This window comes from Marmota monax, unplaced genomic scaffold, assembly GCF_021218885.2.
Source record: "Marmota monax isolate L192 unplaced genomic scaffold, Marmota_monax_Labrador192_F-V1.1 WCK01_AAM20220418_F8-fsc00003, whole genome shotgun sequence".
Taxonomy (NCBI): Eukaryota; Metazoa; Chordata; class Mammalia; order Rodentia; family Sciuridae; genus Marmota; species Marmota monax.
In genome coordinates this window covers 12,378,491-12,522,669 of record NW_026694084.1, presented here as the reverse complement: position 1 = coordinate 12,522,669, position 144,179 = coordinate 12,378,491, and the positions used below count along the sequence as shown (strand labels likewise).

Below are 144,179 nucleotides of genomic sequence, written 5' to 3'. Positions count from 1 at the left end.
AAGGATCAATCAGATATTGAGAACAAATTTAGGTTTCCATTTCATGGTGAACAAATTTAAGTTTCATATCATAGCTGATATGTCCCAAATTTAGTGATATTAAACTATTACAATCATCATTACTATCTCCCATGGTTAGGAGGGTTGACTAGATTCACTATGTGGTTCCATCCGTCCTGCTGTGGCTGGAAGTGGAGGCATCTCAGGGCCTCCTCACTCGTGTGTCTAGTAGTCATTACTGGCTTTTGCTTGGGACCTTAGTGGGGGGCTATCAATGAGGTCCCTCTTGTGGCCTGGGCTTCCTCGGATCACAGTGTTAGAGCCAAGTGTCCTGAGAGAGCCACGCCTTTTCTAACCTAACCCAGTTACTCATAAAGTGTCATTTCTGCCACATTCTTTTCATTTAGTCATGAGTCACAATGGCTAGCTATTCACAAATGGAAGCGAACTAGAGCCCACCACTTGATGGGAAAAGTGTCAAAGAATTTTTAGACTTGTCTTAAAATCATTATAATCATTGTTCATGTTTTTGACCCATACAAAGGGATATCCATTTTTATTTTGGTGCACAAAGCAGGAAGTGACAATAACTAACCCTAACCAACAATTTCTAGAATATATTGAAAGGTTATAAAACTTTCCATCTATGCCCTCTGATAAAGATTCATGTCTTAGAGACTTGATGAAAGGCAAACGCATATGCAAAAACTGAGACCAGGTCATTAGGGTCTCTCTCAAGTAGCAAACATCTCAGAGGAGATGAGAAGAGAGTCCAAGACTGTCCCCTTAGATCTATGGAATAAGGACTGATTCAATTTCCAAAATAAGAAGAATCTGAAAACTGAATCATTTTACTTTTATATATATATATAATTTATGCATATATCATTTGTATTTTTATACATATATTTACATTGATATATATAACTTATGTATATATCATTTATATTTTTATACATTTCTATACATAAAGTTGTAAATAGTTGTCATTATAGACTAGGGATTGAATAGTCCTCAAAAAAATACTTTACACTTTCCAAAGGTGATAAAGAACACCTCTAGCTATTATGGGTATAGGTATCTCAATCCCAGAGTGACAAAACTAGGTAAAAAATCTTCCTTGAAAGAATTTTCTCTTAACAAGATTTATTTCTGTCCTGGTGTGACACACTGTTCACATCTATCTGATAAGATGGGGAATACTTGAAATTCACACAGCTTATAAGTTGGTTAGAGTAATGTAATTCATAATACCAAAGGACCCAACAGGCTTGGTATTTTTAAAATTCTGAATAAAGTGTGAAAAATGAACACACTAGTTGTAAATGCTATGGTTTGCGTGTGTCCGCCAAAAAGCATGTGTTGGAAACGATTCCCACTGCAGTAGGGTTAGGCTATGGAGCCCAGAGAGAGGCGATCAGGCCATGAGGGCAGGATGAATGGGTTACAATTTACCTGGAGTGGGTTCATTACAAAAGAGTGACCTCAGCCCCCTTTACTCTTTCTCTTCCATCATGTAATGCCTTCACCAGGCTGTGACGCAGCACTAAGGCCCTTAACACCTAGGGCCCCTTGATCTTGGACTGCTCAGCATTCAAAACAGGGAGAAATAAATTGTGTTCATTATGGATTACCCAGCCAGTGGAGTTCTGCTACAGAGCACAAAATGGACAAAGACACCTTCCCCCCGCTCCCCCCCCAAAAAAAGGAATTTGCAAGACTACTTTTAGACTTGAACAGTAGCAATAACTCTTAGCTGAGTCCTAGATTTTGGATTTGCTAGACTATACTCACAATTGTGTACGTCAATTTCTTGAAATTAATCCCCCTGCCGTGTGTGTGTGTGTGTGTGTGTGTGTGCGCTCTATTTCTCTGGAGAACTCTAACACAGGAATTCAGAGATACAAAGAAGAGACTGACAAATTGAAAAGGTAGGAATCAAGCAATTCTAAAGGGTTCCAGTTATAGAAATTGCTCAGAGTACCCCTGCTAGAATGAATAAGCTCTAAATGATTTCAGTTTTGTATCACTTAGTTCACTAATTTAAATTCCAAAGTATGGCTATTCAGTTAGCTGAATACAGGTTATATGCCTAGACTTGGACCAGGGAAGCACAAACACTTTAATTAATAGCTTACCAGAGGGTATCCAATAAGGAAGAAGTGACATTCAAAGAAAAATTATGATGACACTTTTACTAAAATAAAATGTAATGCAGCATACTAGAGTACCAAAAATATTTAACTTTCTAATCACAGTTAAATGCAAATTTTTACATATAATTTTGGAAAGTTTGAGACTCTCTGAAACTCTTACTTGCATCTTCTAGGACTATTGCCTACCATCAGGTCAAGAACCCCTGGTCTAAACATAACTACTATATAGTCTTGGTTATCACCTCACTGAACACACAGACTACAGGACTGTTCTGGTAAAGGGAAAGAAAGAAAGTGGTAACTTCACTTCTCTGTCTTCTCCTACCCCTTCAAGTCAAAAGAGATGGCATTGTTCACACCCTCCTGAAAAAGCATTGTGCCATTAAACAGTTAGCAAGACTTTATTGTAGCATAGCATGATATGGGAAAGAGTGCAAGAAGGCCTGAAATAAGACCATCTAGGCTTGACTCACATTCCTGCCAAAACCAAGACACCCTCAACGTGATACCCTCTGAGCTTCAGGTCCTTGTCCTTAAACATCCCTGCTTACCTGGACAGACATTGTAAGGGTCATGTAGTTACCTCAGAATATATTTGGGAACTACAAATTTGTGATAAATTTTAGTCATAACTATCTATCTATTTATCTACATACATGGATCAATAGATCCATCAGTAGATAGAGATATGTAGATTATACATAGAGTCTATCAGCATTTGTAAATCCTGGTTATCAGTATAAATATCTGTGAATCTTCAAAATTCATATTCTTAGATTCCTTCCTAGACCTAATAACTTGAAATTTTCAGGGGTGAGGATATATATGCACACATGTAGGAAAAAACTTCCCATATTATTCTTAACCTTCACTACAGCTGGTATCCTAACCACATTTAAAATCAGAATTATTCACAGTGATCTGCTGTCTGTTGATGATTCTGATAAAAGTCAATATTACTATTTATGAAACTATCTAGATTTTGGATAACAAAATATACTACTAACTTGTTCCACACTGTAACATGTGGCCATTTATATATGGTTAGAGAATCCAACAGCCCCCAATAAGGAAGTGCTAGTATAGCAATAACTCGCTTAGAACAAATTCTGCTCTCATTTATATGCTCAGAACCATTAAAGTAAGGTTTTATAGCTCATGATCATTTTAAGCACCATGGATTTACGAGTATGGATGTTTCTATAGTTTCAAAAAAACTTTGCAGAGAAGTCTATAGCTTCCTGCAGTCCTTTAATATGGAGATGATGTAATGAATTCTTCAGTGGCAGGGGGGATGGAGGGGTGAGTGAAAGAAATTAAGGAGAATGCAAAATACAATATAATGGTGCCAGATTTGCAATAACATTTTCTTTAACATCTGTTGTGTCCTTAACATTGAGATATGAGAATTATCTTTTTTTCTTCAATGTTCCCTTAGAGAAGAAAGCAATTTTACAAAGTACTTGAAAGAAAACACAGAAAAGACCTTCCATAAATATATTTAGTTTCTTCAATCTTCTCCAGGCTAAGCGTTACATTGCTTTATACTAGATCTTAACAATGTTCCATGCGGTGTCACAATTTTTAACATGATACCTCATAACATATGCCATGGGGACAGGAAAGAGGTCCTGTCATCTTTCTGGAAGCAGGCACTGAGTTTCCTCCCTGAGGGTGATGTTGACTTTAGTTCTTTTTTAGTGAAGGAATATGTCTCAGCTGAGTGCTGTGCCATAGCTTTCCAATTTGGCTGCCTCCAGACAAAGCACCAGTTTCTTTCTTGCTGGAATCTACTGAACAGAAAGGCCATCTCAGAGATGCCAACAGAAAGTCAGGAACACCATTAATCAGAACGTCGATCCTTGAATTAATAAAACATTTAAAGTTTAAACATTCTAAAGCAAACTTATTAAAAATGTAAATTAATAAGTGAAAATACCTCCATGCATCCCTAGGGTATCTCTTCTTACACTTTCAGTCGCAAATCAGCGACCCCAGGGCTTTCCATGCAACACAGGATGGAGGCCCCTCAACACAAGTTGGAAAGAGCACCACCTATGGTCCTATTAAATCCATCTCCCCTGAATGTTTAAAAAAAAAAAAAAGACTACTTTCTGGAGTCCAAAGTTCCAGATGACCTACACTCAAATTACATTGAAACTAGACCTCATAGAAACTTCCTGAAGTTGGTGGAATCCCAGCAGTAATGAAGATTGAACTTCTGTGGAAGTTAATGTAATGCTATTTTTGCCACCATCATATAGATAGCCCATTGCCCCTGACTTATGACTAATTACTGATGCTGTATTAGTTCCAGAGCTTTTGGCCTTATTGGAACTAGAACATACTACCATAACCATAAAACGCTGTCGTTTTAGGATGATGATCTCAAACTTCAGCCAGCATTGGATTTACCTGGAGTGCTGATCTCCACTCAGAGATTTTAATTCAGTAGACCTGGAGTGGGTCTTCGGAGCATTTCTGAGAAGCTTCTAGGACTGCTTATAAAGAGAAATGCTATATCTCAAGAAACATGCCCTTTTCTGCTTTTGCTGTTTTAAGGTTTTAAATAAACCCTGTTCATCCAACCCAAAGCAAGAGGGCTGGATGGGACCACCCTGTGGTGGAGACTCCTAGCCAAACTGCACTAGTTCTCGGAATGCTTTCTCTAGCCTGGGTTCCTTGGCTTGGCTTGTAGTTCTTAGAATCAGTTACTCAGATACCTCCCCAGAACTCAATCTGCTCTCTAGGTGTGAGCAGGTAGGTTCTCATGTCTACTGTCTCATAGACCCCAGAAAAATCATTGTCCTTTAACCATCTCACTATTCCCCAAGCCAAGCCCCTTGTATTATGTCTTCCTACCTTACCTGATAGTTTACCTCATAATTTTATCATTGATGTTTTTAGCCTACCCTGTCGGTCTTACTCAAGATCAAGTAGGCTGCTTTAATAAATTTGTATAATATTGAATTTGAGAGCATCACAATCACTTCTGTCCTAGAGGGTCCTGGGGTTCCTAATGTCATTTAGTTCATCCTTGTCTTCGAAACCTTCTAATTTCATAGTTGAGGTAAAAAACAGACCAAATGTGACAAAGGGATATTAGATTTTACTATTTTCGGTGATAAACTCTAGTTAATAGATACAGGGCATTTTTTTGTGTGTGTGAACAAATGTGCACACATGAACACATTACACAGAAAAAAAGAAATTACAGGTTTTATAGCAGAACAAAGAAAAAATACAAAGTTTTTCTTTGTAATGAGATTGCTGTGTACCTTGGCATTTCCCTGCATCATAGCAGTGTGAGCCTTAAGTTACTGGGTAAATCAATAACCATCAATCACATGGTGCCACACATCTCCGACTCCCAAACTTAGTAGTGAGCACTGCAGTGTTAGCATAGTATGACCATCATGACCAAGTAGGTAAGTAGACAGCTATATATCTCTTTTATGGTTTTTGACCTTTATCAGGTTAGCTGATATTTTATTATATATTCATCCCTTGGAGGCTTAAAAATAAATATTAATTATAATCACCAAAGCCTTGCATTTTGGCCAACATTTTCTTATATGATATGTATAGAGTTTTAAATGCATTACAATGGTAAAATTTGCTCAAGGTTATTCACCACCAATGTTTACTCTGAGTTGTGCCTTAAGGCATTCTTAATATAAAGGATATCATATAAAATATTGTTTTTATTCCTATTACTAATTTAATAGCTACAACACCTTCTGGTATGGCTTAAGGTAAGAAAAAAATCATCAGTATCTTTCACAAGTAAACAGTAATAAAGTAGCAAATAAAAAATTAATAAAACATTTTTTCTATTTAAGTAAAATCATATTTGTGTTTAATGACTGAAACATTAGAAGCACAACATTAAAGTGTCATTAATTTTTTTTTTAATTTTTTATTGTTGGTTGTTCAAAACATTACAAATTTCTTGACATATCATATTCCACACTTTGATTCAAGTGGGTTATGAACTCCCATTTTTACCCCATATACAGATTGCAGAATCACATCAGTTACACATCCATTGATTTACATATTGCCATACTAGTGTCTGTTGTGCTCCGCTGCCTTTCCCATCCTCCACCCTCCCCCCTCCCCACCTCTCCCCTCCCCTCCCCTCCTCTCTCTCTACCCCCTCCACTGTATAACCCTGAGGGTCTCCTTCCATTTCCATGCAATTTCCCTTCTCTCTCCCTTCCCTCCGACCTCTCATCCCTGTGAAATGTTAATCTTCTTCTCCTGCTCTTCGTCCCTACTCTGATCTTAGTTACTCTCCTTATATCAAAGAAGACATTTGGCATTTGTTTTTTAGGGATTGGCTAGCTTCACTTAGCATAATCTGCTCTAATGCCATCCATTTCCCTGCAAATTCTATGATTTTGTCATTTTTTAATGCAGAGTAATACTCCATTGTGTATAAATGCCACATTTTTTTTATCCATTCGTCTATTGAAGGGCATCTAGGTTGGTTCCACAGTCTTGCTATTGTGAATTGTGCTGCTATGAACATCGATGTAGCAGTGTCCCTGTAGCATGCTCTTTTTAGGTCTTTAGGGAATAGACCAAGAAGGGGAATAGCTGGGTCAAATGGTGGCTCCATTCCCAGCTTTCCAAGAAATCTCCATACTGCTTTCCAAATTGGCTGCACCAATCTGCAGTCCCACCAGCAATGTACAAGTGTACCCTTTTCCCCACATCCTCGCCAGCACTTGTTGTTGTTTGACTTCCTAATGGCTGCCAATCTTACTGGAGTGAGATGGCATCTTAGGGTGGTTTTGATTTGCATTTCTCTGACAGCTAGAGATGGTGAGCATTTTTTCATGTACTTGTTGATTGACTGTATGTCCTCCTCTGAGAAGTGTCTGTTCAGGTCCTTGGCCCATTTGTTGATTGGGTTGTTTGTTCTCTTATTGTCTAATTTTTTGAGTTATTTGTATACTCTGGATATTAGGGCTCTATCTGAAGTGTGAGGAGTAAAGATTTGTTCCCAGGGTGTAGGCTCCCTATTTACCTCTCTTATTGTTTCTTTTGCTGAGAAAAAACTTTTTAGTTTGAGTAAGTCCCATTTGTTGATTCTAGTTATTAACTTTTGTGCTATGGGTGTCCTATTGAGGAATTTGGAGCCCGACCCCACCGACTGTAGATCATAGCCAACTTTTTTTTCTATCAGACGGCGCGTCTCTGATTTGATATCAAGCTCCTTGATCCATTTTGAATTCACTTTTGTGCATGGCGAGAGAAAGGGATTCAGTTTCATTTTGTTGCATATGGATTTCCAGTTTTCCCAGCACCGTTTGTTGAAGATGCTATCCTTCCTCCATTGCATGCTTTTAGCCCCTTTATCAAATATAAGATAGTTGTAGTTTTGTGGATTGGTTTCTGTGTCCTCTATTCTGTACCATTGGTCCACCCGCCTGTTTTGGTACCAGAACCATGCTGTTTTTGTTACTATTGCTCTGTAGTATAGTTTGAAGTCTGGTATCGCTATACCGCCTGATTCACACTTCCTGTTTAGCATTGTTTTTGCTATTCTGGGTCTTTTATTTTTCCATATGGATTTCATGATTGCTTTCTCTATTTCTACAAGAAATGCCGTTGGGATTTTGATTGGCATTGCATTAAACCTATAGAGAACTTTTGGTAATATTGCCATTTTGATGATGTTAGTTCTGCCTATCCATGAACAGGGTATATTTTTCCATCTTCTAAGATCTTCTTCTATTTCTCTCTTTAGGGTTCTGTAGTTTTCATTGTATAAGTCTTTCACCTCTTTTGTTAGGTTGATTCCCAAGTATTTTATTTTTTTTGAAGATATTGTGAATGGAGTGGTTGTCCTCATTTCCATTTCAGAGGATTTGTCGCTGATATACAGGAATGCCTTTGATTTATGCGTGTTGATTTTATATCCTGCCACTTTGCTGAATTCATTTATTAGCTCTAATAGTTTCTTTGTAGACCCTTTTGGGTCTGCTAGGTATAGAATCATATAATCTGCAAATAGTGATAATTTAAGTTCTTCTTTTCCTATTTTTATGCCTTTCATTTTTTTCATCTGTCTAATTGCTCTGGCCAGTGTTTCGAGAACTATGTTGAACAGAAGTGGAGAGAGAGGGCATCCCTGTCTTGTTCCAGATTTTAGAGGGAATGCCTTCAATTTTTCTCCATTCAGAATGATGCTAGCCTGAGGCTTAGCATAGATTGCTTTTACAATATTGAGGTATGTTCCTGTTATCCCTAGTTTTTCTAGAGTTTTGAACATAAAGGGATGCTGTACTTTGTCGAATGCTTTTTCCGCATCTATCGAGATGATCATATGGTTCTTATTTTTAAGTCTATTGATGTGGTGAATAACATTTATTGATTTCCGTATATTGAACCAGCCTTGCATCCCAGGGATGAATCCTACTTGATCATGGTGCACAATTTTTTTGATATGTTTTTGTATCCGATTCGCCAGAATTTTATTGAGGATTTTTGCATCTAGGTTCATTAGAGATATTGGTCTGTAGTTTTCTTTCTTTGAAGTGTCTTTGTCTGGTTTAGGTATCAGGGTGATGTTGGCCTCATAGAATGAATTTGGAAGTTCTCTCTCTTTTTCTATTTCCTGAAGTAGCTTGAAAAGTATTGGTATTAGTTCTTCTTTAAAGGTTTTGTAAAATTCTGCTGTATACCCATCCGGTCCTGGGCTTTTCTTAGTTGGTAGTCTTTTTATGGTTTCTTCTATTTCCTCAGTTGATATTGGTCTGTTTAGGTTGTCTATATCCTCCTGACTCAATCTGGGCAGATCATATGACTTAAGAAATTTATCTATGCCTTCACTATCTTCTAATTTATTGGAGTATAAGGATTCAAAATAGTTTTTGATTATCTTCTGTATTTCTGAAGTGTCTGTTGTGATATTGCCTTTTTCATCCCGTATGCTAGTAATTTGAGTTCTCTCTCTTCTTCTCTTCGCTAGCATCGCTAAGGGTCTGTCGATTTTGTTTATTTTTTCAAAGAACCAACTTTCAGTTTTGTCAATTTTTTCAATTGTTTCTTTTGTTTCGATTTCATTAATTTCAGCTCTGATTTTAATTATTTCTTGCCTTCTACTTCTTTTGCTGTTGTTTTGCTCTTCTTTTTCAAGGATTTTGAGATGAAGTATGAGATCATTTATTTGTTGGTTTTTTCTTTTTTTAAGGAATGAACTCCAAGCAATGAATTTTCCTCTTAGAACTGCTTTCAATGTGTCCCATAGATTCCGATATGTTGTGTCTGTGTTTTCATTTATCTCTAAGAATTTTTTAATTTCCTCCTTGATGTCTTCTATAACCCATTGATCATTCAGTAACCTATTGTTCATTCTCCAAGTGATGTATGCTTTTTCCTTCCTTCTTTTATCGTTGATTTTCAGTTTCATTCCATTATGATCAGATAAGATGCATGGTATTATCTCTACTCCTTTATATTGTCTAAGAGTTGCCCTGTGACATAATATATGATCTATTTTTGAGAAGGATCCACGTGCTGCTGAGAAAAAAGTATAACTGCTTGATGTTGGGAGGTATACTCTATATATGTCGATTAGGTCTAGGTTATTAATTGTGTTATTGAGTTCTATAGTTTCCTTATTCAACTTTTGTTTGGAAGATCTGTCCAGTGGCGAGAGAGGTGTGTTGAAGTCTCCCATGATTATGGTATGGTGGTCTATTAGACTCTTGAACTTGAGAAGAGTTTGACGAACATAGCTGCACCATTGTTTGGGGCATAAATATTTATGATTGTTATGTCTTGTTGGTGTATGGTTCCCTTAAGCAGTATGTAGTGTCCCTCTTTATCTCTTTTGATTAACTTTGGCTTGAAATCTATTTTATTTGATATGAGTATGAACACTCCTGCTTGTTTCCGAAGTCCATATGAGTGATATGATTTTTCCCAACCTTTCACCTTCAGCCTATGTATGTCTTTTCCTATCAAATGCATCTCCTGTAGGCAGCATATTGTTGGGTCTTGTTTTGTGATCCATTCTACTAGCCTGTGTCTCTTAATTGGTGAGTTTAAGCCATTAACATTTAGGGTTATTATTGAGATATGGGTTGTTCTTCCAGCCATATTTGTTTATTTCTGTTACTAAACATGGTTTGTTTTCCTCTTTGATTATTCCCCCCCCCCTTTACTGTCCTACCTCCCACTGTTGGTTTTCATTGTTATTTTCCATTTCCTCTTCCTGTAATGTTTTGCCAAGGATGTTTTGAAGAGATGGTTTTCTAGCTGCGAATTCTTTAAACTTTTGTTTATCGTGGAAGGTTTTAATTTCATCTTCCATCCTGAAGCTTAATTTCGCTGGATACACAATTCTTGGTTGGAACACATTTTCTTTCAGTGTTTGAAATATGTTATTCCAGGATCTTCTAGCTTTCAGAGTCTGTGTTGAAAGATCAGCTGTTATCCTGATTGGTTTACCCCTAAATGTAATCTGCTTCCTTTCTCTTGTAGCTTTTAAAATTCTCTCCTTATTCTGTATGTTGGGCATCTTCATTATAATGTGTCTAGGTGTGGATCTCTTATGATTTTGCACATTCGGCGTCCTGTAGGCTTCTAGGATTTGGGATTCTGTCTCATTCTTCAAGTCTGGGAAGTTTTCTCGTATTATTTCATTGAATAGACTGCTCATTCCTTTGGTTTGGAGCTCTGTACCTTCCTGTATCCCAATGACTCTTAAGTTTGGTCTCTTAATGTTATCCCATATTTCTTGGATGTTCTGCTCATGGTTTCTTAACAGTCTTGCTGAGCTGTCTATGTTCTTTTCCAGTTGAAATACTTTGTCTTCATTGTCTGATGTTCTATCTTCTAAGTGTTCTACTCTGCTGGTAGTATTCTCCATTGAGTTTTTAAGTTGGTTTATTGCTTCCTGCATTTCTAGGATTTCTGATTGCTTGTTTTTTATAACCTCTATCTCCCTGTATAGTTGATCCTTTGCTTCCTGGATTTGTTTGCGTAATTCATTGTCGAAGTGATCTTTCATTGTCTGATTTTGCTGTCTAATGTCTTCCTTGATACTCCAGAGCATCTGAAGCATGTATATCCTGAATTCTTTATCTGACATTCCATCTGCTGCAGCTGTTACCTCTTCTAAAGTTGCGTTGACCTGCATTGCTTGTGGTCCTTTCATTCCTTGTCTTTTCATACTGCTTGCGTATCTTTCCTGCAGGCGCGGGCGGCTGCTCTGCTCTCTCCTTATTCCAATTGGGGTGTCGTGGCTACCATGCCGGCAGGTCACTGGGCCTGTTCCGGGCGCTGGCGGCGGCTCTGTTCTGCCCCTACTCCAATTGGGGTGACGAGTGTACCACACTGGCAGGCCACTGGGCCTGACCCCCCAGTCTGTGACAGGTCTGTTTACCTTGCAAGCGCGGGTGGCGGCTTGTCATTAATTTTTAAATGTTCTTCTTTGTACTTGTTTTCCTTCATATTTTACTTTTTGAAGTGTAAGTTTTGATGTTGTTTTCATTCTACTGTACAAGTAGCACAGGTAATACATGGATTGTGCTTTCATGAATTGCTTTTTATTTTGGAAAATATAATAATTAAATGTATAAAATATCAATGGAAAGTTCAATGAAGTGTCACAAGAGGAAGACCTGTGTAGGTGTAACCCTGGTCAGTAGATACTAGCAGAATAGGAGTTTGTTTATTCAGAAGGTCAATAGACTATGTCAACACCCCAGAAGTTTCCCCTTTACACTATCCACTTCCAAACACTAAGATTCCCTCCTTCCAGAGATAAGTACAGTTGTGTCTCAGTTGCTGCAGAGATCTATTGGTTCCAGAATCCTCTGCAGATATCAAAATTTAGGAATATTGTAGTCCCTTTTATAAAATAGCATAGTATTTGCATATAACCTAGACACATCCTCCTGTGTACTTTAAATCATCTCTAGATTACTTATGATACCTGATACAATGTAAATGCTGTGTAAGTAGTTAGTTGACTTACTAAGTAATGATAAGGAAAAAAGTCTATGTATGTTTAGCATAATTTTTTCAAGTTATTTTTCAATTGATGGTTGGTGGAATCCACAGATGTAGAACCTGTGGATAAAAAGCGGTCTATAAACTACTTTGACTTATATATTAATTACCACCTTACTTGTGTTTGGGTTTACCACCTAGATTTGCACCCCATCCACCCTAGAGTTTAGTTTTGCCTCCTTTTTGGACTTTATGTAAATGGTATTATATATTATATGTTCTGTCATGTCTGGCTTTTTTCACTTCACATTGTGTTTTTATCTACATCATAAGTATGTAGATGTAATTCATTCATTTTCATTGCTGTATTGAATTGTATGAAATTACACAAGTTATGCATGCATTCTATTGTTGATTGACATTTACATTGTTTACAGTTTGAGTATATGAAACTAAACTAAACACTGTAGCTGTTTGGAGCAAAAGTTTTTCAGTAAATCAGTAGCAGGCAGAAACGTTGTACAGTACATCCCAACTCTACACCCGCAGTGTTGAGCACTGTGATGTTAGCACAAATGTGAGATGATTATTAAGTACACAAGTAGACAGGTACTTCTTGTGTATAATTTTTGGCACAACTTTATAGACATTTCTGCTCAGTATGTAGCTAGATGAGAAATTTTCGGGTCACAGGGCATTCATGCCTTCTACTTTCCATAGATTATACCAGAATGTAGTATTAATATATATTCTTGGGGCATTAATTAAATCCCTGGTTGCTCTTCATCAAGGTATCAGCTGAAATTTTATCTCCTTTGGGCATCCTTTCCTGGGCATCCTAGTTAAAGAACCCCAACCAATCCATCTTCTTATTCTTTGACTTATCTTCTTTGAGACCTTCTCTCTATCTGAAATCGTTTTATTTGTTTCTGTGCTCTTCCACTAGAAGACAAGCTCCATAAAAGCAAGGACTTCCTCTTGCCCATAAATAGGATAGTGCTGAGTGATAAATATTTGCTGAGTGAATGGTTGGGAACTTCCTCTGTATTGTAAATACTTGCAATAATATCAGTAGAAAAGACTTTACACCATATAAATTTTGAATCACCTCTTGTAAGGAGCAATACTTTTTAAATGGGAGTTTCATGATCCATGTAATATGTTTAACAGCTACTATTCCGAAAAATAATTATCCATTTAGATTTTCCTATAATGTGACTATCATGACACATGTTGAATAATTTTTCCTGTCTCATGAACACCGGGAGCACCAGCATTTCATACTCACCGTGAGAGAACAGGTGCCTGTAAATCAAGACTTCTTGTTTTTTAAAGTGCAGCCCGTAATAATCAATTGACATGCCTGCTATAAATAATAATGCATGGTTTCTCAAGGAATCCAGCATGTAATTGATCCTCTGGTCTGAAGAAGCTCTAGGCCTGTGATATTTTTATAGGTACGGAATTCTTCAACTGACTTTATTGTCTTGCTTTTAGCCAGCCCTTGAAATAAAGATTCATGAATCTATATTGCACATCCAACCTCTTTGGAATAGAGAAGTAGTAGTGTGTGACTCTCAGAATACACCTGGCCTCATCATTGCATTTCTACTGTAAAATCACAGTGAAAAACACCCAGAGAGGTAGCAGGATGTCAGTTCTTTGTAGGACCAAAGCCACCCCAATTGAATCTAAATACTTGAGGCAGGTGATGATGTCTTAGACTCTATTTTACAATAGGCAATCCCCCAAAGCCCCAAATATGAATATGTCAACATACTAAATGTTCCAGTTTCATGACTGATCCATAGTTTTTCTTTCTTTCTTTTTTTTCTTTCTTTCTTTTATAAGGAAAGCTGATGACCATGTGACCCTATTAACCTGACCACAGTTAATAGAACCAAGGACAGCTGCCTGACCCAAAGCTGGTAGTGGTCTATTAAATGAGTCTTCTGTCAGCAAGGCTATTCTACTTGGGGAAAGGACCAACTAAACAAATCAGGTTCTCTCTCAGGGAGTTTAAATGTAGGATGCAGAGGAAACTAAGGAGGAGCACGGGGGAAACATGACAGAATGTGTGATTTTAAATACAAAACCCGGGATGTACAAATCACAGTTTTCTTTCTTCCATAATCCTGCGAATATTAAAATTATTCATGAGGATAGAAAAGAAACACAAATAAAATCTCTGAGCATTATCTTGTGTGAAGATCTACTAATCTCTGATTAAAAACCTTATGCAATAACTTCTGCACAGACAACAACAAAAATCACCAGTCAGGAGGAGAGGCGGAGCAGACAGAAATGCACAGACAAGGCAGGAAGCTAAGCCATGAGGCTGCAGAGGCTGTTCAGTAGGAGAAGCAGAAATAAAAGTGGGGGGAAAAAAAGCCAGGAGGAAGCAAGTAAAAAAATAGAAAATGGCAGTAGTAAGAGCCAAAGAGGTCGTGACTTGGAATAAAAAGTAGAGTCATTGTAATCTTATGATATTAGAAAGAAAAAAAACATAATCCTGCTAAAGACACAAAAACCATCACTAAAATTACCCTGAACCACAAAATTTCTTACAGCTCTCTGTGAGACCTGGTTGTGTGACTCCAGTGTTCTTTGGTCTCCTCTGATTAAAGAATTGGTATGTGTAATAATTACCCAAGATTTGAATTAAAAATCTACTAGTTCCAACTCCAGAGAATTTCTGATCAGGTAGATCTGAGGCATGACCTAGGGATCTTCATTCTGAGTCTAATGTTCCAATAAATCATCTCTTAGGAAAAACTGATCTAAAATAACCTGGGGCTCTATATATTCCTTGAAACCGGAAAGAAAAATCTACCTAATAAAAATCCCATCTGTGATTTCAGTTTTGCAGACATAGCCCAGAATTGAAGCATCCAAGACACATTTTTTTAGTTATCTTCACATTAAATATGGCTTCATGCTACCTTTTACATATTTAGAAAGAAAAGGCCCTCCCCATTTTGATGCCAATTTGAATGTCATAGGATCATATTCCTCTGTTCCTTGAAGAACTCTGCTCCAATCAAACTCTTGGATTCCCAAATGGGCCAAATTTTGTTCATGTCTGAATCTACACATATGCACACTCATCCATCCGTGCATAGGGAAATAGTGAGGAAGAAGCCCTAGCATGAGTTTGTGTGAAATATTGAGTGATGACCTAGAATGTTGAGTGATGACCTAGGGCCTGGAATTCCTATCTAATTTGTAGATTCTCCTAGGACAGGAAGTTGCTGAGACAGCCTTTGCCCAGATACTATTTGTAGATAGAATTTCTCTATGTTGTTTAGTTGTTATCCTTTACTTAAGGATTAATGCCCCAATATCCTTATCTGTAAATTGGGAATTATAATAGTACCTAATCTATAAATTAATAACAATTAGAAGGATTAATGCATAAAATAAGATAATGTGTAAGTGCCTGGCACTTAGCAAGCACACAAAAATTGCTGATTGCTGCTGCCACGTTTATTGCTGCTGTATGTCTTTGTTGCTGTAATTAGCTATTCCTTATGAACAATCAATCATTTTGATGTCTCTCTCCTTTATGCTGGATCTCTTGGATACTGACTTCGTGCCCAGACCATGTCACAAACTGTTTGCTGTCAGTATTCCTCTGGGTTCTGCATTTCAGACTGAACTCCCTTACAGCAATAAATCTGTCTGATCCTGATGCTTGACCCACCACCTACTATTTCCTGATAAGGTTACCTTTCCAACCAGGTAACAGGTTATCTCCACTCAAGTTCCCAAATAGTACAGATTCCTTCTCCCTTACCAGATGTTCTTAAAGATGTAAGCAAATATTTCCTTCTTCGTAAAACTTTACATGACCTGAAGGGTTCTCCCAACTCTCTGTTATATGTAGTCTGAATAATTAACCTACCAGTTAATCAATTACTTTTTGAAATCTTTTCAGTAATTCTCTTGAATTGTTTTTTTTAACTTGTGTATTATTATTATTTAATTTATCATACATTGGTAATGTGTACTTAGTAAAATAATACCCTCCTTGATAGCAATCATGTCTTATTCATCTTTGTATGCCCCACAGCTAAGTACCATGCTTTGCACAGAGCTCAATAAATATATGTGATTTGATTTGAAATGCTTAGTTAGAATACCATAAAGGACTACACCATTCTGAGGAAGTCATTAAGATTTAAAGAAGCCATTAAGGACTAATCCAATAACTGAGAGGAGAGTAAATTGCTTACTTTTAGGCAGATGTGCTAACTTTCTAGGCCACTAAGGTTCTATTTAAGCCATTTACTAATAGTAAATTACCAAATGGATCCAGGTAGCACAAAAAGGTTAATACCTGCAACTAACTTCCTACTAACAGGTGAGCCATCTGCTCTGAGCAACCCCAGTCAAGTCCATCTATTTCTTATAATACATTGAGAATTATATTTAAGCAGAGTAACCATTTGGATTGAATTTATATGACTGAAGAAAACAGTCCTATAAACTATAAGATTGCAGTGCACTGCTGGTATCAGTTACTAATGACTTGTAATATGGACATCATTCTTCCTTTTTTCCTATGCCATATTCTAAAATACCCAATGTGACATGATGGAGAAAAAAATAAAGATTATTTGCATTCACTGTTAGCTGATGCTGGAACTGCATTCAATAGAATTACAAAGAGATTTAAAACATAAAAACATGATACCTGCTTCAAGAAACTGTTGTTCTAGTTAAGAGTGAAGGGGTAGGGGGCTGGGGATGTGGCTCAAGCAGTAGCGCGCTCGCCTGGCATGTGTGGGGCACTGGGTTTGATCCTCAGCACCACATAAAAATAAAATAAAGATGTTGTGTCCACTGAAAACTAAAAAATAAATATTAAAAAGTTCTCTCTCTCTCTCTCTCTCTCTCTCTCTCTCTCTCTCTCTTTAAAAAAAGAGCGAAGGAGTAGGGAGGGAAGAGGAACAGGAAACACATGAACAATCATGATACAATGTGGTACATGCTACAGTAGTGACATTTACACATGCTCTAGGAAGATAGAGGAGTATTAAGGGGTCCTGTGGCTTTGGGGGAGAAGTGAGAGCAGCAGATATATGAGCTGTGCCTTCAGGGTTATTTGGAGTTCTCCAAGGGACACAGAAGGAGAAGAGGCATTCCAAATAAATGTGCATGCACAACAACAGTTTGGCAGTAACCAGGCAAGAATCATGGAACTACAGAATAAACAGGTACTTTAATCCAAGCCCTGAATTTTTATAGATCAGAAAAGCAAAAACAAGACCAAACCACATTCAGTGACAGTCACATAACTGGGATAGGAAAAACAAATCTTGAACCTGCATCTCTCTGACCTATGTCAAGTCTGGTGCTTTGCCTACCTTGGTAAGTTGCATATTTAATAGAATTTCAATACCAAAAGGAGGCTTGATAGGTGGATGCTGCTCCATTGGAAGTTCCCCATCCATTGTATTCATTTTTTTTCCCACACTCACTTAACAAATCCTCATTGGCATCAATTATATGTGAGATACTCTACCAAGATAGAAAACTAAGACTGTAATAGCGTCCAATACAGACATAATCCATGATCTCACAGAATGAACAAATTATTAGAGCATCTGAAAAGGTAAATAGGCAATTAGAATTGGTGTAAGTATCCTGTCAAAGGAAGGGAGTGCTGTGGGACCGTAAAGGGGTTATCAAGGTGTTCCAAGAATTGCTAACAGCACATGTAAAGGCCCAAAGGGAACAAAGTTGCAAAATTGCTAGTTCATGGGGCATAAGGAAAGCTAAAATTCCAGGGTGGTATTCCGCCTTCCTCCCCATGCATCCCTTAGCTGACTCCCACTTATTACTGAAGCTGTAAATGACAAGTCCCTGCCTCCCTTCCCTGGCACTCTCAAAACTAGATCCCTTTAGCACTGTGGATTTTTCCTCATTGTGAACTGAAATTTCTGGTTTATTATCTGGCTTTCCCACCAGAACATAAGCTCCTGGAGGTTAGACATGAGGTCCTGGATATCTGTTGCATCTCCAACACCTCATTTGTGGTCTTCTATGAGAATGTTTGGAGTTCAACACACAGTCATTGTGGTATATTGGGGGGAAAAAAGAAAGATATGTGAGTACTAATCCCTAGAACCTTGTAAATGTTCCCTTCTGGGCAAAAAGGATCTTTGTAGATGTGATTTAATTAAGGATCCCGAGATAGGGAGATTATTCTGGATTATCCAGGTGGGTCCTAAAGGCAATCACAAACATCCTTATAAGAGAGAACTAGAGGAAGACTTTACTACAGACAGAAAAGAAAAAAAGTCACATGACCACAGAGGTAGAGGTTGGAGTGATGTGGCCACAAGCCGAGGAAAACCAGTAACCACCAGAAGCTGGAAGATGTCAAGCACAGGTTCTGCCATAGATACTCCAGAGGAAACACAGCATTGCCAGCACCTTTGGCCCAGGCATACTATTGATTTTGGACTTATGTTTTTTTAAGGCACGAGGTTTATAGTAATTTGTTACAGCAGCCACAGAAAACTAATGCAAACACAGATATATTTCTTTCCCTATAAGGATTGGTTTGGGAGGATTATTTTTTTTTTTTAGCATTAAGTTATTTGATTAGATTCCTAAAAGTGCAGTTACAGATCAAAATATGACTTTTTAGAGCTTTATGAAGATTATGAAGTTATTAAGTTGATTTCAAAATTCAATTTTATAAACACTGCTACTATACAATAGTTTCTATTCTGCATCATTAAATATTTTCACTAATTTGAATGTATGCTATCTTAAAAATAGTTCTTCATTCTTGTTTTAATTTACATTTCTTTGGATGCTAATGAAGATACATATTTTGCCATGCTTGTTTATCACTTTTATTTATTTTGTATGTGTGCAAAGTTTTTTTTTGAGAGATTTGTGTAAATATTTTCTAAACATTAAATTTTTGTTTCTTAAATTTGCTAATAATATTTTTATTCTTTTTTTGCAAATTTATTTAGGTTGGATTTAAGTTTTTGCTCTTTTAAAAGGGACTGTGAAAAATATTTACCTACAAAGTTTTGATCTCTTCCTTGGTACTTTTTTCTTTTGCTTTCAAACTTAGGAAGTTCCCCTCTTTCAGAAAAAAAAATCCATGAAAAGTAAATTTTATTTTCTTTTAGATTATCTACAGTTTGACTTTATATTTAACCTTTTATTTGCCTTAAATTTACTTTTGTGTATAGTTCAGGTTGAAGGAATGATATGTTTTCACGGTGCAACAATCCCATCATTTATTGAACGATCAATTTCTTCACTACTGTTTCATCGTGTTTTTATTCTGATTAAATTCTCATATATTATGTGTCTGGTTTTGGTTTATATATTATGTATCTCTGGTCTGGTTGTCTACTCTGATACTAGCAGCATATAGTTTACACTATAAAATTTTAAAATTTGTTTTCAAGCATCATCAATATCCATATTGCTCCTTTTCTTGAGGTCTCTCTTTTAATTTTTAATCTTTCATAATGCCATAATTTTGCAAAGGTTGTTTTCAAACAGAATTATCTTTAAGACAGAATTATCTATAGCATTCTGCACACTAGAAGGTAAAGTGACAGTTGCATACTAAGTACTTCTAAATAGTCGATATTGATGTTGTAAAGAATAACTTTTAGTCAATTTGTATTATAAAGAATAGCTTTTAGTCAACATTTTTAGTCAATTTGGTTTCTGTACCATGTAATTTTTCATTTTGCCAATTAAGAAAGAACAAAATTTAAGAATATTAGCCAGCCTTCTTTTATTGAAGAAAATCCTGCTAATATCCCTTTACACACGTATACAAGTACACACATACGTGCATGCACACACACATGGTAAGCAGAATCTGTCTTAAAATGCTTTAAAATATATGAGTAAGAGAATGATTCTTCTCATGAATGCATAATGTCTTACATAGAACTCTTCTTCCAGGCTTCAAAACAGCTGAGTTGTACTTGACTTGTGAGCCTTAAAACCGCATGTGCACTGCAGTTAATGAGGTCAAGAATAACTTTTGACTGGAGTGAGAATCCACTCATTTCTACATATTAGTAAACATCTTGCTGTGTCTTTCAAAATATAATAATATCACAATGCATATTAGTGTTAGCAGATCTAATGCCTCCCTTTAACCTTTTGCCACACATGGACAAAACCAATCCTTAGGGAACACCTATTTATGCAGTTAAATGTTATTTATTCCACATATATCTGTGTTTTCCATGAGCTAAGTGCTGGGAATACCAAATCTAATAAGACACTGACCCAGCCATTAAGAAGTTCAGAAATAACAAGGGAAGCAGACAAGTAAACAACTGGGATGGGACCCTGAGGTAATGGCTTCCTTCTTTCAAATGAGATTAGCAACTGCTTTATCTTGAGGCAGAGTAGAAACCACAAGAAATCCTTCCCTCCACCCTACTCCATTGACTTTGAAATAACAGCTGACACTTTCTAGATGACAACACAATGGGATGAAAATTGGGACACTGTTTTAGAGAGAAGATGGTATTCAAACTGCACCATAAAAAATAAGTGGTGTGCAAGGTTAGATGGAAAAAGGATGGAAAGCATTTCAGAAAATGGAACATGAGAATGTGAGAAAACATGGAATGTTCTGGAAAAAAGAAAGTATCAAGCAAAAGTACACATTTTCAGTTATGCACAAGTGTGGAAAAAGTAAAATATAGTGTAGGGAGTCAAGTCTTTGAAAGATTAAGCTGGAGATGGAACATAAATCTGCAGCAATGTATTCCATCTCTGTGCTGTCAATGAGACTCGTGAAGTTCTTGAGGAAATTTAAGAGAAGTCTGTCCCCTCTGGCTTTCACTAGCCCATTTCACTAAAGCCATTCTTGCCAAGATCATAGTCTCTGTGTTGTAGACAAGTAGGTGTATAAAAGGTTGACAAAAAAGAATCAAGACCTGTGACCACAGTACCAATTGAAAGATGGTTGCCACAATTAAAACAAGAAATGATAGGCTCTGAAAGAAAGAACTGGAAATATATATATATATATATATATATATATATATATATACACACACACACACACACACACACATACTATTGCTGCATAGAATGATTTCCAACATAGAAAAGAAAGACATCTGTGGTTATTGATAAGGGGAGGGTAGTAAGGGATCTATGATCAATTAATAGTCCCTAATTTGATTTGGTCAGTTGCATGAAGAGGGATGAGCTATTAAAGGAAGAAGATCATGATTTTCCAGGGTAGGGTGTATTGAATTTTGAGTCGATTCTGGGTCATTCACGAAAGTGGTTCAAAATAGAAATGTGTCTGAAGCTCAAAAGTAAGTTATGGGCTTGAGATATGAAGATCTTCTGAATTTGTCCTTGTGTATATTCCATTCTGCTTCTATTCTCATAGAAATGTGTATTCTAACCTATATTTTCAAAGGGATGATCATACTACATCCATGCACTGCTTAATGACTTCTCATCCAACAACAGACCATGTATACAAGTGCTGTCCCATAAGACAATAACACAGTTGAAAAATATCTGTTGTCTTGTGACATTACAGATGACACACTGGCATAGCACAACACATTACTGAAGTGTTTGTGATGCTGGTGAAAACAAACCTATTGCCAGTTGTATGAAAGTGTAGTACACACAATTATGTACAATACATAGTACTTGATAGTGATAATAAACAACTGTGTTACCGGTTGATGTGTGTATTGTTCTAAACTGTTTATCATTATTTTAGAGTGTGCTTCTCTACATATTCAAAAAAAATGAAGTTTACTGTAAAATGGCATGCCATATTATCCTGACAGAAACCCCATACATCTCATGGTTATCATGTCTCTTAGTTATATCAAGATGCCACATGAAATGCTTGACCTAGACTACCTAGACTTGTGTAAGTAAATTTTATGATGTTCACACAACAAAATTGCCTAATGATACATTTCTCAGATTGTATCCCTGTTATTAAGGCATGCACAAATGTACTCAATCTGTTATCATCAGTGTTATGGTTTAGATGTGGTATTCCCCATAGTCTCACATGTGAGACTATGCATGAAGGTTCAGAGGAGAAATGATTGGGTTGTGAGAGTCTTAACCCAATCTGTGAATTAGTCCCCTATCGGGATTAACTGGTAACTGAAGTGGTAGGGTGTGGCTGGAGGATGTGGGGCATTAGCAGAGTGGCTTTGGGTATATATTTGTATCTGGCAAGTGGATTCTCTCTCTGCTTTCTGATCATGATGTGAGCTGCCTCTCTCTGCCACATTCTCTCACCATGATGTTCAAACTCACCTTGAGCCCTGAGGGATGGAGCTGGCCTTCTATAGACGAAGACCTCTGAAACCATAAGCTCTCAAATGAACTTTTCCTCCTTTAAAATTATTCTGGTCAGATATTTTAGTCATAGCAGAAAAAAAAAATCTGACTAAAACAATCAGCTAATACTATAAGCCAATTTTTGTAAGCCATTCATAAAATTTAAATAATACCAAACCAAACTTTAGTGAAAGGGTTGTAACTTTAGTAGGACTGCTGGCTATAGTTAGTGGAGATTTCTATAAAGACCACCATGACCTTAGGAATATGTCCACAATAATAAAAACACATGTTGACATATTCCTGAGATAGCTCTGGTTATGATCTCTGAAAAGGTAAATGAATTCTAAATGAAGAAGTGTAATAATTTTTATCAGACTGCTCCAATATGGGCTCTGCTGCCACTCTTCCATGAAAACTATTTTTTGTCAAGATCCCCAACAATCTTTGTGTGGCAAGGTCAATGAGTACTTTTTTGTGCTCATCTTAAGCAGCTGCTCTCAGTTTTGTACAGGGAAGTACTTCTCTTTCTTGACACACTCTCCTTGCATGACTTTTCTCTTAACTTTCCTCTGTCTCACCTCTATTTCATTGTAGTCATTATTACCATCTCTTTTGCCAATACTTAACCCCTGAATGTTGCATTTCTTCAGAGCCAAGTCTCAGAGTATCTCTCCTCATTGTACATTTTACCTCAATCCATCAGTATGACTTTAAGTATTAACAGTTTTTTTAATGACATCCACATTTATCTCTCCAGGATCTGGGCATGAAATAAATAAATAAATATCTCCAACTGCTTACTTGACATCTCCATACATCTCAGATTTAACATATCCAAGACAAATCTTTGGCTTCTTCCTCATTTTTCACCTCCCCAATGTGGTCTTTTCCTGGTGTTCCCAGTCATGGTAAGAGGCAGAAATATATGTGAACCCTAATCTTTTCCTTGCTCACATTTAAAGTTGTCCTACATTCAGTCTGTCAGTCACTTCTGCCTCCACACTGTACTGTACTTGGAATACCTTCCACTTCTGCCTAGCTCCACTGCCACCGCTGAGTCACTATCATTTCTCATGGGGACTAATCCATTCAACATCTGGCTGATCTCTCTGCTTCTAATGTGTCCCTCTCCAATCCATTCTTCATCCAGCGGTCAAAGCCCTCCTTAAAAATGTATCTGGAGCCCCTCCATCATGTGAGGACAGATACAGTGCAAAGGCAGCTGTCTGAAAGACAGAAAGAGGGTCATGCTGGCACCCTGATCCTGACTTTTAATCTTCAGAACTCTGAGAAATGAATTTCTGTTGTTCAAGCTGATAAACAGAGATTTGTGTAACTCCCTTTGTTGAAGAAAAAAACAAAAACAAAAACAAAAAACCTTGACTTTCCAGAGCATTTAGAATGTGATCCAAAGAATGTGATTTGCAAAGCCCCACATAACCTGAGCTTGACCTGTTCTATTGATAACTCACCCACAAACATCTTACTCCCTTATCCACAGCCACCCTGGCCCTGGCCTTCCTATTATTTCTAGACCCATCAGAATCTTATTCTCCTTTCTAGGAACACTCTTTCCTTAATTATTTGCACAGCTGCTCCCTCGTTTTCCTTTTGAATAGTAAATGTTATTTCCTTAGAGAGATATTCCTGAGTCCCTTTTCTAAAGAAGACTCTCCCCTATACACACCTCATCCTCTATTGTAGAACCATCTTTATTTATTTTGCAGCACCTTATAACACGAATTATAATTATTTTGTTTATGTTTTATTTACTTACTTATTCTCCATCTCTCCATTAGAACATAAGCTCTATGAGAACAGAAGCCATGTCTAATTGCCCACTGTTGTGTTTCCAGGACCAAACACAGGGCCTGGAACATGGTAGCACCCAATAAACTGACACTGGAAGGAAGGAAGGAAGGAAGGAAGGAAGGAAGGAAGGAAGGGAGGGAGGGAGGGAGGGAGGGAGAGAGGGAGGGAGAGAGGGAAGGAAGGAAGGAGAGACAAACTGCAGGTAACCAGAAACTGACAGTGTGGTTTACAGGAAAACTTCAGAACCTTTTATATAAGGAGAATAACTTCAGTTTCTATTTTTCAGAAACATCATATCATAAAAACTTCTGTAAGCAGACATTTGGGATTTGCCTTGTGACACCAACACTCATACGACTGAGAGAATTAAAGCTGGTAATTAAGGCTGGCAATCAGGGTTTTTCAGCTCTTGTGGATTTAATAACCCTTAATTTTCAAATGCTTGTGGCAGAAAGACTGCATCTTTGACAAAAATAAAAACATGAAAACATAACTAATAAACAAGCACCCTATGTTTGATTAAATATCAGAGGAAGAATGAAAACCTGAAGAAAACATTCAAATGATTCAGTATATGTTAATAAAATAATAAAGAGAATATGGACTAGAATGCTTTCAAGGATACTTAGGCACATGCTTGCAAGAACTAGGCTCCTTCCCACACATCTTACAAGAAGAAGAATCCTTCTCACTCTGGGCCAACCTCTCTACCTGGGCTCCTGAATCCATTACTTTCCATGTCCTCTGACACCTGGCTTCAAAGATGATTCCCTCTTTCTCCTGTATTTTGACATCTTTCTCTCTCCTCACGCTTCTTCTCAGATATCTAAACAAACTCAACTTCCTATTCAAAGTACAGTTGGCCCTCTATCTCCATGGCTTCCACATCCACGGACTCAATAAATATCAGATTGAAATATTTCGGTGAAAAGAAATCCTTTTATTCTTGTCATTATTTTCTGAATGATACAATATAGCAACAATTCATGTACCATTTATACTGATTAGCTATTATAAGTAATTGAAAGATGATTTAAAGTATGCAGGAGGATATATGTAGGTTATATGCAAATACTATGCCATTTTATATGAGGGCATTGAGCCTTTGCAGATTTTGTTATTCTCTGGGGTCCTGGAGCAAATCCCCTCATGGATGCGAAGAGATGACTGCATATAGCTTTGGCTTTTAATTCTCCACTAGCAATCTCTGTCCCTTCTCTCTAAGTTGCTCCAAAGAATAGTTTTCTGCCCTTAGGTTCTGCTGTCAGGATTCTGTTCTTACTATTCCCTTGACACCATATTGGCAAAGGTCATCTTTGACATCCTAACTCCCTGGTCTCTTTATTCAACATCTTGACCCATGTGCAATATCTGACCATATTGCCATCTCTTCACTTAAAATCATTCTCCCTTTGGTTAACAGGAAACCATTCTCCTGAATCTCAGGCTACTGGCATTGTCATTCCTTTTAGATTTATTTGCCACATCCCCTTCCTCACTGGTCATTTAAATTTGGGAATCGCCAGGAATCACATCCACATTTCTTTCTAATGTACATGCTTTCCTATGTAATCTTATCCATTCCTGTAGTTTGGGTTGATACTAACATTCAGTAACACTCAAATCCATTCCTCTAGGTCAGAGCTCTCACTTGTGATACAGAAGTATCTATCTTACCACATGGATTACTCACAGATGTCTCAAAATCATCACTGATCTCTGTGCTGTGTTTGTTATTCTTCTGCACTTTCCCTATCTTAACCAATGGCCCACCATCTATCCAGTCACGTAAGTCAGGATTCTGGGAATCATCTTGGAATCTTCCCTCTCTGTTATTCTAATCCACAACCAAGCCCCACCAGTTCTGTCTTTTTAAAATTATTTTTTCCAACCTTCATGTGTTCACCCACATGCCTGGTCCTGGAGTGTCCTGGTCTTTATTGACTCACAGAGCACTTGCTTGTTTTTCAGGCACATTTCAAGGTTAACCTTCTCTGTAGCTTTCCTAAGCTTCCCCGCCCCATAAAATGAATGAGTCATCTTATACTCCCATTACATTGCATGCTGGCATTTGTCATGCCACCCCAAACACTTCACCGCACCTAAAAATAATTCTACTATATTCTAAGCTCTCTTTGCTCTATTTTGGGTTTCTTGACGGCAGGGATTGAAGCTTCTTGTCCTTCTACTCTCAGCACAAACACAATGCGCAGCTCTTTATTGACAACCTCAGAAGCTTGCAGAAGGAGTGAATTTACGCTGCCAAAAGAACAGAAGCCCCGTCACAAAAGACCGTCCCTCCTGTCTAAAAACTGTAATACAGCACGTTAAAAAATCAATGTGTCTACATTCACCTCTACCTCAAAATATGGTTCTGCCTTTAAAGTAAAAACTTAACTACCAAAATAATGAAATACTAAACACCAGTTGAATAATATTTCCCAAGGCAGAAAGTGTGGGTGTTCACTATTACCTAGAGATTTTCTGTACAATCTAGTGAGACCTTCTATTAACCAGAGTCCTTCTGCTTCTGCCCCTTGTACAAAACATGCACTTGTACAAACCTGATGACTTTTGAGTGTTCCTTTAGGTTACAGGTGCACACCTGTGGACCTTGAGTCTTCTATGTGCTGTAGAAGCCAAAGAATGCAGAGGGCAAAGAGCAGGAAGTCACACTGTTTTACATTCTTGGTGGTGTCCTTGATCTGGAGCCAAGCACACCCCAGGTCGTACTGAAGATCTCAGGCAAAAAGCACTCTGACTTTGCCTTCCTTCCTGACTTCTGAGTGTTCCCTCAGGTAGTCATTGGATTACCTGAATCTCACCCATTTCTTGTTCTTTCACAGAGTTCGCTCCTGTAGAACAGGGACCACATCCTACAGCATCTTAGGGAAACAACACCTAGGTAAGGGAGAATTTGATGAAATTTGGAAGGAATAAAAAGAACAGAGCAAGAACTGGGTACCCGGCTCCAGAGGCCAGAGGTCAAAGTTTATAAGGACCAATTACAGATGCAGCCCAGTTTCTGATCTGACCACTTAAAATCAAAGATGACCTGAATCCAAGGAGGAATACCCTTGGAAGAGATTCAGAAGTAGAGATGGGGGAGAGTAGACTTTTCCAAATCAGAGACAGTCCCCAAGAACAAGCATGAAGGAAGGTGCTGTTAGATCTCAGAGCCTGGACTGATGGGTTGAGCACCCTGAACCTTCTAGTGTGTTGGTAAAAATCTGAACTAGAGTATGTAAAACAGCTGACTTGGCAACTGACACTGTTGAGGTTATTATTGACCCCACAAGGTCACCATTCATTTTTTCCCCTTCAGATTTATTTTGTTTGAACATTTACTATCTGAAGAAGCTACACTGTGTACTCTTCAAATAGCATCTCCATTATACTCATCTTCCTTAGGAAGTTTTATAAGACATCCATGAAAAATAGAGTTAATTTAGATTAGGTAGAGGGGAGGGAAGGAAGAGGAGTGGATATGGGGATAGGAAGGATAGTAGAATGAAACACGCATTATTACCTTATATATATATATGACTGCGTGACCAGTGTGATTCTGCCTGTACAATCAGAAAAATGAGAAATTTTTTCCCATTTATGTATGATGTACTGAAGTGCATAAATGCATTCTACTGTCATGTATAATTAATTAAAACAAATAAAATTTTAAACAAGAATTCTTACAAGATATTGATGGATTACTATCATGACTTTTTACTAGGGAATTTCACAGTGAATCTCACATTTCTCCAACACGTGTAACTGAAACCACTGTGAATTTAAAATATGTTCCTTATACAATGGTGCTGCAATTTTGCTTTGTTTTGATGATAAGTTCTCCTTCTCTCTCTCTCTCTCTCTCTCTCTCTGGATATACTTCCTCATCTCCTTTCTTAAGAGACTTTTCTTTCTCTATTCAGTCTTTAACCCTTAGAATTCCAACACTAATTCCCCTCACTCTGCAGAGTTGAGTCATACTATCTTATTAGAGGCTTAATGAAGTCCTTAAATATTATTATTCCTTCAGTTGTTAAATATCCAGAATGAACAATTTCCAATGGCTTTGCTACTAACACACTGATGTAATTAATAGTAACTATGATTTTTCTATAAATGTAAACAAATGTGGGCTGGGGATGTGGCTCAAGCAGTGGCGCGCTCGCCTGGCATGCATGTGGCCTGGGTTCGATCCTCAGCACCATATACAAAGATGTTGTGTCCGCCGAAAACTAAAAAATAAATATTAAAAAATTCTCTCTCTCTCTCTCTCTCTCTTTAAAAAATGTGACACATAAAATATATTTTATTAGTGTATGATATAGAACAAAGAGGTACATTTATAGGATGAATAATCCTACTAAAAATTAATGTCTTATGAGAAGTACATAAGAAAACAAACAAAAAAAAAATCTGCCGCAGTCCGGCTGGCTGCAGCAAAATAACCGGGGGGTGACGAATAACTTGTGTACGTTGATACAGCAGGAGTGGGAGCCGTTTATTGCAGGACAGGAGTGGTATTTATACATTCCACAGAGCTTATCTAATTAGCATAAACTAGATACATCAGTCAACCAATAAGGAATCTCCACACTTAATGGCTCGCTTTTGTTACTTCTCAAACCACTCCCTCTGGCATTTTGCCAGGCACCATCCAGACTTGTTTACGAACTCTAACATTCCCCTGGCAAAATGCCAGGTGTTATTTTGACTTGTTTACAGACTCTAACATTTCCCCCTTTTGTTTAATTTAAATAACGACCATAGTGGTTTTTACAGAAACACCATAAATAACCTGCCACAAACAGAAAGGGAGGATACAAAATGCCACAATACCAAGCCAATTGATGGCTCCATGCAAGAAGCCCTTGGAAAAATTATACCAGCAATGACACTGTTAGCAAAGATACCGAGTTACAATTTGTTATAGATTACAGTTTGTTGTCTCAGTCCAGGTAAAGCAGTGTCTCAATAGATTAACTCACAGTCCAGGTAAATCACAGTCCAGGTAAGTTCTGCAGGCAGCTAGCTTAAATCACAGTCCAGGTAAGTTCTGCAGGCATCTAGCTTAAATCACAGTCCAGGTAAGTTCTGCAGGCAGCTAGCTTAATCCGAAGTCTCGTCCGGTTCTCAGCTGAAATCTCAGTCCGGTTCTCAGCAACACGGGAAATTTTTCCATCCTCGTCCTCACCGGCATTGGGACGAAGGCAGGAACTCTTGCAAAGATGCTAAAGAAAATCCTGTAGCATTCCACTAAGAAAACAACCTTCTGAACAATTTAGTACATTATCTCAAGGATTTTACATTTGAAATAAGCCTTAAAGGTGCTCATTACTCATTAGCTTCCAGGTGTGGGAGAACCATTGTAGCTTAGTTATTGGCATTGAAAATGACCAAACATCAGGGACGCTGGTAGTGTCTTCTGCTGGCTGTAGCGCCTGGGCAGCCCCAGATGGCCCTGGGGAGTGTCCCGGATTCAAACTGCTACTGGGCACAGGGAGCAAGAGCCTGCGAGACTGTGCCTCCAAGTCAGGTCTAGATTTGGGCTCTCAGCAGTGGAAGAGCCGGCTGCCGCCGTTTGGAAAGCCCTTGCTGCGCCATGACCAGCTCGCGCATGTGGCAGCCGCGGCTCCGATTCACGCACCCTCCGGTAACGAAAAGTATTCAGTAATAGCCTTTTGCTGCAACTTTTTTCCTGATAATCCTTCCTCCTCTGATAATCTTTCTTCTTCTGAACTTTCTGTTTCTTTCTGACTAGAGTTCCCAGGCTCTTATCAACACATACCCTAACTATTCTTGGTTCCACTGGGGTGCCTCCTTCCCTTATCAATTTACTTAACACCCCTTCCATATTTTCATCACAAAGACAATACAACATTTCAAGACAAACCAATACACAAACATACTGTATCAATCTTCTCCATTTTCTCAAAATGGCCAGGTCTTTTGGTCTCAGCAGTGAAAAGCTGACTAAAACAGTGACCGATGTGATTTGGTTATTACACATGGAGAAAAAGTAATAAGAAAGATGTAGACATAAAAGATTATATTTATTGCATAGATTAAAAAATATCCTTACAATTGCTCATGACATTTGTTTCCAAAGAGCAATCCAATTTCTGATTTCTACATGGTTGGTTGGATTGTCTTTTATTGCTGCTTCTGAATGGTCCACAGTTATCCTTCATGCTGTGAAATCGTTATTTATTGTTCTTAATGTGTTCCGTCTACATCTCTTGCATTCACTTCATTTAAGTTTTACACACAGCAAATGCTTAGTGTTCTCATCACATAACTCTTACATCTTTAAGAACCATTAAGAACCTCACTTTTTAAAAAATTTATTTTTATGTGACTTGTTGAAGCTATGAATTTTGGAATCAGAAGGCTGAGAAGACCCAACTTTGCCACTTACCCACTTTGCAAGCAGAAACAAATTATGATGTCTTTGAACCTCTGTTTCTTCATCTATAAAATCAGAATCATAATTACCTCTCCTTTACTTATCCAGTCTCCACTGGTGACTAGTTGTCTGACTTTGGCACATTATTTAATCTCTTGGTGTCTCTCTTTCTTCTTTTACAAAGTAAGGGTAATAATAGTTATCTATTTTTGTGAGACTATTTAAGGATTAAATGAGATAGTAAGAACATATCAAATGTGTAAAACAAGTATATATTAAGTGTTCCCAAAATGTCATATCTTGTTATTGATAAAAGGATCAAATGAGTTATTGTGCATACCTGAGATAGTGGAAAGAGCAGAATTCAACAAATTTGAGTTCAAATCATGCTCTGCCTTTTATTGACTGTGACATCTTATATAAGTTACTCCACCTCTCTGAGCCTTTGTTACTTGAATTGTAAAGTCAAAATTATGAAGAATAGCTTGTGTAAAGATCAGAGTGTGTATTCAATGTATGGTGGCTATTATGAGTATCATGCTAAAGTAAACTGAAAAAAATCACCATTCAAAGAGCACTTATGTGGGAGTAGAAATCAAAGAAGCTCCTGTCCAGACCTTACAGAAAAAGGAAGAAGAAACCATATTCTAGAGAAAGAGAAAAACAATAGTAATGAAATAGAACAATATACAACCATAACAAAATATTTTAATGAGTACATCAAAAATTCACAAAATAGAGAGAAAGGTCATTGGATTCATAGCTACAGTTTTCTGCTTGGTAGGTTTGTCAAACAACAACTATATAAGATTTCCTTCTAAGAAACCAGACTTCTTTAATGACTGGCATTGAGCATCATCATGACAAACACAATTCACCATCCAGAACTAAAAAAGGGTTATGTATATGTATATGTATAAAGTGTATAATATATAAAAGCTAATGTATATACATAATCTAGCCCCCAAAAATCAAAATGGTAACTTATTGTTGACCTAGTTTGACAGTTTAGGCTCAGAAGGAGAGTCTATTATGAGACATCCAAACCAGTATGGTGTAATGAAGTTGATAGAAGTAGGGTCTCACTTTAGAGATGCCACCTTGATCAGTCCCTGGATGGTACTCATGGCAACATGAGAAGCTCATAATCATCATCACTGATACTAGTATTAAAACCAAATGCACAGTACTCACTATCACATGATATTTTCTAAAACAATTTTCATAATTTAAATATAGGAAGTAAGGAAAATAAACAGATATATATTAAACATAATATAGAGAATACCTTTGTACTAATGCACATGATATATACCTTTTTCAGTGTCTTATATGTATGAGGAGAAATGAAGAAATGTATTTGAACTATTGAGTAAGTGCAATCATCCTTCAGCATGGGGGTGGGGGGGGGCATTAGTTCCAGATGCCAAAATCCACAGATGTTCAAGTCCCCTATACAAAAGGGCATAACACTTGCATATAATTTAGCACATCTCCTGTGTACTTTGAATAATCCCTGGATTATTTAGAATTCTTAATACAATGTAAATGCTATGTAAATAGCTGTTTACTGTGTTGCTTAGGGATTAATGACAAGTTAAAAAAAAATAAAACAGTACTCGTTCACTTCAGACACACTTTGTTTGAATTTGTTCAATCTACCCCTGCAGATATGGAGAGACGATTGCATTTTCAACATGTATGGCTATAGTATCAATGATCTTGGACCAAACTTGCTCTAGCAGTTGAAAACCATGTCATGCCTATCTGGTTACCTTGGTTCCTGTTTCTGAAGCCAACCCCATTCATGCACATTAGAAGAATAAAACTCATGTTAAGTAGCAAATTGCACCAGCAGTGTGTCAGACTGGCTATCGGTGGGCATATTCTTTGCTCACCATTGCTGCTTCTACATAATTCTGCCTGTGTCTTCCTAACTCTGATTCTCATTTCTGCAAACCATTATGATTAATTTTATGTGTCAACTTGGCTAGGCCATGATACCCAGTTATTTGGTCAAATATCAGTTTATATGTTGCTTTCATCTATTTCTTCATGAGAATTACATTTAAATCAGTAGACTTTGGCTAAAGCAGATTATCCTACATAGTGTAGGTGGGCCTCATCTAATCAGTTGAAAGCCTTAAAAGCAAAGACTAAAAGCTCCTCTAAGAAGAGGGAATTCTAACCCCAGACTTTCAGACTTTCAGACCCAAGTTTCCAAATCAGTTCCTCTCTGGTCTTTAGCCTTCCAGCCTGCCCTCCAGATTCCAGACTGGCCAGCCCCCACAATTGCATGGATCAATTCTTTAAAAAATCTCAATATCATTCTCTCTCACATATACATGAACTTAAAGGCACTAGGAAGATAAGAGTAGAAAAGGAAGTGAAAGTGGTAACCAGGGGGCACAGAAGGAAGGTACAGATCAAGGAGAAGCTTGTATAACTTGAAATGACTTTAGTTTTTTCTCAGAGTGAGTTAGGAAGCCCTTGGACATTTTCAAGTAGGTGTGACATGATTTGACATGTTTTTAAAAATTCACTCTGCCAGCTGGTTGAGAATAAATCACTACTGAAAATCATTGAATTTCTCTAGGCTATTTGTAAAACCAGTAAGCTAGATCCTTTTAGGCTGCATTCAACTTTTAAGAAATCATAAAAATATATGTGGAAAAGATTTTTCAAATCCATTGTTTATTTAAACGTTTTGTGACTGATGACAAATAATAAATCAATTTATTGACAACATTTTTTTAATAATAAATGCTTGGCAATACTTAATCCATTCTGATCTAGGCTGCTCATCGAAGTGCCCTTCAGACTGTCAGCTTCCCCGTAGTTGCTTTGGCCTCCCAGATATTTTCATGTGTCTCTATGAGAACTTGGCTTAAAGATCTTTAGAAAGGAAAAATGGCAGGGATTCAGCAGATGCAAGATTTATTATGACTCAAATTTAGACAAAACTAATCAAGTCTTGGCATGAGAAATTGAAGTACAATATTCTGAGATGTGTCGTTTTTCTAATAACAATTAAAAAAAGAAATTTGAATGCTACTAGCATAACTAGATCAAGCTACTTGAAATATTGACAATTTTTCTGCATCTGATTGGTTCTCAGTAAGAAAACAGGCCATGTGTATTAGTCAGGGGTTTCCAGATAAACAGAACTAAGAAGGAAGGAAGATAGATAGATAGATAGATAGATAGATAGATAGATAGATAGATAGATAGATAAAAGATGATTGATGATAGAGATTTACTTTAAAAAAAAGAACTGTCCCCTGTGTGGGTAAGTCTGCAATTTGTAGGGCAGGAAATTCAGACAAGAGTTACTTTTGCAGGCTTGAGTCCAAATTCCACAGGGCAATAGAATGAAAATACAGGGAGGGTCTTCATGGTGCTAAGATATTGAGATTTCCTTCTTTGGGAAACCTTGGTCTGTGCTCCTAAAGCCTTCTACTGCTTGAACAAAGCTCACTCACGTTATGGAGGGTAATTTGCTTTACTCAAAGTCTACTAACTTAAATATTAGTTATATTTTTTAAATACCTTCACAGCAACATCTATACAGGTCTTTGTTCAAATAATAGGGCATCATAATCTAGTGAAGGTGACATATAACATTAAACCATCTCAACCTTCAATTCAAAGCTCTTTCACATAGTAGGGTGCCAGTAAATGGTAAATTGAATAATATTAATTAATCTTAATTCTCAAACAGCATAGATTATCCCACTCATCTGAAATTCTGTATGACATTCTAGTTATATTTTCACTGTTCTTCACTTTTCTCTTTTTGCTGGATATAAAAGCAAGAGCCATGATTCAAAGTTCTATTGTTAAATTTATTGCAAATTCATGAGAACTATTAGGTTTTTTCTTGTTTCTGTTTTCCATTTTGTTGTTCAGGTACTGGGAATTGAACCGAGGGCACTGTTCCACTGAGCGACACCCCCAGCCCTTTTTATTTTGAGACAGTTCTAAATTTCCCAGGCTGCCCTCAAACTTGTGATCCTCCTGCCTAAAGTTTCCCAAGTTGCTGAGATTCACCTGGATAATAATTCTTAATATTAATAAGGAAGCAAAGAGAAAAAGGTTTTCTAATTCTTTCTCCATCTTTATGATGCTAATTCTAAGCTATACTTGAGAATTATTCGTGTAAAATCCCTAGATTACACAGACAAAATGTTTGTGTATTCTTAAAATCCATGTGTTAAATCCTGACCTCCATGTAATAATACTGCGAGGTGGAGCCTTTGAGAAGTAATTAGGCCTTGAAGGCAAAGCCCTTGTGAATATTATTAATGCTCTTATAAAAGGGAACCCAGAGATATCCTTGTCCCCTTCTACCATGAGAGGTTACAGAAAAGCTAGCTGACCATGAATCAGGAAGCAGGTCCTCACCAGAAAGTGAATTTGCCAGCATATTGATCTTATTTCTCATAGAAATAAACTGTTTATAAGCCACCTAGTTTAGGGTATTTTTGTTATAGCAGCCTGAATAGACTAAGACATCTGTTAAATGTGAAAAGTCACCTGATAATGCACAAAAGTGTTTTGAGCAAAGTTAGGTCTGGGATGTCAGAAGTGACTCAATGTGCTCTCCTAGACTTGAAGCCCTTTTCTCCTCACAGCTAGAGCCACCAAATTCCTAGTTTCTTAGAAAAGTCTCCCCCTTAAGAATGTTCTGTCCTAGCATCTTAGAACACACCATTATTTTCCTTTGCTTCTATCAGCTCTGACCTCGTGCCCAGTACCAGGAATCTCTCTTGCTCTAAAACTGAACTACCCATCTTGAAATCTATTCTAATTCAAGGCTGATTATCTATTTTTGACCCAAATGGTTTCTCAGTCTTTCTGGGATTGGAGCCCTGTCTTGCTCTTGGTAGATGTTTCATCTTTTTAGGGACCCGGCACCTGTCTCTGGATTGAAAATGAATGAATGATATTCCAGTTTCCTACCTGGATCACCAGGCTCCAACCGACTGGCCTTCTAGAAACATCTACGTGCTCTCTATACGTCCATTGGGATATTCCTGCCACCTCAGCCCTTCATGTGCCCTGCTCCTCCTGTGAGAATGGGCTTCTTTCCTTCCCCATCTCCACCTGAGTGTGGAGGTCTAGCTCTAGGCCCCATTTCTCCCCAAATGCCTGTCCCTCAACAGAATTCACAAAGTTTTACTACCTTGGCATGAATGAGCTGGTTTTCTCCCCTATAAAATGAGGAGATTGGACTAGAGATGACCCTTTCAGCTCTGGCAGTCTTATGATTCTATAAATGCCTCTTCTACTTAATGGCCCTAGACATCACCTCGGAGGAAATAAGATCACACTAGGTCCTGAGTAAATTATTTCCACTCCAACATTTCTGTGCCTAGCTCTCTTTTCTGATGATAAAATTCTCATCATTCCTTTGAGTAATGTTTCTATTTCTTAGTGTTTTCCCTTAACTCCTATAGTTATTATCAATTCACTTAACCTATAGTCAGTGCAGATCATTAAGGGATGTACTTAAGATTTTTTTCTTCGGCATTTCTTATATGAGTTGAACTTTAATGGAAAGCATTGCTAATCAACAACTTTCTACTCTTCAGGTGCTTGTCACTGTGTTTTGTGGCCAGGTCCCAAGCATTCCTCTGGAACTAGGCATTTGCTGGTTTGGATATCTTTGGGCTGGTACGCTTCCTCCTCTCTTTTAGTAAGCATATTTTTACCCAATGCATTTATTAGGAACTTTGTTCCCTGAGGCTTAAGTGTAAATAGAGGATTAAGAGCATAACTAATTTACGTGAGATACAAAACATTCATGAAAGCATAACACATTATAAATGATACACTGAACAAAAATTAGTATAGTTTTCCATTGCATATCAGAGTAGGAAAATCCTCTTTTCATCTATTTTGCTTTAAAAAATAAAGTTCATAATGGAATTTTTTACTCACTGAGCTATTCTTTCTTGCTAATCAGAGAACTTCAGCAAAAAAAAAAATGTTGTAGGAAACATGATATTTTTACTGCATGCATCAACTGAATCTTAAAAAATGATTAATGAGATTGTTTTCCTTCCCTAAACCAAATTAAATAAAAAGCATGATCAAACAACTTGGCTATACAGAAGTCAGTCATTAATTTTGCTTAAAAATTTTAATAGGAAACAGCTGATTCGGGAAACATAGATATATGTGGCCTCTGTAGAGTTGAGCTTGTCTGTCCTGAGCCATTTTTGAAGTTATTCCAATAGCTCCAAGCAAAACAGTGACAGAGTAATTGGCATTAAACAAGATAAAGGATGTGTGTTCTTTGGCTATTATGTTAGCAACTAAGTACATTGAAATACTATCAGCCAAAAATATAATTTCCAAAAAGAACATTACGGATGCAATAAATGTTTGTGACCTTTAAGTCTTTTAAAGGTTTAGTATGGTGGTGGGAGGAAAAAATCAGACTTTCTTACACTGACTTATCTTCCTCCTCAGGCAAGGATTGCCTTGTGGGAAGAGTGATCTCAGAGGGGCAGTGGGAAACTTCCCTGACCCCAAATCTCTCCCTGAAATTCCACCCTGAAACTTCCACTAACAATCTGTTCAGTTATAAATACTCGGGGAGAGAGAGACCATATTTGGCTTCAAGATGGATTTGCTTATAAAGTTCTTTCCCTGAGAATCATTGCTAATGGAGGAAAACTGAGGGTGAGAAAAACATGAACCTGTCAGAAGGCTGAAGTCAGAGGAAGAGAACGTAAGCAAAGCTGGGGAGACGAGAGGGGAAGAGGATAGGAGGAGAGGAAAGGAACCATTAGATGGTGAAGACAAATTTTATGTACTTCACTGTTGTGTCCAGGATCCATCCTGAACTTAGAAATTCCTAAGTTTAAAATTCAAAATGCGTAATGCTGTAGGAAACGCAGGATGGGAAAGAGAGATAGGAAGGGATGGAGAGAAAGGGAGACTGGGAAGGAGGGGGAGGGAGGGAGGGAGGTAGTGGAGGAGGGGAAGAGAGAGAGAAAGGGAGGGAGTGGGGGGGAGAATATGCTTGATAAGAAAGGAATATATAGGTCACCCAGAATTCAGCTTTGATCTAAATTAAAGGCCACACAGATTTCTGCAGGAGCCTTCAGATACGCATGCTAGACTTTCTTGTAGGCAATTCTGTTGGTTCCTCTCCACATCTTGACCTTTTATTTCTAGAGTTCTCTGGCACTGATTTGCTTTATTTCTCCTCCTTCTCAAAATTCCCTTTGCTTGGTTTCTGTGATCCTAGGTTTTCTGTCTCTCTTTCTTCTTACTAACTGGCCACTCCCTCTCGTTCTCCTCTTACCAATGGCTCTTTTCCCTCTACCACTTATTGCCCCTGAAAGACAGATGCTTTCTTTATATTCTCTAAGGGCAAATTTATTCTGTCTAGAAGTTATCATTAATGCTAGTAGTTTTCTACCTTGTGCTCATTTTGCTCCACTGGTATATCAACTGCTTACTGGATTCACCACCTGAATATGCTGGCACAGTGAGACTCCTCATTTTCTCCCCTCCTAGATTTTCCCCCCCATATTTCCCATCAGAGGAGAAACTGCTACCATCCAGGTACTTAACCAAGAAATCTAGAGTTGCAGATTCTGTCTTCCATACAACTCTTCAGTGTGTTATCTACTCTGTCTTCGCACTGCTCTACACATTGATTGGCCTGTTGCCTCTCCTTAGGACAATATCATCGTCCTGCTGGTCTCCAGATTTCTTCCCCTCCCATTTCAGCCTCCCTTGTAAATGAAGTCCTCTGCTCAACATTCTTTTGAGGCTCCCCATCTCCCTAACTGTACAAAAGAAAACTACAAACCAGGCATGGTGGCACACACCTGTAATCCCAGCCACTGGGGAGGCTGAGGTAGGAGGATTGTGAGTTCAAAGCCAGCCGCAGCAACTTATCCAGGCTCTAAGTAGCTCAGTGAGACTCTGTCTCTAAATAAAATATAAAAAAGAGGCTGGGGTTGTGTCTCAGTGGTTAAGTGTCCCTAGGTTCAATCCCTGGTACAAAAAAAAAAAAAAAAAAAAAAAGAAAGAAAGAAAAGAAAACTACAATCATTAGCATGTTATTTACCACCTTTTATGAGGTAATTTCTAATTATCTGTGAATTTCCTCTTTCCCTATCTACCTCTCCTCCCCCTTGCTCTCCCACCCTCTCCCTCCCCACCCCCACCTGCCTCCATTCCCAGAATACACTCTGTTCTCCTTTCATATCTCCACTTGTTCCTCTTCCTGGAGTGCTTTCCCATTACCCCTTGCATATTTCCTTCTTTACTAGTAATCCCCTATTCATCCTTCATTTTTCTGTTTTTCCTCTGTGAGGCTTTCTCTAATTCTCCCCTGTGGTTCTGGTGTCTTATACCTCTAGCATGGCAGTTTCTATATGTGTTTACTGAGCAGTTCCAACACTTGAAACAATGATTTGTACTTAACAAGTGCTTGATAAATATTTTTCGTTGCATGTGTTGTGCATATATACTGATATGTTTCCCACCAGACTATATAAACTCCTTTGTATTTACAATAACTAGCCTGACAGAGTAGGACTTCTACTGCTAAAATGAGACAGGTAATGTCTTCGACCACTGCAGTGTCTATAATCTTCAGCATATTTCAAATATTCAAAAATATGAAGTGAATTATTACAAAATGTCAACAGTATTCCAGCTAATTTATAGAGAATTGATGCTATTTTGCTGAACAATCAACTTTAGCAGCTCCATGTTAATGGAGTGAAGGCAATATTGATAATAACAAATGATGAGCAGTACAGATAATTTACTTTGAGGTTTTGAAGTTGGGAAGTGTTCTTTGTACTTAACACTTTAATATAATAGTGACTGATGGCCCAGAAATTCATAATATATTAGCAGTCTTCAATGGGTACTGCAAAGATCTGGCCATGTAGGTTCCCTTTTCTGCTCTGTGATCCTGACTTTGTACTGCATATTAATTTCATCACCTCAGACTGATGCTAAGGAACAGCTTAACGTCATAGACAATAGAATTGGAATCTTTCTGCACACCTGGAACAAGGTATTAGTTCATAGCTTGCAGAAGGAAGATGTTGAGAATAGCCTTTTTTAAGGGTTACTGCAGGGGTAGAGAACAAATGTCCTACTTATTTTAATAATCAATAAAATAGTGTCCAACTTACAGATCATATAAGGATAGCCGAGGCCATAAAAAGCCCATTTTACCTAGTGCAATAAAAACATTAAACATTAATAATAAAATTATAGAAAACTATGGCTTCAATACTAGAATATTTTTTAAAACCTCATTAAACAATATCTTGAATATTGGTGCACAAGAATACATGTGCTTTGTCCTGCAGTGAAGTTTATTGGCTCTTCCTAAGAACAAGCATCACTCTTTTCTGCTTGGGCTCCAAAGCTACCAGGGCTTTTGTGGCACTAATATTAGGACAAGTCTCTATCTTCTCTTCCTCTCTCTCTTCTGTATTAACACTGTCTAACGTCTTTGCTTTTCATTTTACCCAGGGAGTTATTTCATTCTTGAGTTCCTTTATATATTCACTCAATAAATGTTTTTCAAGCATCTGTTGGTGATAGGCCTTCATAAAGGTGCTAAGGATTCAGTAATGAACAAAACAGATAAAAGTCCCTGTCTCTTTGGAACTTCCTCTCCTTCTCATCTTCCTTCTTTCTCAATGAAGATGGGAGAATCAGAATATTCTAAGTCTATTCTCCAGATTAGAAAATGCACCAGGATGTAGGCTATAGATGGGATTTGGCATGCAGAGCATTTCTTTGTTCAGAGAGGGCTGTGAATCAATTCTTAATATGGTCATTTCCAAGTTAATAAGGGATGTCCATGAAGTGGCTTGCCAGAACAGTTCTGAAAGCTGTCCTAAGAGGCTCCTGGGGAAACCTTTATCCTAACAAGGGTGGACAACAATGTGAAAAGGGATATCTTGAAAGACATCATCCACTGAATAGGAAGGTGGGATAGAAGTGGAGAATAACAAGTGTGCATGGTAGGCAGCCTGGCTCCCTGCTTCTGCCTGAGAAGCAATGATAAAAGGGCAAAATGTCCAGAGGAACTTTATTCCCATAAGTCCTGGTCTCCAGAGTACTGAAGGTTAGAGCTGTTGGGAATCCAAGCCAGGAGCTGTCAGCACAGCTGCTCTGGAACTTTGCCCTTTCCTCTCATTCACAGGACAGCTGAGATAGCCTCGTTGGTCTCTACCTGCTAATTACCATGAACTACCTTAAGCCATGCATTTAAAGGACAAAAAGTATTTGTGAAATTTTGTATATATAAGTATTTATAAATTGGGGTTACCATCTCTGGAGTGTTTGGATTTAAGCAGAGCTAGTAATAATGTGACTATATTTAAGTGCCTTGGTGTCTAGAAGGAGCTGACAAATGTTCTAAAGTGCTTAACATTTTTTTTTAGTTACTTAATTCATTTGATTGAGTATGAAAATAAAATTTTTATGTTGAAATGCTTCTGATACAATTTCTTTCACGTTTCCTGCTGTGCAAGGGAGGCCACGGACTACGGGAATCCAAAGGCTTAGACTGTTCTTTTCCATCACAGCTGGTACATATTCAAAATGCAAACCCGCCTGGGTATTTCCAAGGAGAATATTCTTTTCATGATGAAGCTGGAGTAATCTATTCTTTAGTAGAAATGACCTCTGTTTTCATGGCCTGGTAACTGAACAGTTTCATATGATTTGATATATTCTTTGAGATCAGAAAAATCTGTCATAGATCTTCTCTGAAGATTAGAGCAATAAGCAACCTAGGGTTCTCTGATCTTCAAAGAAACTATAAATAATGACTCCAAGGTCACTGGAAAAAAATTAGTACAAGCGACAAAAAGCCAGACAGATGCTTTATTTAATTGATACTTGATGTTTTCCCAAATTGAAGGAAATAAAACTTTAAAAGCAGGCTTTTCTCTTAAAATTTTTTTTCTAAAAAAGGTATATGCCTATTTAATTTAAACAGAACACAAGGTAATATTGGCTACTTCTGGAAATGAAAGAGAAAGTAATTGTATTTTATTTTGAATTATGTGATATCAGATGATAAGAACGGTTTTGCTTATATCTCTATGGGTTTAATAGGTGCAGCTGCCATTTACTGAGTAAGAGTCTGGTATTGTAAGTGCATTACATATAACACAATAGAACGATTAAGTATGCATGCTGGGATTCAGACTTACCTGAGTTTAAATGTTGGCCATGTACCTCTGTGTGACCTAGATAAAATTAAAAATAAGGATAATAATAGTATTTATGTCAAAGGATTATTTGAGGATTAAATACGTAGCATATCATAGACACTCAATATATATTAACAATTATTGTTATTTCACTTAAAGCATATCATCAAATGAGGCCTCATCACCCCCTCCCCCATTTTATGGGATGAAATATGAGATACAAGAAGTTAGGTTCTTACAAAGGTCAAACACATGATCAAATGAAGCCCTGTTAAACTCTTCAGATCTATTCCTTTACCCACTACAGTATACTATATAAAATGCCAAATATACTAAGTAACCTCAAATTCTTTTTGAATTTGAGCATATTACAAATAAATGAGTTATATGCACCTGAAATTAGTAATATTTCCCTAGAAAGAACCATTCAGCTGCCATCACAATTGCCAAATTCACTGCTAATGTGCTCATGGGAACTTGGGATGAATTTCCGTCCTATAAGCATTTCCAGTTCATATCCTCAATCTGTTATAAGAAGAGCTTAAACACAAAGTGTGCATTTTGAAAATTAACGTTAAGCAACAACAAAGAGTCTTAAGTGTTGCTTTTTCACTACCAATTTCTATAATGGATTCTCCCTTCCTTTCTTTTTCTTGGTGGGAACAAGAGGTAAGTTTTATTACTATTGTTAAGTTCATGCATGCTCTTTGGTCTAGTTTTACAGTTAAGAAGTTGGGTTTATGAGGGCAAAACTAAATCTCTGTGGACTTGGACTATTTAATTTAAAGGCAGAATTATGCCTTGACTACTTGGTACAATGCTGGTATGCTGTCAGAGCACAGAACATAATAAATAATAATCACAATAAATGTGCTAGAGAACTGGTATAGATGTTGCCTAGATTGATGGATCTCATTTACTACCCGATGTTATTCAACTCCAATGGAAATTACAATTTGCTTGTAAAGAAATCTTATTTATGTAACTACCATCTTTACAAGAATTTTTCTTTCCCTTTTAGTTATTTACATGTGTTATTTAAGTTTGCTTTTCTTTAAAAAAAATAACATTCCTTTGAGGGTTAGTTAAAGGACTTAGCTTTGTTTGGCAGCATGCCAAGTAGAAAATCCACTATCATCAATTTTCTTTCCAATAAAAGATGGTAGACAAATTCCCAGTCTCAGCTCATAGTGTAGATGATATTTTCAGATGCTAATAAATGGAGCAGGGTCTATACTGAGCTGGAATGGATTTTTATGGGTGACAAGAGTAAAAATTTAACCACTGTATGAGATGATAAACAAGGGAGAAGTAGAAAATTTCAAAATCAAACAAAAAGATTTGAGGCATACCACCATAAGGTCGAGGAGTGTGAGCTTTTCCCAACATGCTAAGGGAGAAAGAAGCAGTCTGTGTACTACTTCACTCCCAATGACACGTTCTTGAGAAGTTGAAGATCCACTGGAGAAACAACTGAAAAAGTTGCATTACTAAATTTTTCTTAAACATGTTTTTACTGGTTGACATGGTTTTTCATCTACTGAAAATAATTTTCTCCCTATAAAAGTACATGAATACACAACTCTAATACAATCTTGGAAAGCATAGGAGACTCTCTGTAGTTCACCTATGGATCTGTGGTATGGTGGCTCTGGTTGTAATCTCAGCAACACATGAGGCTAAGGCAGGAGGATCACAAATTCAAGGACCACTTCAGCAATTTAGCAAGAATCAGTCTCAAAATAAAAATTTTAATATAAGGGTTTGGGGGATGGGGTTGTAGCTCAGTGGGAGACTACCACAGGTTAAATCTTCAGTAACACATGCCTGTGGGTGCACACACACACAAAGAACCACATGGGTCCCAGGGACATGATTTATGCTTTATTTATAGGATGCAGATCAGAAGACTATCCAAACAAAATCAGTAATGTAACTATAGGAGAACCATAACCAATACAAACTACTTTACAGTTAGTTTTAATGGATTTTGGTTTCCTCAGATGAAGTACTTGATCTAACAGCCTAGATACCCAGTAGGTAGATGAGGTGATAAAAGGGTTGTACCTATTCCATACCATTTTCCTTACCAATGTCTGATATTCTATTAGAATTATTTTACGTAAATAAAAAGGTTCCTCCATGAAACATCCTTGTATCTACTTACTGCATCCTTTCCTATAAACAACAAAGAACTCGGGTTTTAAAGATGTTCAGATAGACACTTAAAGAATTTTTTAAATTGGTTGAGTATCGTTTATCTGAAATGCTTGGGGCCGGAAGTTTCATATTTCAGTTTTTTAAATTTTGGAAAATGTGCATAGGCTTTACTAGTTGAGCATCTCTAATTTAAATATCTGAAATTTAAAGTGCTCCAAATTCTGAAACTTATTGACCCTCAGAGCTCAATGTTTTGGAGCATTTCAGATTTTCAGATTAGGGATACTTAGCCTATATTTGGTGGGATTGGCCCTGAGACTGTATTTCAAATGATACACGAAATCCTTCCTCTGCCAATTTATATATCTCTATCTTTTCTTTATATACTTCAACCAAAACCATATATTGAAACAGATTGCATGCATATGAGAAAACAGCTGTCTTAAACCAGATTAAGATTTATGAAGATGGAAAACAATGCCAGTCTTCTAATTTTTTAGAAAATAGCAATGTAAACGTGTAACACATTTTATTATAGAATAATTTACAAATGTTTAAAATTTGTTTTAATTTCTTAATAGTAAATTTCAATGGATATGACTCAAACAAAAGCTCTTTAGAGCTAAATTTTAAGATTGTTAAAGGAGCCTGCTTACCAAAGTTTTGAGAACCTGACAAGTTTAAGACCTAACATGTTTAAGGTAAATAAGAAAGTGTAGGAGTAGAAGGGGTGTTAATGCAGGGATAGTAAGGGACTGATGAGGACATCCATCCTGTGTCTTGTATTGGGGACAGGGTTGCTGGAATGGTACTGAAAGTACCATTGTACCATTGTGGAGGAGGGGATGCAGCCCAATCTACTTCTTTGCTTTGCAAGCGACCCCACCAAAACACAGCACAATTTATAAGATCTCAAGAAACAAGCAACTGGAAGGTAGGACCCTAAAACCAGAAAAGAAATCTGCAGGTTGTTGGGTGAGCACTGAAGTTGCTTCCTTTTCTCCAGAGAATGGAAAACATTTTTGGAGTTCTGATCATTTATTTATTTTGGCAGATGATACAAGATTTCTTAATTATAATTTTGTAACATTTATTTTTCTTCTGGAATACCTTTTTCGGGGGGAGGATCTTAAAGCAGACAAATCAGGAGCAGACACAGGGAAAGTCTTACATGTATTCACCAAAAGGATGTCTTAAAATTTAACATTTACTATGCCCTAAGCATTATGCTTGAGTTTGCTGTGGTACAGGGGACATAATCTTGATTTTGGAATGAGAAAAACTGTTTCAAGCGATTTCTTTGCTATCTTTTCGGGTAATTTAATCTCTATGAGTCTTATTTTCTTATCTATAAAATATGATTAATATTTATGTCACAAGATTGTTATGGACTAAAGAGAGATAACCAGTAGGACAGTATATAATAAAATAATTTATCGTTGCTTATAAAGGCTACCGATAAATCTAACAAGAGATAAGACCCTGGGCAAGCATTTTAAAAAAAACAAGGCAGACGGTGTGCTGCACCAGTGTCACTACAGATATGTTTACAAGTGTCAAGGGGTTCTAAGGAAAGAAGGGTCACATTTGTTGGGAGCAGGGGGCGGGGGGTGTTAGGGAAATTAGGGAGTACCCAATGATCCCTCTTTCCAGCATCCGACCCCAAGGTCCGCTCCAACCCAGCGCTGGAGTCCTGCAGACGCCCGCCCCCGCCGCGAGATGTCAAACAGCTTCCCCGCCCGACTGGAACCGCTCCACACTAACCTAGCTCTGCTCATCCCCCGCACCTTAAGCGTGGGCGTCAGATCCAGCTCCCCAGCCTGCGTTCACTTCCACCTACCCGCGACCCTTTGCCCGGTGCCGCCAGCCCGCACTAACTGGTGACACCCTCAGCCCGCGCCGATCCCAAAGCCGGGACAGGACCGGGTGGCGGATAGGGAAAGGAACTCCCAAGTTCCCAGCCTCCAACCACCTACTCTTCCCCCACACGTGGCCACCTTCACCCTCCTAACTCCGCCCGCCCCTCCTGCGTGGCCCGCGAGGTGGGCTCCGGCAGCGACGGAGCTCCGCTTAGGGGCCCGCTTTCCAGCTACGGGGAAACCTGCAACCGGCGTTCGCGCGCTCGCTCATCGATTGGCACTGCCTCACTCCTCGGGCTCCAGTCGCGGGGAAAAAGGACCGGGACTCGTAAAGTCCAGCGGAGCGCGGGGCGGGAACCAAGGCAGGCGGGCCAGGGGATTGCCGATTGCACGGATGAGCGCGGGTGCCGACTCGCGCTCCGTCTGGCGGGAGGCGGCGCCCGCTACCCAGTGCGGCTCGAGGCCCGAGCCCGGTGATCGCCGCCCCCTCGCCTCGCGCCAGCGCGCGCGCTGCCTGCCCCTGCCCCGGGGAAGGCTGCTCCTCGCGGGGATCTCGCGCCGCCCGGGGTGCGAACGGGCGCGCGGCTTAGGGAGGGAGCGCGCGCGGGCGGCTACAGCCCCTCCTCCCCTCCCCCTCCCGCCGCCGCGGAGAGCGCAGGGAGCAGCCCGGGGCTCGGCGGCGGCAGCGGCGTCTGGCCCCAGCTCCTCCTCCTCCTCCATCTCCTCGCTCCCTCCATCTGCCGTGGTTATGGCCCGTCGCTGGAGCACAAAAGAGTCTCCGCGGTGGAGGTCTGCGTTGGTCTTGCTGTTCCTCGCTGGGGTGTATGGTAAGTGTCCGCGTCCCTCGTTCCGTGTTGACCGAACAAAGCTGGGGCGACCCGGGGCCCCGAGGCCTCCAAGACGGGGTTTTCCCGGGAGACCCGCGGGGAGACCCCGGCCGCTGGCAGGACAAAGACCGGAGACGGGGGGCGGAGGGGGGGGATGCGGCGCGAGGGCTGTCCCCACACGGAGATGCTTTCGCCTACCTCGAGCCCCTCGGGGTGTGGGCCAGGGGCTGGGGGTCCCGGCCAGGGGGCCTGGTGGAGTAAGGGGGTGCGGCGGACTTCCCGACCTGAGCCGGAGGGCCCCGGCGCCGGCTCCTCGCGCGCTCGCAGCCGCGGCACAGTCCGCACACACAAAGATGTACGACTGTGAGAAAGAAGGGGAGGTCGCCCCCGCCGCCGGCGGGACGGTCCTGCCACCCCCTGCCCTTCCTGGGTCTGGAAGTTCTCTCCCCGGAGATGTTGCCACCCCACCGATTCCTTTAGGGTCTCTGGAAAAGCAAGCACCCCGCTGCTTTCTAAATCCTGCCTCTCCACCTCGAGGGCCCGAGGCTCCGTGGGTCCCGGGCGTGTAGGATCCTGTTGGTTCACCGGGAGGAGCACGCGGGAGAAGGCCAGAAAATAGTTTCCAGCCCCTTCTCAGTCTTTCCCTCTTAGGGCGTGCAAGTCTGCTCGAGTCGTAGCACAATTGTCATTTCATCCGTCATCGTCAGCTACTGTTGTCACTGCCTTGTTCTAGTCTTGTAGATCGGTGGAGTTAGGGACACCCTTTCAGGTTAAGCGAGGGCTGAACTGTGAAGTCCTGATGTATGTCAGGACTGTGTTTTTACTTTGCGTTGGGGATCAGAACAAGATCCAAGTGGAATTAATTGGAGAGGACATTCTTCGGTTGAGAGATTTGAGTTCCACCTCTGACTTCACTGTCCTTAGTTCATCAGTTAAACGCGTTGATAGGCAGTTTCAGAGAAAACAGTCCACCTTTTCTTTTTGGTGTATCGCTTTTATTTCTCCAGAAGAAAATAATTACGTTACCTTTTTTTTTTTTTTTTTTTTTGGTAATTTTTACTTATAAACAGTCTAAGTTTGGGCTGGGGTTATGGCTCAGCTTGCATAGCATGTGTGAGACTCTGGGTTCGTTCGATCCCCAGCACCACATAAAAATAAAAACATAAAATAAAGTCATTATGTTCATCTACAACTAAAAAAAAATTTTTTTTAATTTAAGTTTTTTGCCATAAACTAATTCGACTAGTATAATGGTGGTGGTGAAGGGGTTCAGTCGATATGTATTTCAGGAACAAGTATCATCTCTTTTGAAAGCATTTATCTGTGGCATTGAATGTGTTGATAACTTTTAAAACCTGAGAAATTACACTACGTGAAAAAAAAAATTTGTGAACCTAAATTGGAGCCAACAAATAGTCTTTTCAGTGTAATTCATGATGTGTTTTTTCCCTTTCCTGAGTCATATATTATTTTTGTTTCTGGGAAGAAGGTAGTTTGGTCCACATATGATGTAGTAATTGTTAATGATGTGCTTTTGTGGGTCCAGAAAACCCAGTGTATGACTTTGGATTGTTAGTTGCATGAAGTAGCTGTAATCCCTGCTTGCCTGGTGACTTGTGGGTTTGGGTCTACACCAGAGATCAATAAGCTATTATGTTGCTTCTTCTAGCCTGAAGGTGGGTATAGATGTGTTCTAAGTTTGGTGTAATGGCCCAAGAGAGAAGAAAGTGAGTGGAATCTTTAATCTAGGGTGATTAGGAATGTCCAGCTGTCCATGTGCTGCACTATAGTCAGAAGTGAATTCCTGTGATGTTTGATCAGACTAGATAAATAAATGGGCTCTTCTTTTAATAAAACCTGCATCCTTACTGTTTGAACTAAAAGTCTTTTGCCTCTATGGATAAGAGGTTGTGAACCCTATAATTTGTCTTGGTGCGTTTTTTATACTTGCATACAAAGTGGCTTTCTGGTAGATGCTTCTCAGAGGTTTATCATTTAGGAATTTGTGTTGAGTGAGGAATGGTTAATAGTCAAAGACTGAAACTCCTTATTCCAATAGTGTGGGACCACATAATTACACTAGCAGGTAATTATGCTAAAGGTTGATGTCTCAAGCCACAATAAATTTCAAAGTATAAGAAAAAAGGAGGTACTGAGCCAGATAGAACTTTGTATCAGCAGAGATTAAAGGAATCCTTCACCTGCAACTGAGGAAATTCTCTGTATAGCTCTCTGTGTATCCTGTCTCCAGCCAAATGTGGATTTATATCAATTAAAAAAAGCTACAATAATATAACAGTAGTAGGAGATATGCTTCCATAACAATAATAAGATTTGGGTGACTGGAATATGTAGTTGTGATGAATAGTAGATGCATCCTGAAAAAGAGTCACCACCTTAAGCCTCTTAGAACAGATGTTAGCTGTGACTTTTGAAAGCCCCCTTATACAGTCAGAACGTGTTTTTGTTTTTTAAAGTGACTTCAAAAATAATTAGGAAATGCTGTCAAAATGACGGAATATTCCGCATCATTCTTAATATAGATCTGGTGAAGAAAAGGAGGTTTATTGGCTAGTGTTAGGGAATTTCAATATTAATTCCTTACAGTGTGATTCATATTTATTAACTGCAACATTAAAGGGTTCCAATTGTTGCCTTGAATCTTTGAAACATTTTATGTACCTTTATAAAAAGTATCTTTACTTGGAGTTTTTACTCTTCATATAACCATCTTTCATGCACTAAGATATGTGACTATTATGTTTTGAAATTATATTTCTGGATTCCAAAATCTTATTTGAAACTCTAAATTGTGTGAATTACACTATGTAGTCTTTACAATAGCCTACAGTTAATGTTTTCTAGGAGTAATTGTCCAAGTACCAATAATTATCTTTTGGGAACTTAATATAGCTTCACTGCATTGAAAGTGCCTAAAAGGAGGAGAAAGTGAAGGTTGATCTCTGCAGCAGTTCAAAGTTTGAAGGGATTAAAACATTAGTGGTGGCAACTGTGAGCTGGGCATTGTCCTGGGCCTATCATCAGAGCAGAGAGTAGTTTTTTGTGACTTCCAGTCATTAGAAACTCTTGGTCTTGCTCACCTCCCAAACCAAAATTTAGTTGTGGCAGTTGCATTGCTTTATTCTTTCTGCTTCTCTTTGTCTCCCAAATCAATGTTTTCTGACTTTGACTAAAACCCACTCTTAGAATACAGTTTACATTGTTTTTGATATATATATATATATATATATATATATATATATATATATATAGAGAGAGAGAGAGAGAGAGAGAGAGAAACACAAAACAAAGTTTATGAAAATAATACCTATACTACCAGTGATACACCCAGATATTTTCTATATATTCTACCTCCCTCCTACTGTTCCTTTCCTTATTTGCTTGTTTGGACTCACTAATTTTAGACCCACTAATAAATTATAATCCTTAGTTTGATGAAAACTGCCCTAGATGAAGTCTTAAGATGTAATTTAGAATGTTTGTTTTGGTTTTAAGAGTTTGAAGAGTTGCAGATGGTTAGTTTTTGGTTATCTGTTGCCAAAGCATTCTGTAGCGGTCAGAACTCTTCCTGATGTACACCGACTGACCCATGATAAAATTCATTTTTTAACTGATTTTCAACTTATTGTAACTAAGAGTTTTTATTGCACTGTTCTAGATGTTGTGGTAATGTACAATATTCTTTTTCTCTTGCATTCTGTGTCTAATGGATGAATCTTTTCCCATGAATTGTGTGGAACATTCAGCAGCACTTTAAAAATTTCCAATTGAAAGATAGACTAGAAGTTCCAATTTTAGAAAGGTTGTAGAAATAACTGGAACAAAAGAAAAAAAGAGTAAGCCAGATAGCAATTACTTCTGAAGAAGTCAAACTTGATTACATAAAATATGTTGAATAAAACTGAATTAATTGCTTAACATAAACTCTTCCTTGAGTTCAGAATCTAAATTATATCCATATCCTAGTGAGAATACAAAGGGAGACGGTATGTTCCACAACATTCAAGGTGGTTATCAGGCAAAAAGTGTTGAATGACCACTTTTAGAGAGCTAGTAATATTCCAGGAAGAGTACGGAGGAGATTTGAATGATGTAGGGTAAATGATTTGGAAGGTTCCTAGAAAGTAAAATTGGTGAAGAAAGCATAAGAAGGATGTTAAACTGAAAAGTGAATAGCAGTTGAAGAAAATATTGATTTTAATTTTTGTACATAGAAATTTAAAGTGTATCAAGAATTTAAGGGATTGGGGAAAACTGTTGTGTTTCTGATCCGATGTGTTTTATTATTGCTTTTTTTGCTTATTGTATTTTGTTTTTGTTTTTTTCTTAAATTTTATCAGTGATATTAACAATTTAAAGAAAAAAGTAAAAAAGGAGGCCAATATATTAAAAGTTGGATGAGGTTTATATAAGTTTAAGCAAATAGAAAATGTTTTGACTTTAGATTTTTAGATTATTGTTCCTCATCTTGGTGCAAGTCTTTATTTTTATGAAGGTTGTTCTAAATTTAGGAATTGAAGTAAACTTGATGATCTCTAATTTCTAAGGTTACCTTTACATTCTGTTTCTTTCCTTTTTTCCTCAACCCACATTCATCCCTTTTTAAGAGAGAGAGGTAAATAGATGTACATTACTTATCCCCATTTTCTAAGATTTAGGATTAGATTTTGTAAATACATGTTATCAATCTGTTCAGGTGCATGTCATTCTTTTTTAAGTAGATGCAAATATATATATAGTTTCCACACAGGAATAACTTAGGGAATTCTCATTAAGCTATAGAAGGGAGAAAAGGCACCTAACATTTATTAAGTTTATTATAGCATTTACCAAGTTAAGATACTGTACTCAGTCTTTACTTATTGATAATTTTCAGTAGGTCTCATTTAGCAATCATAGGGGCATTTACTCCTTTTTAATAAAAGAGAAAGTGGAAACTCAGAAAAGTTGTGGCTTATCTGAGATCAAACCTCTAGGAAGTACTAGAGTCAGTATTACAACCTAATCCTGTCTCTTCACTATTAATCCATTTAACAAATACTGGCTGAGCATTTGCTTTTGTGTGGTACTGTGTTAGGTACACAACGATGGACATATGTTATGGTTTGGATGTGAGATGCCCCCCCTCCCCAAAGCTCATTTGTGAGACAATCCAAGATGGTTCAGAGGAAAAATGATTGGGTTGTGAGAGTCTTAACCCAATCAGTGAATTAATCCCCTAAAGTGGTAGGGTGTGGCTGGAGGAGGTGGGAATTAGGATGTGGCTTTGGCGTTGGTATTTGTATCTGAAGGGTGTAAGGTAACCTGTCCCAAGGATTGTCCCTCCCTACAGGGAGTTGTTAATTAAGTCCACTGTCCTGCCCAGTTCACTCCACCTTGGCCCCTCCAGCCCATCTGCTTCTCACCTTTCCGACATCCCACTGAGCATCTCCTGGGCCTAGTTATGTACACAGAAAGGAGAGACATAAGGGGGAAGAGAATAGTAGAACAAAGGAAGCCTAGAAAATGTAAAGAGGCAGAACACCCTCACTGCTTGGGATACCAGGATACCAGCTGTGGCCCCTTCTCCCTCCTGGGAGAAGTCTATGTTACCCTTTTTTAAATAAACCTTGCTTTATATGCTTAAAAAAAAAATGGTGGAGTCCCTCTCTGCTGCCTGATCACCATGACGTGGCTCCTTCCCTCTGTCACACTGTTGGGCCACATTCAGCCTCACCTGGAGAAATGGAGCTGGCCTTCTATGGACTTAGACCTCGGAAACTGTGAGCCATCAAATAAACTCTTCCTCCTCTACAGTTGTTCTGGTCAGATCCTACAGCAAAAACGCTGACTAAAACAACATAGTTTCTGTCCTCATGATGCTTACAGTCCAGTCAATGAGTTGTAATAAATTCTCTAGCAGAAACAAAGAGCAGACAGTAAATAATAGTAATTAGGAGAAGACTTCTTTGCCAGCATACATTTATAAGACCTAAAGGACACCTAACCATATTAGAGATGGAGTAAGAGAACCTTGCATAAGATTTGAAAGGCCCAGGGTCAGCAAAGAACTGATGAAAGAGCTGGTGTGTTACCAGTAAATTAATAAAATCTCTGTACCTGGATAATAGTGGTCCTTAAGGGACAGGATGAGGTCAGAATGATGTGCAGAAACTGAGGGCTTTGAAAATCATGGTAGAATTTGGATTTTATTTTAAGTATTAACTATTGAAGAGGTTGAGGTGATATATTGTGATTTGTGTTTTGAAATACGTTTATTGTTATGGTGTAGAATATTGTGAAATAGGCAAGAGTAGGAAGGGCATAGTTAGGAAATTTTGGTTGTAATCCAGGAGTTTGGACCAAGGATTTGCTCTATTGATAGGGAAAAAAGATACTTCCTCTTTGTCACAGGAGGGAAATATTTGTGTAAATTTCCTTAGGTCTGGGGTTGGGAAGGTGGATATTACATCTGATAGTTCTATTTCCTCAAAGTAATGTGACATGAGATGACTTGTTGAGAGTGAGGAAGAGAACTGAGAGGTTGAGGGAGATTTTGTGTGTGTGTGTGTGTGTGTGTGTGTGTGTGTCTTCAGTATAGTAGAAAAGTTTGGAACTTTGGAAGCTAAGTTTCTGTTATTTATTCTAGAAAAGAAAAGGTTAAGAAAACCTAATGCAAGAAGGGATAGTGTGGTGAGTAGTTGTACAACAGATAACAAGAAGGTATGAGGAGTTAAGGTACATAAAGAGAAACTGAGAAGGGTCCTGGGGGGAACTTAACTCTCATAGCGCTGTGCTTTTTGTCTGCTTGAGGAATGTCTCTAGTAAGAAGCAAAGGGGAGAACAAAAACTAGATTTCAGGAATATTTTTGCCCAAGTTAAATGCTTTGAACTATTTGGCCAATAAAAATTGCTTCATGTTTTTGGAAGTCAAGAATATATTAGTAGAAAAGTGAATTTTAGAACACAGAAGAACAAAGTGACCTTTTACATTTTTTTTTTTTTAACCTGGATTGTGTACCTTTTAGAAGATAGAACTTTAGAAGGTCTCAAAACTTAAAAGTAAATGAATCTGACATAATAGTTTTCTAGTTTTCCTCTTAAATATTTGATAACTTGCTTCTCCACTAGTACTAGTGTGAAGAAGTGAACTTGTTTTACACTGATGTACTTACCACGAAGGAGACTACCTTTAATTCATTTACATTTTAGTTTTTAGAAATGAAAAATAGTGTTAATATTTTAATATTAGAATTAAGTGGAACATGTAAAATGTTTAGTAACTGGAATTTACCTTTTCAAATATGAGGAAGAGTAACCCTTTCATCTGACAGCTTCATTAATAGTTAAAGCATCTTTCAGGTTTTAAGTGCCTATGTCAGAGAAAATATGCAGAAAAATAAGATGAATCTTTGTATCTGAAACATTCTGAAATATAATCCAATTTCTTTTTTTAAATATATTTTTTAGTTGTCAATGGATCTTTTATTTTTTATTTATATGTGGCACTGAGGATCAAACTCAGTCACATGCATGCCAGGCAAACTGTACCACTGAGCCAAAACTTCAGCCCTCAATTTCTTGGAATTGTTACTATCTGTTCTCATGACACTAAAATTTTTACTAATAGTTAGAATACAGAATGTCTTTCCAAAATAATGCTGTGATTAATCCTCAAAATAAATGTGAAGTGTAGGTATTATTAGAAGAAACCGAATCTTTGAGAGTAATGATTTTGTGTACAGTTCTTATCTCTTCTGCTTCCTCTTCTTGTAGAGAGCCATTGTTGTGGGGGTTTTTCTTTTGTTGTTTTCTCTTCATTGTTGTGATGGCTGCTAAACTAGTCTTGTCTCTAGTCTTGCACTGATTCAGTCACCTCATACCTAACAGCAGCCAGGCAACATCTAAAGTATAATTCTGATTTTGTAGCTTTCTTTGGTAAAAGCCAACAGTAGTTTCCTATTCTTAAAATACTAATATAACTCACCAGAGCCTTCATGATTGTCTAGCTTTTACTTTTCTGTCTTATCTTGTGTCACTGCCCTTCACAGCTCTCATAGCTTTCTTTCCTCCTCCCTCACACAACCTTCCTGCTATACTGTAGGGTTCTCCTGCCTCCTGGCCTTTGCACACACTGTGTCCTCTGCCTGGTTTATCTTCCTTCCTGCATTACTTTCTTCACTAGGCTAACTCCTGTCAATCACTTGGCTTTCCTTCAGATGTTGCCCCCTTGGAAAAGTCTTTCTTGGTTACTCAAAGCTAGGGAAACATCTGTTTAATAATGTAAGGCTCAAATGTAAATCATTACATTTAGTTTTAAATTTTCCAATAGCCACACTAAAAACACAGATTAAATTAATTTAATAATATATTTAACCTAGAATATCTAAACTACTATCATTTTAACATGAAATCAATAGAAAATAATTATTAATGACATTCTGAATTAAGTTTTTCATGCTGAGTCTTCACAATCTTGTGTAAATTTTATACTTACAGCTCATCTTAATTAAAGTAGTCATGTTTTGAATGATCTGTAGTCACTTTGAAAAGCAGTGTCTATTAAAGCTGAATAACAACCCTGGTGTCCCAACAGTGCTGCTTCTAGGTATGCACTCAGCATAAGAAGGTATGCAGTGTGGGTGCCAAATGATATGTACAAGAATATTCTAGCCTCAACTATTTATTGTAGTCCTGGACTAGAAACAACCCATGATGTACATCAGTGGTAGAATGGATAAATAAATTATGGTATGTTAGCATAAAGGAATATAGTACAGCAGTATTTCAAACTGGTAGATCTCAGGATTCCACAATTGTTGGGGAATCCAAAAAAATGTTTTTTTAAACGGGGGATATATGTGCATTGACAAGATCAGAAATTAAAATTGAGAAATTGTTAAGAAATTAATTCATCTAAAATGACAGTAAGAAACCCATTATGTTACTATAAATAACATGTTAAATAAAAATTATAAAATGAAAAATAGCTATATTTTCCAAAACAAACAAAAAATATAATGAGTGGAATTGTTTTACATTTATGCACATTACTATAGAGCTAGAGTTATGTGTGTGAAACATACACCTATGCCAGACAATACTTATTGAATAAGTAGATTCATTTACCCATAACTGGCGTAAATTACATTCATGTGATTCCTAGTGTTGAAACATTTTTGATTTTATGAAAGTTCCAAACCAAGATGGTAATGATACATTTGAATCAGCTAGATACATTTACTAATATTTGTTAGACTTGCATTTATATTGATGAGATCAGTTTATAGTCAGTTTTGTTGTTGATTTTGGTGATCAGGAGCAGTATAAAAGATTTTAGTGTTTTCTATTATTATTAGTAAAAGAGTTGTGTTTGTTCATGAATAGTGTAAATACTATAGTAGGAAAATAAAGATGAATAGTTTTGTATTAATAAGAGCTGATGAGAGAAATGTTTTCATTCCTAGTGTGGTTAAACTCTATTTCACTGAGTGCAGTAATAGAGATGAGCCTTCAATAAGTAGATCCTTACCTGTGAACAGGCCTTAGGAATATATTAATAAGTCAGTAAATACCTTAGTGGAGATGGCTTGGTCCCATGGTAAGTGAAACTCACATATGAAAGGCAGGAGCTGTTGGGCGGGGGATGGAAATACTAAATGTGAATTGAACTCAAGTCAGGGGGTTAAAAGTCTCTTAAATCACCTCATTATACCTGTTTTATATATTTGATGCTGAATGGCACACTTTCCTTAAGTATAAAACATCCAGTTTTCTCTCTAGCATTAGTATAAAGGTTTCTTTGAGCACCAGATAAGATGGTTGGCTATGGTTACGACCCATAAGAAAAATACAAATGAATATAGATAAAATTGAAGAGATTTGTTTAGAATTCAATTTCACATTACTTTTTCCCTCAAATTACAATGAGGAATGTTTGATTTTTTTAAGTAAATTGTATATATACAATTGTATATATTTATAGGATACAGTGATAATCTAATGATTAAATCAAGGTAATTAACATTTTCATTTCCTTAAAACATTTGTCATTTCTTTGTGTTGGGAACCTACAAACTCTTCTCTTTTAGTTCTTTACAAAATATATAATAAACTCTTGTGAATTGTAGTCACCTTTCTGTGCTATAGAGTACTAGATCTTCTTTCTTCCATATAACTAAATTTTGGTACCGTTATCCAACCTCTCTCTAGAGTATTTTATTTGATTGGTGTTTATGGGTGGATTAGAGAGAATTAGAATCAGACTTCTTGATTTAGCTCTGCTTTGTATTTTATTGTTTTATTTTTATTCTCTGATTTAAATAGGGATCTAATTAGCTATAGTAAATATATGATGTTATGTTTCTTGAAGGTTTAGAAGAACTCTAAAAGTTTAGTATATGTGCATGATGACTTTGGAGGAATAACTATTTTTTCAGATTCTTCTTTGAGTCAATTTCATTAATTTATGTTTTCCTAGAATGTTCTCAATTCATCTGTATTTCTATATTTGCTTTAAATCTATAAATAATAGTATCTTAAAAATATTTTCTACATCTATATTTCCTTTGCCATTCTTCATACCCATCTGTTTGTTTTTTTCTTCAAAAGACTTATCACAGGTTTCTCTATTTTAGATGTTTTCAGAGAACCATTTCTTGGTTCAGTTACATGGTGTATTGATTTCCTTGTTTTCTATTTTATTAACTTCTGTTACTCTTTTAAGCTTTTAAGTTGATTCTTAAAAATTTTTGTTTAAAAATTTTACAGAAACTTGACTTTTTTACCCTTTTAATGTAAAGTTCTGTTGATGTTAACACTTATACAGATTCACGTAGCTACCACCAAATTCAAGATACAAAACAGCTCAGAAATGTTCCTCCTGCTATTCCTTTATGATTAATTACATCCTCTGCCTACCCAAAGTAATCCTTGATAATCATTGATGGGTTTATTACCATAGTTTTTTTGTCTTTTTGAGGATGTTGAATAAATAGAATTGCATGATATATAACTATTTGAGACTGGAGCTTTTACTCAGTGTAATGTCTTTGAGATACATCCACATTGTTGCTTAACTCAATAGCTTATTCCTTTTTGTGGTTAAACAATATGCCATTGTATGGGTGTACCTCAGTTTTACTAGTTCATTTCATAGATATTTGAGTTGTTTTCAGTTTGGGACTATTATATATAAGTCTGCTGTAAACATTCTTGTACAGGTTTGTGAGTGGAAAGTTTTTATTTCTGTAGGTTAAATATTTAGAAGTAGAATTGCTGTGTCCTAAGTTTTATGTATGGATTGCTTTTAGAAGACACTACCAAACTGTTTTCCAGAGTGGTTGTTAACAGTTTGCATTCTTACCAGCAATGTGTGAGAGTTCCACTTGCTGTGGATCTTCACCAACTCTTGGTATTCTCAATATTTTTTTTAATTTTTATCATTCTAAAATTTATGTAGTGATACTTCCTGAATTGAATTTGCATTTTTAAAAATGAACAATAATATTAAATGTCTTTTCACATACATTTTGCCCTCTTGACTTAAGTGTTCACGTTCATTACCCATCTTTAATTGGGTTGTTTTTTACTGTTGAGTTTTGAGAAGACTTAAATGTTTTTTTCCTCTCTTAATCTATATCTTAACTTTTTTTTTCTCTAGATAGTGCTACCTGCGGAGCAGAAAGTTTTTGCAATTGATAAAGTTGAACTTAACAGATTTTTTTGAATTATGGTTTTTGGTGTTATTTCTAAGAACTGTATGCATAACCCCAGATTAGAAAGTTATTTTTTTAAATTTTTTACTAAAAGTTTCAGAATTTTATGCTATACATTTAGATCTAAAGTCCATTTTTATTTATCTTTTTGTAAGGTGTGTGGTTTATTGTAAAGGCTCTGTTTTTGCATATTCATACTATTTGTTGAAATGATTAATTATCCTTTCTCCATTGAGCTGCCTCTGTTCCTTTGTCAAAGATCAAGTAGCCATATTGCATGGGTCTATTTCTGGGCTCCCCATTCAGTTCTGTTGTTCTGTATGAATCACTTTGCCATTACCACAGTCTACATTACTGTAGCTTTATACTAAGTCTTTAAATTGGGTAGTATAATCTCTTTAATTTCGTTCTTTGTCCAAATTTCCTAACTATTCTAATTCCTTTCCTTTCTGTATACATTTTAGAATCAGCTTGTCTTTATCTGAAAACTCATGCTGGGATTTTGAATGGTATTGTGTTTTACAGTTGACTTTGAGAAGAATCAACATCTTCATTATGTTATGTTTTCTAATCCATGAATGCAAGATTGATCTCTTCAAGCCTTTAATTTTTTTATTAGTGTTTTATAGTTTTGTCATATAGATCCTCTGTGTGTGTGTGTATACATCTATGTATTTACATATATATTCATTTCTTTTGGGGGCAGATATTGAAAATGATGTTACTTTAAAATTTTGGTTTTCAGTTGTTTTTTTCTTGTATATATGAAATGTGATAGCTCACTTACTAATTCTGTGAGTTTTTGTTTAAATTTCTCTGGGATTTCCTGTATAGTTATTTCATCCATTAATATGAACAGTGCTGTTTTTGTCTTTCCAAACTATATGCCTGCTGGCCTGGCTGTGCTCTCTCACTTTCTTTTTCCACATATAGCCTTGGCTAAGACTGTTTTAAATGCTAAGTAAAGTTGGAATGGTGAGAATGCTTACCTGTTTTCCACCATGGGGGTGTGGGATTCAATTTCTACCATTAAGTATATTAGTTGCAGGGTTTTCATAGATGCCCTTCATCAACTTGAAGAAGTTCCTTCCTATACCTAGTGTGCTGAAAGTTTTTATCATAAGCAAATGTTGTATTTTTTTTTTTTTTTTTTTTTTTTTTTATGTGGTACTGGGGATCAAACCCAGGGCCTCGCACACGCTAGGTGAGTGCTCTACTGAGCCACAACCCCAGTCCTGAAATTATATTCTTACAGATACTAGGCCTTGGCCCTCTGAGCACAACATTTTAAAGTATTTTTATCTGTGCTGTTTTCCACTGTTGTGATTTTACTGTTGCTGAATAAAATTTCTTAAATTTTCTGACTGATTTAAAAATTTAAAAAATTTAAAAATAAGAGATAAAAATTGGACATTTGTGGAATGCAATGTCAAAAATGCCAGTGCTAGAGTAGTCAGGGAATTTAAAAAGTTTATATTATAGTCTACATGTATTATTGTGTATATTATAGGTATGTGTCAGGGATAAAATACATAAAAACGTAATTAAGTCCTAGGAAAATAACATGAAATCTAGCAGCTGATTGGACTTGGACTTCTACCTGTCTGGTTTAAGGTGACTCAAGTGCAATGGCCATGCTTCCTTCAGGGATTGCGTTTAATTTCTCACATGCTAACCTACTTTTTTGCTTTTGCAAGTTGCCAGGGTTACTTCTAAAGAATAAACCTCTATATCATTCTGTGCAAAACCTCCATTTCAGTTACTCATATTTTACAGTTCAGATTCTGGAGCATGGCATGCAAAGAAAGACCTTTATGGTCTGGTTCCAATGATCTTCTCTAGAGTGCTTGTTTTTTTTTTTTTTTTTTTTTTTTTTTTTTTTAATTTTTTATTGTGGGTTGTTCAAAACATTACAAATTTCTTGACATATCATATTCCACACTTTGATTCTAGTGGGTTATGAACTCCCACCTTCACCCCATACACATATTGCAGATTCACATCAGTTACACATCCATTGATTTACAAATTGCCATACTAGTGTCTGTTGTGCTCCGCTGCCTTTCCCATCATCCACCCTCCCCCCTCCCCACCTCTCCCCTCCCCTCCCCTCCTCTCTCTCTACCCCCTCCACTGTATAACCCTGAGGGTCTCCTTCCATTACCGTGCAATTTACCTTCTCTCTCCCTTTCCCTCCCACCTCTCATCCCTGTTAAATGTTAATCTTCTTCTCCTGTTCTTCGTCCCTACTCTGTTCTTAGTTACTTTCCTTATATCAAAGAAGACATTTGGCATTTGTTTTTTAGGGATTGGCTAGCTTCACTTAGCATAATCTGCTCTAATGCCATCCATTTCCCTGTAAATTCTATGATTTTGTCATTTTTTAATGCAGAGTAATACTCCATTGTGTATAAATGCCACATTTTTTTTATCCATTCGTCTATTGAAGGGCATCTAGGTTGGTTCCACAGTCTTGCTATTGTGAACTGTGCTGCTATGAACATCGATGTAGCAGTGTCCCTGTAGCATGCTCTTTTTAGGTCTTTAGGGAATAGACCAAGAAGGGGAATAGCTGGGTCAAATGGTGGCTCCATTCCCAGCTTTCCAAGAAATCTCCATACTGCTTTCCAAATTGGCTGCACCAATCTGCAGTCCCACCAGCAATGTACAAGTGTACCCTTTTCCCCACATCCTCGCCAGCACTTGTTGTTGTTTGACTTCCTAATGGCTGCCAATCTTACTGGAGTGAGATGGTATCTTAGGGTGGTTTTGATTTGCATTTCTCTGACAGCTAGAGATGTTGAGCATTTTTTCATGTACTTGTTGATTGACTGTATGTCCTCCTCTGTGAAGTGTCTGTTCAGGTCCTTGGCCCATTTGTTGATTGGGTTGTTTGTTCTCTTATTGTCTAATTTTTTGAGTTCTTTGTATACTCTGGATATTAGGGCTCTATCTGAAGTGTGAGGAGTAAAGATTTGTTCCCAGGATGTAGGCTCCCTATTTACCTCTCTTATTGTTTCTTTTGCTGAGAAAAAACTTCTTAGTTTGAGTAAGTCCCATTTGTTGATTCTAGTTATTAACTTTTGTGCTATGGGTGTCCTATTAAGGAATTTGGAGCCCGACCCCACAGTATGTAGATCGTAGCCAACTTTTTCTTCTATCAGACGGCGCGTCTCTGATTTGATATCAAGTTCCTTGATCCATTTTGAATTCACTTTTGTGCATGGCGAGAGAAAGGGATTCAGTTTCATTTTGTTGCATATGGATTTCCAGTTTTCCCAGCACCATTTGTTGAAGATGCTATCCTTCCTCCATTGCATGCTTTTAGCCCCTTTATCAAATATAAGATAGTTGTAGTTTTGTGGATTGGTTTCTGTGTCCTCTATTCTGTACCATTGGTCCACCCGCCTGTTTTGGTACCAGTACCATGCTGTTTTTGTTACTATTGCTCTGTAGTATAGTTTGAAGTCTGGTATCGCTATACCGCCTGATTCACACTTCTTGCTTAGCATTGTTTTTGCTATTCTGGGTCTTTTATTTTTCCATATGAATTTCATGATTGCTTTCTCTATTTCTACAAGAAATGCCATTGGGATTTTGATTGGCATTGCATTAAACCTATAGAGAACTTTTGGTAATATCTCCATTTTGATGATGTTAGTTCTGCCTATCCATGAACAGGGTATATTTTTCCATCTTCTAAGATCTTCTTCTATTTCTCTCTTTAGGGTTCTGTAGTTTTCATTGTATAAGTCTTTCACCTCTTTTGTTAGGTTGATTCCCAAGTATTTTATTTTTTTTGAAGATATTTTGAATGGAGTGGTTGTCCTCATTTCCATTTCAGAGGATTTGTCGCTGATATACAGGAATGCCTTTGATTTATGCGTGTTGATTTTAAATCCTGCCACTTTGCTGAATTCATTTATTAGCTCTAATAGTTTCTTTGTAGAGCCTTTTGGGTCTGCTAGATATAGAATCATATCATCTGCAAATAGTGATAATTTAATTTCTTCTTTTCCTATTTTTATGCCTTTAATTTCTTTCGTCTGTCTAATTGCTCTGGCCAGTGTTTCGAGAACTATGTTGAAGAGAAGTGGAGAGAGAGGGCATCCCTGTCTTGTTCCAGATTTTAGAGGGAATGCCTTCAGTTTTTCTCCATTCAGAATAATGCTAGCCTGAGGCTTAGCATAGATTGCTTTTACAATATTGAGGTATGTTCCTGTTATCCCTAGTTTTTCTAGAGTTTTGAACATAAAGGGATGCTGTACTTTGTCAAATGCTTTTTCCGCATCTATCGAGATGATCATATGGTTCTTATTTTTAAGTCTATTGATGTGGTGAATAACATTTATTGATTTCCGTATATTGAACCAGCCTTGCATCCCAGGGATGAATCCTACTTGATCATGGTGTACAATTTTTTTGATATGTTTTTGTATCCGATTCGCCAGAATTTTATTGAGGATTTTTGCATCTAGGTTCATTAGAGATATTGGTCTGTAGTTTTCTTTCTTTGAAGTGTCTTTGTCTGGTTTAGGTATCAGGGTGATGTTGGCCTCATAGAATGAATTTGGAAGTTCTCCCTCCTTTTCTATTTCCTGAAGTAGCTTGAAAAGTATTGGTATTAGTTCTTCTTTAAAGGTTTTGTAAAATTCTGCTGTATACCCATCGGGACCTGGGCTTTTCTTAGTTGGTAGTCTTTTGATGGTTTCTTCTATCTCCTCAATTGATATTGGTCTGTTTAGGTTTTCTATATCCTCCTGACTCAATCTGGGCAGATCATATGACTTAAGAAATTTATCTATGCCTTCACTATCTTCTAATTTATTGGAGTATAAGGACTCAAAATAGTTTTTGATTATCTTCTGTATTTCTGAAGTGTCTGTTGTGATATTGCCTTTTTCATCCCGTATGCTAGTAATTTGAGTTCTCTCTCTTCTTCTCTTCACTAGCATCGCTAAGGGTCTGTCGATTTTGTTTATTTTTTCAAAGAACCAACTTTTAGTTTTGTCAATTTTTTCAATTGTTTCTTTTGTTTCGATTTCATTAATTTCAGCTCTGATTTTAATTATTTCTTGCCTTCTACTTCTTTTGCTGTTGTTTTGCTCTTCTTTTTCAAGGATTTTGAGATGAAGTATGAGATCATTTATTTGTTGGTTTTTTCTTTTTTTAAGGAATGAACTCCAAGCAATGAATTTTCCTCTTAGAACTGCTTTCAATGTGTCCCATAGATTCCGATATGTTGTGTCTGTGTTTTCATTTATCTCTAAGAATTTTTTAATTTCCTCCTTGATGTCTTCTATAACCCATTGATCATTCAGTAACCTATTGTTCATTCTCCAATTGATGTATGCTTTTTCCTTCCTTCTTTTATCGTTGATTTTCAGTTTCATTCCATTATGATCAGATAAGATGCATGGTAATATTTCTACTCCTTTATATTGTCTAAGAGTTGCCCTGTGACATAATATATGATCTATTTTTGAGAAGGATCCATGTGCTGCTGAGAAAAAAGTGTAACTGCTTGATGTTGGGTGGTATACTCTATATATGTCAATTAGGTCTAGGTTATTAATAGTGTTATTGAGTTCTATAGTTTCCTTATTCAACTTTTGTTTGGAAGATCTGTCCAGTGGCGAGAGAGGTGTGTTGAAGTCTCCCATGATTATTGTATGGTGGTCTATTAGACTCTTGAACTTGAGAAGAGTTTGTTTGACGAACATAGCTGCACCATTGTTTGGGGCATAAATATTTATGATTGTTATGTCTTGTTGGTGTATGGTTCCCTTAAGCAGTATGTAGTGTCCCTCTTTATCTCTTTTGATTAACTTTGGCTTGAAATCTATTTTATTTGATATGAGTATGGACACGCCTGCTTGTTTCCGAAGTCCATATGAGTGATATGATTTTTCCCAACCTTTCACCTTCAGCCTATGTATGTCTTTTCCTATCAAATGCGTCTCCTGTAGGCAGCATATTGTTGGGTCTTGTTTTGTGATCCATTCTACTAGCCTGTGTCTCTTAATTGGCGAGTTTAAGCCATTAACATTTAGGGTTATTATTGAGATATGGGTTGTTCTTCCAGCCATATTTGTTTATTTCTGTTACTAAACATTGTTTGTTTTCCTCTTTGATTGTTTCCCCCCCCCTTTACTGTCCTACCTCCCACTGTTGGTTTTCATTGTTATTTTCCATTTCCTCTTCCTGTAATACTTTGGCTAGGATGTTTTGAAGAGATGGTTTTCTAGCTGTGAATTCTTTAAACTTTTGTTTATCGTGGAAGGTTTTAATTTCATTCTCCATCCTGAAGCTTAATTTCGCTGGATACACAATTCTTGGTTGGAACCCATTATCTTTCAGTGTTTGAAATATGTTATTCCAGGATCTTCTAGCTTTCAGAGTCTGTGTTGAAAGATCAGCTGTTATCCTGATTGGCTTGCCCCTAAATGTAATCTGCTTCCTTTCTCTTGTAGCTTTTAAAATTCTCTCCTTATTCTGTATGTTGGGCATCTTCATTATAATGTGTCTAGGTGTGGATCTCTTATGATTTTGCACATTCGGCGTCCTGTAGGCTTCTAGGATTTGGGATTCTGTCTCATTCTTCAAGTCTGGGAAGTTTTCTTGTATTATTTCATGGAATAGACTGCTCATTCCTTTGGTTTGGAGCTCTGTACCTTCCTGTATCCCAATGACTCTTAAGTTTGGTCTCTTAATGTTATCCCATATTTTTTGGATGTTCTGCTCATGGTTTCTTAACAGTCTTGCTGAGCTGTCTATGTTCTTTTCCAGTTGAAATACTTTGTCTTCATTGTCTGATGTTCTATCTTCTAAGTGTTCTACTCTGTTGGTAGTATTCTCCATTGAGTTTTTAAGTTGGTTTATTGCTTCCTGCATTTCTAGGATTTCTGATTGCTTGTTTTTTATAACCTCTATCTCCCTGTATAGTTGATCCTTTTCTTCCTGGATTTGTTTGCGTAATTCGTTGTCGAAGTGATCTTTCATTGTCTGATTTTGCTGTTTAATGTCTTCCTTGATACTCCAGATCATCTGAAGCATGTATATCCTGAATTCTTTATCTGACATTCCATCTGCTGCAGCTGTTACCTCTTCTAAAGTTGCGTTGACCTGCATTGCTTGTGGTCCTTTCTTTCCTTGTCTTTTCATACTGCTTGCGTATCTTTCCTGCAGGTGCGGGCGGCGGCTCTGCTCTCTCCTTATTCCAATTGGGGTGTCGTGGCTACCACGCCCGCAGGTCACTGGGCCTGTTCTGGGAGCTGGTGGCGGCTCTGTTCTGCCCCTACTCCAATTGGGGTGACGTGTCTGTCGTACCAGCAGGCCACTGGGCCTGTCCCGCTGGTCTGTCGCAGATCTGCCCACCTTTCGGGCACGGGTGGAGGCTCTGCTTTGCCCCTACTCCAATTGGGGTGTCGTGACTACCCCGCCTGCAGGATGCTGGGTCTGTTCCTGGCAAGGGAGGCGACTCTGCTCTGTCACTACTCCAATTAGGGTGGTGTTTGTACCACGCCGGCAGGCTCCTGGGCCTGATCCGCCGGTCTGTTGTAGGTCTGCCTACCTTGAAGGCGCGGGCGGCGGATCTGCCCTGCCCCTCCTACCACGCCTGCGGACCCCTGGGCCTGATCTGCAGGTTGATCACTGGTCTGCTCACCCTGGGGGCACGGGTGGCGGTTCCGCTCCACCCCCACTCCAATTGGGGTCACGTGACCACCACACCGGCAGGGCCTGATCCGGGCGTGGGATAAGGATCTGCTCTGCCCCTACTCGAGTTGGGGTGACGTGTGTACCACACTGGCAGGCCACTGGGCCTGACCCGCCAGGCTGTCACAGGTCTGTTTACCTTGCAAGCGCGAAGGGCGGCTCTGCCCTGCCCCTCCTACCACGCCCATGTACTACTGGGTCGTGGGTCTGCCCACCTGGCGGGTGTGGGTGGCAAATGTTGTATTTTGAAAAGTTTTTTTTTTTTCTATGTCCACTGATGTCATTATGTGACTTTTCTTTTTAGATTGTTACATAGTGAATTGCATTGATTGATTTTTTTTTTTTTAAATATTTAACTTTTCATTCTCAGGATAAGCCAATTGGTTATGGTGTAATATGCTTTCTTTAAAAAGTATAAAAACTTTGTACACTGAACTTCAACTTTTTAAATTGTACAGTTAAGTTGATTTTAGTATATCCAGATTTGTGTAACCATCACAACTAATTTCAGAATATTTACCTCAGCACAAAAGGAAACCCTATATGTGGCATAGTGACTCTGTTCTTTCCCTCTAGCCCTTGGCAATCAGGAATCAACTTTGTGATGCTATAATATATATGCCTGTTTTAGACATTTCTTATCAATGTAATCATGTAATATGTGGTCTTTTTGTGTCTTGACTTCTTTACCTGGCATAATATTTACATGATTCATTCATATTATATTATAATTCAGTACATCATTCTTCTGTTGGCCTAATAATATTCCAATCTCTGGCAAAGGCATATTTTATCTGTTCATCAATTGACAGGCATTTGGGTAGTTTCTACTTTTTAGCTAACGTTGTTGTGAAAATTTATGTACCAAGATTTTTGTGTCAGCTTATATTTTCATTTGTCTTTGCTATATACAGGGCAGTGGAATTCCTAATTCATAGGGTAACTTTTATGTTTACCTTTTGGAAGAACTCCAAACTTTTCCAAATGTAACAGTATTATTTTACATTCCACCTAGCAGTGTGTTGAAGGTTATGTTTCTCCACATCCTTACTAACGCTTTGTTTTCTCTTTTTTATTATATTCATCCTAAAGGGTATGAAGTGGTATGGCATTGTGGTTTTGGTTTGCATTTCCCTAATATATAATGATGTTGAGGTTTTTTACATGTGTTGTTTGACTGTGTGTGTGTGTGTGTGTGTGTGTGTGTATTCTTTAGAAAAATATTCATTCAAATCATTTGCTCATTTCTTAACTGGTTAAATTGTCTTTTTGTTGTTGAGTTGTGAGAGTTGTACAGATGTATGTGTATACTGGAGTTTTTTTGTTTGTTTTGGTACTGGGGATTGAACCCAGGAGTACTTTGTACTTTACCACTTTGCTGCATCCCAAGTTCTTTTTATTTTTTATGTTGAGACAGGGTCTCATCTCATTGAGTTGGTTAGGGTCTCACTAAGATGATGAGGCTGTCCTCAAAGTTGGGATCCTCCTGCCCCAGCTTCCTGAGTTGCTAGGATTATAGGCATGTGCCACTATGCCTAGCTGAGCTGTAGATATCAATCCTTTTCTCCTGTTCTGGAGTTTTCCTTTTCATTCTTGATGGTGTCCTTCAAAGCACAAGTGTTTTCAATTTTGATATAATTACAATTTATCTGTATTTTATTTTGTTCCTTGTACTTTTTGTGCCATATCTTAAGAATTCATTTTCTAGTCCAAAGTCAGGAAGGTTTTCTTTTTAAGAGTTTTATAATTTAGCCCTTATATTAGGTCTACAATCCATTTTGATCTATTTCTTAAAATATGGTGTGACATAGGGGTCAACTTATTGTTTTGTATGTGACTTCCTGTTGTTCCATTATTTGTTGAAAATTTTTCCACATTTAATTTTCCTGATACTTTTGTTGAAAAATCAACTGACTGTAATTGTGAGAGTTTAACTTCCAGCTGTCAATTTTATTTCATTAAGATAGACATCTATATAGAGATTATATGCATCTTTCTCTCTTTCTTTCTTTCATTTACTTATCAAATTAAATCTCTCTCTCTCTCTCTCTCTCTCTCTCTCTCTCTCTCTCTCTCATTTACTTATCATAACAACGTCAGCATAGATACTACTATTATATCCGCTTTACAGATATGAAAACCGGGACACAGAGAAGTTAGTATCTTAGCCTCAGTCAAATACTGAGTAAATAAATGGGAGAATGATGATTTGAACCCATGTGGCATGGTCCCAGAATCTATGCTCTTAATCATTATGCCATACTGCTTTGTAGCAGTGCAGCTTTATAAGCAAGCTGATTAATTCCTTCTGCATTTACTTTGTTTTTAATTTGTTACTAGAACTTATCTTCTGATGATACTTCTGATATATGATCCAGAGATGCCGTATTATTAATGTTTTCTGAATTAAATCTGGTTTGCTATTAATTGGGATTTCTAAATGGCAAGATGCTGAGTTATTGAATTTTACATTACCTACCCTTAAGGTTTGTTGTAAGGCTATTAAATAACTTATGCAAATACTTTCAGCATCAAATATTAATTTTATTCCTTGCTCAGTAGATGGACAAAGGCAATTTATAGAAATAGTAATTGGAGAGCTAATAAAATTAGAAACAAAGATTAACTGCAAAAGCAGTCAGAAAAATGCAGATAAATGCCACCTACAAGTTTAGTAGAGATGTAAAAATCAAACTGTTATATCAAATGTTCAAAAATGATTAATAAAAGACATATAAATAAAACTGGCTTGGGCTCAAGGAAATGAGCATTTATAGTTGACTAGTAGAAATGATAATCTTTGGTTCATGAGCTTTTTGGTGTATTTAACCTAGCTTGGGCATTTTCCCATATCACTTTCTCTCTATAAATATTTTTCTGATGTTGAATATTAGATTGTTTTCTTACAATTTTTTTTAGCTGCAGATGGACACAATATTTTTATTTATACATTTATTTTTTATGTGGTGCTAAGGATCGAAGCCAGTGCATCATATGTGTGAGGCAAGCAGTCTACCACTGAGCCCAAACCCCAGCCCCTTCTTACAATTTTTCACATTCCTAAATAATTCTATAATTAGCAAACTTGTATTAATTTTTTATTACTTTCCCTATGATTGCATTGTAAAGTAGCATCACTGAATCAAAAGTTGGAATATTTTCAGAGTTCTCAATAAAAATAAAATGATGCCTAATTTTAATTGTGTACTTCTCATATGTTAATTATTGCTCTAAATGCTGTGTTTTTTATCAAAACTATGAGAGGGAACCCTATTTTAACTCCCATTTAAATGGGACTTAGTGGACTCCTATTTAAGTACAAGGAATTAAATGATTTTCATATGATCAGAGCTAGGATTTGCTTTCTAGAAAGACTATATTACATATAAGCCTTTGACCATAGATTAAGATGACATATCTTTTTTAGCTGGGCATGGTGGCGAATACCTGTAATTCCTGTAGCTTGGGAGGCTGAGGCAGGAGGATTGTGAGTTCAAAGCCAGCTTCATCAACTTAGCAAGGCCCTAAACAACTCAGAAAGACCCTCTTAATAAAATATAACAAAGGACTGGGGATGTAGCCCGGGTTAAATTCCTGGTACAGGAAAAAATAAAATAAAACAAAAAAGCCACATATCTTTTTATGGCCTCCCCAGTGAAATGTTGCAGTAATAGCACTACAGAGCAGTGAGCACTAGAACAATAAGTATGGTCTCTAAATACCGCTTCTTACTGATAGGATCCAAGGTTCATTAGATGAATCACTGATTCTAGTCTGAGATAGAAAATGCAAAAGATGAAGCTGAATATTCTGTTGTTTCATAAAACAAAGAAGCTACTACCAAAGACTAGTAGTTTATGCCAAAAGGATACAGGGGCCAAAATAAAGGAGTTGTTTGCCAAAGATGAAAGAACAGTTGACTGAAATACACTAATACATAAAAACTCCTTGGTTCCTAATGGTAGACTTCAATAAGATACACAACATTGTAACAACAAATCACTGGATACCAGTGGGAACAATCAATTCATACTCTGAAAATAAGCAGTTATGAGGAAAGAATTGAGTATTTACCCTCCCTTTCTCTGTATGAACTCTGTTTTAGGGTAAGCAAATAACATTGTTAAGGCAAAAGTTTTAAAATAAATTTTATTGAAATAGCCACTCTCATTTTTGTATTGTTTAGGACTGTGGTGGTAGAGTTGAGTGATTAAAACAAATTATTTGGCCCATAGAGCTAAAATATTCCTGATCTTGTCCATTTACAGAAGAGGTTTGCTGATTAACAAAGTGAAGTGACACCAAAAGGAAGTGGCATCATAAAAAATGGGCAGCTTTTATAGGACTGATCATCTGACTTTCTGTAACCAGTCAGTGGCATGAGAGCATCATTTGAGAGGAAGAGAGACTTAAACATACCAACCAAATATAGTGTTGAGATTTTGAGTCTTGTTTCAAATTAGCAAACTATAAAAAGACATTTTATGAGATGATCAGGAAAATGTGATGATAGGCTGACTATATTAAAAGATATCAAGAATTATTGACTTTAAGTAATAGCTTTAGGGAAAGGTAAATATATATAGTGAGGTAGGTAAAATGAGATGTGGCATTTACTTTAACATAATTCACCAAAAAAAAAAAAAGGCTGAGGATGTGGCTCAAGCGGTAGTGCACTTGCCTGGCATGTGCGGAGCACTGGGTTCAATCCTCACCACCACATAAAAACAAAATAAAGATGTTATGTCCACCGAAAACTGAAAAATAAATATTAAAAAATTCTCTCTCTCTCTCTCTCTCTAAAAAAAAAAAAAAAAAAAGGAGCAAAAGTACAAGTCAAACCCAAGACTCATAGAGTTTTTGTACCATCATGTCATCATGTACTATTTATAGTAGATTTTAGTATTCTCTCCTAGGTTGCTTTCAACAGTAATTACCAACACCACCAACCTATCTTTTGAAAATGCCCTCAACCTTTGGATTCTTTGTCATTGTAAGTACACCACTGCTTCTTTCCTATTCCACTGTGTCTGTGTACATCATTAGCAGAGGAGCATCTATCAAAGGTGGATCTTTATCTTCTGCTCTTGGTGGCAGAAGAGCCTTGTATTTTATACTTGATTCTATTCCTTAGTAACTATTAGATTTAGTCTTGTCAGTTTAATTGCTGCATCTCAACTTCCAGGACCTTAGAATCAGATTTTAGTTATTCCTGGAATTATTTTAAAATAAAAGGATATATTAGGAAGTATTTTATAAATGAGGAAATCATTAGCCAAAATAAGACCTATTTATATTTTGGAAGGTACAGTGAGGGAATTTAGTGTATGGTCTTTGGAATAAGACCAACCTATGCTTGGATATCAGTTTCTGTTTGTTAGCTGTGTCACCTTCAGCAAGTTACTACTATAAATTTCTAAAGTTGTAAACTGGTGATAATACCTATGTCAAATATTTGTGCTAATAATTAAGCAATTTTGAAAGTAGGTATTATGCCAACAGATACAGAGTAAAGAGCTAAATAATTTTTCCTCTCTTTTCACCTGGGAAAGTACACCTAAATAGCAGAGGTAGTTATATTTACATTAGATCATTTTAAAAAGTTATATGACAAAGGGTAATCCTCAACCTCACATGTGATACTTACATAGGATAATGCTAAATTGTCAGGATGAACTGCAAGACACTATTTTAAGGATGTGTGAAAGAGTAGCTAAGTTATGAGATGAGCTTCAGTAAAGATAAATGGAAAACTAGCTGTTGGCTGAGAGGAAAAAGCAGTCATTTAAACATAGTTATTAGGTTGATAGGCTTTTGAGCTCTTAAGAACTCGGGAGTCAAAAATGATGAAAACATGCCTTTTCCTTGGTGTCCTCCTTCCCTGCCCTAAACCAACACATGCTAAACCTAATGCAATGCAGAGTCCTTTACAGACTAAAGACGGAAGCTGTTCATGAACTTTAGTCATGTGCAAACTATTTTACATTTTGAAGGACAGTGATAAGAAATCACTCTCTAAAGCCTTTAATGAAAGGGAAGAGTTGGATCTGGATTCTCTTCCCCCTTGTGGCTTTCTAACTTTATTCACTAATAACGAATGCCTATCTTCTTCTTACACTTGTATCCTTTTCCTTCTGTCCCTTTCCCATCCTAATGAACTATGGCATAAAACCAAATTTTTAATTGTGCAGAGAATGTTTCATGCCCTATTTCAAAATCTGATAATCTGAATTATTAAATCAACAAATGTTTATTGAGATCTCAATCAGAAACTGGAAAATAGTTGCTGGGGAATAGCAAGAAAAGGAGAAAGTAAAAAAGAGAAGAAAAGAGTGAACAAAGAAAGGGAAGAGACCTCCTTTGCCCTTATGGCATTCAAAATTTGTTGTGGGAGACTAGCAGTTAAATTTTTTTTTTTTTTTTTTTTTTTTTTTTTTTTTAATTTTTTATTGTGGGTTGTTCAAAACATTACAAATTTCTTGACATATCATATTCCACACTTTGATTCTAGTGGGTTATGAACTCCCACCTTCACCCCATACACAGATTGCAGATTCACATCAGTTACACATCCATTGATTTACAAATTGCCATACTAGTGTCTGTTGTGCTCCGCTGCCTTTCCCATCATCCACCCTCCCCCCTCCCCACCTCTCCCCTCCCCTCCCCTCCTCTCTCTCTACCCCCTCCACTGTATAACCCTGAGGGTCTCCTTCCATTACCGTGCAATTTACCTTCTCTCTCCCTTTCCCTCCCACCTCTCATCCCTGTTAAATGTTAATCTTCTTCTCCTGTTCTTCGTCCCTACTCTGTTCTTAGTTACTTTCCTTATATCAAAGAAGACATTTGGCATTTGTTTTTTAGGGATTGGCTAGCTTCACTTAGCATAATCTGCTCTAATGCCATCCATTTCCCTGTAAATTCTATGATTTTGTCATTTTTTAATGCAGAGTAATACTCCATTGTGTATAAATGCCACATTTTTTTTATCCATTCGTCTATTGAAGGGCATCTAGGTTGGTTCCACAGTCTTGCTATTGTGAACTGTGCTGCTATGAACATCGATGTAGCAGTGTCCCTGTAGCATGCTCTTTTTAGGTCTTTAGGGAATAGACCAAGAAGGGGAATAGCTGGGTCAAATGGTGGCTCCATTCCCAGCTTTCCAAGAAATCTCCATACTGCTTTCCAAATTGGCTGCACCAATCTGCAGTCCCACCAGCAATGTACAAGTGTACCCTTTTCCCCACATCCTCGCCAGCACTTGTTGTTGTTTGACTTCCTAATGGCTGCCAATCTTACTGGAGTGAGATGGTATCTTAGGGTGGTTTTGATTTGCATTTCTCTGACAGCTAGAGATGTTGAGCATTTTTTCATGTACTTGTTGATTGACTGTATGTCCTCCTCTGTGAAGTGTCTGTTCAGGTCCTTGGCCCATTTGTTGATTGGGTTGTTTGTTCTCTTATTGTCTAATTTTTTGAGTTCTTTGTATACTCTGGATATTAGGGCTCTATCTGAAGTGTGAGGAGTAAAGATTTGTTCCCAGGATGTAGGCTCTCTATTTACCTCTCTTATTGTTTCTTTTGCTGAGAAAAAACTTCTTAGTTTGAGTAAGTCCCATTTGTTGATTCTAGTTATTAACTTTTGTGCTATGGGTGTCCTATTGAGGAATTTGGAGCCCGACCCCACCGACTGTAGATCGTAGCCAACTTTTTCTTCTATCAGACGGCGCGTCTCTGATTTGATATCAAGTTCCTTGATCCATTTTGAATTCACTTTTGTGCATGGCGAGAGAAAGGGATTCAGTTTCATTTTGTTGCATATGGATTTCCAGTTTTCCCAGCACCATTTGTTGAAGATGCTATCCTTCCTCCATTGCATGCTTTTAGCCCCTTTATCAAATATAAGATAGTTGTAGTTTTGTGGATTGGTTTCTGTGTCCTCTATTCTGTACCATTGGTCCACACGCCTGTTTTGGTACCAGTACCATGCTGTTTTTGTTACTATTGCTCTGTAGTATAGTTTGAAGTCTGGTATCGCTATACCGCCTGATTCACACTTCTTGCTTAGCATTGTTTTTGCTATTCTGGGTCTTTTATTTTTCCATATGAATTTCATGATTGCTTTCTCTATTTCTACAAGAAATGCCATTGGGATTTTGATTGGCATTGCATTAAACCTATAGAGAACTTTTGGTAATATCGCCATTTTGATGATGTTAGTTCTGCCTATCCATGAACAGGGTATATTTTTCCATCTTCTAAGATCTTCTTCTATTTCTCTCTTTAGGGTTCTGTAGTTTTCATTGTATAAGTCTTTCACCTCTTTTGTTAGGTTGATTCCCAAGTATTTTATTTTTTTTGAAGATATTTTGAATGGAGTGGTTGTCCTCATTTCCATTTCAGAGGATTTGTCGCTGATATACAGGAATGCCTTTGATTTATGCGTGTTGATTTTAAATCCTGCCACTTTGCTGAATTCATTTATTAGCTCTAATAGTTTCTTTGTAGAGTCTTTTGGGTCTGCTAGATATAGAATCATATCATCTGCAAATAGTGATAATTTAATTTCTTCTTTTCCTATTTTTATGCCTTTAATTTCTTTCGTCTGTCTAATTGCTCTGGCCAGTGTTTCGAGAACTATGTTGAAGAGAAGTGGAGAGAGAGGGCATCCCTGTCTTGTTCCAGATTTTAGAGGGAATGCCTTCAGTTTTTCTCCATTCAGAATAATGCTAGCCTGAGGCTTAGCATAGATTGCTTTTACAATATTGAGGTATGTTCCTGTTATCCCTAGTTTTTCTAGAGTTTTGAACATAAAGGGATGCTGTACTTTGTCAAATGCTTTTTCCGCATCTATCGAGATGATCATATGGTTCTTATTTTTAAGTCTATTGATGTGGTGAATAACATTTATTGATTTCCGTATATTGAACCAGCCTTGCATCCCAGGGATGAATCCTACTTGATCATGGTGTACAATTTTTTTGATATGTTTTTGTATCCGATTCGCCAGAATTTTATTGAGGATTTTTGCATCTAGGTTCATTAGAGATATTGGTCTGTAGTTTTCTTTCTTTGAAGTGTCTTTGTCTGGTTTAGGTATCAGGGTGATGTTGGCCTCATAGAATGAATTTGGAAGTTCTCCCTCCTTTTCTATTTCCTGAAGTAGCTTGAAAAGTATTGGTATTAGTTCTTCTTTAAAGGTTTTGTAAAATTCTGCTGTATACCCATCGGGACCTGGGCTTTTCTTAGTTGGTAGTCTTTTGATGGTTTCTTCTATCTCCTCAATTGATATTGGTCTGTTTAGGTTTTCTATATCCTCCTGACTCAATCTGGGCAGATCATATGACTTAAGAAATTTATCTATGCCTTCACTATCTTCTAATTTATTGGAGTATAAGGATTCAAAATAGTTTTTGATTATCTTCTGTATTTCTGAAGTGTCTGTTGTGATATTGCCTTTTTCATCCCGTATGCTAGTAATTTGAGTTCTCTCTCTTCTTCTCTTCACTAGCATCGCTAAGGGTCTGTCGATTTTGTTTATTTTTTCAAAGAACCAACTTTTAGTTTTGTCAATTTTTTCAATTGTTTCTTTTGTTTCGATTTCATTAATTTCAGCTCTGATTTTAATTATTTCTTGCCTTCTACTTCTTTTGCTGTTGTTTTGCTCTTCTTTTTCAAGGATTTTGAGATGAAGTATGAGATCATTTATTTGTTGGTTTTTTCTTTTTTTAAGGAATGAACTCCAAGCAATGAATTTTCCTCTTAGAACTGCTTTCAATGTGTCCCATAGATTCCGATATGTTGTGTCTGTGTTTTCATTTATCTCTAAGAATTTTTTAATTTCCTCCTTGATGTCTTCTATAACCCATTGATCATTCAGTAACCTATTGTTCATTCTCCAATTGATGTATGCTTTTTCCTTCCTTCTTTTATCGTTGATTTTCAGTTTCATTCCATTATGATCAGATAAGATGCATGGTAATATCTCTACTCCTTTATATTGTCTAAGAGTTGCCCTGTGACATAATATATGATCTATTTTTGAGAAGGATCCATGTGCTGCTGAGAAAAAAGTGTAACTGCTTGATGTTGGGTGGTATACTCTATATATGTCAATTAGGTCTAGGTTATTAATAGTGTTATTGAGTTCTATAGTTTCCTTATTCAACTTTTGTTTGGAAGATCTGTCCAGTGGCGAGAGAGGTGTGTTGAAGTCTCCCATGATTATGGTGTGGTGGTCTATTAGACTCTTGAACTTGAGAAGAGTTTGTTTGACGAACATAGCTGCACCATTGTTTGGGGCATAAATATTTATGATTGTTATGTCTTGTTGGTGTATGGTTCCCTTAAGCAGTATGTAGTGTCCCTCTTTATCTCTTTTGATTAACTTTGGCTTGAAATCTATTTTATTTGATATGAGTATGGACACGCCTGCTTGTTTCCGAAGTCCATATGAGTGATATGATTTTTCCCAACCTTTCACCTTCAGCCTATGTATGTCTTTTCCTATCAAATGCGTCTCCTGTAGGCAGCATATTGTTGGGTCTTGTTTTGTGATCCATTCTACTAGCCTGTGTCTCTTAATTGGTGAGTTTAAGCCATTAACATTTAGGGTTATTATTGAGATATGGGTTGTTCTTCCAGCCATATTTGTTTATTTCTGTTACTAAACATTGTTTGTTTTCCTCTTTGATTGTTCCCCCCCCCTTTACTGTCCTACCTCCCACTGTTGGTTTTCATTGTTATTTTCCATTTCCTCTTCCTGTAATACTTTGGCTAGGATGTTTTGAAGAGATGGTTTTCTAGCTGCGAATTCTTTAAACTTTTGTTTATCGTGGAAGGTTTTAATTTCATTCTCCATCCTGAAGCTTAATTTCGCTGGATACACAATTCTTGGTTGGAACCCATTATCTTTCAGTGTTTGAAATATGTTATTCCAGGATCTTCTAGCTTTCAGAGTCTGTGTTGAAAGATCAGCTGTTATCCTGATTGGCTTGCCCCTAAATGTAATCTGCTTCCTTTCTCTTGTAGCTTTTAAAATTCTCTCCTTATTCTGTATGTTGGGCATCTTCATTATAATGTGTCTAGGTGTGGATCTCTTATGATTTTGCACATTCGGCGTCCTGTAGGCTTCTAGGATTTGGGATTCTGTCTCATTCTTCAAGTCTGGGAAGTTTTCTTGTATTATTTCATGGAATAGACTGCTCATTCCTTTGGTTTGGAGCTCTGTACCTTCCTGTATCCCAATGACTCTTAAGTTTGGTCTCTTAATGTTATCCCATATTTCTTGGATGTTCTGCTCATGGTTTCTTAACAGTCTTGCTGAGCTGTCTATGTTCTTTTCCAGTTGAAATACTTTGTCTTCATTGTCTGATGTTCTATCTTCTAAGTGTTCTACTCTGTTGGTAGTATTCTCCATTGAGTTTTTAAGTTGGTTTATTGCTTCCTGCATTTCTAGGATTTCTGATTGCTTGTTTTTTATAACCTCTATCTCCCTGTATAGTTGATCCTTTGCTTCCTGGATTTGTTTGCGTAATTCGTTGTCGAAGTGATCTTTCATTGTCTGATTTTGCTGTTTAATGTCTTCCTTGATACTCCAGATCATCTGAAGCATGTATATCCTGAATTCTTTATCTGACATTCCATCTGCTGCAGCTGTTACCTCTTCTAAAGTTGCGTTGACCTGCATTGCTTGTGGTCCTTTCTTTCCTTGTCTTTTCATACTGCTTGCGTATCTTTCCTGCAGGTGCGGGCGGCGGCTCTGCTCTCTCCTTATTCCAATTGGGGTGTCGTGGCTACCACGCCGGCAGGTCACTGGGCCTGTTCTGGGAGCTGGTGGCGGCTCTGTTCTGCCCCTACTCCAATTGGGGTGTCGTGTCTGTCGTACCAGCAGGCCACTGGGCCTGTCCTGCTGGTCGGTCGCAGATCTGCCCACCTTTCGGGCACGAGTGGAGGCTCTGCTTTGCCCCTACTCCAATTGGGGTGTCGTGACTACCCCGCCTGCAGGATGCTGGGTCTGTTCCTGGCAAGGGAGGCGACTCTGCTCTGTCCCTACTCCAATTAGGGTGGTGTTTGTACCCCGCCGGCAGGCTCCTGGGCCTGATCCGCCGGTCTGTTGTAGGTCTGCCTACCTTGAAGGCGCTGGCGGCGGATCTGCCCTGCCCCTCCTACCACGCCTGCGGACCCCTGGGCCTGATCTGCAGGTTGATCACTGGTCTGCTCACCCTGCGGGCACGGGTGGCGGTTCCGCTCCACCCCCACTCCAATTGGGGTCACGTGACCACCACACCGGCAGGGCCTGATCCGGGCGTGGGATAAGGATCTGCTCTGCCCCTACTCGAGTTGGGGTGACGTGTGTACCACACTGGCAGGCCACTGGGCCTAACCCGCCAGGCTGTCACAGGTCTGTTTACCTTGCAAGCGCGAAGGGCGGCTCTGCCCTGCCCCTCCTACCACGCCCATGTACTACTGGGTCGTGGGTCTGCCCACCTGGCGGGTGTGGGTGGCGGCTCCGCTCCGCCCCCTCTCCAATTGGGGTCACGCGGTCACCACGCTGGCGAGCCGCTGGGCCTGCTCCGGGGGCTGGCGGCGGCCCGGCTCCTTCCCTCCGGCTCGAGGACAAATTGAGGAGACTCGGGTGACTGAGCCTCACCCCCCTTACCAGAAGACCAACTGCTTATGTCACCGCTGGTATTGATGAAGATCTCTCCTCCACCGCTTTCTGCTGACATCAGATCTCTGCCATGTTGGTATCCTATGCGAATGGCAGCATTTCGTTCCCCTTGCCAGGCAACCCAAGCAATGGGTGAGTCCTGACCTGCCCTCAGCAGGACCCGGACCGAGACACAGTTTCCGCGGGCTCCTAGCCCCGGTCCAGGGAAGTTCCGGGAGCCGGAACTCGGCCGCTCCGTGCTCGGTGTAAGCTCCTATAAGTGTAGGCTCCAAGAAGCAGCCCCCGCGGGCTCAGTTCCGGGAGCCGGAATTCGGCCGCTTAGTGTTTGGTGTATGCTCTGATAGTAGCAGGGTCCAAGAAGCAGCCTCCGCGGGTCCGCAGCCCTGAGCCAGGGCGGTTCCGGGACGGTTCCGGGAGCCGGAACTCGGCCGCTCTGTGCTCGGTGTAAGCTCCTATAAGTGTAAGCTCCAAGAAGCAGTCCCCGCGGGCTCAGTTCCGGGAGCTGGAATTCGGCTTCTTGGTGTTTCGTGTTTGCTCTGATATTAGCAGGGTCCAAGAAGCAGCCTCCGCAGGCTCCGCAGCCCGGAGCCAGGGCGGTTCCGGGACGTTCCGGGAGCCGGGACTTGGCCGCCCCGCGCTCCGTGTTCACTCCGATAAGATCAGATTTTAAGAAGCCCCCAGGCGCTGAACCCTAGCAATCTGTCTGCAAGCCGCAGGCGAATTGCAGCCTGAAATTACCTGTTCTATGGCTGAATGAGCTGCGGTCAGTCAAAAACAGGTGTGGTGACGTCAGTTTACCAACATGGTGGCTGCTGGCCTCCTCTGTGGTCTGACCGGTGTGGAGAACCGAGATGGACCGCTTCCTTCCCCGTCTCGAACCCAGAATTCAGCCCTGAGTGCGGTGCTTGCGCGTCTGGCAGAAACTGCAGCGCTGTAACCCTGTGTCTCTATCCCAGCGCGCCTTGCAGACTCTAGCCGCGGGGCGATTTGCTGAATAAGCAGTATTACCCTCCGTGAGACAAACCTCTCGCGTTTGAGTCCCCGTAGCCGATCCTCATGCGATGGAAATCCTTCCTCCAGGTTCCGGCGCACCCCACTATTGCTGGAAATTCCTAACAAGATATCCTTTAGCCGTCCTGACTTGTCATACTCCCACACAGTGAAGCAGCACACGGGGGTAATGCACTCCCCTCGCCGCCATCTTCCCTCCTCCTAGCAGTTAAATTAATAACTCAAAAAGATAGCAAGGACTGTGGTAAGTTATATGTTCACAATTTAGTGCTACTATGAATTACTGTGGAAACAAGGAGGACCCTAACTTACCTTGACATGTAGAGATATCTATTTCCTAAGTGCATTAGACTGCTCCAAGCAGAGAGAACATCATGCTCAAAAAATCAGAATTTCAGAAATTGTACTTCAGCAGTGCTAAACTGGAATATGTACCTGTAAGGGAAAAGAGTAACAAAAGTTAAGGTGATGAGATAATAAAGAGCCTGGTCATGGGTGTCTTACAGGTTCTTATGCATAAAATGAGTTGAAACAGTTTATTTTTTAAGATTAACACCAGATGTGCCTTTTAAAAAGATCTTTAGTAGCTATGCAAAGAATGAGAAGATTCATGAGAGAGCAGTGAAAAGATCAGACCTGCAAAATCAAAAGCAGAAAAACCAACTTGTAAGCTAATTTATTTACTCTTACATTCAGGAAATATTTCTTAACTGTGTGATATGAACGAGGCATTATTCTGTGCTTCTGTCCTTTTGGAGCTTACATTTAATGCAAGATACAGGAAAGAAATATCAGGAACATGATGATTAACGAAATAGCAGGAGTACTAAAAAGAATAAAGAGAACTAAACGTATGGAGCTCGAGGGGAAGGAAGAGATGGTAAAGAAGAAATGTGGAGCTGGGCATGGTGGTGCACACCTGTAATGCCAGTAGCTCAGGAGGCTGAGGCAAGAGGATCAAAAGTTCAAAGTCAGCCTCAGCAACTAAGCAAGACCTTGTCTCAAAATAAAAAATAAAAAAGAAAAGGGCTGGGATGGCTCAGTGGTTAAGTGCCCTTGGGTTTAATCCCTAGTACAAAAAAGAAAAAAAAAGGAGAAATCTAAATGACTTCTACTTTGACAACTGGGAAATATTGGCGACATTCACCAAGGTTAGGAATACAAGAGAAGCAGACTTGCACATAATAAGTTTGATAGGGCTAAAAGTTAAGACGTGCACATAATAATTTTGATAGAGTAGGTAATACTAAGGCAAAAAAAATACAGTAAGAAGTTAAAAAGAATTCTTTAGAAATAATAATAGCAGCTCCTTCATAGGGAATTTGTGAAGATGAAATGTACTGAAGCATGGAAATTGCTTAGACCATCATTTGGCACATAGTGTATTGTCATGTTAGCTGCTATTATTATTACTTCAAGATTATGAGTTTTGAACTGGAAAAAAGTTGGCCTAAATCTTGCCAGTACCGCTTACCAATTGTATGGCTTTGAACAAGTTTCTTACTTTAAGTCTTACTTTCTCTGCATATAAAATGAGGATAGCATCTGTTTTACAGTGATTCTGTAAGGATTAGTAATAGTAAATGGAAAGTACCAACTCTGATGATTGCCTCAAGATAAATGCACAATGAATGCTGGAAGTCAGAAATTTGTACCTCTAGAGAAAGGTTTGGATTATAAGTAGAATTTTAAGTAATGTCAACATAGAGAATTGGAACATTTAAACATATGCAATGAAAAAAGAAAGTTTCTAGAAATGGAAAAGACAGTATGCCTAAAGATCCTGAATAGTTGGTAAGGGAGGTAATTCACTGAGTATTGGTAGAGGAAGTCAGTTGGAGGCTACAATAGAATAATGGAAGACTGATTTTTCAAGAAAATTATAGTTAAATAGACTTTATTAAAAAAATTAGCAGCATTGAGCATCCAAGTGAATTCTTTTTTTTTCTTTTTTTAATATTTATTTTTTAGTTGTAAGTGGATACAATATTTTACATTTATGTGGTGCTGAGTATTGAACTCAGTGCCTCAAGCATGCCAGGTGAGCACTCTACCACTGAGCCACAACCCCAGCCCCAACATTTTCAATTCTTTTTTAAAAAATTTTATTATTAGTTGTTCAAAACATTACATAGCTCTTGACATGTCATATTTCATACATTTGATTCCAGTGGGTTATGAATTCCCATTTTTACCCCGTATACAGATTGCAGAATCACATCGGTTACACATCCACGTTTTTACATACTGCCATACTAGTGTCTGTATTCTGTTGCCTTTCCTATCCTCTACTATTCCCCATCCCCTCTCCTCCCCTCCCATCTTCTCTCTCTACCCCATCTACTGTAATTCATTTCTCTCCCTTGTTTTTTTTTCCCTTTCCCCTCACTTCCTCTTATATGTAATTTTGTATAGCAATGAGGGTCTCCTTCCATTTCCATGCAATTTCCCTTCTCTCTCCCTTTCCCTCCCACCTCTCGTCCCTGTTTAATGTTAATCATCTTCTCATGCTCTTCCACCCTGCTCTGTTCTTAGTTGCTCTCCTTATATCAAAGAAGACATTTGCCATTTGTTTTTTAGGGATTGGCTAGCTTCACTTAGCATAATCTGCTCTAATGCCATCCATTTCCCTGCAAATGCTATGATTTTGTCATTTTTTAGTGCTGAGTAATACTCCATTGTGTATAAATGCCACATTTTTTTTTTTTATCCGTTCATCTATTGAAGGGCATCTAGGTTGGTTCCACAGTCTAGCTATTGTGAATTGTGCTGCTATGAACATCGATGTAGCAGTATCCCTATAGTACGCTCTTTTAAGGTCTTTAGGGAATAGTCCGAGAAGGGGAATAGCTGGGTCAAATGGTGGTTCCATTCCCAGCTTTCCAAGGAATCTCCATACTGCTTTCCAAATTGGCCACACCAATTTGCAGTCCCACCAGCAGTGTACAAGTGTACCCTTTTCCCCACATCCTCGCCAGCACTTGTTGTTGTTTGACTTCATAATGGCTGCCAATCTCACTGGAGTGAGATGGTATGTTAGGGTGGTTTTGATTTGCATTTCTCTGACTGCTAGAGATGGTGAGCATTTTTTCATGTACTTGTTGATTGATTGTATGTCCTCCTCTGAGAAGTATCGGTTCAGGTCCTTGGCCCATTTATTGATTGGGTTATTTGTTTTCTTATTGTTTAATTTTTTTGAGTTCTTTGTATACTCTGGATATTAGGGCTCTATCTGAAGTGTGAGGAGTAAAAATTTGTTCCCAGGATGTAGGCTCCCTATTTACCTCTCTTATTGTTTCTCTTGCTGAGAAAAAACTTTTTAGTTTGAGTAAGTCCCATTTGTTGATTCTTGTTTTTAACTCTTGTGCCATGGGTGTCCTATTAAGGAATTTGGAGCCCGACCCCACAGTATGTAGATTGGAGCCAACTTTTTCTTCTGTCAGACACAGAGTCTCTGATTTGATATCAAGCTCCTTGATCCATTTTGAGTTAACTTTTGTGCATGGCGAGAGAAAGGGATTCAGATTCATTTTGTTGCATATGGATTTCCAGTTCTCCCAGCACCATTTGTTGAAGATGCTATCCTTTCTCCATTGCATGCCTTTGGCACCTTTGTCTAATATAAGGTAGTTGTAATTTTGTGGATTGGTCTCTGTGTCCTCTATTCTGTATCATAGGTCTACCTGCCTGTTTTGGTACCAGTTACCATGCTGTTTTTGTTACTATTGCTCTGTAGTATAGTTTAAAATCTGGTATCGCTATACCACCAGTTTCACTCGTCCTGTTTAGAATTGCTTTTGCTATTCTGGGTTTTTTATTTTTCCAGATGAATTTCATGATTGCTTTTTCTGTTTCTGCAAGGAATGCCGTTGGGATTTTGATTGGCATTGCATTAAACCTATAGAGTACTTTTGGTAATATGGCCATTTTAATGATATTAGTTCTGCCTATCCATGAACAAGGTATATCTTTCCACCTTCTAAGGTCTTATTCTATTTCTCTCTTTAGGGTTCTGTAGTTTTCATTTTATAGTTCTTTCACCTCTTTTGTTAGGTTGATTCCCAAGTATTTTATTTTTTTTGAGGATGTTGTGAATGGGGTGGTTGTTCTCATTACCATTTCAGAGGATTTGTCACTGATATACAGGAATGCCTTTGATTTATGCGTGTTGATTTTATATCCTGCCACTTTGCTGAATTCATTTACTAGCTCTAGAAGTTTCTTGGTGGAACCTTTTGGGTCTGCTAGGTATAGGATCATGTCGTCCGCAAATAGTGATAATTTAAGTTCTTCTTTTCCTATCTTTATGCCTTTAATTTCTTTCTTCTGTCTAATTGCTCTGGCCAGTGTTTCGAGAACTATGTTGAAAAGAAGTGGTGAGAGAGGGCATCCCTGTCTTGTTCCAGATTTTAGAGGGAATGCCTTCAATTTTTCTTCGTTCAGAATGATGCTAGCCTGAGGCTTAGTATAGATAGCTTTTACAATATTGAGGTATGTTCCTGTTATCCCTAGTTTTTCTAGTGTTTTGAACATAAACGGATGCTGTACTTTGTCGAATGCTTTTTCCGCATCTATCGAGATGATCATATGGTTCTTATCTTTAAGTCTATTGATGTGGTGAATAACATTTATTGGTTTTCATATATTGAACCAGCCTGCATCCCAGGGATGAATCCTACTTGATCATGATGCACGATCTTTTGATATGTTTCTGTATCCGATTTGCCAGAATTTTATTGAGGATTTTTGCATCTATGTTCATTAGAGATATTGGTCTGTGGTTTTCTTTCTTTGAAGTGTCTTTGTCTGGTTTAGGAATCAGGGTGATGTTGGCCTCGTAGAATGAATTTGGAAGTTCTCCCTCTTTTTCTATTTCCTTAAATAGCTTGAAAAGTATTGGTATTAGTTCTTCTTTAAAGGTTTTGTAAAACTCTGCTGTATACCCATCCGATCCTGGGCTTTTCTTTGTTGGTAGTCTTTTGATGGCTTCTTCTATTTCCTCAATATTGGTCTGTTTAGGTTGTGTATATCCTCCTGACTCAATCTGGGCAGATCATATGACTTAAGAAGTTTATCGATGCCTTCACTATCTTCTATTTTATTGGAGTATAAGGATTGAAAATAATTTCTAATTATCTTCTGTATTTCTGTAGTGTCTGTTGTGATATTGCCTTTTTCATCCCGTATGCTAGTAGTTTGAGTTCTCTCTCTTCTTCTCTTCGTTAGCATGGCTAAGAGTTTATCGATCTTATTTATTTTTTCAGGAACCAACTTTTAGTTTTGTCAATTTTTTCAATTGTTTCTTTAGTTTCTATTTCATTGATTTCAGCTCTGATTTTAATTATTTCTTGCCTTCTACTACTTTTGCTGTTGTTTTGCTCTTCTTTTTCTACTGTTTTGAGATGAAGTGTGAGATCATTTATTTGTTGGTTTTTTCTTTTTTGAAGGAATGAACTCCAAGCAATGAATTTTCCTCTTACAACTGCTTTTATTATGTCCCATAAATTCCGATATGTTGTGTCTGTGTTTTCATTTATCTCTAAGAATTTTTAAATTTCCTCCTTGATGTCTTCTATAACCCATTGATCATTCAGTAACATATTGTTCATTCTCCAAGTGATGCAGGATTTTTCCTTCCTTCTTTTATCGTTGATTTCCAGTTTCATTCCATTATGATCAGATAGGATGCATGGTATTATCTCTACTCCTTTATAATTTCTAAGAGTTGCCCTGTGACATAATATATGGTCTATTTTTGAGAAGGATCCATGTGCTGCTGAGAAAAAAGTGTAACCGCTTGATGTTGGGTGGTATATTCTATATATGTTAATTAAGTCTAGGTTATTAATTGTATTATTGAGTTCTACAGTTTCTTTATTCAACTTTTGTTTGGAAGATCTGTCCAGTGGTGAGAGAGGTGTGATGTCTCCCATAATTATTGTATTGTGGTCTATTAGACTCTTGAACGTGAGAAGAGTTTTGTTTGATGAACATAGCTGCACCATTGTTTGGGGCATATATATTTATGATTGTTATGTCTTGTTGGTGTATGATTCCCTTGAGCAGTATGTAGTGTCCTTCTTTATCCTTTTGATTAACTTTGGCTTGAAATCTATTTTATTTGATATGAGTATGGACACTCCTGCTTGCTTCCGAGGTCCATATGAGTGATATGATTTTTACCAAATGCGTCTCCTCTAGGCAGCATATTGTTGGATCTTTTTTTTTTTTTTTTTTTTTTTTTTTGATCCATTCTACTAGCCTGTGTCTCTTGATTGGTGAGTTTAAGCCATTAACATTTAGGGTTACTATTGAGATGTTTGTACTTCCAGCCATATTTGTTTATTTATGTTACTTAACATGACTTGTTTTTCCTCTTTGCTTATTATTTCCTTTACTGTCCTACCTCCCGCTGTTGGTTTTCATTGTTATTTTTCATTTCCTCTTCCTGTAATGTTTTGCCAAGGATGTTTTGAAGAGCTGGTTTTCTAGCTGCAAATTCTTTAAACTTTTGTTTATCGTGGAAGGTTTTAATTTCATCTTCCATCCTGAAGCTTAATTTCGCTGGATACACGATTCTTGGTAGGAACCCATTTTCTTTCATCGTTTGAAATATGTTGTTCCAGGATCTTCTAGCTTTCAGAGTCTGTGTTGAAAGATCAGCTGTTATCCTGATTGGTTTACCCCTAAATGTAATCTGCTTCCTTTCTCTTGTAGCTTTTAAAGAAATGAGAAAGCACATTTCGATACTATGTCTTAAGTCTGTGGTCATGTAACTGAGGCAAAATGAGCCCTCCATTATCTGTTTCTAGCAGATAGTATTAGGGTTTGGAGGATAAGAGCCTCATTGGTAGTTAAAAAAAAATTGCTTGGCTTAGTTTTCTGCATGTGTGTGTATATATGCGCGCACACACAATATATATATCTTTATAAATAAAAGGTAATGGTCAGGCTATATATAGCATTTCAGAGGGTTTAAGGACTTGGGTTTTGAGCCCTCCTTCCTTGTGTTTTTATCTTCTCCCATAGTGTTGTTTGTTTGGGGCTTTTTGTTTGTATTGGTACTAGGGATTGAAGCTAGGATGCTTTATCACTAAGCTGCATCCACAGTCCTTTCTATTTTTTTATATTGAGACAGGGTCTTTCTAAGTTATTAACACTGGCAACTTTCAATCCTCCTGTCTCACCCTCCTGAGTTGCTAGGATTATAGACATGAACTACCATGCCTGACTTCTCACATAGTTTAACATGAATTGTCTATAAATGTCTTCACAGTGCTGTAGAGAACAGTAAAATGAAGTTTATGACAAATGATCAGAAATGTTTTATTTTGTGTAATTTACATGTTTAATATACTAGATTAAGATACTAAAGGGGCCAGGTGAAGTGTCACTCACCTTAATCCCAGTGGCTGGGGAGGCTGAGGCAGGAGGATCAAGAGTTCAGATCCAGCCTCAGCAAAAGCGAGGCACTAAGCAACTCAGTGAGACCCTATCTAAACAAAAATACAAAATAAGACTGGGTATGTGGCTCAGTGGTCGAGTGCCCCTGAGTTCAATCCTAGGTATCCACCACCCAAAAAAAAGATACTAAAGGGAATGAAACAATGCATATGAAATAAAACCTGATCGTAGGACATCTGTGTGTTTTAGGATTCATTTGCCATTTGCACAAATCTAAAATATAGAGCATTTTGTATGCCATGTAAATAGTATATTGGAGTATGTTCACAATAGTTTCAGAGTTCTTTTTTTCACTTATTATATTGCTTGTGATCAAAGATTTCAAATATTTGTGTGAAGGTAGATAGAATAATGAACCCCCTTATGCACCCCAATCATATGCCCTTACAACCATTAACTCAGAGCTAATCTCCTGTCCCATTCATTACCCTATGACATTCTTCCTCCCTCATACTTTTCGAAGAAAACATCAGACATTGTTTTCACCTATTAGTATTTTAGAGTGCATCTCTAAAAAACAAGGATGCTCTTTTTTATAATGTTTGATGTGATTTTCTCAGAGAATATTGCTTTTCTTCATTTCAAAAAAAATCTAGTTAAATTCAAATTTACAGTCTTCTCATAAATGTCATAAATATTTGTTTATGAATTAGAATCCAAGTAATGTCCACACTTTGTAATTATTTGATATTTCCTTTAAGCCTTTTTCAAATTGTGACTTTCTTCACAACCTTTAAAAAAAATTTTGTTGAAGAAAGTTTTCTTTAGAATTTTTCAGTCTGGCACTTGTTGATTGTATCTCCATATAGTATGATTTGTTGTTACTAGAGCTAATATTAATTACACAAAATAATGAGTCTCTGTGTGACATTTTCATAATGTATTTTGATCATATTCACCCTTCTAGTTATCCTTTCTTATTCCTTCTCCCTCTAATCCGCTTCCTCTTCTCTTTAATTCCCCTTCTACTTATATGTCATATTTTTTTTTTCTCTTAGATACCACCTATGAGAGAAAACATGCAATACCTGTCTTTCTAACAAGTCTGACTTAGTTCACTTGGCATGATGATCTGTCTTCCTGTGAATGACATGATTTCCTCTTTCTTTATGTCTGATCAATACTACATCGTGAATGTATACAACCACAGTTCCTTTATCCATAAGCCATTGATGGGCAGCAAGGTTGATTATATAACTTGGCTGTTGTGAGTAGTGCTCACAACATTTTCAGTTTCAAAATGTGGGTTTGCAGATATCTCCGTTGTATGCTAACTTTGACTTCTCAAGTTATATACCCATTGGTGGTATAGTTGTATCTCATGGTAGCTATTTTAGTTTTTTGAGGAACCTCCATGATGCTTTTCATAAGTATTATACTAATTTACATCCCTGCATCCTCATGAGCATTTGTTCTTTTTTGTTTTTTTGCTAACAGCCATTCTGACTGGGTGAGATGGAATTTATAAGTAGTTTTGATTCTCAGTTCCCTAATGACTAAAGATGTTGACCGTTTTTTCATATATTTATTGGCCATTCATTCTTCTTTTAAGAAGTGTCTGTTAAACTCATTGGCACATGTTTTGATTGGATTCCTTATTCTTTAGGTATTAACTTTTTTGATTCTTTATATATTCTGGAGATTAATAGTTCATCTGATGAATAGCTGGCAAAGATTTATCTCGCATTCTGTAGGCTGTCTTCACTGTTGTTTCCTTTGTTATGCAGAAGCTTTTTAAATTTGATATAATATTGCCCATTTGTCAGTTTTTGCTAATAGTTAATGAGCTATTGGAGTCCTGTTCAGTAAACTGTTGCCTATACTGATATCTTGAAGTATTTCCCCTGGTTTCCTCTGTCAGTTTCAATTTCAAGCCTTACATTAAGATCTCTGATCTATTTCAGGTTGATTTTATACAGAGTGAGAGGGATCAGTTTTCATCTTCTACATAATATCATATGGTCTTCCTAGCCCCATTTGTTGAAGAGACTGCTTGTTTATTCCTGGGTTCTGTATCTTATTCCATATTTCAATAAGCTTATTGTTATGCCAGTATTACCCTGGCTCTTAATATATTTTGAAATCACGTATCATGATGCCTTCAGCATTGTTTTGTTTTTGCTCGGGATTGCTTTGGGTATTTGGGACCTTTTGTGCTTCCATATGAATTTTAGGATTGTATATTCTAGTTATGTAAAGAATGTCATTGGTATTTTGATGGAGATTGCATTGAACTATAGATTGCTTTTGTTGCTATGGCTATTATAACTATGTTAATTTTCCCAATCCATGAACATGGTATGTCTTTTCAAATTCTAGTGTCATCTTCAGTTTCTTTCTTCATTATTTTATAATTTTCATTGGAGAGGTCTTTTGCCTCTTTGGTTAGTTTTATTCCTAGATGATTTAAGTATTTTTGAGGCTATTCTAAATGGGATTGTTTTCCTGATTTCTTTCTCAGCAAGCTCATTTTTGGTATATAGGAAAGTACTGAGTTACAAATTGATTTTGCATTCTGCTACTTTGCTGAATTGGTTTATCTATTCTTTTGGTGGACTATAGGGTTTTATAAATATAGAACCATCATCAGCAAACAGGGATAATTGAACTTACTTCCATTTTGTATCCCTTTTATTTCCTTCTCTTGCCTTATTCTGGCTAAAGTTTCCAGTACTAAGTTGATTAAGCTAATGGTAAGAGTGGGCATCCTTGACTCACTCCTCTTTTGGAGTAAATGCTTTCTGGTTTTCCCTATTCAGTATGATATTGCCTCTAAGTTTGTCAGTTATGGCCTTTATTATGTTGAGCTATGATCCTTTTATACCTAGTTTATACAGTGTTTTCATTTTAAAAATGTGTTGAATTTTATCAAACTTTTTCTGGGTCTGTTGAGATGATCATGATTTTTATCCTTGATTCTACTTATGTAGTGAATTACATTTATTGATTTGTATATGTTAAACTAACCTTGCATCCCTGGAATGAAACCAACTTAATCATGCTGTATGATCTTTTCTTAATGTGAGGTTGAAATCAGTTAGCAAGAACTTTGTTGAGGATTTTTGCATCTATGTTCATTCAGGATATTGGTCTACGATGTTCTTTTCTGTGGGGTCCTTATCAGGTTTTGGTAACAGAGTAATAATACTGGCTTCATAGAATGAGTTTGGAAGGATTCCTTCCCTTTTGTTTTATGGAATATTTTGAGGAGAATTGGTGTTGGCTTTTCAAAACTGGTAAAATTCAGCAATGAATCCATCTAATCCTGGATTTTTCTTTGTTGGAACTGTATTACTACTTCTGTCACATTGCTTGATATTCATCTACTTAAGAGTTTTATGGCTTCTTGGTTCAAATTTTGGCAAGTCAGAAATGTTTTTAGAATTTTGTCCATTTCTGGATTTTCCAATTTATGGGCACATACTTTTTCAAAATATTCACTAACTTCTCTGGATTTCAGTGGTATCTGTTTTAATGTGCCCCTTTTCATCTCTTTTCTCCCTCTGTCTTTTGGTTAGTTTACTGAAGATTTTTCAATTTTTTTTTCAAAAAACCAACTGTTTCATTGGTCCTTTGTATTCTTTTTTATATATACTTCATTTATTTCTGCTCTGATCTTTGTTATTCTACTGATTTTGCGTTTGGCTTGTTCGTTTCTCTTTTTTTTTAATATATATTTTTTAGTTTTAGGTGGACACAATATCTTTATTTTTATGTGGTGTTGAGGATCGAACCCAGTGCCCCACACATGCCAGCTGAGCGCGCTACCGCTTGAGCTACATCCCCAGCCCTTCTTTTCTTTTTATCTTCCCCTAAGGCCTTGAACTGTATCATTAGGTTATTTATTTGAGATTTTTGTTTTTCTATTATACTCACTTATATCTATGAACTGTTCTTTCTGCCCTCTAATTTCTTGTAGGTTGTGTTTTCATTTCCACTTGATTGTAAAATTTTTTAAAAAGTTCCTCCAATTTCGGCTCATTCAGAAGTGTATCATTTATGTGTTTGTATATTTTCTGCAGTTTTGCTTGTTGATGATTTCTAGTTTCATTCTGTTATGGTCTGATAAGGTACAAGAAATTATGATTATGATTATTTTGTTATTTGTAAAGAAATGCTTTATGGACTGAATGCTTTATGGACTAACACAATGCAGAAAGCCATGTGTTTTGATGAAAAGAATGTGTATTCTGCAGATAGTCATTGTTCATTTGGTCTATAATGTAATTGAACTCTGATGTTTCATTGTTGGGTTTTTTTCCTGGAAGATCCTCCTATCGCTGAGAATGGTATATTGAAGGTACCACTTTGTCACATGGTGCCTGTCTCTCCCTTTACATCATATTGTTTCTGTTTTATGAAGTTGGGTGGTCTGATATTCAATGTATATATATTTACAGTTGTACATTGAATTGTTCTCTTTTCAATATGTTAGGGACCTTTGTTTCTTTTGATTTTGGCTTGAAGTCTGTTTTGTTGAACACAAGTATGGTTACTCCTACTTGCTTCCAGATTCCATTGATTGAAATATTCTCCATCTCACTTTTAGTGTGTGTATGTTTTGCTAATGAAATGAGTTTCTTGCAGGTAACTAACAGTTAGTCTTGCTTCCTAATTTATCAGCGGATTGTGTGTTTTACTTGGAAAATCCAGACCATTTAACTTCACCCTCAGGTTGACAGATAGGAACTACTGTTATTGTTGACAGATAGGAACTACTACTTGTCATTCTGTTGTTTTCTTTTGGTTGTTTTTGAATGATCTGTGTTCATTTTTTTCTCATTTATCTTAGAAGTTCGATAGTTTACTGAACTAATCATGCATGTACCAAGATGTACATATCCTTTACCTGGATGTACATATCTTTTTCAAGATCTGGGAAATTTTATGCTATCATTTCACATAATAGGTTTTCTTTGTCCTTAGCCTGTAGCTCTACTCCCTCCTCTAATCCTGGGTGAGTCATAATCTTGGTCTTTTAAAGTTGTTCCAGAGCTCTTTTATATCCTGATAGTAGTTGCTCCCTTTTTTCTTTATTACTGTCTGAATGTGCAAGTTTGTCTGCAAGCCCTGATAATCTTTTGCTTGATTTGGTTGGTGGTGAGGCTTTCATCTGAGTTTGTTTGTGGGGTTTTTTTTTTTTTTGGGGGGGGGGGGGTATCTTATTGTACTTTTTATTTCCAGAATTTCTCTCTTTATTGAATTCCTCTTTCATATTCTGCATTATTGTCCTCAATTCATTTAGCTCTTTATTTGTATCTCTGAATTTGTTGATCATTTTAATAACCAACCTTTTGAATTCTTTAGCATTTCAACTACTTTGATATCTTTGAAATCAGTTTCTAGAGTTATTTTTTGCTTTGAGAGGAAACGTGTTGTTTTTTTCATTTTTCTTGGGTTTCGGTGTTAAGATTTTTGCATCTTTGGGATGGATATCTCTTCCACTTTTATGTGATTGCCTTAGTGAGCAGCTAGCTGTCTTTTGAGGGCTTGGTCCCCAATACTTCTCAGAAGAAAACAAACAGTAACACAAAGTCAAACTGGATATGGAAACACAGTAAAAACACTTAAAACCAACAATTATACTACCAATAAGAAGGAAAAGGGTGAAAATAATAAACTGAAAACTCAGAAATTAGGGTGGAAGTAATAATAAAATGAGAATAAAAGGGGGATAGGAAAGGGAAAAAAGAAGGAAGCAGCAATACTTAAAAAGGAGAAGAATGATAAAGAGGAGAGAAAATGGAAAAGGGGAAAATAAATCTAATTAAAGACTAAAATTTGTTTTTAAAAGGAGGCAGATTTTTTTTAATATTTATTTTACAGTTTTCGGTGGACATAACATCTTTATTTTATTTTATGTGGTGCTGAGGATCGAACCCAGAGCCCCGCGCTTGCAAGGCGAGCGCGCTACCGCTTGAGCCACATCCCTAACCCAAGACTAAAAATTAAGTTAATTAAAAATTTATAACAGTAAGGGGGAAAAAAGAAAAGATGGGCAGAGGAGAGATAAGTCCAAATCATTTCTCCTAGTCCCAGTGCTTATATTGGAGAAGTTTCTTTCTAGGTGCTCTAATAATGGAGTCCATGGGTTAGAGGAGGTGTGCAGATCGTTAGAGCTGGAACTTGTTGAAATTCCTCTCTGGTCCCACTAAACAGGTTGGTGCTGTATAACTGAGGTTTGCCCTGAATTTCCTACCAGACTTTTTTTTTTTTTTTTTGGTGCTTCCAGAATCTTTGCTGACTTCAACTAGCTTTGCTATATGTGGGACCAATAAGTGCTCACTTACTTCCATGGCCCTTCAGTCTGTGTACTTCAGGGACGTGCAAGCCAAGGCATATCCTCAAATGCTTCTGAGAGTGAGGGAAGCCAAATAAACTCTCAGTTGTGCACTGGAGTGGGCAGCTGTGAGAATTAAGCAACCTCCTGACCTCAATTTTGGTGCACTAAGACTTGCATCCTAGGTAAACTGCATGAAATGGGTTTCACTGCTCACTTCAGATAGTGATGCCACTGACACCATGCCCTTCACAACCTGAGCTCCCCACTGCTTAAACTTATCAGTGGGTCTGTGACTGATCCCTCTCTTCTCTTGGGAGAAGGGTTGGATTGTCTCCTCGTCGTCTGTTGTGGGTTAGATGTGAGTGTCCCCCAAAAGCTCATGTGTGAGACAATGCAAGAAGGTTTAGAGGGGCATTGATTATGAGCCTTAACCCAATCTGTGAATGAATCCCCTGATTGGGATTAACTGAATGGTAACCAGAAGTAGGTAGGGTGTGACTGGAGGAGGTGGGTTATTGGAGGCATAACTTTGAGTGTTATATTTTGTCTTGGTCAGGAAAGCTGTCTCCGCTTCTTGGTGCAATGCCCTAAGCTACTTTCCTCACCTTCACCCTTCCGCCATGATGTCCTACCTCACCTTGGGCCTCAAGGAATGGAGTCAGTGGAGACCTCTGAAACCGTGATCCTCAAATAAACTTCCTCTTAATTGTTCCTGTTAGGTCCTTTGGTCACAGCATCAGAAAAGCTAAAACATCATCTCTTATCCAGTCATGGTGTTCTGTCATGAGCTCATCCTGGCATGGTGTCCTCAGCAACTCTGAATTGTGACTGTTTCATGCTTTCTGATGCACAAAGTAGCTCAGTCCCAAATAGCCCCCCCCCCCTCCACATACACACAACATGGCTCTTGGTTATAGCCCTTAAAGAAATGATAGGTGCTACAGTGGTTTTCTCCCTTAAAGCTAGCCTGCCAAGCAATCTATATTCTCATGCTGAATTTAAAGCTTGCAAGAATCGTGGGTTTCTCCTGCAGTTAGGACTGCTGGTTCTCTGTTTATCCTTGGGGCTGTCTGCATTCTCTTGCTTTACCTTCTGCTTGTAATGTAGAGTCCTTCCACCACCATCTGGAGTTTGAATTGCATACCCTTCATACTTTTCTCTGAGTTGCCTTTCTATTTCTCTGTGCTCTTTAGCTTTCCTGCCACCTCTTTTTCTTCATTCCCAGAGCTCTTCCTCCCTTTATTTCTTCGCAGTGGCAGTGTTGTTTCTTTTCACATGCAGAGTCATTCCAAGGAAACCTGTATTCTGCCATCTATTCCACCTCTGTTCCACCCAGAAGTCCCATAGTTGATTGAAAATGCTCCTGCCTTTCCTATACATTGGTAATTGGACTTAGAGTTATAAGTCTAATAGGAATCCACTATCCATATAAGCTATTTTAATCTTAAAGTTGAATTATTAAAATTAAATAAAATTAACTCATTTGCGGAGGTATACTAGCCTCATTTCAAGTGATCAATAGCCACATATTGCTAATGGCTGTCATATTGGTGCATCTGTAGTGCATTTTCATTATTACAGTAAATTCTGTTGAACAGAGCTGCTTTGGGTAAAGATTGATCAAATACAATTTTCTTTTCTCTGTGTGTTTATCCATTTGAAGGCACACAATGTCTCATGGTCTTTTTTCTTTCTGATTTTAGTAGCTGTTGATGATCAATGCCTGGGTCTATTCGTTCATTAAAAGGATGCAAAATGCTGACCATAGGAGTTTTAAATAGTCACTTCTCAGTGGTGTGATTCCCAGAAGCTTCACAGCTGAGTTAACATTTAATTGAGCCTTGACTTTCTCTAAAAATTTGAGAAGAGATGTTGTTGTTGTTGTTGTTATTGTCTTAATCAGAAGGTGGAAGAAGAATGTTTTTGCTATCAAAGGAATAGAACATGTTAAAATTGAAAGGGATGTTTGGTGCCTAGACTGTAGATCCTGAATACAAGGATAAGGAGTTGGACTTCATTTGGAAGGAAAAATGCTATCATCCAATTAATTTTCCTTTTCTTTTTTTAACAACATCTCACTCCTAGTCATTGTTGAGTCTTATTAAATTTTTATTTCCTTGACAAAGATGGGCATGTGACCTTAGTTGTTTCAAATGGAATGAACATGAAGGCTTTTGGATGCAAATGATGATCCCAAATATTCTCTTCCTGTTGATTCAGCTAGAACACCTGCATCCATTTTGTTAGGTTGATAAAAGAAGCCTGCATATAGCCAACAGAATCAGAGAGAAAGGAAAGTAGATCTCGGAATCAAATCATGTGTGAATATCACTTGTCTACCTCTTGATTTAATTTTTTAAAATTAGCTTTATTGAGATATAGCATTCATACAATAAAATGCACCCATTTTGAGGTGACATTTTGGTGAATTTTGACAAACTTCTACAACCATATAACATAACCCAATCAAAATACAGAACATTTTGACCATAGATTAGTGTTTTCCTGTTCTAGAACTTTCTGTGATGGAATCATGCAGTGTGAAATCTTTTGTGTTTGGTTTCTTTTGGTCTTTATGTATTTAGGATTCCTTTTATCTTTTTTCATATGTTTTTGTTTCTTCTTCCTAGGTGTGGAATTGTTAGGTGATACAAACATGTTCATCTTGACAAAAAAACTATTTCTGGGCCTGGCACAGTGGTGCACATCTGTAATCCTAGCAACTCAGCAGACTGAGGCTGGAGGATTTCAAGTTTGATACCACCCTCAGTAACTTAGTGAGGCCCTAAGCAACCTACTGAGACTCTGTCTCAAAGTAAAAAATAAAAAGGTCTGAGAATGTAGTCCAGTGTTAAAGCACCTCTGGGTTCAATCCCCAGTACCCCAAAACAAAACAAACAGACAAAACCCTATTTACCTATTTTCTAAACTTCTTGCACTCTTTTATACTCCCATCAGCAAGTTATTTATTGTGTGTTCTAGATGAAACTTGTTTTAAAGCATTGTTAGGGCAAGTTATGGAGTAGCATTTAGTCTAGAGCTAACTTAGCACTACCCATAAGGGAACCACACTAATCTGCTAGTAATGCCCAGGTATTCATCAGGGGCTCTTCACTTGAGCATTCTTTCACTCCTTCTGGTCAGAACTTCAACATCTTCCAATTTAGTGAGATGGAAGAGTGTACGCTTCCAGATTCCAGTAGTTTGTGTTCATGAAATCTCACCTTACATATGTGTAGCTTAGCGTGCAGCCTAAGACTAGGACTGTGATGCATAGTTTTGAAGTTCTGTCTCTGCCCCTCAAGGTTCTCTTCTCCCTAGTACTCTGAACATTTCAGCTGCTTTAGCCTCTGTCAACTCAAATCTCTGTCTCTTCAGTTTAGCCTGATCTCCATCCTTTGCTTGGGTTTTCCCCTCAATGTGCCAGGTTCTGGGATAATTCCAGGAAGAAAGGGAGTGTAATAATAGAGGTCATCTTGATTTGTTCTCCTTTTCTCAGGAATCATAATCTTATATAACCTGTTGTCCTGTATCTGAATTTTATTCATGTATTTTTCCAAGCTTTTTAAGTTCACAGTAGATTTGCTGGTCTATTACCAATTACTCTGATATGAGCAGCAGCAAGAGTCCTAAATCTGAGTTCTATTTTTAATCTTTTGTTGCTACCAAAATAGGGTCTTTATTTCTGTTTGGTTTGTGTATGCTTATTCCATATCCTGTTACTTTATTATTGTTTATAATTCTTCTGTTATTGAATGTTTTTCATCTTCCAAATAGATATATTGTTGTATCATCTGCAAATAAACACTTTTATGTTGTTGTGCTTTTTTGTTGTTGTTTTGTTTTTGCAATTCATATGCCCATAGTTGTTTTCACATCTATTAGCATTGGCTAATACTGAAACTGTAGTGGGCATCCCTATCTTCCATTTCTATTTTAGTAGAAAAGTCTCTAAGTTTGTTAATTTTATTTCATTTTGTATTCATTATTTATAATTCATGTATTTTCATTTATTTTCTCAGCAGATTGTCAACTGTTTGGGATCAGGGGCTATGTATACCTCTTACTTACATATCAACTTAATCATTAATTTATTTGAGTTGATACAGACTAAGTGTACTTATCATGTATAACTTTCTGTATTTGTCACTAGGGCTGCAAAACAACAAAATGCAATTGTATCCCTGTCCCACTCCTTCTTCCTTTCCCTGTCCCCCCAAAATAGAACCTCTAATAGAGAATTACAGGTATTACATAGATTACACAGATGTGATAAATTTTCAGAAAGTGATAGTAGTAGATGCCTTAGTAGCCTACCAGAATGACCTCACCCAGTGTGTCAGCTTTGCATCACTGTGATCAGTGTACATGACAAGAACAACTTAGAGGTGGAAACAGTATTTTGGTCAGTTGTTTCAGAGGTTTGGCCCATGGTCAGCTGACGTTATTGCTCTGGGCCTAACGTGAGGCAGAACATCATGGTGGAAGGGCATGGCAGATGAAAGCAGCTCAAACTATAGCAACTAGTAAGCAGAGAGAGCTTGAATGCAAGGAGCTAGGTATAATATAATCCCCAAGGACATATCCCCAGTGATTACTTCTTCCAGTCATGTCCTTTCTACCTACAGTTAACCACCTGTTAATCCATTCAAATTAACATGGCAAATGAATCAATCTACTGATTAGCTCACAACTCTCTTAATCTAAGCATTTCATTTCTGAGAATTCCTGCATTGTGTCAAACATAAGCTTTCAGGGGATGCATCATATCCAAACCATAACATTCCACTTCTGGTCCCCAAAAGCTCATATCCATCTCACAATGCAAAATACATTTAGTCCGTTTCCAAGACTTCCTGTAGTCTTAACAGTTTTTTCATTGCCCAAAAGTTCCAAGTTCAAAATCATATCTGAGACTCAAGGCAAACTTTTGGCTGTGAGCCCCTATAAAGGTTAAAAGCAAGTCACATACATTCAGTATATAATGGCACAAAGAAACTATTTCTATCCAAAAAGAGAAATAGGGGCATATAAATAAAGGATAGGACCAAAGCAAGAATAAAATCCAACTGGGAAAACCAGTTCTGTAGCTCCACATTCAGCCTCTGAGGCACATGGCCTTGTGATCTTCTCTCCAAAGGGCTTATGTAGTTCTGCCCCTATGGCCTTTCTGGCTGCCTCTGGCTGCCCCTGGCTGCAGCTCACATGGCCTCTCTCCTCTTGTTTCTGCGGCTTTCCTCAGAAGTGTTGTTACTGTTACTGGCGTCTCTTAGTCTTGGTGATCTCCACTGCAGCTTTGACTTCCTTCTCATATCTTTACTTATCACCCTCTTGGGCTATGTGTATGGATTTTGACCTTGTGCACTTTGCCTGGTCTCCAAGTCTTCCTTTGAAATCATGGGGGAGGCTTCCATGAATCCCTAACTCCTTCATCCTGTTTTCCTGCAGAACTAGCACCATGTAGACAACTCTAAGATCTGCCTCCATCTCAAACAGGCTTCCTGGGGCGACAACTGCAGCAGCTTCTATGGACCTGTGAGGCTGAACACAGTGAAACAACTTCCTAGGCTTCCCTGTACAAGCAAGGTTTCTCCATGATCTCTTATCAAAGAAATTTTTACTTTTACACTGTGATCCTAAAATGGGTGTGGTCTTGTCAATTCCTGAAATTCTCTCAAGACATCTTTCCTGTTGTCTCTGTATAAACTATGTAGCATCTCTGTAGTGACTATAATCTCTTCATCAACCCACACCTTTCTTGGACCATTTTACATCCTCTTTTTTGACCAGATTACAAGTTTTAGATCTTCTGTGCTTTCTGCTTCCAGTTATCTCAGTAAACTTAGCTAATAGCCACCAGAAATATCTATATCACTGCCTGAATGCTATGTTGCCTTGAAATTCCTCTTCCATAGGTGATGGATTATTTAGTCCATCACCTTAAAATTCAGCCTCACAGAAATTCTCAGGGCATGGGCAAAATGTAGACAATTTCTTTGCCAGAATATAACATGAATGACCTCTGGTCCAATTTCCAATAGAGTCCTCCTCCTCATCATCCCATTCTTTAGTCTACAGTCTTACTGACATTCTGATCTTCTCAGCTCCCACTAGAATTGCCCATTTAGATCTGCTTTTCTAAGGCTTTTCCAGTCTGCATCTCCAGACTTTTGAAAACTCCTCCCACAAACCAGTTCTGAATGCTTCTGAACCATATGGTCAGGTTAGTCACAACAACATCCCCACTTCAGGTACCAATTTCTATGTTAGTTGGCTTTGCATTTTTGTGGCTAATATAAGCAATAAGAACAAATTAGAGGATAAAAAGTTTATTATGAGTCATGGTTTCAAAGGTTCAGTCCATGATCAGCTGACTCCATTGCTCTGGGCCCAAAGTGAGGCAGAACATCATGGCAGAAGGTTGTGGTAGAGGAACATAGCAATCAGTAAGCAAAGAGATTGAGGTCAAGGAGCCAGGGATAATATAATCCCCAAGATTATATTATTGCACTCCCAGTGACCTGCTTTCTTCAGCCATGCCCTGCCTGCCTACAGGTACCATTCATTAATCCATTCAAATTATTAATCTATCAAAAGGATTACTCCACTGATTAGTTTATAGCTCTCATAATTGTTTCACTTCTGAACATCTTGTATTGTCTCATATATAAGTTTTGGGGGATACCTCATATCCAAACCATAATACCTGCAATGGAGGAGTCAAGAGATGACTCCCCAAAGAAATGATATTAAAGTTCAAAGGCAAGAGAGAAGGCTTACATTTTTCCAAAGGAAATTTATTATTATTGTAAACAGGAGATAGAATGGAAAAGTATACAATGAGAGAGAGAGTTTTAGAAATGGTTAAAAGAACCAGACTCTGGAGAATTTGGCAAATCCTATTAGGATTTTAGACTTTTTCCTTGGATACAATAAAATAGGAAGAATTGTTGCTTTTTTGGTTTATGTGTATATGCTTTTATGTGTGACTTCGCCCATTGCATAGTGGAGAAGAAATTGTATAATGCTGAACAAGTTCATTAGTTATAGCTATCATTTAACTTTTTAACTAATTTTTACTTCCATATTTAAATAGTTGTGGCAGGTGGGTTTTAGTGCTGAGAGCTAAGCACTCTTTCTTTTACAAACAAGAACTATGATTATGTCCAAATATTTTTTTTTAAGTAAAAAACACAGATTTCTTAATGCTGTGGAAATCAGTATAGAATTATTCTTAAGAAGAAGCACAAACTTTTCATTTGATTACTAGCACTTTGAAAAAATAACCAAACTATGAGAATCTTCAGTTTTCTCATCTGTAAAATGGAACATTATTTAAAGGATTGGCTGAGGGAATTCTTGTATACGTAAGTATCTATCAAATCTTAGGTGTATTTATTAGCTATTTCTTAGGAATTTTAGGCCGTAAATAAAAAAGGAACAAATAAATAAAACAAAGAAAAATACAACAAGAATGCAAAGACTATAAATTTATGCAGTCTTTCATGTTGACATCCCCATTATACAAGTGAGTATATCAGATCTTAGGAAAAGTTGTTTGTTTTTTGGTAGCGGGGATTGAACTCAGAGGTACTCAGCCACTGTGCCACATCCCCAGCCCTATTTTGTATTTTATTTAGAGACAGGGTCTCATTGAGTGCTTAGTGCCTCGCCATTGCTGAGGCTGGCTTTGAACTTGCAATTCTCCTGCCTCAGCCTCCTGAGCAGCTGGGATTACAGGCCTGTACCACCATGTCTGGCAGAAAAGTTGTTTAAGTAAGGTTTGTGAGTAAACATAGTAGAGCTGGGGTTTGATTACAAGGAGTCCAGTGCACACTCTGTCACTGCTCTATGGCTTACTTAACTCCTAAAGAATCATCTCTTTGAATCGATTCTCTCTCATATTACACTCAAACTCCAGAGGAATAATAATTGAGAAGTTGATCATCTCTTTGTATGTAGTTAGTGGGACTAGAATAAAAAAGAATTATGTTTAATTATGTTTTATATGATTTAGATAGTGAATGAAAGTTTTTCTTACTTGAAAAACTGGATTTTAGAAGTTTTCTATTTAATCACCTGATTTATAAGTCAGCTGTTAATGTATACTTATAGTAGTAATGTTTTATTAGACTATATATTTTCCTAGCACTTGCTGCCTTTAAGGTGACTTTTCTAAGACTATCTTGAGAGTGCATGTGAACTTTGTAGTTGTAGTAAGATGGGTGAGGTGTGTTCATACTCATATATCTGAAGTGTTATTTTCCTGGGATTTAGAAGAGGGGCATTAGGGAGAATTTTTGTTTTTTAGCATCACAGCAGTTTTCTTTGGGCTATTTGCTGATAAAATGGAAATAATCATATTATGTAACTGACATAATTTCTACAAACACTTTTTTAGAATAGGCGTATTGCTAAATTACATATAGCCCACTTCAAGTTATGTTCAGAATCAGAAACATTTAATGAAACAGCAAAAAAAAATTTGATATTAATAGAAGTTATTTTTTTTAAACTTCTGAATAGGACTGTGTTTAAGTTATAGTAAATATATGGGAAATTAATAGTAAATAGTACCATTTTTATATATTAAGGTGTTACCAGTTTTTAAAATTATTAAGACTTTTCTGATATTATAATATTTAGCACAGTATTTATCAGATTTTTGTTTATCTAGAATTATCTGATCACATTTTTTTCTTTTTTTAATAATACTAAGAAAAAATTTAAAGATGTCTGTGCCTTTGTAACAAAATTCAGTCTTAAAGTATGTAAGTCTTTTTAATTCTTGTTACAGAAAGTTTTCTCCACGGTTTATATATGCCTTTACATTCATCCATGTTTAAGTAAATACATATATGTATGTGTGTGTATACGTATATATGACTCACATATACAGATAACATGTATCATAAACATACATACATTGTTTTGGAGTTAAATTTAGATTATATTCTAACTCTGCTCTGTAACATTTTTTATTTGTATATCTACCCATAAGCACATAGAGATTATTTTATTCAATGAAATATTTTATAAGGCTGTACTGTGTACTTATTTGCATGTCAATGTAGCTTTAGATGAATTCTTTTTTATATTGCAAAGAATTTCACTAGCCCTATAAGATGGAAATGAAATTGAGGAACAGAAAGGTAAAGTAGCTTGACCTAAATTGCAGACAAAGTATTTGAGGTGGAATTAGAATTCTATCAATCTAGTTCAGAATTCACAATCTTAAATACTACATTATGTTACCTTTATTCTGTTTATTGAATTGGGAAAAAGATTTAATATATAAATTTAATATATAAAATGCACCTAATATTAAAACTAATAGTTTTATATGTACTTAATCTCCCAAGAATCCCAGAGCTGTTGTACTTGTGAGTGGCAAGTATTTATACTGATCTTCAAACAACTTTGGTAGGTGTTTGGTTGAATTTGTGTTGTATTTTGTTTCTGCTACCTATTTTTATAACTGGTATATAATAAAGAATTGGATGTGCTCTTTCTAGTAGTTTCAGTTCTATACATGTAGCATTTAACATTGCTGGGAAAATGACATTGTGCCTCATGTGGTATTAAAACACAGTACTTAAGTAATGGTAATCAGTATACTTAATCTAGTATACACACCTCTTTTACCTGTTGTACTATATTATTCTTCTTTTCATTGAATTATATAGTTATAGTTGACTTAAAATGTGGTTTTGTTACTGTTATCTTTTCTTTAGTAATGGTAATTTACTTTACACAGTTAATAAAAATGAATGCCTGTTCAGTGTTGTTTGCCAAATACTGTATTTAGTGCTTAATGGGTATGATTTCATTTTAATTGTCATGATTATCATGACATCCTCATTTATACATCCATCAACTATTTGAGCATCCTTTCTGTTCTGGAGCTATGCATTCAGTGGTGTGCCAAATAAACACAGACTCTGTTCTCCTGCAGCTTAGTGCAGTGGAGCATGCTCTGCAATAATCAAGCAATCATAATCAAGCAAGTGTGGTAGTTGTAAAAGAAAAGTTGTTAGTTAACAATATTTGCTACTTTTTTGACTTTATACCAGGAAAGAGAATTCTGCTTTTGCCATCTAAGCTTATTCCAGCTAGCTATCTCCCCGACCCCACTCCAAGAAAAATTATTTTTATGTGTTGTGTTCCTGAACTGTTGGGATGACAGGTGCAGCTAATAGGTAGGGAGAGGCAAAACTTTAGAAATGATGAGGAATTTGTACCCCCCCCCCAAAAAAAAAAGTAGATAAAAATACTTTGTTTTGTTTTGTTTTGGTTTTGGATGAGCCATATCCACGCCCCCTGCCTTTTTTTTTTTTTTTTGAAACAGGATCTCACTAAGTTGCTTAGGGCCTCGCTAAGTTGCTAAGGCTAGCCTTGAACTTGTATTCTCCTGCCTCAGCCTCCAGAGTCACTGGGAATATAGGTGTGCACCACCACACCCAATTGAAAATGTTGTTTAATAAAATTAAAATTTTTTAAAAAATAAATACCTGAAGGGATACTCTTCACATTACTTTGAGAGAGGAAATATTCTCTGTACATTAAATGGGAGTCTTTTAAAGCCATGCTTTAATTGTATTAGGTAGCATACGGTGAGTTATTTGAATGCTTCTATTTGTCCAACTCTGAAAAGCGGGTTAGAAATTCAGGGGCTTCCAAAGTAAGATACAGTTCTTACTCTGCTCTTAAGACTACTAAAATTATTGGTAAGGAAAGGTTGAAAGATTTCTAAGGCAATTCAATATATAGAACATAAAAAGAAGTTACCAACATATATGGCCCTACCAGTCATCACATGGTAACCTGTGGCTAATTAGACACTCTTGAGAGGAAGGCTGTTTTTAAAAAGTGATGTTTTCCTCTTTCCTACTAGTACCCTTTTGATTATTAGTTGATAGAAAATTATTTCTGGTGATAATCATATTTACATATTTGACTTTTATTATTACACTATACTGTTGTAATTTCCAAAATATTTTATTTTCCCTACTATTATGACATGAGGCTTGTTAGTATTGTTCTGAAGATTACTTTAAAAAAATTTAATTTCTGAATATAAGAACAGCTCTGTGTAGTTGTTTCTGCTGTAAAGAGGATCTGAAATTTTTTATAAATTTTATCTTGGAAATTAGTTTATTTATTATGTTTAATTTTAGGAAATGGTGCTCTTGCAGAACATTCTGAAAATGTGCATATTTCAGGAGTGTCAACTGGTAAGTCATTTTTTGTAATGTTTAAATTTCATGCATGACTTATATAGTAAATATTGAAAGGTACCTGGTATCTTACAAAGTGATATTTGGCTATAAAAATTATTACTGCTTTTTGCAGCATGTAATAAGGAATGAAGTAACTGGAACATGGAGAAATTCTCATAAGATAAAAATGATACTTGCATGTCCTGGATTGATTATACTTTTCCAAACAGAGTACATAATTATTTTTTCATATAAACATTAAACCAGAGAAAAGTTAGCTCAATTTGAATTAGTATTTTCTTTCTATGAAAGTTATGTGAAATGAAATTTATTAAAATGTAATTTTGAATGTTATTTCTAAGATTTAGAGTCTTAGAAATTAAGCATTTTGCTTCATTTTTATGTTAGAGTACTATTCCACATAAAATTATTGTACTTGAATACACAATTTATTTTCTGTTAAAAGCAAACCACCAACATAATGTGTGTCCATGAAATTCAGAAACTTACTGATATACCTTTTTTCATTCATCTAAGCTTTTATAACTTAATTATGTAAAATTTCTTCCTATCAAAATTTTCATTTTTTTAGGTGACTTCCACAACTTTGTTACCATTTGTGCTACATCAACTCCACTTATGAATGGGAACAGAAATATTTACCTTTGCATACACTAAAATAGGTTTTCTTACTGTTAATAACTATTACCAATTTATTATCCCCCTATACTCTTGATAAGTTTACATGATTAAAAAAATTGTACATAGTTGCCAGGCACAGTGGCACATACCTGTAATTCCAGTGGCTTAGGAGGCTGAGGCAGAAGGATCATAAGTTCAAAGTCAGCCTCAGCAACTTAGCAAGGCCCTGTCTTTAAATACAAAAATGTAAAAAAAAAAAAAAAATGGGTTGGGGGCGGTACTGGGGATGTGGCTCAATGGTTATGTGTACCTGGGTTCAATCTCTAGTACAAAAAAAAAAAAAAAAAATTGTACTTAGTGTATTTATTTATTGATTCAGTTACAAATCCTGTAATTTCTTTGGTTATTTTTCCTCACTCGAAACAAAAACTTAAGGTTTGATGTTTTGCTTTGTATATGACTTTGTATCTATATAAAGTTAATAGACTCATCACCTACTCAGGATTAGTTTGCACTCATCAAACACATCAACAAGCCAGCTTTCCTGAAATGAAAAGTGAGTGCCTCAGTAGCCAGCATTAATTCTTTCACATGTTGTTTCACTTTTTTCTTATGCTTTAAATGATGTAATTACATTACATACTTCAAGTAAAAATAACATAATTTTAAAGATGACTTTGTTTTCCTTTTTCTTTCTATTTTGAATAACTGAAAATTATGATTACTTTTCTGGGTTATAACTATGAAATAATATTATTTACAAGCATTTTAGTTTATACAACCAGTGTTTATTGACTAATTTATTGGTTGTCAAAACTTTTGGTCTCAGGACTACTTGTAAAGAAAAAAAAATAGGACCGTTAATTCGTTCAGCTGCTATAACAATATTACTGGATGGTTTAAATAGCATATAATAATTTTCTCATAGTTCTGGAGGCTGGAAGTCCAAGATCAGGGTGCTGGCAGGGTTGGTTCCTGGGAAGGCCTCTCTTCCTGACTTTCAGATGGCTACTTTCTCACTGTCGCCTCACTGACCTCTCTTCTGTGAGTGCTCATTGAAAGAAAAGAGGTCTTTACTGTTCCTTTTCCTAGAAAAACACCAGTCCTATTGGATTGAAGCCCACTGTCATTTAACCTCAGTTACCACCTTAAAGACTACATCTCCACATACAGTCACGTTGGGAGTTAGGTAGTCAACAAATTTGTTTTGAGAGGGGCTGAATTCAGTTCATGATAAGGACTTTGAAGATTTTTTATTTATGTAAGCAGTCACTACCAATATTTACTATATTAGAAATTAAAACTGAGGAAAACATAAATTCAGTTTAAAATTAACAGTAATGAACCTGCTGTAGGTTTATATCAGTAACTTAACTTTTTGAAAGATACATCTTTTAAAATGAAAATATCAATAAGAATAGCATTGTTTTGTAATTTTGTAAAATTTCCTGTCTTTCTGCATTCAGTCTTTTGCAACATGATGTTGTTTGACACATGTGAAGACAATTCAGCTGATGTGTAACTGGAAAAGAAAGGCTTGTTTTAATAATCTTGCAGATAATTGTGAATATTCTGATATTCCACCAAAATTCAACAAGTAGTAGTTTCTTAAAGGTTAGTTACAATATAGAATCTGAAGCCATATCAGTAAACTTTTTATTCTATTAAAAGCCATTAGGTGTTTATAAACCCTCTGAGTGAATTTTTTTCTTTTTTTTTTTTACCACCTGTGATTTTACAGTATGCATTAGTGATTTGCAAAATATTGATTTGTTGAGTCATGCAGATTAATAAAGAGTGTGAGGAACTAGAAATTTGGACAGATCTAGTATCAACTCTTAAAGATTCGATTATACCTTTTCTTTTTATCTGTTTGTTTGAGATCAGATTATTCCTAGGTTTTTGTTGAGCACAGATACTGCTCTTAAATTCCTATTTGAAAATTTCAGCAGAAACTCAGCACTTCAAACTGTGTTAAAGATGTTTTTATATATTTTAATCTTATTTTCTATTTGTGGTTTTTCAGGCATGTATTTAGAAATATGTATTACCTTACTAGGGCTGCGGGTGTATTTATACATCAATAAAATGTACCGTTTCAGGGTTGCAGATTATGTATGACTCAGTGGTAGAGCTACTGCATAGTTGTGAGGAAGGGGGCAGTTTTGATCCCTGGTACCAACAAAAACAAAAACAAACAAACAAAAAAACCTTCAAAGGTTGGCAAAACCTTATTTAATGAGGTTTTTTTCTGATTTTATAAAATCATTTTTCTGTGGCATGAGATGAAACAGCATATGAAATCTGCTCCAGATATACCATTAAACAAAAAATGGACGCTGTTTCAAAGGTGCTTTGGGGTACACAGATTCACTGCATTTTTTTCTTTGGCCAGTGTGGAGCTATAGGTGTAATGTTTAATGTAGTATTTTACATTGATTATCCCTTTTCCGAAATGCTTGGGACCAGAAGTCTTTCAGATTTTGAATGTATGGAATATTTATGTAGAATTTTCTGAGTGAGCATTTCTAATTGAAAAATTTAAAATCCAAAATGCTTCAAAATCTGAAAGTTTTTGAATGCTGACATGATTCTTAATAAATTTTGTGTTTGGAGCATTTTTAATTTTTAGATGAGGGGAGCTCAGCCTGAATAAGCTTTCTGAAATTTTTGCACTTCCAGTAAAATGTGGGGCCCCTTCAATACAATTTTAAATGGAGAACTAGCCTTTGAAGAATCTCAGAATGTAGGAAATGCTTTCTCTTGAGACTAGTAGCAACAGAAATGGTGAGCTCCCTTATTAGTCCTTGGTGCTGCCTATTTCTGCTCATTACCTGCTCTTTCACCTCTGCTACTCTGTTTGCTGGTGCTCAGTGACCTATTCCAGTCGTTTGCACTTTGGAAAGTCTGCTGACAATTTTAGAATTTTATCTGCAGTTAGTATAGTCATCAAGTAATTTATTGTCTACATCAGGATACTTTGAAATTGAGGGTTTGCTACTTTTTAATTATACTGTCACCACTGACAAAACCAGTACTCTTCTAGACTATACTCTCCTGGGTGTACAGTCTACTTGTCTGTAATTAATTAATTTTATTCTGCATAAAAGAAAGCACATGATGTGGACCTTTTGCCAAGAAGCGTGGGATTAAGCAATGAGTAAAATTCTTGTCTTGAGGATTTTTTTTTTTCATCAGTGATTGAACCCAGGGGTGCTTAACCCCAGAGCCACATCTCCAGCCCCTCTTTATATTTTATTTAGAGAAAGGATCTCACTGAGTTGCTTAGGGCCTTGGTAAATTGCTGGAGCTGGTTTTGAACTCAATATCCTCCTGCTTCATCCTCCTACCACTGGGATTACAGGCATGAACCACCATGCCCAGTTTCAGGAACCTTTTTAAGGCAGGAAGTAAACATGTGCAAAATGGCTTTAATATGGTAAATCCTATGGCATATTAAACTAGATAATGATTTATAAATGTCCTTGTATAATGTCTGGTGAAAAGTAAATGACTTAATATCAACAGTTTTTTAATAATTAAGAATACCATCTCACTCCAGTTAGATTGGCAGCCATTATGAAGTCAAACAACAACAAGTGCTGGCGAGGATGTGGGGAAAAGGGTACACTTGTACATTGCTGGTGGGACTGCAGATTGGTGCAGCCAATTTGGAAAGCAGTATGGAGATTTCTTGGAAAGCTGGGAATGGAGCCACCATTTGACCCAGCTATTCCCCTTCTTGGTCTATTCCCTAAAGACCTAAAAAGAGCATGCTACAGGGACACTGCTACATTGATGTTCATAGCAGCACAATTCACAATAGCAAGACTGTGGAACCAACCTAGATGCCCTTCAATAGAAGAATGGATAAAAAAAAAAAATGTGGCATTTATATACAATGGAGTATTACTCTGCATTAAAAAATGACAAAATCATAGAATTTGCAGGGAAATGGATGGCATTAGAGCAGATTATGCTAAGTGAAGCTAGCCAATCCCTAAAAAACAAATGCCAAATGTCTTCTTTGATATAAGGAGAGTAACTAAGAACAGAGTAGGGTCGAAGAGCATGAGAAGAAGATTAACATTAAACAGGGATGAGAGGTGGGAGGGAAAGGGAGAGAGAAGGGAAATTGCATGGAAATGGAAGGAGACCCTCAGAGTTATACAAAAGTACATACAAGAGGAAGTGAGGGGAAAGGGAAAAATAATACAAGGGGGACAAATCAATGTCAGTAGAGGGGGCAGAGAGAGAAGGGGGAGGGGAGGGGAGGGGAGATAGTAGAGGATAGGAAAGGCAGCAGAACACAACAGTCACTAGTATGGCAATATGTAAATCAATGGATGTGTAACTGATGTGATTCTGCAATCTGTATATGGGGTAAAAATGGGAGCTCATAACCCACTTGAATCAAAGTGTGAAATATGATATATCAAGAACTATGTAATGTTTTGAACAGCCAACAATAAAAAATTTAAAAAAAAAATTAAGAATAGTACCATGTGCTTAATTTTGTGTATTTATGCAATTTGGGGGGGAATTGATTTTTGATAATTTATTTTTGGTTCCCATACTTGAAACATTTTGTTTGTATTTCTAGTATTCTGTTCGTTTCTGTCTTTTTCCTCCTAAAATCCTTGCCAAGAAAGAGAAGTCTTTGTCCTCTTACTGGTTCTATAGGTTGCCATAAGATAACTTAGTTAGATTATCAAAAATACATATCTAGTGATCATGTAATGGGAAAGAATTACTAAAAAAAAATCGTGCTTTTATGCTTTTTTCCCCCTTTTAACTAAGAACTTTTCATGGGCCAGAATCTTACATCTTTCTTCAGATATAAAATAGAGAAAGGAGAAAAAGACAATATTTTTATGCCTAATAATATGTGAAAATCATGATATGATATCATAGAAACTACCAAATAATTTAAATGTAGATAGAGGAGAGAACTGTTTTAATGTTGTTTTAAACAAAGATGCCTAAATTATATCTCATGTTCTTTTTCAAATGTGTAATTTTTTGAATATCTATATTAATTTTTTCTAAAATGTATACATTTTGTAAACCCAAGCTTTTTTACAATATACACAAAAATAAAATTCAGGCATTGCAGTAGATATAAAGTTAAGAGTAAATAATAAATAAGTTATTAGACAAGTATAACCAAGTAAATTGGAAGGCTAATAAGATTGGTATTTCTACATTAAACCCATCATTAATTATATTAAATAACTACATATTGCTCATCTGCTACATAGAATGAGATTTATTTTAGGTCAGGTTGATTTATAGCAAGTCCTTTTGTATACATTAAACAAATATATTTTATTTTTAAGTTATCTACTTCAAATTGTATTTTGCTCTATAATTTGAGATAATGACTTGAATCCAATAGTATTTGATTGTGCTCTTCCTACTCTTGATTACTTCTAAATCAAGTTTGTTTTTACAAATTCTGTTTATTTATTATAGGTTTCATTAAAACATTTAGAAAAAAAATTAAAGCAAAAATTAAGACTACTACCCACTAAACCTACCCTTCTTTCTGTGTGCATCTTGAAAATAATTGCATAGGCATTGAATTATGACTAATTTATCTCCTGCCCTTTCTCTTTAACAGTTATAGAATATGATTTATTTTTGTATTAGTGTTTATACCCATTATTTTAATAAATATATAAAATTTCCTCACATGGCTACATTGTAATTATTTTTATAAACATATCAACGGGTTCTTTCCAATAAGTCTTTCCTCATTTTGATTGTGCCAAGGCATACAGTGATAAAACCTATACTTTATATTTCTAAGAATATATCCTTAGTATAAATTTCTAGAAATAGAATTACTGTACCAAAAGTCATAAATACCTTAATGACTCTAGAAACCTTTTGACAGATTGCTTCCAGAACAGGTTGAACTGATTTAGACAGCTATTTACTGTGTATGGGGGGCGTTTACATTGGGTATGATCTTGTTTTTCTCATTTAACTGTTTTCCTTCCAGCCTTTTATTTCCACCACTCTGTTAAAAAAGAAAAAGTAACTATTTAGTTCTATTTTTGATTTGTGGCCTGAAGTTGGGAGATTGCAAAGAAAAAGAATGTGATCGTCTTTCCTTGTTATGAACAAACTAGCCTGAAATTTAAAGTGTGTGTAGGTGTATTTGGATGTTAATAGGAACTGGTATCGGGGCTTGCTACTTTTTCAGGTAGAAGGTTTTTTGTTTTTTGTTTTAACATATAAGGATTAACATGTTATTCCCAATTCACCAGTTACATAGCTTCTAAATGTTCCTATCTTTTAACATCACTAGTTGAAAACTCTGAATTTAGCTTATTCTTGAGTCTACTGTACAGTTGACTTGGAATCTTTTGTCTTTCTGAGAGGAGGGGGGAAAATTATATATATGTATTAGAGAGAAAGCTAGCACGCACATAAGAATTTCTTTAATTCTTGTTCATATTAATAAAATTATCAGAGTATATAAAATGGACTTCAGGTAGTTTCAAAGCATTGTTCTTTGTTCAAATTTTATTCTATTGAAATTATCATTCTTTCTTGTATTTATGTATTTGATTTTATAGTTCCTATTCCAGTACTGAAAGGCCTAATGCACTGCTGAACCTTATAAGCCTTTTACAACTATAATTTAGTTGTGGCTTTTTTTTACATTGGGACATGTTATTTTCTAAACTGTAATTGATTTGTTTTCAGATTACATTGTTTCGTAGTAGTGTAGAGCACTGTAGTAAAATATAAATATTACAATATTTAAACTTTAAGTTTAAATATTGTAATATTTATATGGGAAGTTTTCTTGGAAGAATATCTAGTCTGATAAAAATCTTTAATATTCTAGAATTCTTAAGATCTTCTAAATAAAGAATCTGAAAGGAAAAAGCTTAACCTGTAATTACTTGGTAGCAGTTTATAGTTATGTTTTAAATATAGAAAAGTTACCTGAGTAAGCAGCAGGTCAAATGCTCTGTTGCACCTTTCCAATGGAATTTTAATATTATTTTCCAATTCAATCAGGGATCTAGACCCCTTTCTAGAGTTACTAAGAAGAATTTTGTTGATTTTTTTGACCAGTGTTACATAGTGTCTTTTACCCATGTTCAAATGAAGAAAGGAAAGAGAGCTTTATTTAAGGTGATAATCCATTAAGGTTTTTAGGATTTCAGAATACAAAGGTAGAACTTAGTGTGAACCCAAGAAACTCTCCTTCACTTTAGGAAGTGGGGAATACAAGACAGTTCATTTAACACACACACATTTAGTATAGGATGCAATTAATTTTTTAAGTTGTGACCTACCTTCAGAGAGTTTATTCGTGAAACACTTTAGCTTTTGGCTCCCTTCAAGTTTTAGAAAGGAAGTCAGTAGTGGTATTATAATTTTCATATTATATACTATATAGTTTAATCTTACAATCTTTTACTATACAATAATATATTTTATGGGAAACATTTTTATTCCATAATTAATGTTTATTATGTTAGCAAGTATTTATTGAACAATTATATTTTTTTTTAAAGAGAGAGTGAGAGAGATAGAGGTAGAGAGAGAGAGAATTTTTTAATATTTATTTTTTAGTATTTGGCGGACACAACATCTTTGTTTGTATGTGGTGCTGAGGATCGAACCCGGGCCGCACGCATGCCAGGCGAGCGCGCCACCGCTTGAGCCACATCCCAGCCCCAGAACAATTATATTTTTAATAAACTATATGTACTTTTATGTTATTAAAATGACAGTAAATAGACTCAGTATTAGAAGGGTACATATGAGTACCTGGACTATAGACAACGCAGGTTGTATTCTGACAGCTTGTGTGATGCTACATGGTGAAAGTTAAATTGTTCTTGATGTGTGCATTCATTCCACTGAGTGGGCCAGACACAGTAAAGGCTTAAACGTAAGTTGTTTAATATTTTCCTTTCCACTCTACCACTTTAAACACAATTCTTCAAAGTGTGTTATATATTAGCTATATGTAATTTTGCTAAGGCATGAATTTGAGTTGGAAGTATTGTGCATCTGTTGTACAAAAAAATAGTCACTTAACAGCTACTATAGTTTAGATAAAAGTGCCTCAAAGGTCCGTGTGTTAAAGACTTGGTCCTCAGGATAGTGCAGTTAGGAAGTGGTGTAGCCTTCGAGAGATGAGGGCTGGTGGGAGTTCTTTGGGTCATTGGAGGCATACCCTCAAGGGAGATTATTGGATTCCAGTTCCTTTCTCTTTCTCTCTTTGCACCATGGCTCCTGTTAAGGTGAGCATTTTTACTATATAGTGATGATATATACTGTGATATCACAGCCTCCTACCATGATGTGCTGCCTGGCCATAATCCCAAAACAAGGGGCCAATAGATCATAGACTGAAATCTCCAGAACTATGAGAAATTAAAATAAACCTTTTTCTCTTTATAAGTTAATTATTTTGTTATAGTAGCAGAAAATGGACTAAATCAGCTGGTGAGCAAACTGAACTTTGGATTTCAGGTAACTACTAATGCCCCAATATAATTAAGCCAGTTTGATCATGAACTTTAGTAATGGAAATATAGTATTCAGAACAAAGCAGATGGTGATTTTCCTTTTTCCTCACGTAAACACACTCTCTGTACTATATTTATTTCTGGGTATAGTCCTTGACAAAGAATGCAATGGCTGGAACACTCCTAGAAGATGTGAATATACTAAAACCTATGTCATAGCCAACAGAGATGGCTTAGAAAGTCATGAATTCCAAGACCAGTTTGTTTGCTCACATATTGATATTTGCTTTACCTCTTTTGTGCTTTTAGCAAGAGTCACAGTAAACTTAAAAAATTAGTAGTTTTTCCCCATTCAGAAAATAAAAGCAGTTGCATGCTTAGCATTTTAGTCTTCTGGGATGAATAAATTATAAAATTCAGAACTATATCAATAGTTTGTATGCCCTTGTGGGGGAGGCCCTCTTATGCCTATAAAAAAGGATCATAAAAGGATGAATCCTTCCTGTTTATCACTTAGCTTATGCTTTGCTAGCAAAATTCAAAATTATCTTTACTACTTAGGAATTTTGGCGTGAATGGTTAGATAGTTTCTTTTTAGGGTAGATATATTCACTTTCTTTGCTCTCATTAGATTGTGCTGTGGTGCTGTTTTATTTATTTTTTCCTCCTCGTCTCTATATTTTGTGCCTCCTCTGACTTTATGTTTTGTTTCATTGCCATTTGACCTTTTAGTTTTGTGTGTTGGGCACATAATGACCTTTGGGAAAAAAAAAAAAAAAGAATTACCTGCCTTCATTGAAGCTAAAGGCCAAGTAAAATATTTTGGTCCTTAAAAATAGTCATTTAGAATAATAGGAATGTTTATATTGTTGCATTCATCCTTAAGTGTCTGTACTAATACAGAGGATATGCATGTATATTATAAACATCTGAATGTAGGATTTCCTACTTGCTATAGGAATGTGTGATTTCTAGTAATTGGTTTGAGAGAACAAGAGTCCTGAGTGGGAATAATAGATTAATATCTTTTTTGTTGTATTATTACTTTATATATTTTTGTTGTATTAATTATTACTATATAACAGATAATTAAAATTAAAAGTTTTTCCATCTCAGACTAGTAAATATTGCTATTACAATGCTAGTGATGATTTCCATAAAGGGAAGAGTTCAGGTTTTTGTGGTTTTGTTTTTATCTTTGTTTTTGTTTTTGCTTATGGTGCTGGAAATCTCCTGGATGCTAGGCAGAGGTTCTACCACTTGGCTATACCTACAGCCCTCTGACTTCTTAAAAAGAATAAAAGAATGAATAGGAAATACTACTCATTTCCAATCTCTGTCCCTTCAAACTCTTTTCTGTTCTCCGTGTGTTGATAATGTAGCACTTCTGTTATGACAGAGCTCTGCTCAGGTGCCACATGGTCAGAAAAATCATTTAAGGAATATAGAATAACAAATGGTCAGATAAATCAAGACACTAATATGGACAACAAACTCAGTCAAGTTGAAAGAAGAGGATTTTCAAACTGAAGTTATTTAGGGTTGGGGATGTAGCTCAGTCATGGAACTCTTGCTTACCTTGTACAAGGCCCTGGATTCAATCCCCAGTGCTGGAAGAAAGGAGGAAGGGATGGAGGGAGAGTTCAAACAAACTGAAGTCTTTTCTTCCTAGCTTTAACTTTTTATGTTTCCTGTTCAGTTTACAAGGCTTACTTGTCTTACAATGACGTTCTGACAAAAGGCTGCAATAATACTTAGTTCATCTTTTTAGATACCAGTACTCAGTTGGTCACTTCTCTGTGTTTTCAGTAGGCTATAGACTACATTCAACATGCTTGCTTTTCAAACTGTTCATCTCATATTAATATATTTGAGAATGCTACCAGCTTTCCCCTTATCTGCTTTCCCCTACTTTATTCATTTCTCTTTTAAAAAAAAAGTCTTTCTTAGCCACCCCTTAGTCCCCTTTATTGCTATTCTAGTTTGAACTATGAGCATCTTGCTCATAATTAGTTACATGTACATTCTATCATTGAATGTAGGTTCTAGGATGCTGTGTTAGTTTTCCATTGATCCAAAAAAAAAAAAATGAGTTAATCAACTGATGAAGAAAGATTTATTTGGACTCATGGCTTCAGTCTGTTGTCACTTGACTCTGTTGCTTTGAGACTGAAGTGAGGCAGTAAGTGAATCACGGCAAAAGCTAACAGTGGAGAAAATGACTTTCCTCATAGTGTCTGGGAAACATAATGAAAGAGAGGGAAGGGCTAGGGTCCCAATATCCCCTTCAAGGGCACATCCCTAATAACCTAATTTTCTTCTACTAGGCCCCACCTCCTAAAGGTTCCACTACCTTCCAGTAGTGCCACAGGCTAGTGACCAGGCTTTTAAAAACACATGAACCTTTGGGGAATATTCAAGAGTCAAATTGTAACAGATGCTGTTCATAAAGTCTTTTTTCAGTCCCAAAAGCATAGGAAGCACTTTAGTAATGCCTGCCGTCCCTAAGTAGATTTTTATCGAATAGGAGACAATCTTTGGAAGCTGCTATGTATACCCTTTTTCTTTTTTAATTATAGATTCTATATATCACTTCTCTTCATGTTAATATAGGACCAATAGATTTTTTTTCAATATAGATCACTTTTATTTTTATTGAAATTCTTTAGAGCAGCTCTGCTCCATGCCCCTCACTGCACACAATAATTCCGTGCATCGTAGGGAGCTCCTTAGTGGTTAGGCATGTGCCTCACTTGTTAAGGGCATAGTTTTTGCAGCCTTGTGCCCAGATTCCCAGCTATGACACTAGCTTTTTTGTGACCTTAGAAAAATTACTTATTTCTCTGTTCCTCCAATTTTTCCATCTGTTAAATAGAGATGATAATGATAAGAAGAAATGAGAAAAGACAAGAGCAAGGAAGTACTTGACAAGAAAGAAAGAACTCAGAAATGTTAGCTCATTTTTAACATTATCATCAGTCATGTAATCTACAGCCTTAATCACTCTCACTTTGATGATATTCACAAGTCTTGAACTTATGAACCATAAACTTTTAACTTGCAACAGAAATCTCATCCTCAGCACTTTCTGCCATACCTGTTAAGTTTTCAAACTGCTAATGTAATTAATTCTAAGTTAACAGTGGGTCAGTAGGTATCTGATTTTCATTCTAATCATTCAAATACATTATGATTTTTCCATGTTTTAGTGCTTTGTGTTGTTCTCATGGGCACAGTACTTTCCATGCATTGTGTGATTCACCTTACTCTCAACCCGTGTGACCATTCGGTAGTCACCATTTGCCTACGAATTTTTTCAGAGGTGATATTTTTTTCCCTTCTTACTAATATTTCAAACAACTGGGATTACTTGTGTATCCATTAGCAATTATGAAGGTAATAATATTGATAATATTCTAAACTCTGAAAAATTAAGATGGCCAAATGAAAATGACCACCATAACCTGTCAGTGCTGTTCTTTGCTTATGAGCAGAGTGAGCATTTTTTTTTTTTTACTCCATGGTAAAATTTTTGTAAAGTAAAATTCTTTAAAAACAGGAGCTTCTATATTTTCTTTTTAGCTAATCTCTGCCTCACGAGTTTCTCTTCCCACAGGTTATAACACTGCAAAGTAATCCTTATAAATTTATTTGGATCACATCTCTGCTTTTCGTAGTTAAGTCCTCCTTGGTTTCACTAGTTTCTGTGGAATTGGGTCATTAAATTTTTCTAACTAGTTTGGAATGTGCCTCTTTACTCTAGCTATATCTACTTCTGTTCTATAAAAGAAATCCTTTGTTCATAGTCAAGAATAACCCTCCCTATTCTGTACTTACGTAATTAAATTTTTTTGGTAAGCTTTTTTTTTCTGTTTGATAATACCATATGTTTAACTTTACATGTGACATTTTATTTAAAATTGCTTACTGCGTTTTATCATTTAGTACTATACTATGTTGTCTTGTGTGCTCTTATACTATTAAGTATTTTTTGGATTCAATTAATAACCATGCATCATTGTAATAAAACTGATTTTTCAGGAAAATATGCATTTTGTTTACTGCTTTTCTGCCCTTCACATTTGCCTTATGAAGTTAGGTGGTCAGTGAGTAAAGCTGATTTTTACTTGTATTTCAGCTTTGTGATTTATTAAAACCAAAGGCACACAGATTTCGTGTCACTTTTAGTCTCTACTTTTCATCATAAAGTGTCAACCCTTGTCAGTTTTGAAAAGAAACCCAGTTTTTCATCTTTTGAACAGGAAACTGTACTTTTTCTTTACAAGTACTTCAGCTGTAATCATAGATTTCTTTGCCTACTTATTTATTTTTTTCTGGGGGAGCCTTTAAAAACTATGAAATCTCAAATTGAAGGGCAGTTTATTTGACAGTATTTTGAAGTGATCCTCTCCTCTCTCTCATGTTTGCACTTAATAGGTCATTTGAACACTTCCAGTTTTTTTAATGATTGCTGTGAAAAATAGGCATGATATATTAATCTAGTTTTAAAACCATAGTTCCATACTTTACTGTGGAATTATTGAACTTTTATAAACATGTATAAGTCTTGAATATTTCTTGATCCATTCATTTTACACTGTTTTCTAAATATTTTATGAGACCTTTGTATTTTAAACCCAGAAACTATTATCAAAATCTTACTAAGAAATCCATCAAAGAACCTCTACCTATTTTATTCTTCAGTAAATTCAGTCTTCTTTAATTTACACTGTACATGATAAATAAAAACAGCATATATTTAGAATAGTCTTTAGTGTAATTTAGCCACTAACATTGTAATAATGTCACTGTCTCCTAGTTTGGATCCCAGAGGTCCTACACACTAGATTCACTATCAATTAAATAAAAAAGCTTTTGGGAGCCATTAATCAGATAATGTAATCACTATGCCTACAAAGAAGATTCTGTCCAAGTTGAAGGTTGCTGTCATTTTAATGAACATTTACAACCTCTTATTTGGAGGGTTTCTTTCTGAAGCTAATAGGAAACTTATATAAAAAGTTTAGCTGTATATCATCATCTAAAATGCTTAAATTTTTGTTTATATCTGAAAATACTGACCAAAATCAATTAAATAGACTTTTTTGAGATGTGTCTGTTCCAAGAACACATACTTGGTACTGGTAAATAAGAGATGTATTAAGGAAGCAAAGTGAACACAGACTAAAAACAGTCATTTCTGACATGACATCGTTTATGTGTTCCTGGAAGCCTCATGTTTTGCAAAATCACCATTAAGATGACAGGGCTTTTGAGAAAAGTAGTGTTAACACAGATCATTTAAACAGCTCTTAACTTTCCAAACACAGCAGTAACAAAATAAGATTCACAGACATTTATACCTAGAATTAATCCATTCTGCAGTTGTATGTGCTCTGGTTCATGCTTCCTTTTAAATACGTTTACTTTTAACAGAGACTCATACAATCAACTCAAAACAAAAAACATAATTCAGACATTCTATATCAGTAAGGTGTTTTGTTTTGTTTTCATATGGAATAAAGTCTTCATATCTCCATCTGTGCTTACAGCTGCCCATATAAAAGAAAGACAAGCAATTCCTTAAGCCAATAAAGTAGCCACTTCTTGCAATGAGGCAGGCACTTAGGTAGGGTTTTTGTATTTTTTCTTAACTGTGAAAACTCCTAGCTCTGGCTATTTCAAATCATTAGCATGCTGGGAATAAAAACCTATATAATTTTGGTTTATACTGACAAGATTCCTCTATTTGCCAATTACATATAAACTAATTCTTGTTGAAGAATTAACCAGACCATAGCTAAAATAATTATGTATTAGCAGTAGAGAAGACATGGATAGAATGAATGTAAGTAAAAGAAGGTCCGGTTCAGAGTAACATAAATTGGAAGTTATTGTCAAAATCTAGAAAGGTTTGAAATTCAACCCAGCAAAGCCATATAAACATTTTGATTTAAAACAAAAAAAGAGATTATTCCTCAAGTTTTGTGATAATGTGTCCTAACCCATCTTTGGATGAGTCAATCATAGCATATTTTTTTATTCTTTCTAGAGCATAATGGTGACCAACATGTATGAAATAATCACTTCCCTCTTTCCCGTGGATCCCAAACCCAGCCTTAGTGACTAGCTACCAATCTCTTTTGGCAGATCATTTGATATTATTTATTGACATTTTGCTGTAATCCAAATAGTGTATTATAGTCCTTTACAAAAACAATTTTAATCTTTCAATATCCTCTGTGCTGGTAGTGTTTTAATCCCTATTTATAAGTGAGGAAATGGAGGCTTTAGTTTTATCAAATTGATCACAGTAAGCCACTTCAATTTTTTTTAAAAATAGATGAACTAAAAAAGAGATGGGTGTATCCCGTTAGGAACTAAACAGCCCACCTTTATCCTATTTTGGTGAAGAACATTCTATGGAAGGCCTTTGATGTTTCCCAATATAAATAAAGCAGGCACAGGCTCCATCTTTGTCCAGAAGCTCCATCTATCTGATCAGCCTACCCGTCCTGCCCCCGCTTTTGAAAAAAAAAAAAAAGATAAAATGATTAACAAATGTATAAACATAATAAACTAAGAAAAATAAAATTATAACTGAAGTTAGGTGCTGGAGCAAAAGTATGATGATGAGTTGGGATTAGGTGGTCAGCTATAATGCACTGAAATAATGAAAAAAAAAATAGAGGACTGGGGTCCTTGAGTCTCTTTAAGAGGTGGGGAAAATCAAACTCGGTTTCTGACTTTGAAATCTCCAGATTTTGTTATTTTGAGGTTTTATTTCCTGTCCTTAAATTGTAGAGATTGCCTGTGGTATTCTTAAAGTAAATTTCCTTCTTACTTTTTTTCTTTTTACTTAACTGCCTATTTTCTCAGCTAAATGATGCATAAGACAGTGAAGATTCAGAATACAGAATGAAAGAAGGTTTTAGGAAATACATAGTTCTCATCATGCTGAATTTGAGGTTGGACTGAATGTCTAGTGGTCATTGACTTTTGCAGTCTCTGGGTTAGAGATTTTAAGCCCGTTACCTGTAGATTACAGTTGAAATTGTAGGTGTCAACAAGGTCTTCTATCGGAAATGAAAAGAGGAGAGGGCTTGGGAACAAACCGTGATTATCACCGTGTCAGGAGTTGGCTGAGAGGAGGATGTAGTGCTAGAGTAGCATAGAGCAGTCAGGAGTAGGACCAGATGACATGACATGTTGTCAGCCCAGGTAGTATCCAGTATCAACAGAAAGTCAGTGTCGAATGCCATAGAAAGATCAAATACCTTAGCGACTGAGGGCCCTTTGGATTTGGTGATGAGGTTAGAGTGGCCTTTGCTGCTATCTGGTTTCTTTGGAAATAGGGTAAGAATTGGTAGTTGATTTCAGTGGGTCAGACACAAAATGCAAAATGAGGAAATGAGAAGTGTATTGGTGCCTCCTGATGAGCTTTTGGAAATAAAGTGAAAATACATAATGATGAAGAGGGAAAGAGGTACATGATTGGGGGCTATATTAAAATAGTAACTCCTTATTTTTAACATTGAAGAAACTAAGATCCAATAAGTTTTGGTAGTTTACACTGTGGTAAAGCCACTAAGTAGCAGATGAAACAGACAGCATTTAGCTCTTGTGATTCTACATCTACCAGTATATACAGGCAAACTCTTAACCCGAAAGGGAGAGTAAAAACTTTTTTAATGTTTTCTTTTAGCGATTGAACTTACTCTTTCTTAGATACAGAAGAGAACAAGTTATGGTTGTGCTAGAGCATATTTATATGCATACCTCTATATTGTACTTGCAGAAATGTGTTGATTTAAAAGCCACTGGTTTACTATAAAGAAATGAAAAATATTTGAGAACATGGTTATGTTTAACTTGATTTAAACACTTTGCAGTATATACATATATCAAAACATTACATGGTGTCCTATTAATATGTAAAAAAAAAGTTTTTATGTATCAAAAAATACCTTTTTAAAAAGTCACTGAACAAAATGCCAAATTCCTTCATGTTACAAATGTGCAAAACTAAGGCAATGTGTGTATTCATAACAAATTCAGGGAAAAGCTGACTTTTTTATCAGGGAAATTATTAATATTTTAAAATAGTTTTAATAAAAGAACACATGGAACTAGGAATATAAAGTAGTGGATCTTAACCATTATTTATAATGGTATATCCTATTCTTGTGCAGTTGTGTGAAAGTAAAATATTTACCTGTATTTTTGAGTAATTAGTTTTTGGTGTAAGAGCACCACCTATGGGTTTCTCATGTATTTAGAAATTTTTTCTTAAAACAAAACCTAATAGAACAAAAGCTAACAAAATTCTTTCTAGTTTTTCCCTGTAATTAGTATATATTTCTTAAGAAGGTTAGCAGTTTTCTGCTTTGTCACAAAATACTCCCACCTAGTTTTGGCTATATGTAAATGTTAAATCAGCTAATAAGAATGTGAGTACTTTTATGCCAGTGTGGTATTATAATTCTAAGTTAAATGTAACTTAACTCAGAATTGTATTATTCACTTTAATATAAGTTAATCTGTTAATGAAAATGAATAATTGCCCATACCTAGGGAAGTAATTATCCATACTTTTTTTTTGCCTGTTTATTTGTTTTTGTTTGTTTCCAGTACTAAGGATTGTACCCACAGTCTTGATCTTGCTAGGCAAGTTCTCTTTCACTGAGCTATATCCCCAGCCCTTTTTTGCCTGTTTATTTGTATATTTATTCGTATCTTCATAAACTTAAGAATTAACTTAGTATACTAATGCAGAATGCTTTGTAAGAGATCATGAAAAAGAAGGTCTTATATTTGACTTTAAGTATTTTTATTAAATTATGGTGGTGATAACTCAGAGCAAAGTGGAAGCAAAACTGGCACTTTGTTATTAATAAGCTTATGACATAAAATTACATTCGGAGAAATTTAGTCATTTTTTAAAACAGTATTCATTAAAATTAAAAGTGTTCTTCTAAGGGAAATTTACTGTTACTGAAACAATAGAAGTAACAACAACAAAACTCTGGAAACTTTGTGCCTGGGTAATGAGTGCTAATAGATTGTATATTCTGTGCCATGAGTCTCCATGTTCTGAAAATGATTCAAAGTGGGATCTTTTTTTAACTTTTTTTTTTTTTTAGTTTTTGATAGACCTTTATTTTTATTTATTTATAAGCGGTGCTGAGAATTGAACCCAGTGCCTCACACATGCCAGGCAAGTGTGTTACCACTAAGCCCCAGCCCCAGCCCCAAAATGGGATCTTTTTGATAATATATCCTAATTCCTGAGTAGACCCCTTTTCAGCCTGAACATTTTTTCCTGCAGTATAATACACTTTTAAAGCCTTGATTGCCTGTTTTCTTCAGAGGACTACTTATTCTACTGGAATAAAGATTGACTGATAATCAGTAGAGCTTACTTTGTTTCAGTCATTATGGATAAAGTTTTTTTAAATTACATAGTATGTTTCCTAGCATTCTTCTCCTTAATTGAATAGACTATATAACACTATTACAAAAAAATTTTTTTTCTTCAGTTTACAGTTGTGATAAGGATATTTGGCTCTCTATAAATTGGATTACTTAACTCTCAATGTAACAGCAGGACTCAAAAAGTATAGGTTCAGGTACTTGGCTTTGATTCATTTACACAGAATCAGAAACTCTATAGACATGAATATGAATTAATTAACTAATTTTCTGATATAAAAGCTTTCTCTTACCATTTGGAAGATAGGCAGGTATGTTCATATTTTGAGTACAGTATGATTTCTAAGTTCAATATACAGTTTTGATTAATTTTCTGAAATTATCCCAGTACTTCTGATAACTCTGTATGTACCCCTGTCAGCTACTCTTTCCCATTTCTCATTTGCTGCTGTTATAACTGCTGTTACTTCAAAAATCAGATAGTCTAATTTGTTGAAACTGTATTAAGTAAGAGGTTGCAGGATTTGAGATTCTGCTGAAGATTTCAACATAGATCTGTGTTATTTTTGTTTTTAGCTTAGTGACTATTTTTAGTTGAGAGAATAAGTTGTCAGATTATCAGCTAAATTCTATATAGGTAAAATGTTAACTGTATAATGTGAGTTCAAGACAATGCAACGAGAGTGACCTGAGAAAATATTGCCATTACTTTAATTATTTTACACGCATGTTTTTTTCTATGATATTCAGATATCAAATCACATTGTGATATTTTAAAGCATTATTTCAAAATTGTGTTCTTCTAATCATTTAGGAATCATTCATGATCCTGCAATAAAGTTTGGGGGTATTAATGGAATAAATCAAAGAACTACTTTGCAGTAATTTTAAATGCTTTGCTGTCTTTATCCGATCATCTACTAACAAAAAATCCAGAATATGATTATGTTTATTTAAATTGCCCTAAGAGCAACAAAATGGTCCTAAGGATCTAAACACAGTATTTCAGTAAATTGAACTTTAGGTAATTATAATAAAGAAAACAAAAATATATTTGAAAGAAGATAGATGACTGGATCAATTGATCTGTATGACTAAATACAGTAATCCTGACTTTTGAATGATAGAACTTAAAAACTTCTTAATCTACCCAAAACATGTACTTAATTAGGATAAGGTTCTTTTCTTTAAAAAAGGAAGAAATTAAAATGCCACACTGAAATAATAGACAGTTGATAATACCACATCTTACTGTGTGTGATTTGATATCTGAAGTGTTGTTTTTTAAAAATAAATGCTAATTTACTTAATGGTGTGTTCTAAAGTATAATAATTAGCTAAGATTGCTTTGGGTGTCTTCCAGCTTGTGGAGAGACTCCAGAACAAATTCGAGCACCAAGTGGTATAATCACAAGTCCGGGCTGGCCTTCTGAGTATCCTGCCAAAATCAACTGTAGCTGGCTCATAAGGGCAAATCCAGGGGAAATTATTACTATAAGGTAATTCTGACACCTTTTTGTATGATTATAATATTTAACTACAAAATATAAATTTGATTTCCAAGTATCATTGCCTAACATGCAGTAATAGTAAAAGATTTTTCAGAAGATATAAGTTGTAGCCATCAGAATCATCTTAAGGTAATGACCCATCCAATTGTGTTATGAATATTTTCTAATATTGGCAATGTATTTACAGTGAGTTATCTATATTCTTTAAAGCTACTTTTTAACAAAAGATACACATTCGCTAAACAGCTTATTTCAAGAGTAATCTTTGGCAATGGGACAAACAAACAAATCTACTTTGAGTTCTGGCCCATAACCTTGGTCTCATTAGTTGAGTCTTCTACCTAAAGGAGTTAAAGCCTGATTTGAGGTAAGTAGGGGTTTGTGTGTGTAAAACTTGAAATATGCTGATAATGAATAAATACATCTGTAAAAATCTTTCTCTTTTTTTATAACTTTAAAACAAAAGTACATTTAAGAATATACAGTGAAAGGTATTCTTAGGTGAAATGATAAGTTTAAGATTCTAACAGTAAATAAATATATAAATAAGAAAGGTTTTGATTAATTTCTAAAACATTTAGTTAATTACAGAGAGAAACAGTGTGGGAATAAGATATTAAGCAGTGAATATTCAATAGACTGTGTGTTGCTTGCTTAAGGAAATTATAGCAAAGCTATTAGGTTAAAAAAAATACTGGCCCAAAACAGGTGGGGGGTGGGGGAGGGAAGCAGTGTGCCTAAACAAAGAACTGCATTGGAGCTGAGACACTAACAAAAGAATGACAGTCCCATCACAGAGACAGTGTCCTGCTACAGCCCAAAGACATCTTTGACATCATTTCATGTATTAAATTTTTACAGGTAGAAATTTTGGTATATTAGATTTAGAAGGGACTTTGCAGACATAGACTCAAGCTCCTTCATATTACATTTTTTAAAAATAAATTTGGCCTACTTTTCATCTTTTTCTATCTTCTCTTTTTATATTCTTGAGTAAGAGAACCAGTCTCCCTTAAAAAAATAACTATTTCCTATCTCCATTTCTCTGTGGAAGCTATAAATGAGCCCCATAGTTTGTAGTTTGTTTTCCTTTTACTCTCCTCCACTCCATGCTACGTATTCTGGCACACTACATCTTCTTTTGTGGAAAGTGAGATTCTCTTGCCTGAATGATCAGTAGGATGCACCATTGAGGTACTTTCTGTGTCAGTACTAGTACTGGAATCTGAACAATGTGCCTATTTTCAGTTACTTGTTGATATGACTAAATATAAATGTGCTTATAAAATAATACCTTTGCCAAATATTGTACTTTTTAACATAAAACTGGAATTTATTATAGAAATTTTAATCTTTTCACCTAAAAACTAAGCTTGCAGTTTACCCAACTGAGTTATATAAAACTTGGAAATTTCTTGCCAGCACAGAATTACATGGATATGCCATCTGGTTTCGATCATATCTTAGACCCTTGAAATTTCACAAAGTAAGATACACTGAAAATCAAGTGTAATACTGAAATGTAGAACAAAATTGGTGGTGAACCTATATCTAGAGGGATATTCCTAAATACTTGAAGGAGCTAAGGATTTTGAATTTACACAGATAAAAAAGCAATTTTTAGACATAAATTTATTATTATGTAATACCAAGACTTTTTAAAAATGACACATATAATGTACACAAAGACAAATTTCTCATGTTATTATTGGTATAAAATCTTAAATATTTAGAAGACTCTTACGCCATAATCCAGTGCAGCTCATGAAGACATGCAAATGAGTTAGTGTTTGAAAATTTTAAATTGATTTACTTTCTTAATAAGACAAAAGAAAAAGTATATTATTTAGAATAGATAGATGCTTTATGATATTTTGATTAAACCTAGATTTAGAATTAAAATCCTTAGTAAAATGGAATTAGAAACATGGTTTTTAAAACAGTTTGGATAAGCCCGGGTGCAGTGGTACACACCTGTAATCCTAGTGGCTCAGGAGGCCAAGGCAGGAGGATTGGGAGTTCAAAGCCAACCTCTGCATTTTAGCAAGGCCTTAAGCAACTCAGCGAGACCCTCTCTCGAAATAAGATATAAAAAGATCTGGGGAGGTGGCTCAGTGGTTCAGTGCACCTAGATTCCATCCCCAGTACCAATAAATAAATAGATAGATAGATAGATAAAATTTAAAAATTCGGACAGAAGAGGAAAACAGAATTTACAAAGTACCAACATACAATCCTGAGACCTCTAAAACTGGGTGAAGGTGATGATTAAGGCATTTTTACTTTACTCCTCTTCCTCGAAACCCACTCAAATCAACAAAGGCCAGCTTAGCCCTAGGAGATAACGAGTGTTTGAAATCTAGCATCCTTCTTGAAGCCAAGGACTAGGGTCAAGCTGTTTTGCTCAAGAAAACAGTTTTTAAGACTTCCACTAATCACTGCCTGAACTTACATGGGGTTGAGGGCTTAGTGTGAGGACAGACCCTGACAAATATGAGGGACTTTGCTACCTACAGTTCCATGGCAGGATCTAGACTACTATAAACCACTATTTAAGACTAGGTGTGGCATGGAGACCCAGGTGGGGGACATTGCAGGGAGAGGGGGTTTAAAAAAGAGAGAACCAAAACCCTTCCCCAGAATAAGCCCACAATCTGAAAATTCCTGAATGTATGAGAAAATTTAATGCTAAGAAAAATAGCCAAAAAAAAAAAAAAATCAAACTGGAATACAAATTTACCCCAGACATTAATGTTGTAAGACTTCAGGGATTCTTTCTTCACCTTTTTTTTTGTGCTAAAGATGCTTGGTAATATAATAAAATCCATGAATTCTTCCCCAGAATAATTCACAAAACACGTAGTGTTACAAGATGCAATTATATTAAAATAACAGCTATCAGGTATTTTCAATAGTAATATATTCTTATTAACACATTGACCAAAGCAAGTGACAGTTCTAATAACTACTGTAATTTCAAAGTAATTTTGTGCATAAATAGTATTTTTAGATGTCTATAAAAATGGAATTGTAATATAAAAACATCTGTTTAGTAGTGATGAAATGATAGGTACTATAAATATTATCATGATTTGTTTATAAGTGAAGGGAAATGTTAATATATTTCAGTTAAAGGTTAGTGGAAATAAAAGTTACTTATTATTTCTACCAAATTTGTGGATTTGGAGGGAGAATCAAAATAGTGAATACTCTTACTTGGCCTTTATTAGGGGCAAACATGTGTTTTAGAATTTGAATTAAAATATCTGAAGATAACTATTGAAAAAAATTGGAATGACACTTTTGAATATTCATTAGAGGAAGAGAAAAGTTTAAGAGATTTTATTAATGAAAAAAAAGAAGGAAATTGAGAACTTTCCCTCAAATTATTAAATAAACACAAATGTATTAACTCAAACCTTTAAAAGACAGATAATATTGGTTAGTTGTTTTGTATGATCCTGCTATAGAGAGCTTGCTTGTAAGAACATACCTAAAACAAAACTAATACAGAAAATTTAAAAAGAGGAGGTACATTAGCTTTATTAGAGATACTAACCATGAGAAAGCTAGAAAAAGAAGAATAGCATGAGATATAATGTCACTTAAGGCACAAATATTAGTGACAAATGTTATGGTCCACCAGGAAGATACAATAGTAGTAAATTTTATGTACCTAAAAACACATCCTAAAGCAAAGCAAAGTGTAGAGAATTAGAAAGCAAATTTGACTAGTCCACAGTTGCAATAGAAGATTTTAAACACACCTTTAATGCTTATGCCTCTTTCAACAGAAAATACATACCTTTTTGCAGGCATGTAAAATATTTGTTTTTAAAATGATTATGTATTGAGGGTTAGGGTTGTAGCTCAGTGGTAGAACACTTGCCTAGCTATGTGTGAGGCCCTGGGTTTGATCCTCAGCACCACATAAAAATAAATAAAGATATTATGTACATCTACAACTAAATTTTTAAAAACTTATTATGTATCGAATAACAGAGGAATTCTTAATGCATTTCCACAGTGGATTTAAAATAAAGGGAAAAAAAAGATTCATATGTTTGGAAACATGTTCCTAATAAATAGCTCCCGAATTAAAGAAAAAAATCATAGTAGGACTAAATAATTTAAAAATAATCTTAGTGATAATGTTACATGTTAAAACTGTTGGAACAAAACTGACTCGGAAAAGCTGATTAAATTAAAAAAGTATGAAAAAATTAAGACTTGCAACCCCAAAACTATATTCTAAAGAGTTACAAGACACAGATATGTCCAGCAGTGCTTCATTAGGTAAGATATTATAAAGCATGAAGAAAGCTGAAAATTAATCCACATATGAATACATTTTAAAAATTCTAAATGAATTATTAGCAATCTAAATCCAATAGAGTATACATAAACAGATATTTATTATTTCTCATTCTGGACAATGTTCCTGCTTTAATGCATCTTAATTAGGTATTCCCTAGTTTGAATTGGTCTAGCCCTCCCTTATACAATAGTTACCAATTCTGGGTAAAATTACGAAACAAAAACCAAAAATTGAAGTCAGTGAAGAGTAATTAAACAACTGACAGAAACTGGAGAGGATTTCACCTTTGAAAGAAGAAACTGCACTAGGCAAGAGAGGCTTTTTTTCCACCAGCTCCCTGAAGATTCTTGATAGTCTATGCAGTTTAGAGTAACCAGAACTCTAGCAGATTGCCATGGTCTTGTCATTTGGGCACCAAAAGATAGAGTTGGAACTGCTGAAATGGCTGAAAACTAAAGGCAAGTCCCTGGAAAGGAGAGAGTTGAAAAGCAGGAGGCCATTATATATGCATATAAATTCTCCTCAAGTCCTTGGCTGATCCATGAACCTTGCTTAAAGCAAACTCAAAGGAATGCTCTGGAAGCTAAGAGGTGAAGGCTGAAAAGACTGTGCAAGGATTTTTGGCATGCGTGTGCACAGCTGAGGAGAAGTTCGAAGTTTGAATCCTGTCCATTGTAGGGGATACAGAGTTTAGAGTTTGAAAGTTGTTTCCTATTAGTCACCTTAGTATCGCTCTGCTATGACCAGAATACCTGACAAGAATGACTTAGAGGAGGAAAAGTTTATTTTGGCTCAGTGGTTTCAGAGATTTTGTCAGTGGTCGGCCTATTCCATCACTTTGAGCCCAAGGTGGGGCAGAACATCATGGCAGAAGGGCAGTGGCATTGGAGGAAAACTGTTCAGTTTGTGAAAGCCAGTAAACAAACTGGAGGAAGGGGCCTCAGGTAGGGTGTGCCCTTCCAGGGTATACCCCCAGTAACCAACCTCCTCCAACTATACCCTGCCTGCCTACAGTTAGGATGGACTGTTTAGGTTACACCTCTCATAATCCAATCATTTTGCCTCTGAACATGCAGGAAAGGAGCTTTTGGGGGGCACCCATATCCAAACCATAACAGACTTTATAAAATACCTTGGAATTTTTATCAAAACTCTGGAAGTACTATACGTTTTCAAGTAAAGACAATGTCTTAAAACTAAGAATTTACTGAAGATTGAAGATTGAAGCAAGAACTAACCTACTCAAACACAATGTAAAACTGAATTCCATAAGTTGAGGATGATCAGATAGTAATTTAACTGTGATAAAACAAAAACTTGTACTGTATATTCTGTGTTCTACATAAATATAAGAGTAATGGAAAGAATCTCAACCCCTACTTGAGGACACACAGAAGTTAATTCAAGATAAGCCATAGCTTTAAATATAAAAGCTACAATTCTAAAATGTAAAAGAAAAACATTGTGAGTACCTTTGAGACCTTGGGGTAAGCAAAAGTATCTTAAAGGGAAGACACTAAAAGCACTAAATACAGAGGAAAAAATAATGAATTAGACTTTGTCAAAAACAAAATTGAAAACTTCTGCATATTAAATGATTTCATTAAGAAAATGAAAAAGCAAACCATAGACTAGAGGAGTATTAGTAATATACATATCTAACAGAGAACTTTAATCCAGAATATCAAAAGAATTTTTATAAGTAAAAAAAAAACTAAATTTTTTAAATGGCTAAAAGACTTGGACAGAAGTGTCTTAGAAGAAATATGAAAGGCCAATAAACCCATGAAAAGATGTTCAGTGTAGTTAGTCTTAAGGAAAGTGCACAATAGAACCATAACGAGGGATGCCATCACACCGGCTATTGGAAAGAATATGAATGTGGGTGAATGAACACGTCTCATACATGTATCTTACAGTTGAACATGTTTATAATGTGTAAAGAATTCTTAAATAAGAAAAAATTTCATAGATGAAGGCATATAGCAAGTCAGTACATAGGAAAAGATAGAAATTGCCAATAAACATAGGGAAAAGTATTTCTTAGTAAACGGCTTTCTCTGTGTGTACTTCTATTCATCAGATTACAGAGTAGCACTTCTGGTTCAAACTTAGAACAATTTAGAAAATCCTGAATTAGATGTTAGTTTTTCCAAATATGCACACAGAAGGGGGATAAAAGCTACAAGCTATCATCTGTTCTTTAGCATTGTTTGGGGATTTTGTATTATTTATGAAGAAGTGCTATTCTGGAGTCTGGGGAAAAGATATAAATATTAAGAACATAGAAGCAGTATTTCTTGCTGTTAATTTGGTTATCTACCTGGAATCAGTGAATATATAGAGGTTTACAATACAGTTTTCAGTTACTTTGTATTATGAAACTTTTCTGACCTTTTTTTTTTTTTTTTTTTTTTTTTTTTTTGTAGTTTTCAGGATTTTGATATTCAAGGGTCCAGGAGATGCAGTTTGGACTGGTTGACAATAGAAACATACAAAAATATTGAAAGTTACAGAGCTTGTGGTTCCACAATTCCACCTCCATATATCTCTTCACAAGACCATGTCTGGATAAGGTTCCATTCAGATGACAGTGTCTCTAGAAAAGGTTTCAGACTGGCATATTTTTCAGGTGTGTTTTTAAAAACAAGAAAGATATCAAACCAAATTCTGAGTATTATCTGCTCAGTGACTTTCAAGGCTAATCTTCTGAATAATGTTCATTTAATTATGAGTAGATCCTCAAGGTAGCCAAGGTTGAAGATAAGAAGCTAAAATACCTTAGAACTAGGCCTCCAAAAGGTGTTTTGTATCTTAATAATGAAATGAGCATTTTATAAACTGAAGTCCATTTTCTTTTTAAAGGTCTTAAATGTATTTATTTTAAAAATATCTTATTAAGTACCTTCCCATGTTTTGCAAAAGTTACTTCAGAATATTTTTGTGTCTATGTGAATTACCAGTTTTTTTACACTTTCAAGAAAAGAGGACTGGTTTCACAATTGTAGTTGTCTTTAAAGAAAAGTCTTTTGCTTTTTTTTTAAACTGGATTCAAAAATAGTGACCAGGTATCATAGAAATGTGAAAAATTCATAGCATTAGAGTTAAGTGTATTTTTTTGCTGCAGATTATTTTATATATTTGAAATTATTTTACATGCTTTTTATATTTTTTCTTAAAAAGTTAGTCTTTGTAATATTCATTTAGCTTTTGAAGCACATTTTCTGTCACCCATGTGCCAGTGAATAAGTTGTGAGTTGGACAAATACATATTAGCCCAAAATTGTCACTTTGGGGACTATGGAAATCTGCTGTCATTAAATACCTTAGGATGATATTAAGATAACTAGAATTTTATAGGCACCTCAAATTTTTTTTGTTCCCGTTTTATTTTGATAAATAAATTTGTATCTTTGGCTTAAATATGTGCAGAATTTTGCAGTTTAAAAAATTTAAATTATTCTTATGATTACATTGAGCATTATAAACAGTTTCAGATTAATCTTGCAATAATCATAGCAAAACTTTGAGTCTCTAATGAATCTGTAAGATATGCTATAATGTACGTGGTAAAATATTTGTGTATAAAGATAAGAACTAGAGAAGAATATGAAAAAAATATTTGAAAAGGTGATTATTTTAGATTAATTTTTTTATTTAAAAATTTTGTCACAGTTTTAATGTTTATATAATGTTTCTTAAAATTCTTAGGCAGTGTATCCTATTGGCTCGTGTATCTTACATCATTTTACTAAGTTCTATAATAAAATAGCTGTCTGCAAAACAGAATTGATCCCTTCTCTCTTTAGATCAAGATACAAAGAGCTTTATGGAAAAATAATAGGCAGTTAGTAAATTGAATTATTGAATAATCAGTGCCTGTACTAATTTGTCATTATAACTTAACCTGTTTTTATAAGATTTTTTAAAAACCCTTATAACTTAGGATTAATCAAAATTTGTTATAAAAAATACTTACTATATACCTTTTGACAAATATGTTTTTTTCTTTCCCCCTATTCATTTCCCACTACCTATATCCTACCAGGAAAATCTGAGGAGCCAAACTGTGCTTGTGATCAGTTTCGTTGTGGTAATGGAAAGTGTATACCAGAAGCCTGGAAATGTAATAACATGGATGAATGTGGAGATAGTTCCGATGAAGAGATCTGTGCCAAAGAAGCTAATCCTCCAACAGCTGCTTCCTTTCAACCCTGTGCTTACAACCAATTCCAGTGTCTGTCCCGTTTTACCAAAGTTTACACTTGCCTCCCTGAGTCTTTAAAATGTGATGGGAACATTGACTGCCTTGACCTAGGAGACGAGATCGACTGTGATGTGCCAACCTGTGGGCAATGGTTGAAGTATTTTTATGGCACTTTTAATTCTCCCAATTATCCAGACTTTTATCCTCCTGGAAGCAATTGCACTTGGTTAATAGACACTGGTGATCATCGTAAAGTCATTTTACGATTTACTGACTTTAAACTTGATGGTACTGGTTATGGTGATTATGTCAAAATATATGATGGATTAGAGGAGAATCCACACAAACTTTTACGTGTATTAACTGCTTTTGATTCTCACGCACCTCTTACAGTTGTTTCTTCTTCTGGACAGATAAGGGTACATTTTTGTGCTGATAAAGTAAATGCCGCCAGGGGATTTAATGCTACTTACCAAGTAGATGGCTTCTGTTTGCCATGGGAAATACCCTGTGGAGGTAACTGGGGGTGTTACACTGAGCAGCAACGATGTGATGGGTATTGGCATTGTCCAAATGGAAGGGATGAGATCAATTGTACCATGTGCCAGAAGGAAGAATTTCCATGTTCCCGAAATGGTGTTTGTTATCCTCGTTCTGATCGCTGCAACTACCAAAACCATTGCCCAAATGGTTCAGATGAAAAAAACTGCTTTTTTTGCCAGCCAGGAAATTTTCATTGTAAAAACAATCGCTGTGTATTTGAAAGCTGGGTGTGTGATTCTCAAGATGACTGTGGTGATGGCAGTGATGAAGAGAATTGCCCTGTAATTGTGCCTACCAGAGTCATAACTGCAGCCGTTATAGGGAGCCTTATCTGTGGCCTGTTACTCGTCATTGCGTTGGGATGTACTTGTAAGCTTTATTCTTTGAGAATGTTTGAACGAAGGTCAGTATCAAGACAGAACTATAGTGATTATGTTCTGTGCAGTAAAAACATTGATCAAATGTATGCCACAAGTCCTTGAATAGGATTAACAATACATTTTTGTTTTATGTTAGTTTAGGGGTGTATAACTATTATAACTTATAAAATCCATGTGAAAAACCTAAGACTGAAGGCACAAACTACTAAATACTTAAGTTATGAGATGAGGAAAGCCAATCTATATTTACCAATTCCTGTTTTCAAATGCAGTCAGAAATTTTGCAAGCTCTAACTCTCAGATATAATTTTAACCTGTTTTTTATGTATTAATTCAATAATTCCACATATTTGAGAACCTAGTACATTCACTCTACAAGTGAAAAGAAAACAAATAAGGCATAATCTCAAGCAGTTTATAGTTAGGAAGACATTGGTGTATGGAATAAGACAGCGAAAACAGAAGTGCTGTAAGAGCTGTGAAACCGTGGTATCAAAGTCGGAAAAATGTAGTCTGATAGGGAGATGTGGAAGCTTTCCACATGACACATTTAGGTGCCATTTTAAATGTGTAAGTAGAATGTAGATGGAGAAGGGTGCTGGGGCTCAACAAAAGCCTGGGGAAGTATATAGAGTAGGAGAATGCCCAGCACTGCTTGGAGAATGAGCATATGATCGGAGCATAGATACATATGCAGTAGGTAAGAATGGGACAGACACAAGGATGTTCATTGAGAGCTTCAGAGTTCTCAGTTCAGTGAGAAATGGTTAAGCATTAAAGGGCAACATTGTGTTGCAGGATAAATTGAACCTCAGAATTTAATGGCAGAGAGGTCCTCTATGAGGTGTAAACAATGTATGAGGTGTAAACAATGATCTTCAGACCCAGGAGAATTACAAATAATAGATTTAACAAAGAGCATACCAGACAGCCAAGTTAACAGATGTCACACTGATGCATAGTGTCATAATAGCCACTACTGCAACTTCTCTTTGGTTAAGTATAAATGACCAGAAAACTCCTTATCACTTTGTAAGAAAAGAGCACAGTGAAGAGTCAGGTTTTCAGTTCAAGATCCAGCTATTCCAGATAGTGTGTTGACTCATTTCACTCTTATCTGAAAAGAAATGTAAAAATGTAAAAACTTAATAAGTGTTCCCTGAGACCTCTCAAATAACGTTACCTTGTGTCTAGAACTACCTGCTTGCTTTGGGTTTTAAAAATCTAGTATTTTTATTTCTCCTTTTATGTTTTATAGGCTTTTCAATGTATTAAAACATGGGGATCCCAGCTTCTACTAGTATAAAACCCCCTGTGGACACATTGCCTACTACATCTTTGTATTCCCAGTGTAGGGATTATATGTATTATATGTATGACTAAGCTTTACAAATAATCAAATATGCTAATATTCAGATTGTTTTAATTACTGACAATAGAAATTTTCTGCTTTGACCTGCCTTTTTATAAACACTTTTTATCCCTGTCTTCTTTCAAAGATCATTTGAAACCCAGTTGTCAAGAGTGGAAGCAGAATTGTTAAGAAGAGAAGCTCCTCCCTCTTATGGACAGTTGATTGCTCAGGGGTTAATTCCACCAGTGGAAGATTTTCCTGTTTGTTCACCTAATCAGGTATATTGTACTTTCTGGTTTCTATTTCAGTGTCTCTTGAAATAAAATCCATACCTGTATATATAGTAAAGCAAGCTCCCTTGACTATTAGGATTTTGTAATAAAGTCAAGGATTAAATATATGGAAAATTAAATTTTAACTTTTTTTTCATTATATTTAAAAAATACTACAAAATTCAAAAGTATAATTTTTACTCTTTTGATTTGGTTGTATGTTTTTAAGGCATTTTACTGTTTAGGATAATTTAGTGCACTGAAATTTCAGGGTAACTTTAGCAAATTATTTTCTACTTGAACATTTCAGAGATTTAAGAATCAGTATTAAAATTAATATACTAGTAATATTACATGCTAGATTAACCAACTATAAGTAACAGTAATTGAAATGATGTCACCATTTTCATCTCACTTGAGGGAAAACTTTTAAACTAGATTTTACACTGTTTAATAAGAGTTTAACCCATTTCCTTTATATAGTAACTCATTCTTTATTAATCTTTCTTAATTTTTAAAATTTCTCATCAGATTTTTAAGTTTTTCTTTTCCAACGCTTAAAAATGTACCTGAGTTCATTTTAAGCATAAGAGTTTACGTTTATTTAAACTGTAAATTTATCCAGTGTATAAATGTATAAATTATAGAAATACAAATTATCCTCAAAATTTTAAAAAAAAATGTTAAATATTATTTGAGATAATTTAATTTTGTTCAAAATGGAAAAGAATCCCACTTTCCATGCATGAAATTTCTGATTAGTCTCTCATCTTACTTGAGTCCTCTAGGAAGTTCTTGGTGAGAATTTGTGCTTTTCAAATGTTTCTCCAGAGATAATTTATAATTCACAAGTTCCACTGTTTGAAATTCTGTAGGCAAAATAGAAAAAAAAAAATCTAGGTTGTGGTTTCTTTATATTATTGGTCCTACCATGGGGAAGATTTCTTTATAGGTAAGAATCCACCCCGTTCACCATCAAAAATGCTGCCCCTGAACCCTGGGGAGTTACAGGGATCACAACCAATAAAAGGCTGCCCTCATTCCTGATACCAGTTACAAGCTCAGAGGGTTCCCCAAACCACCCTCATGTTTTATAATTCACTAGAGAGACTCAACTCACCAGAAGCTTACTCATGATTGCAAGTTATTACTAGGAAAAAGATACAAATTAAAATCTGCTGAGGGAAGAGATGCATAAGACAGAGTTCAGAAGGGCACTAAAGTTGGACCTCCCAGTTTTCTTTTCACCACATGAGACAGAAGAGTGTTGTTCTGTTGACAAAGATGTGTGACTCTGTTGACAGCTGTGTGACAATATGCAGGGAATATTACCAGCCTGGGAAGGCTCACCTAATTAAAACCCCTTCTAACCAAAGCCCCCACCGTACATCACATCGTTGGTATGATTCAGCCACAACCCTAAGCCACAGTGTTGCTCTCTGGCTGGGCCAAGGCCTTCAGGAAAGAACACTTTTACCAGGCATAGCATTCCATGGGTTTAGAGATCACAGACACCAAGGACAAATGACTTTGGGTAAAATTACATTACTTAACTTCATACTATCCTATCCTCTAGGCTGTGATTTACCCTTGTAAGAGAATTCTACTCCAACAGCACTTTACTTTCATTAATGATCAAGTAGATTTTATTCATATAATGAGATTAAACTTGTTAGAAATTTTTTTATACAGTTATCAGATTTCCATGGCAGCTTTTTTTAAAATTCAGAACTTTATTTTTTCATTGATTTAAAAAAATAAATGACAGCGGAATGCATTACAATTCTTATTACATGTATACAGCATAATTTTTCATATCTCTGGTTGTATATAAAATATGTTGACACCCATACATGTACTTTTTTTTTGTAGTTGTAGGTGAACAGAATGCCTTTATTTTATTTGTTTATCTGTATATGGTGCTGAGGATCGAACCCAGTGCCTCACGCATGCTAGGCAAGTGCTGTGCCACTGAGCTACAGCCCCAGCCCTCCGTAGCAGCTTTTAAAAAGAAAAACAACCAAGGGAAAGAAATATGGAATGAACTTAACCATCTCGTGTGTATGTGTATGTGTGTGTGTGTGTGTGTGTGTATCAAAAAGAATTTCACCTGTATGTATATACAGAAAATACCATCCAAAGATAAATTAATAAAGGAAATCAGTGGAGGAGAGGAGGGAAAGGAAGGGAAGGGAGGAGCGGGAAGGAGGAAGGAAGGAAAGAGGGGAAATGGGGATTAAAAACCAATTTCTTGCATGTTTTATTTTGTCAGAATGAATATAATACATAATACATATAATTATAGTGCTCTCATAAAAATATAACATTGTAATTTACTATCTCATTTAAAATGAAATATTTTCTGAGGGATGTTTGCTGCTTCTAAGCTAAAATAGCATAGGAAATTAGAATGTCCATGAGATCCCCTTAAAGAATCTGCTGTTAGATTGGCAATCTTTTAATTAAACAGACTTTTAACTAAAGGGAGAATTTCACCTAATGTTGAAGTCATTATTAAAGTATGCTGATGACATTGTTGATCTTAATGGGTGACAGCTGAGAACACAAGAGGCTAGAACTAAAGAAACTTTTGTTTCTTCCTGAATATCTTAACCTTTTATACAGACAGCACTCAACTTGAATGCTAGATGTTGAGGATGCTACGTCTATGGAGAAATGCACTATGGATGTGAATCACTATTTTTATTTAAATTAACATTTATATCACCTCAATTGGTGAAAAAAATCTGACCCATTTGTACTATAAGTCCATGTATGTTGATATTCACATTTCTTAATGACAGTCTGTGCTTTACTAAAACTAGACCATGAAATGTTCCTATGACAGTAGTTTCTTTGCTTTCCATGAATTATGTTCTCAGTACTATGGAATGACCTATGTAGAAATCACAAATAAATTCAATGCCTATCACAAAGACAAATAGAGAACATAAGTTATCACATCTTCCTTCTTTGCTTTCTTTCTTTCTCTATTAGAGGAGAGGCAACAGATAGTTTTGACAGGGAAGCAGATTCTCATTTGAAGGAGAAGTATATTAACTCACCATTATTTCCTAGAAATACTATATTGTAAATGCTACATGCCAGCTTGATAAAAGCTGTTTGTTCTGTTTGAATACTCTTTTTATAACCACTAGGTGGAGCTTAAAGACTATTTAAATGTTGTGCATTTAAAAAATAATCTAGCTATTTATCTAGAAAAAAGAATAGATTTTCTTTCCGTTGAACAATGTACCCACTTTCCACATATACTAATTAAAAATTACCAGTTTTTCAAAGTATAATATGATTTAAGCTTAATACTAAACTGTAGAAAGTAAAACTTAATCCTTAAAGATTGAGAAAGAATCTTTGTGGAATGCTATAAACAAGTTAATTTCTTTATCTTTTCTTATTGTTTTTGTTGTTTTCTGTGTTTTAATAAAAGTATATTAATTCCTTTACTTGTGACAATATAATTAAATCCTTATTATTCATTCATTCAACAAATTGTTGAGAACCAGCTCTGAATAGAGTAATTCTCACCATGTTTAGGAAAAGTTTCAGCCATGTAAATCAAGTCTAACTTATACTTTATTTCAAAAAACCAAAAAGCACATAGGGCACAGTAGGTCACTTATTGAAATATGGTAGAAATTCATTTATGTTGCTAGTTGTAGAAGTATCAATTTTATTTTCTACTTTTGGTATACTTTTAGGAATTGACTACTATATGAGGTTAAGCAAAATAACTTATTTAAGCAAAATAACTTATCAATTGACATTAAATATCACTGTAAATAAAGTTGATTGTATAAAATTAAGTATCAAGGAAGTTTTTTATACAGTAAGCAATGATTCAAGTTATAGATTAGATTTCGTAGAGGGGTGAATGAAGAAGAATGAGGTAATTTAATTCATCCTCCTTAGACTCTAGTAACAATGGGTAGTAGGATTTTAGCCACAATAGTTTCTGAAGACTGTTTTTCATTTCAATACTTTATTGTTAGCTGTCTTAAAATCTTTCTTATTTTTGTAGGCTTCTGTTTTGGAAAACCTGAGGCTAGCTGTACGATCTCAGCTTGGATTTACTTCAATCAGGCTTCCTATGGCAGGCAGATCCAGCAACATTTGGAATCGTATTTTTAATTTTGCAAGATCACGTCATTCAGGGTCCTTGGCTTTGGTTTCAGCAGATGGAGATGAGGTTGTCCCTAGTCAGAGTAACAGTAGAGAACCTGAAAGAAACCATACTCACAGAAGTTTGTTTTCCGTGGAGTCTGATGACACAGACACAGAAAATGAGAGAAGAGATACAGCAGGAGCATCTGGTGGAGTTGCAGCTCCTTTGCCCCAAAAAGTTCCTCCCACAACAGCAGTAGAAGCCACAGTGGGAGCAAGTGGAAGTTCTTCAACTCAGAACACCCGAGCTGGTCATACAGATAATGGAAGGGATGTGACAAGTGTGGAACCCCCAAGTGTAAGTCCAGCACGTCACCAGCTTACAAGTGCATTAAGTCGTATGACTCAGGGGCTACGTTGGGTACGTTTTACATTAGGGCGTTCAAGTTCCGTAAATCAGAACCAAAGTCCTTTGAGACAACTTGATAATGGGGTAAATGGAAGAGAAGAAGATGATGATGTTGAAATGCTAATTCCAATTTCTGATGGAGCTTCAGACATTGATGTCAATGACTGCTCAAGACCACTTCTTGATCTTTCCTCAGATCAAGGACAAGGGTTTAGACAACCTTACAGTGCAACAAACCCTGGAGTGAGGCCAAGTAATCGAGATGGCCCCTGTGAGCGCTGTGGTATTGTCCACACTGCCCAGATACCGGACACTTGCTTAGAAGCAACACTGAAGAATGAAACAAGCGATGATGAGGCTTTGTTACTTTGTTAGGTACAAATCACATAAGGGAGATTGTATACAAGTTGGAGCAATATCCATTCATTGTTTTCTAACTTTAAAATTAAACTAGTTTTAGTTTAAAAAGAGAAAAAACAAGATGCAGGGTGATTTCTTATTATTATATGTTAGCCTGCATGGTTAAATTAAACAACTTGCAACTCTATGAACTTAGAGTTTACTAATTTAGCAGCTAAAATTGCATTATGTATTCATATTGTTCAGTAATGTTGTTCCATTTGTTTCTAATTGTTTTTATCCTGGTACTGTAGTTCATAGTAGAAATATGGCTGCTTAAACTCATTTGACTGTCATTTTATCTATCCTACTTTAAAAGGTTTGTACAAAATAATACCTTCTTTTAATTGAATCTTTTATGCTGTTGCCAATACATCTTGTAACTTAATATACTAAATGTGAAGGTTGTTAATGTACAAAAAGAAAACAAATCCTCACACTCTTTTGTTTGTATAACATTTGTCTGTTATTGGAGTTCATCACAATATCAATTTGTCAAAGGGAAAAAAATCTTCCTCAAAATTTTTCTCTTACGTTTAACATACAGTGATGTGTAATTGGTAGAATTAGATAAATTAATTGCAAAAACAAAACTCTTTTATAGATTTTCTATTGTTGATTTTAATATTCTAATATGGTACAAACCAAATGATAAAATCCCAAGTCATTTCTGTTTTCATCTCTATTTAGGAACAGAATTAAGCGGATGAAGATATTCTACTATGCATTAAATCTTGAACTTTATAAAATATGTACAAAAATTGTACATGATAAGTTCCAACTGATAATGTCTTTCCCTAATATAGGGTTATGCTCGTGTTGGACCCTAGGGATTTGCACTAAAATCGTTTCAAGGTCTCAGATGAGTTCAGTGCACAAGCACTATCACTTTAAATACTATTATTTGCTACCACAGTGACTATATATTTCCATAGCTTTGGGGGGGTTGGGGGAACATTTTTATTACAACTTGATATTGCTTTGCAAGTTTCATATTTATTTGTTGTATTTAAAAACTGCATTATTGTACGAGTGATTTTTTTTTTCAATATATTTTATTCTCGGGGGGGGTCGTGTTATAATCTTGAAGAAAAGCAAATTAAGAAATCACTCGGATTGTGCCCCCCTTTTTAAAGTAGAGTGAATTGCAAAACTCCATTTATTTTTTTTTTATTGTCAGTTCCTGTTTATTTATTCTTTAGCCATCTGTTTTAGTAGCTTAATGATTGAGTATGAAAAATGTATTTGTGTGTGATTATTGCTATTTATTAAATTTTTAAATACTTTGCTGAATGTCATTTTAAAGCATGTTTGAGGTCTTGTGTATTTGTCGTGTTATGCTGTCAGGAAGAACTGACTAAAATGTTTTAATATGTATCAGAAATTAAAATGATTTTTTTTATTGCCTTGAGGTACTTTTTAAATCAAATTTGCTATTTATTTTTGTTGAATTTTGGTTCATATACAGATTCAGGCCATAAAATATGTAATACATCTGGGGAGAAAAATGAAAGGAAGTATATTCTGTTTCACCACTTTGTAGTAAAGTAGTAGCTTACACCCATACCGAACGTAAAATTCCCTAAGGACCTGAATATCGCTGCCTTTAAGAAAACTGCCTCCTAATTGTTTTATCTTGTATAATTACTCAATCCATTCTCTCTTCATATTATTTTCGTATATATTTCAGACTCCTATAGAATAATGGCAGAATTTGGGTTAGCACATTCTAACCCAAATTAATCTTCTTCTAGATTCTACCAACTGTCAACTCTCAGGTTTTTGGTTTTCTGGCGTATGTTTTAACTTATTTTTTTAATTGATTAATACATCTTCCTGGTTCAGAGAATTAACTACTGCTGACACCTTTTAGTTCCCTTTCATAGAGATACTTACCAACACCAGATTCTTATATATTCCTCCAGAAATATCATAATGTATAAATGTATTCATATGCATATGAATACCATATATCATAATACAAATTACGCTGCACATTTTTCTACAACTTTTCTCAAGGGGAGATTTTTATGTTTTTGTTGTTTCGTTTTGTTTTGTTTTTGTTGTTTCTGGGGATTGAACCCAGGGCTTCATGCATGCTAGGCAGGTACTCTTCCACTGAGCCCATCCATAGCCCTTATTTTTAATTAGTGATCACTCCTCAATTTAGGCCACTATTTTGTTTTGTTTTTTTCCTAGGAGTCCAATTAGTTTTCCCAAAACTACTTATTAAATAATAAATCTTCTTTACTAATTTAAAATAGAAATTTATATAGTAAATTTCCACAGTATTGATAATGTTCATAGACAATTCTATTCTCTTCAGTTGATCTGCCTCTTTTTGTACCAATAATACATTGTTTTAATAACCATCATTTAAAAATGTTTCATCTATTCTTGCTTATTTTTACATATAAACTTTAGAATCAACTGCCTGAATTCCAAAAAACTTATTATTTTTGTGGGGAGGGACCAGTTTTAATTTTACAAGTTAGAGAATTTGACAACACTTATCATGTTAAAACTTTTTATCTAAATCATGGTGCCCTCCTTACAAATGACACCTATTTATTTAATGCTTTTTTGTTGTTGTTATTTCTTTCACTTGTATTTTACTTTACATAGAGATCTTATATGTTTTTAAGAGTTTATTCTTATAGATTTCATCATTTTATTACCATTATTAATGTGATCCTTTCCATTTATAATTTAGATTAATTTTGGTATATGTAAAGGCTGAGGACTTACTGTGTTAATTTTCTACCTAGCCACCAGATACCTTTTTTTAGTCTGTAATAGTATTTCAATTAACTTATTTGAGTTTTTTCAGCTACACAATCATGTCATCTGCAACCACTGATAAGTAACCTTTGTTCCAGTGTGCATACTTTGTGTCTTGTTTGGATTGTCTCATACTTCTAGACTAATGTTAAATAACAATGGCTATAATGAAATGGGTTGAAATACATACATTTAATCATATTAAGGACTATCCATTGATCCCAATTTTAAACAGGTTTTAAGGCTGCATGTTGAATTTTATCACGTCTTTTCAGCAGCTGTGGGGGTACTCATCATTCTCCTCCTCCAGTCCTAATATGATGAATTTTGTTAATATAGTTTGTAATATTAAACCATCCTCATCCTTGCATTCCTGAGATAAACTCTACTTGGCCATGTGTATTTTTTAATTTGTGGCAAGATTATGTTTACCATTTTATTTGAGATATTTGTATTTGTCAGTGAAAT

General features: G+C 36.3%; 1 protein-coding gene across 2 annotated transcripts; it reads left to right on the top strand.

The window, feature by feature from the left end:
- The first annotated feature begins 46,485 nt into the window (after positions 1 to 46,485).
- Lrp12 (LDL receptor related protein 12) lies at positions 46,486 to 142,333 on the top strand. 2 transcript variants are annotated; one of them, XM_046464929.2, is made up of 7 exons: positions 46,486 to 46,755; positions 104,796 to 104,852; positions 124,779 to 124,914; positions 131,674 to 131,876; positions 133,293 to 134,397; positions 135,874 to 136,006; positions 140,040 to 142,333. In XM_046464929.2, exons 1-7 carry the CDS (start codon positions 46,677 to 46,679, stop codon positions 140,904 to 140,906), a joined length of 2,580 nt encoding a protein of 859 aa, XP_046320885.1. In that variant the 5' UTR covers positions 46,486 to 46,676; the 3' UTR covers positions 140,907 to 142,333. The 2 variants fall into 2 exon arrangements, with proteins under 2 accessions (XP_046320885.1, XP_046320886.1); XM_046464930.2 differs by lacking the exon at positions 104,796 to 104,852.
- Positions 142,334 to 144,179: the final 1,846 nt, after the last annotated feature.

Bases quoted from the DNA above. Each gene is read 5' to 3' on its own strand.
- Lrp12 (XM_046464929.2), top strand. From the start codon at position 46,677: ATGGCCCGTCGCTGGAGCACAAAAGAGTCTCCGCGGTGGAGGTCTGCG. The intron at 104,853-124,778 runs GTAAGTCATTTT...GGTGTCTTCCAG, and splicing joins TATTTCAGGAGTGTCAACTG to CTTGTGGAGAGACTCCAGAA. The intron at 124,915-131,673 runs GTAATTCTGACA...TTTTTTTTGTAG, and splicing joins GGGGAAATTATTACTATAAG to TTTTCAGGATTTTGATATTC.